This window comes from Meles meles, chromosome 11 (genome assembly GCF_922984935.1).
Source record: "Meles meles chromosome 11, mMelMel3.1 paternal haplotype, whole genome shotgun sequence".
Lineage (NCBI taxonomy): Eukaryota > Metazoa > Chordata > Mammalia > Carnivora > Mustelidae > Meles > Meles meles.
In genome coordinates, this window is record NC_060076.1 from 84,927,299 (window position 1) to 85,071,477 (window position 144,179).

Sequence of the window (144,179 nt, forward strand, 5' to 3'; positions counted from 1 at the left end):
GCATCTAAACGCTAACAGCGGTTTTTCTGGATGGTAGAATTATGGGATTTTGGGAGGTTTTTTCATTTTTATTCTATGCAAAATTTTTAAATTTGTTGTAATGAACATGTACCTCTATTATAAGTTTTTTTTTTTTAAAGATTTATTTATTTGAGAGAGAGCTTGTGTGCCAGTTGGGGAAGGGACAGGAGGAGAGGGAGAGAGAGAGGCCTCAAGCAGTGTCCCTGCTGAGCACAGATCAGACACGGGGCTGGATCCCAGGACCTTAAGATAATGACCTGAGGCAAAGTCAAGAGTCAGACACTGAACTGACTGAGCCACACAGGCACTCCTATTACGAGGTTTTAAATAACCACAAGGATTTATATGAAAACTTCTTGGTATGTATGAAAAAGCTGGTGTTATATAAAATCTAAGTTCTCAGAAGAGGTCAAGTATTTCTCGTATATATTTTTCTATTATTCATAGTTATTAACTCACCAAGATCCATCCTGGAAAAGGCAGCTGGACCATCCAAGGCCAAGTATCAAGGCAATCCATTACCAGACAACTCTGAGGAAAATAAATCTCATAAAGGGGCTTGAGAACTCCTGTCACCATCACATTTTGGTACTTTCTTCTCTCAGGAAGTAAAGACAAAAAGAGGCCATGAGTATAGGTCATTTAAAAAAAAAAATTCTTAAGTTCCAAGTTTCAATGTCTGTCTTCCAAAAAATCAAGTACATACCTACATTGAGAACTGAGCACTGCCAATCCCATTCTTAAGTCCTTGTTTTTGAAACCAGCTTACTTATTCTTGTGGGATATATTTTTCAACAAATTGCTTTTATCCTCATACACCAAACAAGGCGCAAAAAAAAAAAAAAAAGTTATAACTGGGTATATTTTTGACTTAAGTGAGGAAATAAAAGTCATCAGATTCCCATCTCACTGGTCCCCCACGCCCACCCCGCGACCCCACACCCCACCCCCCACCCCCCACCAAAGAACTTGGCGTTCCACTGCAGGCTAAACTTCTTTGTTTGCATTCAATTTACTAAGCATGTGATGCCGATACTGAAGCCCAGGGTTATTTGCCCTTCAAAAAATCCTAGCTTTGGAAGAAGTCTGGGAAAGGTGAGGATAACATCTGGATTTTGCTGGCATTGCACTCGATAGAGAATAAATAAATAGTAAAACTCTTTTCCAGTTTCTGACAATGTACTGTAATACCTGTGTCACGGTGAAGAAAGGGACAGTCTTGCCTGAAATGGAAAGCTAACACTGATTTTCCTCGATCTTAAAATGGCTTCGTAAGTTGTAGTATCATTCTAGAAGATTCTGGAAACCAAGAAGATCAATTTGTCAGGTAGTAGGAAACAGTGGGAGAAAGCAGAGCAGGTGATACTTGGGATACGTTATGTTTGACGAACATGTGACACAAAGTGTTTGATAAATGTTTATCAGATGGAGGAAGGTGTACTACCCAGGGTGGTTCCTGGTGATCTCGCACCCAGTGTGGTCCCAGCGTGCATTACAAGCCCATTTCCCTACAATCTACTCATATTCCCTGAGGAAAGAGCTGGTAAATCAAAGTGAAATATTGCAAGTTCCAGTAGCGTCACATAGGTTAAGGCAGGGCTCCAGCACTGAAGTGTAAGACAGGGAAATGGATCTCAAACCTCTTATTAATTCATCAACTGAAGAGTGACAATAGCAAAGGCTGACCCCCTGTGGCAACTAGGGGAACTACACCTCACCATAGGATGATATTTGGGTCACCAAAATATATTTTCAAACCTGGCCAGCATGGCTCTGGTACAGGTAGGGATCCATCAGGTAGGTAGGGAAAACACCGTTCAGGTCAAAGTATTGTTAATATGAACCCCTTGATATGGTTTAAACTGTGTGCTTCCTCTCAGAAGCCAAAGGAAATGATTCAAACCATGTGTCAAAATGCAGTTTTTCAGTTTTCAAATCGAAAAGCTCTTCAGAGAAGTAAATTTAGTTTCCACATATATTTGCCAGAATTTATTTTTTATTCCCCTCAGAAAAAAATGATAGGTGCAGTCTAGCTGGTTGGTTTGTTCATTTGCCTTCTAAAATTCTTCCTATGGCCCTGATCATTATATTTAGAAATAACGAAACAGAACTAGACCAGAGCAATCAGAACCTTCCCGGTACAAGGCTATTCTCAGACTAGTCCTCAGACAATGGTAGAAGTGGCCTTCACTCTTTCAGATGCTCGTTCAGGTGGTACTGGGGAAACATTTGGGGCAGCTCTCTGGAGACTAAAAGAGTTAAAGTTTCTAAAAATGCTTCACTTAAATCAGGTGGGTATTTAGGTGCCATAAAAATCCAACTTAATTTTCAGAAAGGCTGAAACTTAGACTATCATGCCTGAATTCTTATACCATGAGCATTTGTTCCAAAAGTACAATTGCTTTAAGAGGTATAAACTCAATGATAAAATAGCCATGGAGACGCAATGCACAGTACAGGGAGTGTAGTCAATACTATTGGTAATAACTGTGTATGGTGACAGATGGTAACGAGACTGAAAAAAAAAAAAAAAAAGGAAATTACCTTTAGGAGATGAAGGCCTTGGGGGACGGTTTGTCATCTCTCATCATCTTTGTTATGAAGTAGATCAAGAACAAGGGCACATCACCCACATTGCTCACTTGGCCACACATATAAACCAATTCTCTAATCTTATTACTATACAGTACAAAAACGATCCATGTATGAACAAGCATTTGCTTTATTTACTCATCTGCATTAGAATCAAATGAGATGATAAACCTGCAGGGCAACAGATAATTCCATTTCTGACATCAGAGTAACATTTTTCATGCAGGTAACAGAAGTTCTTGTTTCACAGTGCAGCTGCTGTAAGTTAAATTGATTCAATTTAATTAACAGGCATTTACTCGGTGCCTACCTGTGAATATAGCACTATACTTACTAGGCATACAAAGGAGTTAAAAGGCGTCCCTGCTCATAGGGAGCTTCCAATCTGGAGAGGAAAGATGATCCGTGCATTACTGGAAACAACAAGAACTGTTAAAAATCACTGGAAAGTCTGTATAAATCATAGACTCTGAATTAAAGACATGAGGGCCCAAGAAAACCTACTGAGGAGAGATACATTTGGGAATGGAGGCCAATCTCGATAACTGGACCAAAGGATGTATCTCTTGAATTTGTATGATGGCAAGTGAGGAGCACATGGATTGGCAGAGGAACAGGAGATCATTTCACAGCCAGATCAAGAGCAAAGGAGGAAAAACTCAAAAACATGGAAACAAAACCCAGCAAGTCAATTGCAGGAAATGGCAGGCAAATTGGCTTAGCTCTGGAAAAGGACACTGCCTAGATCTAACTGAAGTCACACAACAAGCCCAGCTGAGGGCATTGACTGTCGCTCTTCAAAGTCCATTCAAACTTTGAATAAATACTAACACTTAAGCACATCCATAAACTGAGGACCCCCCATAAAAGTGTACGTTTTCCCAACCTTAACAAAAAAGCAAAGACACATCGTGGAATATTAGAATCTAAACTCAGGCGATGTGATCATTGGAGGTCATGATCAGGCTGTCATGAAGTTGCGATCATGTACAACTGTCTTAAAAAAAAAAAACCAAAACTCACAAAGAGGTAGGTAGTCTAAGACCCATGTACTTCCTCAAGCTGAGAGAACTTCAACCCTGTGCTACTTAGACCTCTATTTCCCTTAAGGTTTTTCTTTTAAAAAGCCCATTCTTTTTCATACTGAACCCACTAGCAAATAGAGTCTTGAGTGTACAGTTGTGGGGGCCCCAGAGGGAGAGACAGGAAAAAAAAAAATGGAAAACAAGATGTTGGTTTTAAACTGTGAGTTAGTAAATAATTACAATGAATACTTTATAAAAATATTTCTGAACTCTGAAGGAAAAAAAAGGGTGAAATATCTCTGTTCCAAGACAAAGAATACTAAGGCAGAAGGAGTGTATAACACGCAAGTCCATATGGGCAAAATATTTTTAATTAATCCAAACGGTAAACCAGTAACCTGTTTTGCTGAATCACATTCACTCTTAAACTCAGTTTGTTGGAAGTGATGTCAGGGAAATCAGGGGAGAAAGTGGGGGTGCAGGAGCAATTCCCTTCATTTGGAACAAGATGGAGATTGTCCCTGCTGAACTAGGACTGACAAGGCCTTGACTGACCAGCATGACCTTGACAATCCATGAGTGTTAGAACAAGGGAGCAGCAACTTCACGATGCTTGTCATCTTGCCTTTGACGTGAGTCACTGGTTTTCAACAGCAAGGTGCGGAGTACTTCTGGGTCCCAGCGTGTCTATGAAAGTTACTGGCTACCAGCAGCCGCAGCTGTTCAAGAGAGGGAAAGAGAGAGAGAAAAGATGAAGAAGCAAGTGACAATTTAGCTTTCACTGTGCTTAGTGTTCTGAAAGAGGTGATCTGAAACCTGTATCTTCCAAATGTGCCCCACGTTGCCATAATATTTAGTATTTTTATATTCAAAATAGTTCTATATTTCTTATTTCTCAGGATAGTGAAAATGAGAGCTCTGCTCTTTTTATAAAATTTATTCAGTATTTATATAATTAATATAAAAATGTATCCTTTTAAAATTTTTCCAGTAAAAGAATTTCTCATCAGCCCGTAGGAATTCAGTGGGTATCTACCAAACGACGGTTATGTATAAAGTTCCATAGTAAGTTCTAAGAAAACAGCTATGAATAAGATAGTCTCTGCCTTTACAAAGGTTGTACACATTTTTAAGTACAAATTATGGGAAAATATCAAATAAATAGCATGCAATAGGATTATATCATTATTTAAAATGATAAAGGTAACAGTAAGCTTTAACTAGAATTCATATCTTAAAAGTCAGAACTTTTCCCTCATTACTCTAAACACTCATTTGCTCATGTTAAGTCATAGTCACAATCTAGAGCAAATACAAGAGCAGAGAGGACATGTGTGACATATTTGCTTCCAACTCTAAGATGCCCAAGGGGCTCACTTCGGCTTTAAGGACACACAGAAACCAAGAGTGAAGGGATGGAAAAAAATATCCCATGCAAATGGAAACCAGAAGCAGGTGTAGCTACATTTATCTCAGACAAAATACACTTTAAGCCAAAAATGGTAACATGAGACACAGACCATTATTATGTAATGATTACATTATTATGTAATAACATATTACATAATACATAATTACATAATAATTACATTATTATGTAATGATTAAAGAAGACACAAATAAATGGAGAGATCACTCATGTTAATGGATTAGAAGAACTAATACTGTGAAAATGCACATACCATCCAAAGCAATCTACAGATTCAATGCAATCCTTATCAAAATTCCAATGGCATTTTCAAAGAAATAGAAAAAACAATCCTTATATTTGATGGAACCGCAGAAATATCCCAAATAGCCAAAACAATCTTGAGAGGCAACAAAGCTGGAGACCTCACACTTCCTGATCTCAAACTATATTGCAAAGCTACAGTAATTAAATGGTATGGTGTTGGCATCCAAACAGACAGTAAGATCACTAAAACAGAATAGAGAAACGAGCAATAAACACACACATATACGGCCACTTGGTGTTTGGCAAGTACTAAGGATACGCAATGAAGAATGGATATTCTCTTCAATAAATAGTGCTGGGAAAACTGGATATCCACATACAAAATAATGAAACTGAACCCTTATAACATACACAAAAGTCAATACAAAATGTAAGACCTTTAACCATAAAACCCCTAGTAGAAAACCTAGGAGGAAAAAATTCCTTGCCCTTGGTCTTGCCAATGATCTTTGTATTTGACATGAAGAACAATAGCAGCAAAAATAAACATTAAACTACAAAGCTTCTGCACAGCAGAGGAAATCATCAATAAAATGAACAAGCAAGCTGTGGAATGGGGGAGAATACCTGCAATTTGATAAGGGGTTAATATCCAAAACAGACAAGGCAATGAAACAACTCAACAACATAAAAACCAAATAACCTAATTTAAAATGGGAAACGGAACTGAACAGGCATTAATTCAAAGAAGACATACACGTGGTTAATATTTGTACATGAAAAGGTGCTCGAGATCACTATCAGGAAAATGCAAACCAAACCACAATGAGATAGCACCTCACACCATCAGGATGTCTCTTATCAAAAAGGCAAGAGACAATGCTGGCAAGGACGTGGAGAAAAGGGAACCATCGTGCACTGCTGGTGGGAATGTAAAGTGATATAGCCAGTATGGAAAACAGTACAAAAGTTCCTCAAGAAATTAAAAATAGAACTATCCTATGAGCCAGCATCCTACTTCTGGGATATATATCCAGGGGAAATGAAATTTGTGTTCCCATGCTCACTGCAGCATGGGAGGATAAAAACAACATAAGATTCCATTCACGGAGAAATTGATAAAGAAAATGTGATATGTGTATAATATCATAATAATATATTAATATTCAGCCTTATAAAAAAAGAAATCCTGCCATTTACAATAATGTGGGAAGTAAAATAAGCTAGACAGAGGAAGACAAACACTGCATGGTATCACTTATGTGTGGAATCTGAAAAAAAAGGAAAAAAAGTCAAACTCATGAACACGGAGAGTAGCATGGTGGTAACCAGAAGCTTGGGGGTGGGGGGGGATAGGGAGAGACTGGTAGAAGGGTACAAATTTTCAGTCGTAGGATGAATAAGGTCTGAGACTATTATGTGTAACACAGTGAACTATAGTTGATGATACCATATTATATCATTGAAATTGGCTAAGAGAGTAGAACTTAAGTCTTTTCAGCAAAAAGAAAAAGGTAAATATGTGAGGTGAGGGATGTGTTAATGAACTCAGTGGTGGGAGTCCTTTCATAATGGATATGCATATCAAAATGCACGTCGTCTGCTTAAATATGTATTATAATTTAATTTGTCGAAGCTGGAAAAATTAAATGCAATTGAAGATACAAGTAACTTAGTAATAAAAAAAAATAAATCTAAGACAAGTGTAATACAAGGACATAGCACTGGAAATTGTTACATCTGCTCCTGTTGCCATAAAGGTCAGCCAATGTGGAAAGAGTAGCGTTGAAAGAACTACAGAGAAATGGGGCTCAGCTCTGCTCGCTTCTAAACTTGGAGTAAAATGTGGCCTGAAGCCATACATACCAACTCTCTTATTCATTTGTGTGGCTACTGAATTTACTTATTTTCTACTTAAATCCATTTGGGTTGGGTTCTGTTACTTACACAGGGGAAACCCCTAGTAATGGTAAAAGTTTTAAGGTTAAGAATGAGGGGAAAGTTTGAAAAAATTTTCCCTATACTTCTTAGACATCACTTTTCCATGAGGAATGCAGAGCGTATAGGGGATCTTGGCAAATAGGCATATACCTTATTGGAATGTTTTTAAATTAAGGAGGTTACCAAAAAAAGACATTAATGATTTAGAAAAGACTCCGGGAAATCAACAGTGGTGGGTTCAGAAGAGCCTAATGGTATCTTCCCTGTGTATCCATCTATGTTTAAAAATGGTCCCACTGAGCAGGAGAGACTCTGCATTTGTGACTAATTTTTTATAAATAAAAGATTTTATTTATTTATTTATTTTAAAGATTTTATTTATTTATTTTACAGACAGAGATCACAAGTAGGCAGAGAGGCAGGCAGAGAGAGAGGAGGAAGCAGACTCCCCAGCGAGCAGAGAGCCTGATGCGGGGCTCAATCCCAGGACCCTGGAATCATGACCTGAGCCGAAGGCAGAGGCTTTAACCCACTGAGCCACCCAGGCGCCCCAGATTTTATTTATTTATTTAAGAGAGAGAAAGCACGAGTTGGGTGGAGGGGAAGGGCAAAGGGAGATGCTGACTCCCTGCATAGCAGGGATCCCAACAGGGGCCTTGATCCCAAGACCCTGAGATTATGACCTAGGCAGAAGGCAGACACTTAGCTGACTGAGCCACCCAGGTGTCCCTTGTGTCTGCTATTTGCATATGACTATATGGATGTCATCTTCATCTTCTGTCAACTTGCAAAGTCACCTTTCCATTACTACTGCCAAGTTTGCATGTCTGAATTTTCCTTTCTCTTGTCTTTCCCCCACTGGAAAACAACTAAGCCTCCTGGATATGAGGGCTAAGAGGGTCTCAAAAGGTGAACAGTAAAAATTGTGGCATGACTCACTCACAGAAGTAACAGCACATGCATCAAATGCCCCATTTAGAGAGAGAGGGGGAAAAAAAAGGAAAAAGCATTCTTCTGTAGCGGGAAAATTGCAATCATCAACATTCCTCCAACCTGCTCGGGCCGCTGCCATTTTCTTGTTGCGCATTTTGTTCTCCAAAGCTTGCTATACAATACAAAAAGGAAAGAAGAACATGAGCTTTCCTGGTATTTCCTACCACTTGCCATTAATAAAGATAATATGTTAGTGAGATAAATTATATCCTACCTGTTTCATCTTCTTTTTTAGATCCAGATTTGCTGCCTTCTGGCCCTTTGCAGTAGCATTGAGGTAATAGATGGTCAAGCTACATTTTAAAAATAAGATTTATGGTTATTTTTTAGTTCAAGTCTTCTTAAATTTACAGTCACTAAATCATAGAACACTGGGGCACTGGAGTGGACTTTAAGATATTTTCTACTCTAATCTTTAATTGTACAGATGAAAGACTGAAGTACACAGAAGTAAAGAAGTACATTTGGGACATGATTACTAGGGGTGACCTGGGAAGATGGGACCCAAGGGGGTCCTCTTCCACAGCCCGGCATTCTGTCTACCATACCCCGCTGCCTAACTGTAGCTTCTTCTTGGAAATGTACTAATACCAGTTGAAATCATAATTGAAAGTAACACTTCAAGTTGACATTAATCTCCTAAAGCATAGGGAATGTGTAGAATAAAAAAACTGACTTTCTGCTTTAAATTTCCTCCTTTGGCTTTTATAGCAAAGAATATAATCCTCCTCATCATAGTTCACTAACATGGATTTTTTTTATTTCCACAGGATGTATTGTTTGCATTTCTCCCTTTTTCGAAAAGAAAATGTTTTATAAAGGAATATTCTTAACTTGTAGTTGACATTTACATTTCTAGAAAGAGCAAATTCCAGCCAAACATTTGTGTAAAAATAAATATGTTCATCTTCATTTAAAGCAAAACAAACAAACAAAATGCAGTTTAAAAAAAAAAAGGTAACTGGCATTGCTCTTTGTTGCAAATAACTAGATACTAAACACATTTCCTCTACTCCCCAACCATGCCAGATTATATCCTTTATGAGCCATCTGGTGCTAGCAACACAATTATTGATATGGTTTAGCTGGGTTTGTTTATCTCTTATATGAGTGATGGGAGTTTGAATGCAATTATGTACATGAAAGCATTTGGTATACTATTTGGCATGAAGTGCGTGCTCAATAAATGTGTGTGTGTGTATGTGTGTGTGTGTGTTATATGGATGTTCTTAGAAAAGTACCTGGATTGGAGGATAAACTCAAAGACCTCACAAGTCACTCATAGTTCTGGAATTCTCTAGTCTCCAAAGGAATGAATCCGGCTACAGAGAAGTAACCTGAAATCTACTCAGTTACCCAAAAACCATCCAAGCTGATGTAATATGATCCATTGGGGAAATTCAAAATGCTTATAACGTGTAACATTCTCTAATTAAAGGTAATAAAGAGCCAAGCCAATTGCATGAGCCCCATGAACTGGAAGATGAGATCTCAGGATTCGAAAAATCAAGTCAGCAATAAAGTGAAATTGGGTTTTAAATCAGAACCTCAGAACTATAATCAGCCTTGCAGGACATCGATTTGACCTCATATCCTGCCAGCTTTTCACTACACAATCTGTACCAAGGGTTGGCAAACTGTAGTCTCCAGGGCAGAAATGACTCCCAGCCTGTTCTGCCTGGCCTATGAACTAAGAATGGTTTTTACACTTTTACATGGTTATGTTAAGTACTTATATAATACACCCAATTTTGTCGTTTGACCCATCCAACCTAATATATCTAGGATTTGGCCCTTTAAGAAAAAAATGTGCCGACCATGGGTATAGACCATCCCTGCCACATGACTTCGAGATCTTCTGTACATTCTGTATTTTCCCATTCCTCCCAAACTCAGTGTTTGGTGCTTCAAAGACTTAGGGGGGATGACAGATGGGAAATAGGACATGGGTTTGAACTGACTTATTAGGCACTTGATTTGGGGGTAGATCTTCCTTGTAATATCGATAACGGATTGATGAGGCCAACCCTTTCAAGTTGTAGTGGAAATTCAATGATTAATGTACAGGTAGTGCCTGGAACACAGGCAACGTTAGTTCTTCTTCCACACTCTCAGCTTGTTAAATCTTCGATCGGTGGCATTAGAACAATGTTGCTCCTTTGCTTAAAAATAAATCTGTCTCTCAGTAAGTTAAGACGACAGTCATAAAATCTGACATTAAGTTTTGTTGGGTTTTATTTTTTTAATATAGGATCTCATTTATACCACTAAATGGCCTTGACTTTTAAAAACCAGGTTAATACTTCACGTGGTCCCAGAAGCCACTGTAACATGAAAACTTGGAAAAGAAAAATCACTTCAAGGGCCATCTGGTGAAACAGGCTGCATCCAGCAGGTCAATTTCTAACACGTATGCACCAGAGACTCACTACCAGATTCTGAAGGCCACCCCACGATCAAGGTTCTCTGAAAAATAAACGTAATCTGCTTTACTGTTGAATTATCCCCATGGGCTATTAGCTCACCCTCAGAGAAGGGGTCACACGTAAAGAGGTTGGATTTATTGTCAACCTACTATTACCATTTTGCTATACTATACTCTTTCTTATCTAGGGAAAATCACTTTAATGATGATACCCGTCGTCTCGGATGTGCCCCATTACCATGACCATGACTGACCATCACAAAGATGATGCTAACAACTTGGGCCAGAACCCAATTCATGTACTTCAAATCATTGTTTTCAGAAGATTTCCTAATTTTACCTTTTTAAAAAACAAATCCCACCCTTTGCATCAGCTTTGTTTTTAAAGTGTTTCTGAGGGTGGTTTCCTACTTGCCCCCCTTGACTGAGAGAGCGCAATGATGGTTTCAGACTTTCCATTTCAGAGGGCTTCAGGGTTGAAAGAGAGGTCTAGGGCATTATTATTTTTTTTATTTTTTTATTTTTTCGCTCTTTGACAGTAAGCATATATTTTACCTCAGAATGTAATTTTATCTCTGTGGTGGTCAAGAGAAGCCAATGAAAGTTACATGGAGACAAAAACCCCCTCCCAAGTTCCCCTTTGGATACCACCTCTGACTTTTGAAGGGATAGATTAAGTGACCTTTCCAAGACCCTTCTGATTCTCTGATTGTATTACTGTGGACACACACTTACTGATGGCCTTTCAGGAACAAGGACATGGTACTTTCTAGAACCCCTTAAACCCTTAGTCCTAAAATATAGCCAACAGGGTCCCCAGAGGGAATATTAACTCAGAGGCTCATCATTTCTATGTGTTCCCAGCCATCTGCTTTATGGAACAAAAGGTGGGGGCCAGGAGACGGGGGGGAAGCTCGGTGTGCTGATTAGATCTAGCATTTAGCATTTATGTTTCCCTTGCTTTAGCTGTTTACTGATAATTATTTTGGTTACTTGGGAACAAATCTTATAATCCTAGGCAGGCAAAGACAGATGCAGATGGCTATGAATTACATCCAATAGGATTAGAAAATGGCTCATGAATTTCAGACTCTCACCACCATGTAATCAGCCCTGAATTTGGGGAGGTTACAGCACAACCCTTAGAGAGCGTGGGAAAGCTTAAAAAAAAAAAAAAAAAAAAGCTGAAATTTACAAGGAGCCATTCTTCATTACAAAGACCCTGTCTATGAGTGGAGAAGCACATACACCATAACCAAAATGATAGCGATGACCAGTCCAGGATTAGAAAGCTGCCTCAAGATCTTCGCCATCCAGCTTGGGAAATCATGCTCCAGGGTTTCTCCAATGACTTCGAACATTCTATTTTTGCCACTGGGAAAAAAAAAAAAGAGGGGCGGGGAGAGAGGTTTATTCACAACCTAGGTAAAAACCACGATGACAGCAAGAAAACTAGAAATCTTTCTCGAACACCACCTCAAGGCTCTTTCAGGTTGGGAACCTAATGTTTAGCTCCAGCTCTGGGCACTTTGACCTCTTATTATCAACATCTGGGTGAGGGAGGAGACATGGTATCCCAACAGAAACACACAGTTGAGTGATTAGGAATTTAACCACAGCATTGGGAGAAGGTTTTTTAAAGCTGTATTTCTAAAATTTTGATTGAAATATATTTTATAAATAGCTCATAACTCTACCCCTCAGCCAGCTGTCCTTGTTGGGGAACACTCCCTTTGGGCTGAATAAATAGTGCACTCGATTGTTTAATTAGCCTTGGAAATGAACATAAAGAAGAGCTTAATGGGATAAAGTCCACAAATAATCCAATATCTCTCCCATGCAATAGCTGCTATCTCATTTCTCACAGACTGCTTTCGTGGGAGTTATTAATAGGTAGCCACACTGAATGATGAGCCCTTTCCTCTCTGCCATTTCTTGCGGACAGGCCCTAATGACTGCCGGCTCAGTCCCACTACAAGGGACAGAAAATGCGAAAAGAAGGAAAATAAGCCTGAAAAGCAGAAGTCCTTAATGGGTTTGTTTTCAGCCCATTAAGGTAAGAATCAGCTTTTGTAAGCTAGAAAAATGAAAGCAGGAAGTCTGTCTTATCTTCGTACATAATATTCAGAATTATAAAGTAATGCCCATCATGTCAAGCTATTTTTCCTGTATGTGCATATTGTGAAATATGTAATTCTCAGAAAAGAAGATTAGGTTATTTATCACCAAGTGGTATGTATCTTCAGAATAAAGGTTGGTATAACACTTAATATTCTGGTTTCACTGTTGTTTTTTGATCTTTATACATTCTCACCTACTAGATAAACATGAACCACAAGTTCCAGATTAGATTTTTTTTTTTTTTTGCTCATGGTCTAACTAATAATAGCTTTCAAAAGACTGAGAGAAACCCCAACTATCTAGTCAAAAGTTAGTTACTGGACTGCCGAGGTCTAAGTTTCGCTTCACAAACTACAAATCTGCACCTAGGAAGACCTGTCTGTATTAAGGAGGAGTGTAGCTTGCACACCATTCCAGATGATATCAGTTTATTCCGCTAAGATTTCTTTGTCCTCATCCATTCTAACTGATCATGTTTTTCTCCTAGACATGGGGAATACAGCTCGAGTGAGAGGATAGGCAAGGAGGAGAGAAGGTAACACCATCCACTCTCCTTTCTCCAACTTCTTGAGCTGAGGCTGATGACTGTGGTTAGAATGGGGGGACTGGAATTTTACAAAATGTTCTCTACCCACGAAGGTCTTCTCTGCATTCAGACTGTCCCAAATTTAAAGTCATTAGCACCTCTGGGGATTCTCCCCTTTTGAGGTCTGGCGTCTTAATGGGAGTCCAGATCTCTTACTTCTAAACAAACGAAAGAAGCAACTACTGATCCCTAAAGATCCTTTTTTTCTGACAGTTTAGCCAAAGTGTGCCACATCCCAATATCCTCAGAAGTCCTTTTCAGTCCGCTGTGACTCTATGGTCAGATGAAATGACACTGCACGTAAGGTCCTATGGGCAAGGCTCCATCTACCCTGAATTAGAATGTCTATGAGAAGACTGTCTTGCCAGTGGACTGAGAGCTTCCAGGACCAGAATCAGTGTCCAGTTTACTCCTACATTTCCTCTAATGCTTAATGCATAAGCAGTCATTATTCTTTCATTACTTCAAATTACCGGCCAATGCTCTACTGTGTTTAGACTCACAGAGTTGAAAATATTCTATCCCCAACCTCAAGAAGCCAGCAACACTATTAAACACACACACACACACACACACACACACACACACACAAAGTATAATAGCAAATAAATAATATAATAGCAGCACCACAATGCAAAACGAAGTAAATATAAATATAAAAGTGTCACGATACAATATAAATCTGCACTTACTGTACGATCTGTTATTTTTAAAAGCTGCATAAAATGAAAACCAGAACACAACATGCTGAAATGTTGAGAGTTGTTATTTCAGTTGGTAATCTTTGGGGTTATGAGCAGTGTTTATTTTCATGTAGAAATGTTTCTATAGTTTCTAGGTTTTCTAGGATAAACACACAATATCTTTGCAGTAAGATGAAAATACATACAAACCAAATTATGGTGATACTGACATGGAGAAAACTGAGAACCTAGAGAATTAGAAATTGTTCAGAATTATTAGCGAGGGGCTGGGGGGAGAAACATCACGTCAGCCAATATGGTTGAGCGATCAGAGAATTTTTTTCTTAATTGGGACACCAAATAAATAGTTTTTTACCTTGTTGAACTGTTTAAGGTAAATCTGTTTAACAGCCTATTGGAATAAATTTTTTGAGAAATTCACACTCCTTAGTCAGCTCTCAGGAAACCACAACAAGCTAGAATACCTCATCAAATTTCTTTACAGAATGGGTCTTCTTCCAGGGTCCGGAGCCACCTTACCTGAAGAAAATATACCTGTACCTGGGAGGGATTAGCCATCACTGTGTCCCTTGTGGGGCCCCCCATTAACCTACATCAAATGCATGTTTGCTGCCCACCCAGCTGCCACATAGGGTCAGACTAGACAGGCTGAGCAAACCACCCCAAACTCAGGATCCCTAGGATGGCCAAGCCGTGAGGCTCCTATTAATGCATGTTTTCTCACCTCATTCCTAGTTTCTGGGCAGAGCAAGCCTTTTAAACATTTATGTCCAAACAAAGAAACAAAGCATACATTTTTTTTTTTTTTGCTCCAAAATGAGGAAACTGACATGAGAAATAGACTATTTAAGTAAGATAGAAATAGCCCTTTCCTGATATGCTACTGAAAATACGTAAAATTTTCTTGATCTCAGAATCTCGATGTATATGCAGAAATTTTGCCTAAGTTTGCCAATTGGAAAACACTTGGTCAAAATCAGAGAGTACGCCTTAGATACAATCTCATCTTTTTTCCATTAAGTTCATAGTAACTGTGTGTGCTATAAAGAGAGGCAGAGGAGTTAGGCTCAAAAGGCTAAAATTGTGTGGTCATGGTACAGGTCTAGCTCAATGACATCTTTCACAGGAACGTACTTGTTCCATCCAGCTCCCATGTGGACCTCATGGGGTTTCCCTTCGTTTGATACATTTTTCTGAGAAAGATCGACTTGCAGCTAGAAAGTTAAAAGCACATCTAAAACTCAACCTGGATATTCACTTGCATGGGTAATTTGCAATTAACTGAAGTCTTTGAACGGCTTATCTGGTGAACTTTATACCCGGAGATTCATTAGACATTTATTAAGACCAAGCTCTTCTTCAAGACTGCAATTTCATATTTAGTCTCCAGATGTCACTGTCTGCATTATTTATTTCAGCCCAGGGTGGGGAGGGTTGGCGGGGAGGCGGAACTGATCAGGATTTGTCAACATCAGCTTCCGAAGTAAAACAGGACTCCAGTAGTTTCTGCCCTATCTGCTGGCTTAACATTTTTTTTTTTTCCTCAGTAAAGCAATAACTCCTCAAACTATTGTTAGAGTGAAAATGCCTCTTTTATACTTAAGTCTGTGAGCAATGAAACTTTTGACTTTAATAACTTGGCATCTGACAGCAAGATTGGCTCATGCTTGTCACCCACATGGCTTTTCATGTTCACGTTTCTTTCACTTGGGAAGGAGAAAGAACTCAAATGCATGCTGACCAGTGACTCAACAGACAGAGATTCTTTGGGGGGGACCTGTGATAGGTTCATTTCATTTCTTTTTTTTAAGAGAGAGGGCAGAGGAGAGGAGGGAGAGAAAGAATCTTAAGCAGGCTCCATGCTGTGCGTGGAGCCTGATGAGTGCAGAGCTCTATCTCATGACCCTGAGATCACCTGAGCCGAATTCAAGAGTCAGACGCTTAACCAACTGAGCCACCCGGGGTGGGGAGGGTCCATGGTAGATTCATTTCTTTCTTTCTTTCTTTCCTTTCTTTTCTTTTCTTTTTTTTTTTTTTTTTTTTTTTTTTTTGGTAGATTCATTTCTAAGGCCCTATTTAGGGAATGAAATCTCAGTTCCTCAGATCCCAGGGACTTTGTTTCCTTGCTAAGTGTCACAGACAGAACTTGGTCATAGAGAACTGGAGAAAAGGTCCATTTCAGCTTGGATCAGAGAGACTTACTGACTTTTTAATACTGATGTGAACGATTTATCCTTGTTATTTTGAGAGACTATACGTCCTACACATTATCCTCAATGTTTTACTGGCATGTAGCATTATGGATTATAAAATGTGTGACCCACTTTATATTCATAATTATATAATAATGATCCCATTTCTACATAGCTTGTGCAATAATCTACTTTTAATTTATTATATCCTATTGGGCATGACCTAGCGATAACTTCTGATTTTTGGACGTGGTGGCCAGCCATCGGGAAAATTTTCACATCCGCACCAGCATAATCATCAAACCTTGCTCTTTGCTACCATCTTATGGCTCTGATTTATTGTCCGTATTTTACCCAGGTAGAGCCTGGGTGCACACAGATCATCTTCCCTTTTATGATTCCCAAGTAAGAAATTGACGGACTTGCCTAAGAATCTCCATATTACCTCATGAGCCTGACTGCCCAAAGAACCACATTTCTACAGTCCAAAATGCCGCTGTTGGTGGGGCGGGGGATGGGGCAGGGAGAAACAAAATTCATAGGAGAGACTACTCCTATTTTCACGCCTGGAAGAAAACAGCATTTTCAAAGGCCCGAACCTGAAGGGGCCACAGTCAAAAGATGGCGGCAGCGACACGATCATGTACAGGACGGGCATGGTGGACAGGAAGAGGATGAGCAGTAGCATGCCCAGGTAGAAGTTATTCGATCTGGAAGCTTTGAAGACCCTGGCCTCAGGGACGTTGCAACACATCACGGCCCAGCACTGGAAGTACATGGATGTGTGGAGTCGAAGGATATTGATGCCTGGGAGGCTGGGGGCGAAGAAGGAGCCCATCCTGGAAAGAAAAACGCACCTCTGCTCAGTTCCAGTCTTCTCTTCGTAACAGAGTCACACAGCACCTGCTCACTTCACATCATGTTTAAATGTAGTGCAGCGTTCGATCCACAGACCCGTTTTTATAAATAAACTTGACTGGTCAATTTCCATCTTCTGTGCACATTTTACCATCCCCCCATCATCCAGGAATTGCCTACGGGATTCTCACATGGCAATCATGCTGTTCACTAACGATATCTGCTCTCATTAATAAACTTAAACTACACCAGAGAAAACAATGTATCACATGTATTTTTTTTAATTTTTATTTTTTTAAAATATTTTGTTTATTTGACAGAGATCACAAGTAGGCAGAGTCAGGCAGAGAGAGGGGGAAGTAGGCTCCCTGCTGTGCAGAGAGCCCGATGCGGGAGTCGATCCCAAGACCCTGGGATCATGACCTGAGCTGAAGGTGGAGGCTTAACCCACTGAGCCACGCGGCGCCCCTGTATCACATGTATTAAGTTCTCTCTTCTACTTTTCAGATTTCCCCTAATACTCAAATCATTGATTAATAAATTCAGAGATTTAACTTCTCTTTAATATAACTGCCCCTGAAAGCACTCATTCTATTCAAATAAACTGCACATCTAGATTAATTATTTTTCTCATGGCTAATTAATTTTTGCTTAATGGAAGAGAAAAAATTCAAATAAATTTATCTTTTTCTGATGCTATTCTCTATTAGCTATGTAACTATTATGGTGTTTTAGAGCTGATGTATTTATGCCCAATAATAGACAGTGTTTTCTTAATAGTCTATAGGAACCTTTATGCGTTTGAGATGAAAATTCAACACATTCATTTAATTTAATTTAATCTGTTTACTTTCTTACTTCAGAAAGAATTTTTGTCCTAGAAATTCACTGCTTTGTGCATCTGATTTTTAGAAACTATCTTTAAATGCCACTTTTAAAAAGGAAGCATTCAGGTGAGGTCACTTTTACTTGCTGGTTTAGTTGGTGATTTCAACAAAATAAATTTTCTCTTTGATGAGAGAATCTATTAGCATCATAAAACCATATTAATAGCGATGCACTGGTCCAAAACCAAAAAGAGGAAAGATGTGCACTTATTTTAGAAGAATAAGCAGAGTCCTGTCTTTCAAACTGTCCCAGCTGTAATAAAGCCCTAGGCACTTCTAGTTAGGCTCAGCATTTTATATTTCCTGGATATGTAGAGTAGCTGCTTTACCTAATCCATCACAGATTTGGTATAAATATGGGGGGGGATGGGTAGGGGACAAGGGGTGAGTTAGTTGAAGAAACTGTTTTCTGCTATTTCTGTAACTGAAATGATTCAAACTAGCATTAAACGATTTCATTGAAAATTGGAATCTTGCCGAAATTTAGATCGTCTTGTTGGTAGGATTTCATACAACAGATCAGAATGATAGTTTAACATACTGAATGGATGGGGCGCCTGGGTGGCTCAGTGGGTTAAGCCTCTGCCTTCAGCTCAGGTCATGATCTCAGGGTCCTGGGACGGAGCCCCGCATCGGGCTCTCTGCTCTGCGGGGAGCCTGCTTCCCCCCACCACCACCTGCCACTCTGCCTACTTGTGATCTGTCTGTCAAATAAATAAAATCTTTGAAAAACAAACAAACAAACAAAAACATACTGAATGGACCCGAGACTCTGAAGGAAGCTAAATGATTGTTTTCTTTTAATGGTACAAACTTCAGGTGCTGATCTAGCCATGCAGGTTCATCAGCTATAATACGTGTACCACTGTGATCTGGGAAGTCGACAGTAGGGGAGGCTGTGCATATCGGGGGATGGGGACGTAATGGAATACTCTGTACCCTCCACTCAGTCTGTCTGTGAACCCAACACTGCTCTAAAATAGAAAAATTATGAATTAAAAAAAAGGTAAGAAGATAGACTTTGGAATAGCACAGGGTATCTTTATTATAGGACAGCAAGAGGATCCTAGAGCCTCAAGAATGGGACCAGAATTACATAGTGCTCCACTGTATCCTCAAATGCCAGTATTAGTGATGTGAGATGCTTGCAAATCATTATACTTGCTCCTTTCTAAAAGGCAGGCTTGGACATGGGATTTGTTTTGGCCAATGAAATGGTAATTATAATGAGGTGTCTCACGACTAGAGACACTGAAAGCCCCGTGTGGATTCTGTTCTCATCTCTCTGCTCTGCTGACCAGTGATGTTCCAGATGGACCCGATTTCGCCAGTCCAGGAATCCACGGTGAAAGTAACTTGCAAGTGCAGACCCTCTACCAACCCACACTGGGCATGCAGAGAAAACAGGAAGTACACGCTTCCCTTTGGAAGCCACTGAGATTTGGGGTTCTGCTGAACTGCTGCACAAGCTAATTTATCCTCAGACACAATTCTGTACATCGTTTAAGATGCAGGCTTACCTCAAGCCGCATCTATTTCTACCTCTATGTGTACCTGCTTCCTTCGCCTGGATACATGCACACGCACACACCTGTATACGTGCATCTACAAATCAAGCTCGAATTTCAAAATAAATACTGAAGAAATGGCTCAAGAACCATAAACTAGAGAAACAGCACACTGATACCTGCACCCTCCTGCTCATCCTGTCTTTGACTCACTCATCAGTTCGGCTCACTAAGCCCCTTCCCCAGACTTGAGCCCATCATCTGTCAGTTAAAGATCATTGGAATACCTCAGCTTTATAAAATGCTTTTCTTCCAAGAAGATCAAAGCAAATGAAAGCTTCTTTTACTGAGCTCTCCTTATTAGTCCGGCGACCTGGTACACGTCAGGTAAATTATTCACATTTGATCAACCAAGAAAATGAGGTAGCAGACGCTGACAAGACTAGTGAAAGGGTACACAGAGAGACAGCGCTGGGGCAATGTCCAAACCCATCCTCCCTCTTCCCGTCTTCTCTGCTGCCTCTACACCCTGCTATGAGGGAGACAGGATACGTGCTCTTCATTTCAAAATAGGATTGCAAACACCTATGCTGTCCGTTTTTAGATTAAGTGTGTCATATGAAGGTTGACTGCTCATTTCAGCCCATTTGATGACAAAATGGATTTTACCTATAAAGTTTCACTTTGATAGCATGCGTGTAAATAACCTCCATTAATTAGAAACCCACAAAGCAACAACTGAATGTCTCCAGTCACAAACCAACACATACAGTGTCTCTGTATGGCTAAACTCAAGTATTGGTTCCTCATGCCTTGTAGAATAGTAGTAGCTTGCCAGGTGTGAGGCCCCTGGTACAGGGGACCCTATGGCACTTAGAATACACACTCTCCACACTTAGCCTCACACCACATCCCTCCGCATCCTTCACTAGCTTCCTGGGAGATGAGAAAAGACCCTCTGTACCAAGGGTGGACCCAAAGGTCCAAATAATAGTTCTTTTGCTTCTGAAACTGATAAGTGTATGATTATCTCTGTACACTCAAAAAAACACCATCACTTTCTAATGCCTTCTTCAGACTAACAAGAAGCAGGACTTGACCAATACCTAAAGGATGAATACATGGAAAGGGATAGTGAGTGACAGTGGAGAGATTTCGATAATGGGTCTGCCTGTGAGAAAATGGGGGAAGGTCCGTAGATATTTAAGAATCTCAACATGGGGGCGCCTGGGTGGCTCAGTGGGTTAAGCCGCTGCCTTCGGCTCGGGTCATGATCTCAGGGTCCTGGGATCGAGTCCCACGTCGGGCTCTCTGCTCAGCAGGGAGCCTGCTTCCCTCCCTCTCTCTCTGCCTGCCTCTCTGCCTACTTGTGATCTCTCTCTGTCAAATAAATAAATTAAAAAAAAAAAAAGAATCTCAACATGAACAATAGTGGACCACAGAGCTGCAAAATTGTAAGTGAAACTCATCCGGACAGCCATCACAACAGCTTTTCCAATCATGAAAATAAATTGCTAGGCCAATCTGTTGTCTTAGCGAGAGAAACAGACACACAGCAGATGTCTACACAAATGGCACCTGCTAGGCCTGAGGGATTTGTGGCACTCTGCAAAAGCCAGGGAGTTTTAAAACTGATACGAGGCAATGGTTTCTCATTGTTTCAGGTGTCATGTTAGCCATTTTTCTGCTGTAACTGCATAATCCCCTCCAGAAAAGGAAAGATCCAGAATTTACAGAAGCTGCTCCCTCTACTCTCTCTGCCAGTGGTCCTAGTTTGGGCCACCTTGACTTTCCTCCCTGCTTGGAGAATGGAAGATGCATTTCACTCTTTATCTCTGGACACATGAGCCATAACTGGCAAAATTTAGAAGGTGAGAGGACGGGAATTAAATTTTTAAACATACCTGATAGTGGAGAAGATCATCTTTTTATAGCCTTCCCTTCATATGTATTGACCTAGGGAGGCACAGGAACTTCCCATGGCAGGACGATGACGCCCTTGGCTAGTCTTACTATTATTGAAGCAAGATAATTTTAACATTTGCAGAGAGGTCCAGTCTTGCAATGGTTTAATGATTCAACCCAGCTATGATTGAAGGATTTCAGTAATATATGAAGCTTGTACAAAACTTGTAGACCTTGTACATGGGACAATGGTGTGGTCAGTGGCACACTGTGATATTAAACACGTATCAGTAGGATAAAGAGGCTCAAGTGTAACTGTTTGTGGGTTGAGTGTTCTTAGTTAAGAGTGACAGATTTCCAAGACCACATGGTCCCCAGATGAATCACATACTGTGATTCAATTTTTAAACTCCAAAACAATTCTGCTGTATCCGTTCATCTTAACCTGTCAAGGTTGACAGTGAGAATGCTTTCATTTCATAAAAGATATGACAGTCCTTTGTACATCAAAAGACATAATTCTGACGTGCAAATGGCCTGTGAAACAAGTTACAAAATAAAGATCGTATTTTTAGCTTGACCTTCCTAAAAGACGTGTTTCATCTCTACGAACTACTGGATTTGGTAAGATAGTATTTTTAAAAGTAGCAACGAGTTGTATTCTAAATATACTCAATAATGACAAAATCAGTTTCTCAGAAGAGCCTTCCATTAATTTATTTCATCCTTAACATGCAGTTATGGGATCATTAAAGTTTCACGGTTAGACCCTGGTGTCAGAGAATATAAAAGCAGAAAAAGCCTTCGAATAATCTACAAAGCAGAAACAGACTCTCAGTATTTGATAAAGGAATGCTCTGCAAAACAGGCAGATGCCTTTGAGGATCAAGAGTTAAAATATGAAAAAAAATATGTATTTTTTATTTTTCTATATACTATATTACATATAATATGTATAATATACTATATATTCTATATTTTCCAAGACATATCTACATATATATGCAACATATATACTATATATACTATATGCACCATGATATATATAATATAGCACATTATACACACACACACACACACACACACACATATATATATATGTATATATTAGCTTTTCCTAGCAATCCACTTTGCAAAGGCAGCTGTTGAGTTAGACCCAGACTGAAGACTTCTCTGACACCAGGCTACAGTGCCTTATACAATAATGATCTTTGAGGCTTTTCTACAAGTGCTAACACTGTCCAACAGCTGACCTACCAGATCATGCCTTGGTTGAAGATCAGAGCGAGGACATTGCCGCTGATGTCAAATTCAGTGTAGGAAGGCTACAGGAGACACAGATATTCACTGGATTAGCATATCAACTGGTGAAAATTCAAAGCCAAGTGTTTCATCTTCCTGCCTAGGTACACCTGGGCTCTCAACTGCTTCCATGCAGCAACAATAGCAAAGTAACTGATATAATAAATAATTAGCAATAAATAAACTAATAAAGCACACTATCTAACATAGCAAACCCCATTTTTTAAAGCAGTCATTCAATGTTGTGAAAGTGTGGACTAGCGGGCTCTCCTTACATGGCTGGGGAAAGTGAAAGACAGAGATCACAAGTAGGCAGAGAGTCAGGCAGGGCAGGTGGTGGGTGGAAGCAGGCTCCCCACTGAGCAGAGAGCCTGATGCTCTCCCAGGACCCTGAGATCAAGACTTGAGCTGAAGGCAGAGGCTTTAACCCACTGAGCCACCCAGGCACCCCTAAAAATCTCATTCTTTTTAACCCTGTAAGTCTACAGGGTTAGAATTTGTTTTAACAAACTGACCTTAAATGCTGACAAATTTTAGCAGAGATGAAACCACCTAAATGTCCACTATTGGTTAAGTAAATATAGTATATCTACATTGTCATCTATATTGCACCTAATTACAATCATTGTTTAAAGAATATTTACACACACACAGGGAACACTAGAACTTAATGTTAAACAACAAATACATAAAGTTAGACACTTCTTATTTTTATCAATGGAATATGAAATTACGCACAAGGAAAAGACTTGAAAATGACCAACAATTAATAGGTGTTATAGGTAGGTGATGGATGGTGACTTTTGTTTTCTTCCTTAAGTTTGCATATTTTAAAATATTTTTCCAAAAGATGTGAATTTCTTTTTTTTTTTAAGATTTTATTTATTTTTATTTATTTGACAGAGAGAGATCATAAGTAGGCAGAGAGGCAGAGAGAGGAAGGGAAGTAGGCTCCCTACCGAGCAGAGAGCCCGATGTGGGACTCGATCCCAGGACCCTGAGATCATGACTTGAGCCGAAGGCAGCGGCTTAAACCACTGAGCCACCCAGGCGCCCATGAATTTCTTTTACAATAAAAAAATATAGAGAAATACAGTACAAGTTTGAGAAGTTATTCAACTAGATAATACCCTCCCACTTAGGGCAGCAACATGAGCCTGTTTTTTTGGGCAGAGGGGCCCCCAGTAGGAACGGAGGTGGGCAGCTGTCCCAGGGCAGTCTGTCCAAAGGCTTCCTGGTGACACCTCAGGCTGCCGAGAAGGAAAGCTTCTATCAGTCGGAATAATGCTACGTAGCAACCAAATGGAATTGGCTCCTGTTTAAACTGAGAGAACAGTCCGTCAGGAAAACTGACTAACTGGTAGGTCACAAGAAAAAAGAAGAAACGTGAAAAATGTATACGGGGCACAGCAAGACCATGAAAAGAGGGGCAGGTGCCTAATCCCGTCCCAGATCCTAAAATCCGCAGGTGTGGCTTCAGACCATATGGATCCTCATAAACTCCCTCCCGACACACCTCCACACGCAGCATACGCGCACATGCTCACACCTAGACACACACAGTGAGATGACCGGAGTGCTGCTGTGCTCAAACCCAAGAAGTACCCCCCAAAAAATATGTGTAAGAAGATGGAACAGTTCTCTGGTTTGGAAACCCGACAAAACCTTCACAGCTTTTGGATTCTTTGCCTCAAGAGTTCTTGAAGTCTGCCCCAAAGTTCATCATTTTCCCAAAAGGCAGCGGTACTTGGGGGAAGGATATGGGTCATGTGCCTTGTAAAAGATTCAAGGCGTAAGCAGCAAGAATGGTTAAATAACAAGATAAATTGATGAGATGAGAGACTGCTTCTAATCTTCAGAAACGTTAATTTGGAGTCCCTCCCGCCACAAGAGGGCTTTGCTCTGGACCACATCTTCTCTTCCCCTGAAGCCTTGTGAGCTCAGAAAACACATATGACAAACGCTCGGTTGGGTGGCCTGTGCCATCTGTGGTCTTGGACTAGCTCTCCTCTGTGTCAGACCAAGCATCAACCCTTCATCTTTGGCCTTTTAGGAATGGTGCCATCATTTAACCCACCAGCCTATGTAAAATTTTAAAAAAATTCAACCTTTTAGAAGTATATTTTCTTTACTCTCATAAACATATAAGCTTCTTAAAGCCATTTGAGATATTTTTATAGCTAAGTGATGAAGAAAACACCAAAGACACACTAGAAACCCTTGTTCTCATACTGTGTTTGCAGCAGGGGCAGCTGAAGGAATATAATAAATGATTTATAAATAAATGAATAAATGAATAAAATTCATTTTCATGCATTATTCATAAAATAAATGAATTAAATAAATGATTTTATTTATTTATTTGTCAGAGAGGGCCTGCGTGTGAGCACAAGCAGGGGGAGTGGCAGGCACAGGGGGAAGCAGGCTCCCCACGGAGCAAAGAGCTGAATGCGGGACTTGATCCCAGGACCCAAGATCATGACCTGCGCTGAAGGCAGACCCTCAACTGACTGAGCCACCCAGGTGCCCCGGGAATATAATTTTTGATGCACAACTGGACCAGATGCAGAACATGGGTACAGGGCATCCCTGGTGTGCACATGGGTTTGTGGTCCAGACACACCTCTGGGATTCACACCTCAATATTAGACTTTGCTTTGCCATGTCCCGGTTGGGTGAGCTGGGCCAGTTGCTTATCTTGTCAGGCCTCAGTTTCCTCACAGATAAACTGAGGAAACGAACAAGCTCAATGGTTATCACATTATGGCCCATGAGACAAATCTGGACCACCAGCTGCTTTTGTAAATAAAGATTTATTAGAATACAGCTGCATTCATTTGTTTATGTATTCTCTGTGGCTGGCGCTAAAACGGGGAAGTTCAATGGTTGGCACAGAGACCACATGGCCTGCTGAATGCGAACTCCTTTTTCCCTACACTCTACCCACATACTTCTAACACAGACGTGTGGGGTTTACCCTCATTCCAAACAATGCCCCGGTTCTCTGTGGACCTAAGCCGGATGCCCTACCATTTCACTCAGTTCTGATCCTGACTGTCCAGGACTCAGCCCCACAAGACTGCCCAACTTCAGACACCAATCACAAGTTCGGCGTGTCACCTACGCTGAGTGACGGACTATACACCAGAGAATTCTCCTCCATCTACAAGTTTGATAATCTGCTAGAATGGCTCACAGAAATCCAGAAAACAGTTGATTTACTAGGCTATGTATGGGTTTATTTTTTTTCTTAATTGCAAGATAGGATTAGACAGATGGAAGAGATGCACAGGGCAAGGTATGAGGAAAAGGGTCCTTTTCCATGTCCTTTCTCAGCATACCACCCTCCCAGCTCCTCAACATGTTCAGGGACTTGGCAGCTCTCCAAACCCCGCAGGTCAAGGAGCATTATAGAGACTTCATCAGTAAGTATGACCAACTATTAACTCGGTCTCCGGCCCCTCTCCCCTCCCTGGAGGATGGGGAACGGGGCTGAAAGTTTCAAGCTTCTGATCACGGCGTGCCCTTTCTGGTGACCTTCCCCCCACCCTGAAGCTACCCGGGAGGGCACCTCATTAGAATTGCCTTATCAGAATAAGCAATGCCCCTATCACCCAGGAAAACCCAAGGAATGTAGGGACTCTGTATCAGGAACCAGGATCAAAGACCAAATATTAAAACGAAGGATGATCCTAGCACCTGTATTGCTTAGGGAGTTATAATAAGGTTTAGGAGCTCTGGCCGGGAGCTGGAAATGGAGACCAAAATATATTCCTTATTATATCATAACATCACACCTGCAGAAGTGAAACTGCTTACTATCCAGCCCTTTACAGAGAAAGTCTGCTGACTTCTGAACTAGATCATTTCTAATATCCTTTTCAAATCTAAAATCTTTAATTGACTGAAAAATTAGACCTAGTTATTAAAGAATTGCTTCTCTGTAAACATGTGAGAAATGCAACTGAATACTGTATGACTTAAACTCAGAAAATCTCCCTCTAAAAATAAAACAGAAGTAGGTAAACACACACACACACACAGACACACACTATAAAATTCAATGCTCAGGGGCGCCTGGGTGGCTCAGTTCATTAAGTGTCTGCCTTTGGCTCAGGTCATGATTCCAGGGACCTGGGATCAAGCTCCGCATCAGGCTCCCTGCTTAGCAGAGAGCCTGTTTCTCTCTCTCTCTCTCTCTGCCTGCCGCTCTGCTTATTTGTAACCTCTTTCTGTCAAATAAATAAATAAAATCTTTTAAAAAAAAGTTAAAAAAAATTCAATGCTCATTCTTTTAGAGATGGGTTTAGTAAAATCGTATGAGATTATATGGTATTTTTGTTTCAAAAGCAATGCTTTAATAATGTAAGTGTAAATCATTTTGCAATACGTTTGTTTAATTGCCTCTAAAACATAAAAAAGCTTAAAGGTAAATGAGACTTGGACAAAAACAGGTTTTCTTGAAAACTGAAAAATGCAATGATTCAAATGGGACGCATATAGCAAAGTTACTAAGGGGCAGTCATCCCTAATAAGCTTTTTTGGCACCAGCAAAAGGAGATCCCATTTGGATATAGGCTGAGATCTGTAACAACTTTATAATAGTCAAGGGATTGAAAATTATCTTGTTTTACTTCTGGACTTTGTTTGTAGTGGGTGAGAGTCCATCATCTACCCACAGGGAAGACAGAAAGTGGTTGATGGACTGAAGTGCCCAGGAAAACCCATCTGCTCTTGGCAAGTTCCGTTTTTTGGGAAAGATCATTAACCTATGGATATTGTGAGATTATCTGAGAGAGAATTCTGTCATTGCCACATCCTGTCTGATGTACAAATCTCGCCTCCCACACCTGAAATGACTCTGGGCCAATGGTTCTCAAGTGGTCCCCAGACCAGAAGGAGCAATATCACCAGAGAACGTGTTAGAAAAGTAAATTCCCCGGGAGCTGCCCCAGTTGCTACGGAATCAGAAACTCTGTTTTTACGCACCTTCAGGGGATTCTGGTATACCTTCTTAATTTGAGAACCACTGATGAGGTCAAATCCTAGCCTCATCCACAAGGATGACTCTGGGACCCCAGGCTGCCTGCGGACAGACTCTGACAAATATTCAAGTGAAACTCCAAATCCAGACCGTGCTGTCCCTTTCTCCAGGTTGTCAACCCTTCACGGGCTACTCAAGACTTCTTACTGACCCTTTAGCATGGCATCTTCCTGGAATGCTAAATAGTATCTCATTCCCAGCTGGCGAGCAACCATTTATTTCTAATGCTGTATCACAGCCCCTCCTGTAACGGCATTCTATTGCAAGTGACCTGTCTAATCTGGGGAGTGATTTGAGTTACAAATGCCACAGACTGGCTCATGAATTAGTCATGATTTGGTAGAATCCTTGAATTTCTAGGGTTAAGCATTACAGTGAAAATTCAACATGACGGAAATCTGGTTGATGGCTTTGAAGTCGCTTAGACATGAGTTTGAGTCTTAGCTCCATCACCTATATGTCTTTGAGCAAATTATTAAACATCCTCTAATCCTCAGTTTACTGTAACATAAGGAAAAAATAGGATCTACCTCATAGCATTGCTTCTATGAATATGTGACATATCATATGTAAAGTATTTTATAGTTCTGACATATAATAAATACTACATTAAAATATAATATAATATCTACTCTTGTGGTCTGTCAGTCATATGCCTCTTATTTATGGATAATTTTGAGCCCCTTCATTAGAACACAAGGAAATCTCTTATATTTTCCACATATATAAATTTCAAAAAGACCACCTTTAAAATGTAACTTTAAACAAGATGCTGACGTTTTGGGGCACCTGGGTGGCTCAGTGGGTTAAGCCTCTGCCTTTGGCTCAGGTCATGATCTCAGGGTCCTGGGATCAAGCATCGCATCGGGCTCTCTGCTCAGCAGGGAGCCTATTATCCTCTCTCTCTGCCTGCCTCTCTGCCTACTTGTGATCTCTGTCAAATAAGTAAATCGAATCTTTAAAAAAAAAAAAGATGCTGACATTTTACATTTTAATCTGGTTGAACATAGTCTAATCCCACGCTATGTATTCAATTCTATTTTTCTTCAATCTCTGTTACCTATTTTATTGGTAAATGGCAAAGATAGTGTCAACACAAATTAGGCTGTAAGTAAGGGCATTCTGTGTTGAGCTAATGCAGGAAACCCAGAGTTTATGAGAGACTTTAGGGCAGTTATGCTGCATCTGGGTGGTTAAATCCCTCCTGGAAGAAGCCATTCTACTCCCGATGAGTCAGTGAACACTTCAGAAACACTGAGATCTGGCTGCTATGCTTGGAGAAGCCTTAGGAAAAAATTAACTTACATTACTGGTCTAATACCTGCTCCTGGCCAGTAATTTCCCCACCTCAGTCCCCAACAAACAAATATGTTTGTTGTGATAATACCTTAGCCATAAATTTCTAGCTGGAAAATATCTACAGGGTCACTTCTAATGTAATGTACTCTGATACAACCAGTATATAATGCAGCATATTTAACGTAATGGCTATGTCCAGAAGGACACGTCATTGCTCTTGTTTATCCCCTGGTGACACAAACAGAGGCAACTCACTTCAGTTCATGAGCCCCCGATTTTTCAGATGTGAAATAAAGGGTGCCTGATTGATTATGTCAAAATTCCACTCAATGTTAATATTCCGTGGATCACTAAATCTGATGCTAGGGTCTGCAGAGTTTAGTTTTTATGGAAGTTGTTGTAAAAAAAAGTGAATGGATTTTTTAAAAAGGTATATTCTCTAGGAATGGGCAATTCAACTTAGAGAAATTTCTCATAAGGAAATAATCTGTGCACGCCACTATGGCTTATCTATGAAGATATTTAACTACATGGTTATAAATGAATGTAACCACAAAATTTACTATAATAATTAAAAATTAGATAAAGTTTTACTGACAGCCAATAAAAATTAATTATAATTTGTTCATTTATAGAATATCACAGTCATTTAAAACAGTCATAAAAGAACAGTTAATGGGGTGCCTGAGAGGCTCAGTTGGTTAAGGGTCTGCCTTTGGCTCAGGTCATGATCTCAGGGTCCTGGGATCCAGCCCCCTGGTCAGGCTCCCTGGTCGTCAGGCTCCCTGGTCGGTGGGAAGCCTGCTTCTCCCTCTCCCTTTGTCCCTTCCCCTGCTCTTGCTCTCTTTGTCAAATAAGTAAAATCTTAAAAAATTAAATTATTAAAAAAAAAGAGTAGTTAACCTAGGGCAATGGTCACGGGTTAAAAAAAAAAAGCAGGTAACCAGTGATTAAATATACACTTTTTAATAATTTTATAAAAATATGTATATTTATAAAAATCTATATTATATAAAAATCTATCATATTTATTTACATATAAACAGTAATACTATCCGATTCAAATAATCCAAATAAGTAATCCCATAAATGGTGGGATTACCTGTGATTTTTATTTTCATATTTAACTTACACTGGATTTTCTGGATTTTTTATGGTGAACTGGTACTATTTGGGGAACTCGGAAAAAAACTTTTTCATAGGGGAAATGGACACATTTTTCTTTTTGATTTCTGAAAGGCATCTCAAAAGTATCTTCTCTGCCCATCTCAGGTTCTCCTTTACTCCATGGTGAGTACTCTCTGGACTCATTTTTTCAATTAGGATGTCTCAGAGACTATGAGACACACACTCTCATCGGCCTCTTCTCCTCTCTAACAGCCCCTGCTGAGAGTTCTGCATCTCCGCCTGCCCATACTTTGCCCATATCTTACGTTGGTCCCGCCACTGAACCCTTGCCTCCACTGGGTCTTTGAAATTCTGATCCCTTCCCAAGACTGGCTCGAGTGCCTCTTGGCATTTCTGATCTCTTTCTCTGTCTTTCTCTCTCCCCGCCTCCCTCCTTCCCATCTCTCTTCCCTTTCTCCACCCCCAAAGTCATTTCACCATTGGTTTCTCCTAGAGCACTTACACTTTCTGCTCTGTATTGATAGGAGAGAGTGTGCAGGATTAAAGGTCAGGAAAGCATGTGAGAACTAGTGGATAGATATTCCAACTGTACCCGGCAAGGGTTTCTCACTCCAGCCCATTTCTCCCGAGTGGGAATGTGGATCGAATGTTGCCAGCCCTTCCAATATGTCAAGAAAAGCAAGAAATCCCTATCATTTTATATGTAAAACTTCTAATTTTAAAATATGAGCTCATTAAAACAAAACAAAACAAACAAAAACACTCTGCAAAGAAAGAAAAATCTATCAGCAAGCTGAATCTAGGCAGCAAGGCCAAGTTTGCAACCTCTCCTTAGGCTGACATCTTTTACATCTCTGCACCCCCTTATCACCTGGCCCAGAGCTATGCTCCTACTGATTCGCACTTAGTAGGGCACTCAGCTGTGTCCATTCTCTACCGGATGAATCAATGATGACAGGATCCGCATCCAAGGTCCCCCGTCCACCCTTTACTGTCTCCAAACTGTTTCGATGCTGGGCTGCTTTCTGCACAGCCTTCCAAAGGTAACATGGGAGAAAATTCTCTGTGACCTAAAACGGGAAGTTATCTTTTCTTTTTTTTTTCCCTGTACTTTGTGCTAAACCAAGAGCACCGTCAGCACTCAATAAATAATAAATGACAGTCACTTAATTACAGCTTTTATGCACCCAGGTCATGTTTTATTGACTTGGTATTTGAAGCAAAATTTTCTAGCACTTAGGAAGAGAGCAGTAAGGGATAAAAGGCAAGCATGAGCCAGGCAAGGGCCTCAGAAAGAAATGGCAATTTTTATGTCTGCCGCGGAAGAGCTGAATCAGACAAGGAAAATAGAAATGAAACCCGGCCAGCTGAATACCTCATAGCGGGGAAGGGGAAAGCAGAGCAAGAGCATTCTGGGTCCATAGCATTACCTCACTGGCACTCACCAAAGAGCGTTATCTAACCACTGTTGGCGCGTCCCACAGGCCCTTTCAGGGAGGATGTCAGAGATGACCTAATCAAAGGTAGGATCTCAAAGTCAGATGGCCAGGCCGAGGATCCAGCCTGGTACCTTGAAAACAGTCCTGAGCATGGGACTTGTCCGGAGACTAGAGGGCATGGGGCTGGGGCGAGGTTGGCACTAAAGGATAGCCCTTCCTTAGCGAGGAGAGAAACATCATTGGCTTGACATTACTAAACCAGGATGGACTCCACGGGCACATCCCTGGAAGCAGGCAGAATGCTGCCAGCAGATGGCGTTGCCTGAATGGCGCTAGAATGTAGAAGCTTACAGAAGCAGACAGTCAACATATCATGCCCACCGAGTGACAAGCACTGTTCTAGGCATAGAGGTCAAGGCTTCTGTCTTCATAGGGCTTTCATTCTAACAGAGGGAGACGGATGATAAGCAGGCTTTTAAAAGGAAATGTCAGAGTTACACGTCGTATGAAGAAAATCAAGCAGGACGTTGAAGTAGAGAGTCTAGTAAGCTACATTAGACGGGAAGGTTGGAGAAGAGCTCAAAGATGGTGACGTATTAGTGGAGACCTTAATGACAAGAAGGCACCAGCCAAGCCAAATTCTAGGAATCTGGGGAAACAGCTAGAGCCAATGCACGGGTCATCTTGTGTTTGAGCATTAAGAAAGAATTCCAACATTTAGGGACACCTGGGTGGCTCAGTTGGTTAAGCAGCTGCCTTCGGCTCGGGTCATGATCCCAGCATCCTGGGATCGAGTCCCACATGGGGCTCCTTGCTCGGCAGGGAGCCTGCTTCTCCTTCTGCCTCTGCCTGCCAGTGCTCACTCTCTCTCTCTCTCTCTCTGACAAATAAATAAAATCCTTAAAAAAAAAAAAAAAAAGAATTCCAACATTTAGGGACTTTACAAAACACGAACAACAGTAGTAGGAGAAGAGCTCAGACAAAGAGGAAACAAACAAACAGATCCTGTAAGACATCAAAGGCCTTAAAAAGAGATTTGGGACTCATTCTAAGTACTTATTAGCCACTGGAGGATTTTAAGCACATGATTACAGTCAACACTTCAGGTCATAGTTCCCAAGATGACTGTTAAGAGTTGCAAAAGAGGGACCATGGTCACCTGGCAATGTGGGCAACTACAGAGTGATGTGGGCTCTCTTGCCTCCCGAAATTTAGGGGGGTCGCGGGTGGGAAGGAGTGGGGACTGTGTGCCAAGAGTGAACTGGGAATGGAGTCGACATCAGTGGGATTCAGAGAAACCTGGGTTCTTGCTGTGGTGCTGGAAGGACGTCAACTTGCCAAAGTTCAGGTCCACCACTTGCCAGACACCTATAGCACCCTGGGACCACCTCGGAACCTGGACAGCTCCCTGCTTGTGTCTCTGCTGAGCTCCTATTGGACTGGGAGTTTTATGCAACAAGCACCATATTTACTGGATCCATTTATCACCCACGGCACTGCACAGTAACTGTCTAGGAGTCTGTTCAGTAGAATTCAAAGTTGATATGACCCATCTTGCCTGGCTTCTAGAAATGTCAGCAAGCTTCATGGGGAGGGGGCTGGCTATGGGTCCCAGACTGACTGAGTTCACCATATTCTTGGATAGGTTGAGGTTCACTGCTTTAGCCATCCTGTGCTCACTTTACTAGAATATCATAAACCATGATGCTCCCGTCTGACACCCTTCTGAATTCAAACTATACCCACGGGTCTTCACTTACTAACATCTAACACATGGTCCCATCTCCTAAATTCTTCCTCTGGCATAGCGTGTGCAAATGATAAACCACAAAGGAATAATCGGGCAAGGGAAAAATGAACATCATACTTACATATCCATATTCCAAATCCCAGCACCAGCAATAATTGCAAAACCTCACAAAACATGCCCGGAGAAAGTCCCCAATGAGGATCGTGACGTAAGTGGTCAGAACATCAGAAACGGTCAGCCGCACAAATTCCTGTGGAGATATTATCCAGATTAAAAAGGGGATCTCTCCCTTCAAACGGCCCTAGTGTCGGCCTCAAGTTCGTTATGTTTCTGCATAGTATTGGCTTAGAAACTGCCATTAGTAATGAAAAAACAGTGAGGCATAATAGCTAGCAAGTGACCAAAGTTTCAACCTTATTTTATTAGTCTAAAAGTAATTACCCCACTTCTGGGGCACCTGGGTGGCTCAGTGGGTTAAGCCTCTGCCTTCGGCTCAGGTCATGATCTCAGGGTCCTGGGATGGAGCCCCGCATTGGGCTTTCTGCTCAGCAGGGAGCCTGCTTCCCCCCCACCCCCGCCCCGCCTCTCTGCCTACTTGTGCTTTCTCTCTCTGTCAAATAAATAAAATTTAAAAAAATAATAATAATAAAAGTAATTACCCCACTTCCAAAACCACTGTATCAACAGTCTTCTTACTGAGAAACTTTTATAAGCATGGCACAAGAAACAAAATCAGGAATATACTGACCAAAACCACTGTATCAACAGTCTTCTTACTGAGAAACTTTTATAAGCATGGCACAAGAAACAAAATCAGGAATATACTGACCATATAAACTGAAGTTTATAACTTCAGTTTATAACTTGATCTGGCAAACAGCAATGTTTATGCAGTTAAAAGATGACCTTTGAAAAGTACTGGCAGCATCCGTGATACAGGATTAGTTTTTCTAACATGCTAAAAATGTTTATAAATCAGCATGACAATAGATGGGCAATGCAATAAGGAAAGAAACTGGCAAATGGCAAATAAGAAATTTACAGAAGGAAATATGCAGTCAATTAAATGTTGAAAAACACTGAAACCCCACACACAAAAGTGCAAATTAAAACAATGAGTTGTTGGCTCACAGAAGGATGAATCTCTAAAAATCCAGGCTTCTCCTTATTAGTGAGTATTGGTGAGTATGGTGAATGTTGACCCCCGACAACATTTGGGGGGAAATTTGTGGAAATCCATCACATTTTAAAGGAGGTAGAAGATGAAGGAAATCTACTCGTAGAAAGGTGTCCCATGGCAATATTCACACAAGTGCACAGATCTATACATGTGATTTTGAAAGCAGGGCTTTTTCCAGATAAAAATTGGGAACAATTCAAATATGCTTAGGAGATTTATGAAGTAGAAGGGCATGCCCACACAATGGACTGTTGTGAGATCTTGAAAGAAAAAGAATGTACTTGTGGTTAGAGATGCACAACTATGTGAACATACACTAGAAACCATTGAATTGTATAATTTTAAATGGGTGGAATGTGGAATGTGGAACATACACTAGAAACCACTGAATTGTATAATTTTAAATGGGTAGAATATGTGGTATATGAATACCTCAGTAAACTTTAAAAAGTTCTAGAATGCTATGTTCTGATAAGAAATGGATCTTTAAAAATTTACAAAATAGGGTATGTGGTATGAACTCATTTGTTAACAAAAATTCCTATGTATATATGCATGTATGTAAACATATAGGCATAGAAAGTTCTGGAAAATTAGAAACTGGTTACCCAGTGGTGTGGACTTAAATTTATGTGCAAAAGGGTGTGTACTGGGGTTAGAGGGAAAGTTCACTATTTCCTCATGGAACCCCTACAATAATCAGTGATAAACATAAGAATAGACACATAATTATAAATGTTGGTTATGATAGTTCTCCTCTGCTCTTCTTTTTCTTTTCCTTCTCAATAATTTATGTCCCAAGACTGAAGATACTGAACATCTAGTAATACATATTTTTGCCAGAAATACTAGTGTTCTTCTATAATTTCTAAAGTCTTTTGGTTTCTACTTCCAGCTACCTACATAATCTCCCCTTTAAAATAACTAGTGAGAAAGAATTTTCTCATGGGGCAAAGGGCCATTTGACTAGCTATCACTAGATTAGTTTCCAGCCTCATACTTCAGAGCAATGCTTCCTGAACGCCAGATCGTCTACCACTTCCATGATTCTTAATACGTCCAAGTACCATATGAAATGTAATGTATCTCAGATTGCTTTTAACTTTAACATACTTTATTCTTAAAAAATTGCTGCTATTATAAATATAACCTGTTATAAATAGCAGTTAACTGAAACATACATATAACCCAAACAAAAATTATTATAGTAAAACCTTAAAAATATAAATTTAAAAACTTAGCATTAGTTTTCACCAACCATAGTGCCTGTGGCAAGGGCTTGTAGGCTGGCAGTGTATTTTGGGAAGTGGTGTCAAAGAAGGGAAGTGAAGGCTGGGAAGAATGAAACAGAAGGAAGGAAAGCTTTTGCCTGAGAGCATGCTAAAAGCTGCCGCTACTGGGGCAAGTGAGTCTTATCCTTCTGGGGACCCACCTGGAAGACTAAAAGCTGTACAGAATAAGCCTCGGAACTGTCCGTGCCAGTGACAAAAGGAGGGCATACCGATCCACCAGCAACCACCCCCATTAGTCAAGGATGTCCCCATGTGGTATTAACAACCCACTTGACGACAGCAGAGGAACTCTGAAGGTAGAGTGAATAAGCACACAGCCGTTGAGATGCTGTCAGATTAACAGCTGTGTGCAGAACAGCTGGAGTAAAAGGTGGGCTAAGAGAGTGCGAGGTTTCTGCATAATTTGAATGTTTCTGTATAACTTGGCTCCTGTCTAGCTCCCCATATTCTTCTGGTATTGCTCATCCTTCTTCTTCGTTCCAGCTCCCTGGCTTTCATTCAGACCCTCAATCTCCATACTTCCTCAGGCCACAGGGCCTTTGCATGGGTCTTCATACCACTCAATCATTGTTACTTCACCTCGTGGCTGGGTTTATAACAAGGAACACACACCACTAAAGCATCACTGATTTAGGAAGATTTCACTCACCTCACTGACAAGGGCGAGTCTCCCTATAAAAAATACTCAGATTCCATGCATTTCATTCTTGTAGTGCTTGGTTAGCATTGTGAATTTGCAAATTAATGACTTAATTAATAACTTTGTTCACCCCCAAGAAATTGTAGTTTTCACAAGAGCAAGAAACTAGCCCACCTTGGGGCCCACTGGACCTCTAGCAGCCAACATGATACCTGCCACTCAGCTTACACTCAAAAAATATGGAATGAACGGTTGAATGATAGTCAATTCCTGCAGGTATTTCGGGCCATAACTTTTTTTCTTCCAGGTCTTATTCTCTTTTTCATTCCCAGGCAACTTGAGCTCAGATTCTAGTAACTAGTATCAATTAGAGGTAGGCAATGAGGGATATTTTTTGGCTTCCCTCACCTTGTCAGAAGGCCTTCCTCAGGTAAGAGAAAATTTCACAGTGGTTATAAAGTCGCCCACGTCTTCCTAAACATCCTCATCCCAATGTTTGAAATCCTATTTTTTCCCAAGCAGTGGTCTGTCATATAAAATACTGGAAGAGGATTGAAACATTATATGGAAACGTAAGATGTATTCACAGACCACAGGGACACCACAACGCTTCATAAGAAAGAGAATCCCCGAAACAGTGGCCCAGGCCACCTGAGGAGCACCAACCCCAGGTCGCAGCTTGCTAGTCAGGATGGGAGCACAATGTCCACAGGCCTCTGTTGAGCACCGCACCCTGCACCTCGCAGCTTTCCACTCACGACAGCTAGTTAAAATGCCTGCGCAGCTTTGCTCAGCAAACGTGTCGTTAGCAGGTAACAGGAAAGGGGCATCACCAAGGACCACAGATTCTAGACATCCCATGGCAGGAGTTTCGAGAGTATGTGTTGATGCTCATTATGTTTCTAGGGACAATTAGCACTGTAGACAAGGATGTAAACTCTCATCAGACCGTGTGGGTTAAATCTGGGCTCCTGTCATTCACTTCCTTTAAGAGCTTGAGCAAATTATTGTAGCTTTTTAGGTCATGGCCTCCTCATCTATAAGATAGAGATAGAAATATAACTTATCTCGAAGGGTAATTTAGAAATTCAAGGAAACAGCACTAGGCACATTATGGGCATTCAATAAATGTTAGCCACTGCTGTTCGTTCAGTTGTTGGCGGCTTTCTCCTTCCCCAAAATGCAGACCTCAGTATGTAGCTTTAAATAACAATCTCCCATGGGTGTTTGCTACCTACCTATCAAATGCCATTGGAGATGGACCTAAGTGGTTACATCTTGAGATTCCTTGGAGGGATAAAGGAGCCACCAAATTATCTTATATTCAGACTCAAAGAGAGGTTTGAGTCCTATATCATCCTTGAGGAAACAACGTAGAGGGCATCCGTGGAGGAGAAGAGGAAAATTCTGGAATGTTTTTATAGAACAATGAATGTTTGGGGTGTACCCTCAACCTGACATGCACAGCAGATGCCTTTACTGTTTCTTCTGGAGTCACCTTTTTAAAAAAGATTTTATTTATTTATTTTATTTGAGAGAGAGAGAGAGAGCGCGTGCGAGCGAGCACGGGCTCATGAGCTGGAGGAGGGACCAAGGAGGGAGTGGGGGAGAGGGAGAGAGAGAGAGAGAATCCCAATCAGGCAGACTCCATTGTGCGTGCAGAGCCTGACTCAAGCTTGACCTCACCACCCCGAGATCATGACCGGAGCTAAAATCAAGAGTCGGACCCTTAACCAACAGAGACACCCAGGCGCCCCTGGAGTCACTTTTCAACGGTGAGACAAAATGTTTCTAGTTGCGTGGATATAAATACTGACATTGATCTCTTAAAGACCAAACTCTCCAGCCCTCAGGGTTTTTTTGTCCCCTGGTTCTCTCATCCCCAGAGACTCTACCTCCCTCGTCAACATTCTGTTCAGAACCACAACCTCTGGCCCAGCTCCCACAGACTTTCCCACGAGCGCTGTATACCCCTTAGGGAAAGGAAGATGAAAGAGAAGGGGGCAGTAAGGTGAGATGATGAAGCAAGGAAAAGCACCAAAGACGGGATTTTTTTTTTTTTTTAAGGACAAGAGAAGCAGCAAAATCCCAAGAAGAATTAAGTAAGTGGCTTTTCCTTTAAGTCAGTATGTGTGGGGCCAACCCAGAAACTTCTGCATAATCGGAGGCATAAGTATCCTCCTCTGGCATTCCTATCTACTTGATCACTTTCTCTTCCCCAGAAAAGAACAGCCTCAATCTTCTCCTTGACAGTCCGTTCTAGTAAGACTGTTAAAGGGGAGCTTGCATGGCCCACCTGTCAGTATGCATTCTAGGACATGAAGAAGAGAACATCTCAAAGTTTTGAGTTTGTGAAAAAAGCTTTTTCCCCCTGATTTTTGATGTCTTTCCACCTTAGCTGAGGACTCACAGAGCAGCCTAGATGTGCTAAGACTTGTATGAAGCACCTTCAAGGAAGGACCCTTGAGGGGCCCTGGGTGGCTCAGTGGGTTAAAGCCTCTGCCTTCGGCTCAGGTCATGATCCCAGGGTCCTGGGATCAAGCCCCACATCAGGCTCTCTGCTCAGGGGGGAGCCTGCTTCCTCCTCTCTGCCTACTTGTGATCTCTGTCTGTCAAATCAATAAATAAAATCTTAAAAAAAAAAAAAAAGGAAGGACCCTTGAAATTCAGAAACTATATACTTCTGTGCCTTCCCTTCTTGTTGCTGCTGTCACAATCTACCACACGCTTTGGAGCTTAAGACAACACAAATTTATTCTCTTACAGTTCTGGTGGTCAGAAGTCGAAAATCAAGGTGTAGGCATCAGGGAGGAAGCTGGATCCCCACCTTAAGGTCCACCTTCTGGAGGCTGCCGGCACTCCTGGGCTCACAGCCCCTCTTTGTCCATCTACAAAGTGCATCTCTCCAGCCTGGTTCCACTGTCGTGTCTGGTTTTTCTGACTTTGACTCTTTTGTCCCTACTTGTGATTTCACTAGGTCCATCCACATAATCCAGGATAACTTTCCTTCACTTAGTCCCATCGGCAAAGCCCATGTTACCACGAAAGGTAACATCGTCAGACGGATTCCAGGGATTGGGACACGGACATCTTTGAAGGGCCATTACCCCACCTACGATACCTGTCTCCTAAGTAAAGGCAGCCTACATTTCATTTCATTTATAATTTCAGATATAATACATTTTATAAACATGTATGAATGTGCATGTCTGAAAACGGAGTATTTAATAATATGTAACTGGAAAAGGAAATATTTATCTGGCCCCTGAAAGCATAAAAATAAAGTAAAATAAAATCCTTAGTCATACCATACTGTTTGGACGTGTGTGTAGCATCACATACATTGTTCCCATTTTTTTCCCCACAATTAAAATCACAGTTGATTGGCTTAAGTCTGATGAGCATCTAGTAAGAACCTGAGGGCATCTAATGATATTCACATTTGTTTAAATTGCAGCCATTTTATAAGACTAACACTAACTTTCAATTTTTCCTTTTAGATTACAAAAAAGAAGTACACAGCAAAAAATTATTCAAATAATTCCACGAGACCACATTACTGCTGAGACTGGACTGTTGTCCCACAGGCAGGCAGACGCATGATGACATATTTAAAAGTATCTGGTCCCCCTTGAGGGTCCCAAGTCCAAAACCAGTTTACGAAATGCACAGTTGCAACACCAATTCTAATGAGATTGAATTAAAGACTTTTCAAAATAATAATTGGATCTGTATAGAAATAGTTTATTGTTGTTTTCTTAATTTGGTTTCCCTTATTGGACAGAAAGCCATCTGAAACATTCTCTCCTTTCTCTGGTCAAATACCAGCAGTCTTGGACTGGGGCCATTTACATAATCATCATGAAAACAACTCACCTAAAATAGTATTTCCTTTAACACTTAAGGGGCAATTATTTGACAAAAATGGACATTGCTGAAATTAGTATTCATGTGTGCTCCCCAAGGAACATTCTTTTAGTGGGAAACTGGAAATAATAGGTAGAGTTCCACTTAAATATTCACAGGAGCCTGCATCTAAATCTAGGTGCTTTCTTATAACACAAATAGAAGATGAACCTCTCCTCACACCATTTAAAAATATCCTTTCTTTAAGCACAGCTTTAAAAAAGGTGTAAAAGTAGTACTTCCCTCAATGGCTGGAGTACGGACTGCACGAGAGACTACACGTGAAATTCATAGCCAGCACCATAGTAAGCCTTCAATACATCTTTGGTTTTTTTTTTTTTTTTTTTTCATGAAGCAACAAAAAAAATAGGCCACCCTTAGGAAAGACATAATTGATTCTGCTCTTTCTTTCCATTTATTGTCATCCACGTCTGTTGGTGACATTACCTGCCCCACCATTGTTTCCCAGCAGGGTCCTCGAGGTACATCTGCGGGGTGCACAAAAAAAGGTGGCCCAGTGCTATTTCCGGTGAGGGAGGCATTGTAGGCCTTGATCATGTTGGCTTCCCAGAGGGTAATATTGGCCTTTACCAGCTTCTCCTCTTCAATCTAGGATGCAAAGGGATGGAGGCAATGATGGAGACAGCAGAGATTTCAAAGGCATTTCTAGCAATCTGGAGATGGGGAATGTAACAACACAGGGATGCCGAAAGCAATCCAGATATGAGACTCACCTTGTTGTTAATCTCATCCATCAAGGCCAGAATAAATACATACAAGTTGCCTAAAAGTAGAGCAAAAATGCGTCCCAGTAGCCATTTCAGAGCGATGAGGGGATGGTAGTCTTCCAATTCAGCAAATAAGTCAAACAGCGTTGGACAGAACATCCCCAGGAGGGACATGACCATGTTCATCTACAGGAAGACACAAGGAATTAACTAAGTTAATGGTATTTAAAAAAGAATTGCTTTCTTCCAGGATTTTGCAAGATTTCAGCTATATTTCCTCCATCTTTTACAAGACTAAATAAGATTATCTCATGCACTTTCAAAATTGATCTCAATAAAACAACAAAGAAAATATTCAAGTCCCATTCTCAAGGCATGCTTGTGTATGAGCCTGTATATGTGCCAGTAATAACAGTCTGTTTCCTAGTATAATGAGGGAAGTAATTTATATCACCCTATATCCAATGAGCACATATGATTCTATATGGGAACTGATTCTGATATGGTGATACACTTTTTTTCCTTTTTTAAAAAGATTTTTATTTATTTATTTGACAGACAGAGATCACAAGTAGGCAGAGAGGCAGGCAGAGAGAGAGGAGGAAGCAGGCTCCCCGCTGAGCAGAGAGCCTGATGCGGGGCTCCATCCCAGGACCCTGATGCCATGACCTGAACCAAAGGCAAAGGCTTAACCCACTGAGCACCCAGGCGTCCCATGGTGGTACACTTTGCAACAAGAGTTCCAATGGAAAGCTAAAATGATCTTCTTGGGGAATGAGGTCCGAACTGGAAATACTAATTTGACAATTATCAGCATATGGGCTAGTTCAATCAGTTGGAATAAATGAGCTCCCTGAAATGGGCTCAGGACTAAATACTGAATTCTGGGGAATACACCCTATTAGGGGCAAAAAAAAAAAAAAAAAGGAATGGGTTTATCAAAGAAAACAGGAAAACAGGACATTCAGAGAAACAAAAGGAGAACACAAATCATGACGTTATCAAAGCTGAGGAAGGAAATTTCCAGGAGTGAAGAACTGTTTTAGAATGGCAGTGTGGGGGAGGGGGAGAGAATATGAAAAGTAGTAAATGTGTGGTCCATATCTCCTGTCTGGCACCTTCATAATTAAAATATTAGACTATATCATATCAGGGAAAAGAATCCAGTGCATGTACTACTTTTGTGATGGGGAAAAAGTGTCCCTGAATGAAAAAAGACTTTGGGAAGCCCTGGCAGGGCCTTTCCTAAACACCTGGTTCAAACTGTCACCACTAAACATTTCCTATTGCCATTTCTTGATTCTGTGTTTTGAATGATTATAACTACCAGACTGTATTGAGAAAATACTGTCAATATGGATAAAATCAGCACGTATAATTTCAGCTTAAGGTTAAAAACTTGGCGGATCCTGCGCAATCTTTTATAAGGTTAATTTAAATTCTGCTCCATCAAATGTATAAAGTTATTCATGAATTCCCATTACTACCTTTGTTGGCCCTTAGGACTCAGGGTCCCCTTAAATAGGTGTTAAACAGACTCTTACGTAGAACGATCCTTCTACCTAATGAAAAGAAACTGTCTACCCTTTACTATGGTTCATTTATACAAAACTATGATCAATATGAACCATGGGCCAAAGTAATAGAAGTTATCGCAACTATAAGAAAACTTTGACAACAAACTTGATAAATGCTTTGAGGTTCTCCTCTGTTTTAAATAAATAAAATACCTTTACCTAATGACATTTTATAGGTTTCCATGAAATGTCTGTGCTGTCATAGCCCCGCATCTTCAGGATTATCATTTCTGAAATACATGGAATGTTTTCGTTTGGAGCCTTTTGTTGTAAACAGGCTACATTTTGTTCAAGATATTTCTAGAAAATTCTATGCTTATAAGGACTTTCTGAATTTTTGGTCTACAAGGCTCAGCAGAAGTTTCAGTGTGGGCACTCTACACTTCCCACAGCCTTCATCTATACATACTTTGAAAATGCTCAAGTGTAAAAAGATGCCACATTGTATGCCGGGACATTTTATGAAAGGCACCAGGCCTCAGCAACAAGACACAGCGATTTCCTTATTCTCTACATCTGCTCTCCTTCCTCTAACCTGCTCAATGGGCACATATCCTGAAGACACAGCACCATCAGACTTAATTCCAGGCAAAGAGCGGGCCTTCCTCATTTGACTGTCTCTTGGAGGGGGAGGAAATAAGGCAAAGGGAGGAGAAGGCGGAAAGTGTGCAGTGAGACTGCTCAGGAGAAACAAAGAATCCCAGACTTGCCAAAAGCGGAGGAGGTAATCTGAAGTTTCCAGTGAGATAAACATAGGAACCAAGGACTCTAACATTGCTGTTTCAAAGAATTAGGGCAACAATTGGATCTTTCAGTGACAGACGCAGAATTTACAGAGAAAGAAACATAGAGTCATGGAAGGAGTGTTGGCTTTGAAATCAAGATTCCTGGGTTTTAACTCACTCTTCCCCATGGTTCTGTGACCCGAACACACCACCCCTCCCTTCCTGACATTCATTAACCACATCTGTAAAATAAAGTGGTTGGAATATATGCGTTCTAGTATCTCTTTCAACTCTAGCTTTTCATAAAATCACAAAATGAGAAACAGACAGACAGTAGAAAGATCTGGAAATAAGGCTGGAATGGAGTGGAAAATATGTGACCGGATGGCGTTGGGGTAGACAGGTAAGGACGGCCTTATTGAACATTGCACCAGAGAAGCATAACCACACAATTTCAAATGTCAGGTTCTAAGCACATAGAAAGCATGCAGAGACGAACTTCATTCTTTTCCCACCACCCAAGGGTGTCAGGATCTTGCTGTGCAAATTCCTGGGATCGCTTCACAGCCCAAAAGATGAGGTATCCACTCCCGCCAAGTGTTAGAAACACGAAGAAGTTAGCGAGAAACCTCAGGAATCTGATCAAGTGGACGTTTTCTTCTACTTGGGCTGCTCTTTCCTCTATGATTGCTTCCTGTACTCAAGCAAAACAGAAAAAAAAATGTATCTGAGCTACAAAAACTAGCATACACTCAGAAGCTATTTTTGCAAACATCTAATGAGGAACGGAAATGTGCACTCTACCTGGGATTCCACAAACCAGGCGGGTATCAGCAGCAAGTAAGAATGAGTGAGAGAAAGAAGGGAGAATTCTTATAAACTCTGATCTCAGATGAGGACAAACTTCTTTCTAGATTCTCTTCTGGTAGTCTTTTTTTTTTTTTTTATCTGAAGCTCCAAAATAATACCTAAGGGTCATTTTAAATATTGAGCTAGCTTATTCCTGTAAATAATTAGTAAGCCTTGTTCTATTATTTAGACTATCTGATTTCTGATTATTAATGGCCTCTTGTTTCAAGCCAACAGCAGTATTTTTATTACCAAATTTAGAGAAGAAATCGTGCTGTCGTGTGTCATCAGAACCAATCACAATCAGAACCCTGCCTGGATCCTGGTCGACAGAAATGATGAGTTAATCTTTCTTTTAATTGTCAGGATACTTCGCTAGCTAAACCGTATGGAATGGCTCTGATTTTCATCTTGGAAATCCAAAGGCATGGGTCTTGAAGTTGATGTGTTTACCTTAAAGTTCATGGTGATAGAATTGAATTTGTTGTCTGCTGTTTCCGGATTGCCGATCAGGTAGTCCCAGCTCGTGAACACCTTCCAGCTGAAGTTGAATGTGTTGTCTTCACCACCCCCATCATCCCCGATATTTTTGGTCATCCTATAAAAACACAGGGTTTAATCCAGCCCCCTGGATACACAAAGAAAGGGAAAGGGTAGGGAGTAGCAAAATAGTACAATCATAGGTAGCCTGGAGAAGCAGTATCCTGAAAGCATGTGTTTTCAAACAAAATTTGTTCTTAGGACCAGAAAATAAAAGTTCATCTTCAAATTTTGGTTTTAATTCTTTAAACTGTTCATTTTCCAGGCCTTTCGAGATTAAAAGACTATGAAGCATTGATGATTTTAACAATTAAACAGGTCCTACAAAAATATGTATTTTTAATTTGTTTTCCTAAACTGTTTTCTTAGCATCCTACACTTGGTTCTTAACCTTTTCCGGGATAAGGCTCTCTTTAGAGATCTGATGAAAACCCATGGGTCCCTCCCCAGGAAAAAAAATATGTGTATACCCTTAAACTTCTAGGAAGCTTTAGCTTATTTCCAGAGCCCCCTGCAGCCAGGAATGAACTAACCCAGGGCCGGTCAGGAAACTCCTGCATAGATGCAACTCCCACCAAGTATCTCTCCCCGGAGAACAGACTGAATGCATCAAATTTCTCCACACTTTACAACTCTTGAACAAAAATCAAAATTTTTATATAATGTTCATGCCAACTGGTTACATATATCCTAATCTACATATTTTAATATATATAACTGATTAGAACATGTGTGTGTGTGTGTATATATACACACGTATTTTTTTTTTTTTTTTTTGCTTGGAGAGCTTAAAATGCATTTACTTACAGTTTATTTCAGTGGTGAAAGATCTATATTCCACTCACTCCACTTCCTTTCTTTTTCCCTTATCACTATAAATAGCAAAATTAAAATTTCATATGATACATATTATAAAATGATCCCATAAGGTTTTGGTTTTCTGAGTATTACAGTGCTATGGAACCAAAAAGGAAAGAAGCACCATGCCATAAAGCTGACATTATAGGTTGGCAGGCATCTCTGAGGTGGCCTACATCCCCTACTATTAGCTTCACTCCTTATAGAGGTTTATATATTTTAAACGGCTTAATGGGTTATGAAAAAAATCACCAAAAATAATTATCCCTTACATCAGTCTATCACTTTGCCCTTTGAAATGGTGTCTGCGTGTATCACCATGTTTTCCCATTCTCAACAGCTGAACAAAAAGTCAAGGGAGTTAATATTATTCTCTCTTTACAGATGGAGAAGCTAAGGGTTAGCATTATGAAGTGATTTGCTGGACACTTTCCAGGAGTTAACCACAGACGTAGGTCAAGGCTTGGGCTCTCTGACTTCATTCTGGTGCCCAAGCTAGGCCTGCATGAGATATGCTGAATCACATAAAATGCCTCTTTGTAGGTCAAAAGGGGTTGAAATCCAAGATTCCCACTGGTTTAATCGAGGGAGAAGATTACTTCGTTCATATGCCACCATCCATTTCCGCGTTCTCTGAGCAAAGGGCAAGATTTCAAATCAAAATGGATGCTTGACAGATTGAAGTTTGGAATGGAGCTTCCCTGGCAAAACTGTATGGCTGTAGACAGCCTCCCAGATAAGAGAGCATGAGATGGGTGAGTCCAGAGCACCCAGCATGCAGGAACTGACGAGAAAGAGGGGAATGCTCAAAGAAGGAAGGAAAGACAAAGTGCAGGACTATAGTACATTTCTGTTCAGAGGGAGCCCTGATGCCTATTAAGTGTTCCATGGACAGCTCTAGCCCTTGCCCACAGAGAGACAAAAATGCACATACCTATGAACATTCTTCTCTTTTCCAGGAGGCTATAGATTTGAACCACTGTGTCTATGAGACGCAACCTTCACGTATCTGTTGCTTTGCTGGGAGGTTGTAGAAAGCAATGGTTGCATTCATGCCTTTGCTTCAACTTCTTGCCTCGGACCCCAAGTTTACATCTCTGTTTACATGCTGGGGTTATTTGGTCATTTTACGGATGCATGTGAAAGTTTTAAATTGTTCAAATAAGTGACTCCATAAATCCTAAGCCAACAGGGTCACTATAGTGTAGCCTCTGCTCAAAAGAAAGTCAGGAAGAGGAAGGGGATTGAAAGGGAGGTAGGAAGCAACTCTCCAGAAGCTCACAGGATAAGACTGCTACACAACGGGGAAGAAATTATAGCAAGGGCTATGCTATACGAAACAGCACATATTACACTCTAGAGAAAGGAGAAACTGCAGCAAATATTTGGCTGCAAAGGCTAACACCGAATACATGGATAACATCTGCATAACATGAGGATGTAATATGTATATTATGTTCTGTATTGGCCACAACCAGTGTTTGCTCCTTAGTTTACAGGCTGTTTCTTCAACTGAGCATCCTGGGGGCAGGGATTTTATTTTGTTCACCATTAAATTCTCGGACACTAGATAGCCCTTCAGAATGCCCATAGTAATTGCCCATAATAATTGCTCAATAAAGTTATTAAATAAATGAGTAAATATAGGAATTCCGATTTTGGAAATCAAGTTAGCGCTTGACTGATGGACTGGCATCGAAACAATTCTCCCAAGACCTCTGTAACATAACCGGCCCCTCTCATTTTAGTTTTGGCAATCCGAATGGTTAAAAGAGGAGAAACAGCATAGACTGGGGAATATGGAAATACTTTACCAGGTAGACAGACAGATACCTTACATTTAGGATCCCGGATTACATTTGGACAGGTCGATGAATACTGTGGATGTGGGGTCTTGAAAACTAAATCTGTCAGTGTCTTCTGGTGGGACCAGTTTGGCAGAGACAAGGCATAAAGTGTGTCACAGACCATTCCAAAGAGCTCCTGCTTGGGGTGACCTGGACCCTCGGGCTGAGGTCCTTTCCTGAGATGAAGCAAAAGGCCAATTCACCTTGTTCACTGTCCAGTAGAAGGGTCAGGACACTGATCTCTCAAATCTCTGCAGACTTGCACGCTAGCTCAGAGAACTGGCTCACGGATTATGGAGATTACTCATAGCCCCAGATGCAGGTTTCTACTGTGTCTTTAAATGGGTTGTTACACATGCTTCGTCAGTTCTCTGATGAAATTCTTCTCCATGCTCTAATAAATGTTCTTCCAGACAGACCATGATTCTGCAGTTGATAGCCTTGTTGGGGGCCATTCGTTTTCTCTGTCGTACACAGTTGATTTTTTTTTTTTTTTTTTTTGGTTGAGTGACTACTTTGGTTCTGTTTTGTCTTTTTAATAAGCACAGAATAACAGATTCAGCCTACTGAACTGATTCTGCAACTTGCAAACCTCTCTGCACACAAAGAAAGGGGGGCCAGCAGCTGTTTCCCTGCCTTGTTTGCAACATGGAGTCACACCTTGAAGTTCAAAAAGGCGTGTCTTCAAAATCGGTTTAAACACAAGATAGGAGTACAACCCAGTGAGATGATCTAAAGGCCTGAGCTTGTGTTCAATGCTTTTGTTTGGGGAATGTCATGGTCTAACATTAGTGTTGGTATTAAAACCACATTTTATCTCTCACAGATTCAGTATCCTCTCGATATAAAATAGGATAACGATTATATCCCCTTCTTAAATTAATAATACTATTTGATTCCAGAAATCATGGCTCACTTCCCAAGAGGCCAGTAAAACTTACGCTTTAAGGACAACCAGAAAGCTGTAGCCAATGGACATGATCCCCACCAGAAAATAGGAGAGCGGCAGCCTGAAATTCATCCATCCAATTGTTCGTTTATTGTCATAATAGCCATAAAAGAGGATGGAGTATTGCGCCAAGCCCTAAAATCCAACAACAAAGCCACTTAGCAGATGTTATAAAGAGCAACTCAAAGGAAAAAAAGATTGACTTTTAAGAGAAACAACAAAGTGGCATTAATTTTCAAACTTGGGAGTTGAGTCCTATTGTTTTTGCTTCGTAGAGCAAATGTTTCAGCTGCCACATTGATTGGCAGCCCCTTGGTTTACTTGAAATTCAGGGACTTCAAAATAGGCCAAATTTTTAACCAAATATAGGCTTGCTCAGCTGTGGAGCCATTACCGTGAAATGCCCATTGATTGAAACATCAAAACATACTTCATGGTGTCATTAGATTTACAATTTTTTTTTTTAAAGATTTTATTTATTTGACAGAGAGAAATCACAAGAGAGGCAGGCAGAGAGAGAGGAAGGGAAGCAGGCTCTCCGCCGAGCAGAGAGCCCGATGCGGGACTCGATCCCAGGACCCTGCGATCATGACCTGAGCCGAAGGCAGCGGCTTAACCCACTGAGCCACCCAGGCGCCCCTAGATTTACAATTTTAAGAGCTTGCTTAACATTTGGGGAGGAGCGGAAACGTGTTTCCTCCAAGTGTCATGGCAAGTTTCCACTTCCAGTCACCTGAGCCACAGCTAGATTGCTTCTCCTGGAATCACTGAGGCTGTGTGTCAGCTCAGCTCACACTCAAAGGTGAAAAGCAGGTGAGAGGTCAAGGGAACAGATCTGCACAACCTTGTGCACATCAAGATTATTAGAGCATTGTCCCAGAGCAAGCGTGTTTATTCGTGCAATTATGTGCTCTTTCCTTAATATTATCTGCCAGATAATTAGAATTACCATCTCCCTAGTGACCTGAGTAACCCTCTTTACATGGGGAACATTGGCATATTCTGATGCTCTTTTCTCTGCCATGAAAGATGACTTTCTCTCCTCGAATTCACTGGTTTTCACTCTCAGCTTGGAAGCATGTTTCTGTGTTACTACATTTCCACTGCCGCAGCTTCCCTCTGACTTCATCTCTCTGGCGGTAACTTGAAATTACTGTGTTTTGTGAAGTGAGACAATAACAACTTGCCAATGCGAGGCTTCCTCTGGAGATCAAGTGAGTCACCCTTGAATCTTAGAAAGCCCAATTGGCTACCTTTAACATCATTTATGCACAGCCAGGGACTTCAAGGCCCACTTAACGTGGAGAGGCCGTGTGGAAGAGGAAGAGGAGAAATCACCCAGATGCTAATTCCCCAAAGGAAGACTTAAGAGAAGCAATTTAGAAAATTGCCTTAAATGGAGATCATGCCTAGCTCAAAACAGAGGTCAAAAAAGATCTGGAATAATTATTGCTTTTGAGATTTGCAGCACGTTCGTGTTTTCATACCGTGTTAAGAATTAGCAGGCAAAATCTAGGAAGAAAGGAAGCAAATCTCAGGAGAACTCTTGGGCTTTGAGTAGGGTCAGGATGGAATGAGTGGGATAGAGGTAAAAATGGAAGTGTTTCCCTGCACCACACCTGCCTTTGTCTGCATTTTTTTTTTTTCAGCTCAAGAAAAAAGAAATCCTGCCCAAAAGAAAAATCTGGGGCTAACGAACTAGCAGAAACCTCAGACTGGGGAAGCATATGGGCTAATCTCATGACCCAAAGAAGAAAACACACAGAGAGGGACTGATCAACTGCCCAAGACCCAGAAGACATCCCAGCAGAATAATCACTGGGAGGATCTGCCTCACCCAGTTCAATGACATCTTGTTTCACATCCATCTAGTTAAAAACTCTGCTTCCTCTCAGCTATTGTAAGTCCAGTCTCCTCCACCTATCCCGAACCTTCAGGCTGGCCTTCCTGTCCCAGAGCAACAATAAGAGAGCCTAGTTAGGACAGGCACTTGCCTCTTGTCTCTTTTAAATATTTCCTAAAATATTTATTTTTTGCCCATGAGGACAACACATATCATTTTCCAAACTCCTCTATTTTCCCCTGCAAATGACCCTCACTTCATTTCCTTGCCGTTATCGCCATGCTTGGTGACAATGCAATAACATCAATCAATACATTTCATTGAACGTTTAGCATTTGCCAGGCACGTTTCCTCATCTCACAGAATCCCTACCAGAACCCTCTGAGGTTGCTCCTGTTAGGGGCAATGAGTCTTCCTCCACTCTTGGGTGTTGCCTTCCATGAGGGCAAGACCCATAAATGTAACACTCGCAGTTTCTCCCCACTTTCTCATGCTGTCCCCTCACGCTAATCTGATAGCAGAGCATGGAGGAAGAAATGGGGATGACGCAGGCCACCTCTCTCCTCTATCCTGCGACAGCACACGCTACCTTACCCCTGGAGGGAGCATTCGGTCCTGGGCAGGGGTTGCTGTGTAGGAAGTTCTGGCTGTGAAGCTCACGTGCCCACAGAAAGATGCCACATTTTTGCATATCAACTTTAACAATAATACAGGCAACATGTCGACCTCCACCTGTCTAATGCTTTGTCTTATTTCTGATCAGCTCACAACCTGGTTAAACAAGGTAGTGGGTGTTATCTACCATGATTCCCCCACTCAGCAAAGACTCAACAGCCCTATTCCTACTTTGCAGATAAAGAAACTGATCTTTAGAGAGATTAAGTACATGATCACATAGCCAGCAAGTGACAATCTGAACCTGAACTGGGTCTGTCTGATTCAAATCCATGTTCTTTATAACTCTACAAGCTCTACTGCTTCTCCTACGCTTTGCTTTTCACCCCTTATATCATGCTAGCACCATTCCTTCCCAGTGAAACAAGACACAAGAGACCCTCCCAACCCACTAGGGTCTTTTGACCTATGCCGCTGGATTGATCCATGGTGGTACCAGGACCTCTTGAGAAGGACCTGAACACCTCTTCTGAAGATTCCAAAAGGCCTCAACTCCACGTACTTAAACATTACAACCTGATGTCACTTTCTAGCTTATAATGGCAGCACCGGGATTAAGAGACACCTCCAACACAACAGGAAAGGAGAAAGTAGATAGACAACGAGCATCTGGTGAACTTGTTAGGTTAGCACAATAGCTACTAGGCCAGATGGCTCATCTGGTGTGTGTACCTTTCAATGCTTGGCACTTCATAAATATTAGATGGCAACCCAAAGGGATAAGGTTCGTTTTGGGGGGAGAATCCTGATGATTTCATAAGGGTTTCTTCAGTTTGCCTACAACTCCGTGTGCCATCAAGCATGTAAATAAAAGAGGCACTACTGAGAACACAATTTTAAAAAAGCTTTATCCAATTCATCTTAGTAGCATACTGAAGGGTGACTTGACACAGCCCTCCCCTTCCACCCCGTGGGCCCCCCACACTCCACACATCTTTCCCTTTCCCTTAAAACTCCAATAGCAGACATCTGGAAGTGACTAAAATAGCAATGACTCCTAGCCTAGCCAAAGTTCTATTCAGTTTCCATGTCAGCACACACGGCTTTCCCTGTGGGAGCACTCTCCCCCCCTCAAAATCTGTGACAGAGAAGCCATAGTCAGAGCCAAGTTTCAAATGAGCACGAAACATTCCCATCCAACCCTGGGTTCCATGCTTGCACATTGTCTGTTAAGAGTCTCGTTTCTGTCTAAGTGCTGTAGCTGGTCTTCGTACACAGTCGCCGACACGTTTCCCCCGGAAAGAGAATGTTGTGATGACGTTGCTAGGAATCAACTCATGTATTTGTTTGGCTAACTAACTTTTTATTGAGAATTGACTACTTGCCAAACATGATGCGTAGAGGGAGTAAGATCCCGGATGACTGAGGCGCCTGCAAAAACGTCCTATTCGTGACTATCTGTCACCTGAAATTATATTAGAACTCCACCCCTTTGGCAATTCTCATGATGGCAAATAAGCCGTCACTGCGAAACACGACATTCCATCCCCAGGATAGTAAATGAGTTTCAGCACCCTTAGCAACTCTTTTCAGTTTGTAGTAACTGCCAGACCACGGTTTTAGGGGAAAAAAAAAATCCTGAAGTCAAAACCGTTGGGAGGAAAAGAAGGTGTAATTTCTGACCATGCCTGCTGAAGGCATATGAAGGGAGGGGGCACCACACCATGGCCTGCGTTCCGACGCTTCTCTGTACCATTACCAGTCATTTGTATCTTGGTGTTAAAGAAAGTTGCAAGTCTAGATGTAAGGTAGGACGTGACATCACTTAATATCTCATAAAGCAGACAGAAGCAAGGAGTGAGAAGGCTAAAAAAACCCCACCACAAACTAACTTCACGAGGACGGCAGCCAGCCCGGCACCTATGTGTACGCGATCCTGCTGGTGGCTGCCTTCCTTCCTTCCACCCAGACTCCCCAAGCTTCCACCTCAAGCTTTGCTCACCTCCCTTTGCCTTTCTTTTTTACTGCAACCCAGATCTGGGAGTGTGAAACTGACACTCTATGGCTCTTAGCTGCGGAGCATGTAGATTACAGCGAGGAAGCTAGGCTGTCTTTGCAGAACTTCTGGTTTTCAATACTTGGAATTAACTACCTGTCTACAGGACTGTAGTCCTGAACTCCCACCCTCAAAAAGCTGTGAAGTAGACAGTTGCTTCTAGTGCCCATGCTTAGATCAGCATCCTCGTCTCTTGGCCACCTTTCTGGAGAACTCACATTATTAGTGCCCTGTTCCCCTTTCTGGCTTGTGGATACCATGCCCTCTCTGCCAGGGCTCCCTCTTCTCTCTTGTCCCTCCAAGAAATGGACATTTTCATGATTTAAGTGCCCATGAATAGGCATTTAAGGAAAGAAATGCTCATTAAACATCTACCACATGCCAGGCATTGTGCAAGTGCTTTACACACACAATTTTATTTACTTTTTAATACCAACCAGCTAGTTAGGTGTTAATACTACTATTTTACACATCACAGTTAAGAAGATCAGAGTGGTTATCTTACTGCCTCACAGGTTAAGCAGCAGGATTCAGACTGAGGTCTATCTAAATCCCATGATGGAGTTCTTCTCATTATACGACACTGCATTTTAAACTGTGCAGGCTTCCATAAAGAGCATTTCCATTTGTCCCTTCTGTGCCATGGCCCACAACTGACACTAATGTTGGGAATTCTAGCTAATATGCCCAGGGCCCGATATATATCTTATTTCACTCGGCTATACCTCAGAAACTCTGAACTCAAGAAGGTCTCCCAAGCCTCCTTCTTCCTCCTCTCTCAGGGCATGACACCAAACCTATCTGTCATCTCAGTCAGTAACTTAGGTATTTCATTGTCTTCCCACTTTCACCTGTAAGTCACCCACAGTTACTAGTTGAATCCTGTAGTTTTTGTCTCACGATCTTATGTGACTCTGATCCCTTCTCTGTACACCACTGCCATTCACAGCCCTCTCGTCCTCCATCTTATACCAAATCCAACCAAGTCCATCTCATATTCACACAGAACCTTCTGAAGGGAAAATGGCCACATTTCCAGCCTACTTGACAACTTTCTGTGCTCTCCACTGTCTGTAGAATAAAAAAGTCTGACTCCCTCGCAAAATGAATGAAATTGTCCTCCTTGAGGACACCCACCTTTAATATGCCAAACCCCAGCTAAACACCAGCTCTGCTGAATTGCTCATGGGTATTGAGTGTATGACACCATTTCCTGCCTTCGTGCCTTGGTGCATGCAGGTTCCTCTGCTTGGAATGCTGTTCCCAGCGATCCTCCCCATTTCAGAATCTAGTTTATTCCTACTCTTCCTTTAAAACCAGTTCAAACTACCTCTGTAAATCCTTTACTGACCTCTAGACCAGAGCTCCTTGTTACTGGGAAATGGTTATTTCCTTCAGGTGCACAGAGCTCCACCTCATGAAATACTCCCCAGGCCCCCACTATCCCTCTACTCACACCCCCCCCCCCAGGAAAGGCAGAGTGACTTCTCAGATCCATACTTTTGGAATGAATTAGCTATAGTTGCCTAGCCCAAATATAACTTTCTTCCTGTAGGAAATAAGCTTTCCCAGGATAAGATGGACCAATTTGGAGTCCCAAAGTAGCAGGCCCATTTGGCTAAGACTCTCAGATTAGTTCTCCCATTTGGCCCCCACTAGTAATGAATGTGAAATTTTGGTGCCCATCTGCCTCCCCTTTCAAACAAATTATTCACAACTCAAATGGAAAACAGAGTTACTGCTTTACTGGGTCCTCTCAGGTCTCCAGTAAACTGAACTCCAGTAAAGTGCCACACAGAACCCTCCCTCCCTTATGCCTCCATGTGCCTAGGACACGTATCTGTTAGCTTGAGGTTTTCCCATCATACGGCAATTGTTTGTTTGCACATCCAATTAAACCAAAAGGTCCCTGTGGGCAGGGAAAAAAATATTAGTTATCTTTGCATTCCCAGCATCTCACACTCAATTTATGTTTGTGGAATGATTGAATGAACAGAAAAATTGCTTCTGGTGGTCATTAGCAATCCTCAGTGAGATTAAGCTCTTTCAAATTATCATCTAAACCACCTTTTTCTGTTTTTCTTCTCCCTGTTACTCATTTTCATAAAAGAAAGTAAATCATTCAAGACAGTAACATGATGATAACAATCTTATGTTGGGATTTAATGAATCAAAACACCAAGAAAGTGTCTGAGAAACACTAATGCTGCCAAAACTCCTTAATTTTTTTCTACTAATTGCCTAAAACTCTTAGAAAGTAAGAAATTCTCAGTACTATAAAATGAGCTTCTACATATAGGTTATTCCCAAATGGAAAAACAGTCTTTTGTTTCACAAGGTGAAGATTAAAAACATTGTATTATGGGGTTTTGTTGTTTAATTGACTACTGGTCTTCTCCATCTGTCTACTAGTTCTGTAAAGTAATGAAAAATGAAGCATCATAAATTCATATATGAGAATATATGAGGATATAGCCCGTACTGGGAATTACCTTACCTCATTTTATCTATTTTAAAAGGAGTTTTTGAACAAATGAAAATACAAAAAAGAGAAAAAAGTGGAGAAAATAAACTATTTGAAAAAAAAAACCGAATTCAGAAAATTTCAATCCTACATGAGCAGCATATATTTTATTTCAAACATTTAAGATCAATGAAAGTAATTAATTTCAAGTACAATGTATAAGCACTCTACTGGAGGTCCATGATGCTGGAACGTGGGACAGAGTTTTTACTGAATTGTTTTCAACTGTTTGCAACTTTAAATAATCTATTATCACAGCAGACATATCAGACTCAAAATCTGGTGCCATTTGTTTGTTGGGATAGGGGATAATTTAATAGACTGTGAAGTTCTAATCTGACTTGATGGCTCAGCCTTTAATCTATTAGGTTGGCAGCTAATATTTACATATCAGCAAATTCCTACCAGGCAAACTGAGCTCTTCAAAAAAGTCTTAGTCTCTCCGCTTTCTGATATTTATCGACATGTGATGCTCTCACATATTGATAGACTCTTCCTTGATGTCCTCACATCCAATTTCCTCCTCTGTTTCATTGACCTCTTTAAGTTCCAAGTTTGATAATGCCACTATTCACCCACCACTCACCTGAATTACTTTCACCTGCTCTGAGGAAAAAAGAGTCATGGCCCAGATTCCAGAGGGCCCCCTATGTCTTGATACCGCTGTAAGGCCATCCACCCCGATGCCCCTTCAATTAGTTTCACTAACCTCCAGTCCCGTGCCTCGAGTAGGTCAACCTTCTCCCATGGCGGGTCCTTTGACTCGCTAGTCGCTAGGCTCGTTTTCTAGAATGCCTCTCCCCTCTCTCAAATTGGGAGCTGAGACGGATTCCTCAGAGCTGAACTCAAATCTTACGTTCTCAGAAGAATTTCTGCTCTCCTCTACCTCCCTCTCTTAGGCTGCAAACCAGGTCAGGATCTCTCCGACACGTTCTCTTGATACTGTTTACCTTTCTTCTGTGGTACCTGGCACAGTCATAGTTACTTTATTTTTGTGATTACTTGATTACTCTGCTAGACTTTCGGTGTCAGAGGGCAGAGACCCTATTGGGTTTTGCTCACCTTTGCCTAGCGCCTGCCACACTGCCTGGCATCTGACAAATGCAGAGTAAGTGTTCACTAAATTAATAAACGGAAGACCTGGTTCTGTGATCACATCCAAAGAAGGGATGCTGTTTTTGTGTTGCAGGTGTGACATCAGGATCATAGGCATCCCAAAGCTTGACAAAAAGAAAAAGGCTGGATTTGGTTTGGCCAGGTGCAGCTTGAGGGAGATGGTGAAAACCGGAAGTGGTTGCTGAATTAAAGAAAGCATGGATAGACATGAAGACCCTAAGGGACCAGTGTCGCCAGTCTCCAGAATAAAAGGACACCAAGAAAGCTAAAAGCAGACCCAGGGATCTCTTCTGTCACAAGCTATCGACATGTAGGAGTAGCAGAGTAAGAGGCCTATGAGTGAGAGCAGAATTTGAGATGCCTCTTCTCTTAATCAGACCTGACAAGTCTATTAAACCAGAGAAACCTGCACCGGACATGGAGGAAGTAAAGCAAATATGGGAGCCAGGGATGAAGAGCCTTTGGATGCCACCAGTCCCAGCACCACATGCCTGAGCAGCACCCATCCTGTTCGGTGAAGTCTTCTAAGGAGTCTCACTACAGATACAGAGAAGATCCTTACCCCTTCCAATCACAGGATCTCTATTCCAGGTAAGAGCCATATGTCGGGGTAGGACTTGGTAATCTACAGGCTTAGCTTTGTCCCCAAGAGGCTTAGCAGTCTGGCTTGGGGTCATACTTTTGCTGTAACCCAAGATTGTTTATCATCTAGCATTCAGTTTCTGCCAAGCTGGCCCTAGGTGAGGCTGAGACAATGCCAGAAACAAAGAGGTCATGCTGGTTATTGGAAGCTTATTGAAACGAAGTCAGAGCAGCACAGCACATCAGTAACAGTTCTGATCTAAAGTAGAGAAACCAAGTCACATTTTCAGAGCCAACGGACCCCTATGGCAGCCACACAGGTATGCTGCTCAGAGAGCATTCAAGACATGGCCTCTAGATGCCACCACTTTGGATCAAGCAGCTTGGAACACAATGTGCTGGTTCTGAGACCACATCCTCCCAGGTGGCCCCTCATCCAGAATGATGAGAAATACTAGAGCCAGTGATATGGGATTTCTCCAATGGACATGCTTTGCTTGGAGATTCACCATTTGACTGGCCAAGACCTTTTCCAGAACTGTACTGCAGACTGAAATTCTCTCCCTTCACAGGAATGAGGCTAGCTTTGCGAACTGGAGACTCTTCCCACCTACTTGTGCTCCCTCTCCCCATTCTTGTTGGTAGATATTTTCCCCCCAAAAATATCCTGTATCTAATATTATCTTGATGTCCATTTCTTAGGAAACCCAAAATGAAGGGTATCTGCCCCTTCAAAGAAGTACTCTGTGCACTGAGGGTGGTAATATAAGTTGGTGTAGTCACTACAGAAAATGGTAGGGAGGTTCCTCAAATAATTAAAAATAAAAATACCATATGGTCCAGTAATTCCACAGATGGGTATTTTTCTGAAGAAAATGAAAAAGTAACTTGAAAATATATTTGTACCCCCATGTGATTGCAGCATTATTTACAATAGCCAAGATATGGAAGCAATGTGTCTGTCAATGAATGGATGGATTAAAAAAAAAAGTGGTGTGTGTGTGTGTGTTGTGTGTGTGTGTGTGTGTGTGTGTGTGTGTTTGTGTGGTGTATAATGCAATATTATTCAGTCATAAAAAGGAAGGAAGTCTGGTAGCAGTATGGATGGACCCTGGGCATTATGCTAAGTAAAATTAAGTCAGACAGAGAAAGACAAAGAATGTGTAATCTCACTTGTACGTAGAATCTTAAAGAAAAAGGAAAAGAAAAAGAAAAAAGAAAAGAACAAGCTCACAGATACAGAGAACAGACTAGTGGTTGCCAGAGGTAGAAGGTGGGGGATGGGCACAATGAGTGAAGGAAGTAATAAGGTACAGATTTCCAGCTATAAAATAAACAAGTCATGGGGATGCAATGTAGAACATGGAGACTACAGTTACTAATTCTGTATTGCATATTGAAAACTGCTAAGACAGTAAATCTTAAAAGTTCTCATCACAGAAGAATTCTGTAGCTGTGTATGTTGACAGATGTTAACCAGTCTTACCGTGGTGATCATTTCATGATATATACAAATATTGAATCATTATGCTGTACACCTGAAACTAATATAATGCTGTATGTCAATTACACCTCCGTAAAAAAGGGGGTACTCCCTGAAAATAAAGATGCATTTGAACTACTGAAATATCCCTTAAAAAAAGATGTTATTCCATATGTATATCACAAAAATATCTCCTCTAAATGTGGCCAGTACAATATGAGATGAAGGAACTTCAGAGAACTGACATATGTCTGCGAGGAGACACTGTCGCTCTGGAAGATTATTACTTAGAAGAACAGTTGCTGCCGACAAAATCAGGAAGGATGCTGCTGTTTGAAAACATTTGAATGTCTGCGACAGTTTCCCCTGAGGACAGACTTCAAGGACGATATATACGGCACAAGTGAGCAGGGGAGAAGGAATCAGCTTGGGGTGTGTTAGAAGTAAACCAACAACATGACATTAAAATCAGCCCCATTTTACCTTGAATTTCAGTACCTCCTTTAATTACCTGTGCTGTGTTTGGCAAACTGACCAACCTCTCTGAGTCCAAATTGCCTCAACTATAAAAAGATTACTGGGGCTCCTGGATGGCTCAATTGGTTAAGCCTCTGTCTTTGGCTCAGGTCATGATCCTGTGGTCCTGGGATGGAGCCCCACATTGGCCTTCCTGCTCAGTGGGGAGCCTGCTTCTCCCTCTCCCTTTGCCCCTCCCCCAGCTTGTGTGCACACTCTCCCTGTCAAATAAATAAAATCTTTAAAATAATTTTAAAAATAAAAAAGATTATTTTTTTAAAGATTTTATTTATTTATTTGAGAGAGAGAAAGAAGGTGGGGATGTACAGAAGGAGCACAGGGAGAGGGATAAGCAGACTCTGTGCTGAGGGTGGAGCCCAACGCAGGGCCCATTCTGGGACCCCAAGATCATGACTTCAGCAGAAATCAAGAGCCTGATGCACAACTAACTGAGCCACCCAGGCACCCCTATAAGATTATTGATCTTCATGGGGCACCTGGGTGGCTCAGTGGGTTAAAGCCTCTGTCTTCGGCTCAGGTCATGATCCCAGGGTCCTAGGATCAAGCCCTGCATTGGGCTCTCTGCTCGAAGTAGGGAGCCTGCTTCCCTTCCTCTCTCTCCACCTGTCTCCCTGCCCACTTGCTATCTCTGTCAAATAAATAAATAAAATCTTAAAAAAAAACAAAACTAAACAGCCTATAGGATGTTTAAAAAAAAAAAAAAAGATTATTGATCTTCATTCTGAAGGGTTGCTATGAAGATGAAATTTAATGTATGTGCCTACTTAACATGATAGGTGTTAACTCTCCTCTTCTGTCCCTTCTAGGGCTTCATCCCACCAACATCTATGCTGACTGACAGAAAAGGGGAGGCAAAGTTCACTCACCATTTATCCGCACGCAATATATAAGATGTTCACAAGCTGGAAAACTGAGTGCATTTCCCTTTATTCACAACTCAAATCTTTACTCAAATGATCTCACTGTCTGATATCAGCTCAAGCTGCTTCCAAATGCCACCTCAGCTCCTCCCTCTCGCTCACAAGAACATCTAAACCATAGATAGCCTTCTTCTCTTTATCATTCATACGTCATTTTTGTGTCTCCAAGTATTTGCCAACAAAGACATCCTCTTCTTATGACCTGAACTTGTTCTTTCAATTCTACTACTTCAAATAATACCATATCTGCCAATTCAATTCACAGCACACATATTAGACAATCTCCTTATTTACTATTTTAATGAAATATGGTTTCCTCCAGATTATTAAGACTCATCAGGAGGTACTCAAAAGCAGGATCAAAAATACGGTGCTTTGTAGACCGTGACTTTGAGCGGCCATAAGACTGGCTAACCTAGTCAATATCAAATGCCATTTGTCTACTATTAATAAAAGGGAATTTTGATGAGTTATGACATGTGGGCTTGTTTTTTTTTTTTTTAGGATTTTATTTATCCATTTGAGAGCGAGAACAAGAGCAAGCACAAGTTGGTGCACAGGGAGAAGCAGACTCCCCACTGAGCAGGGACGGGCGCTCCATCCCAGGACTCTGGGATCATGACCTGACCTGAAGGCAGATGCTTAACAGACTGAGCCGCCCAGGTGCCCAAAGTTGTGACATGTGCTTACAAATGACAGAGCACTGAGCTCCAGAGAGATACTTTGGGGGCTGTGGGGGCTGTCCAGAGGGAAGTCCTGAGTCTCCAAGAGGAGACTCCACCTCCCCGCCTCCACCTCAAAGGTTTTCGGACCCTTCACGGCATACAAGCTCCTCTGCCACAAGAGGTCATGCTTCCATCTCTTTCACAGTGTTCTATAACTCCTTTTCTGCTGCTCTTCACCTACATCTATACGGGAGTGCTTGGCCGGTATGTTAACCTTCTTGGATGCAACAAACCAACCCCTGGCTTAATTAGACTGTTCAGGCACTTGTTAGCTCTGCCCCAGGCCTGAAACATGTCTTTTCCTCCTGGCATCTCTGGCTCTTTGGAAGTGCAGAATTCTTGCAATTCACAGAATTGAGGGAGCTCAAGGATACCCAGTAAATGATTTCTTCCATGATGCCACAACAGAATTCTGTGCTGTCCGGTTAGATCATCTTACAACACAGGGTGGGCACCTCTATGAGGTCATTGTTCAGAGGATCAAGTAAAGACCTTGGGCAACAGTAAATATTGAACCTACCCATCATTCTACTTGAGAAGCTAATTTGCAAAATGTGTGTTTATTATGAAAGGTGAAGATTGGATCTGTTTCAACTCCTTCTCCCCACTGAGATAGCTATGGCACTGAAGGGAGTCGGTCTGTGTTCTGGAAACAGTGAGAATGCTGTTGGAAATCAATGCAACAAAATTATTGATAGAATACTGGGCATAGAAAGAATACTAGATTAGGAGCCACTCGATAGCTTTAAGACCCCGAACATGCTTCTGTGACTCAAAATTTCCCTCATTTTATAATGTGAAACATGGGACGGAAGAGCTCTAAAAGCAATCCTATCTCTAAAAATCTCTTATTTTATGACACATGCCAAATAATTGAGTGGTTACAGTATGCAGAAAAATTAAGAAAAGCTATAAATGAATAATATCACTTTAATGACTTTCTTATTTTTTTCTTGACCATTTATATTCTCTCACTGCTTTAGATTTGTTTTTAGGCAGGCCTGGAATTATGAAGGAAAATGAGTACCACAGACTACTCCAGTTCCGGCCTTCCTCTATCCACCTGCAAGTAGTAGTTCACCAAACTGAACATGAGCTATCAAGAGCAGTAATAAAATCCTGGTAAGCCCATTTATTGCCCAAACCCCCTCTCCTGGCTTCCTCCTGTATCCGCCTGTTAGAGCCTCTGGTTTGCCCCTAGAGCCACCTTCCTCTTTGTTTTCCTCAGCTGACTACTATCTCTCAAATCCCCAATGGACTTTGCCCCCCAACTTTTTTATTTCATTGAGTTGACAAATTTATAAGTGCTTAAACCTCATTAAATAAATACTTACAAATAAAAAAAAAAACACTTTTGTTCATTCTTTCAGTTCTTCTTTTCTCTAGTTTGACTCAAACATCAGAAAATGCCAATGATATTATTAGTTCTTGTTCTTATTAACCAGACTGGGAAGTTTATTACCTTGCTAAGAAGAAGAGAATGAGATGTAAAAGCAGTTTCAGGTGAGCGTTAGTAAAAAAATTATTTGAAATTTAGAGAGAGGGGAGGGAGGGAAAGAGAGAGATGTATGGGGTATAATAGAAAGGAGAAATAAAAGATAAGTAAAATCTAACTCAGAGGTCATATCCTTCACAGGCAAAATTAACCACCCCTAACTCAGAGCTCCCCTGTGTCTTTTCCTTTTCGTCTATTTTGCTAACGTACCATATAACATGTGGTTTCTAGTTGACTATCTTCTACCTTCGTGAGTGCCTTGAGGTCAAGAATCATATCACTTGTATCTCTGTAAAACCACTGCGCGTTTATAGTCAATAAACAAATGTTGAAATGAAAAGTGAACTAACAGGGATGAATGGAGATTCCAAATGCCACAAAAATCGGGGCTGACACCATGCCTTCTGCTCATTCTCTAGCTTGCCTGGCTTAGTCAGAGACCAGGAACCTTTCCTGAAGTTGACATTTTCTGGAATTGTTCACATAAATTAATTTCTATGGCTCTTATCTCAAGGATCTACAAATCCTCCCCTTACTCAGTATTGTCAGTCAATAAGAGTCATGGAGCCTCTGTTGGTTGAGTGTCATATAAGGGCTTCAAAGTAGATGTTACAGATATGATCCCCTCTTTAGGAAGCTCACAATTTAGGGGGCTTGAGGGTAGAATTCAAAACATCTGTGAAATAAACCTATCAATACTATGGCCATGAAGAGTTTATTAGTTTTTCTCTCCTTCTTTTATTCCCCAGGCTTCATAAAATCTTGTTCTCATTTGCTACTCTGCAAAAATTCCTTAAATTATCAATTCCCCAATTCCCACCTTGTTACTCTCTTATCCTCTACACTTTCAAACATCTCGGATCTGGTTGCTATTTTGAAAGAGAATGTGTGGAACTGAGGAGTTGCCACAGACTTGAATCAGACTCCGAAATAATTTTTCAATGGGCAAAAATGAGTCTCTGCCGTAACAATAATCCCCACCCAAGGCAGCTCAAAGAGTAATACTATCCTTGTACTACAATCAAGTAATGTTCATACGGGTACCACAAGCGAGTGTACTCAGTTTAGTATCATTTAGAAGTTAGAATCCAGTACTATTTAGTATTTAATATCTAGCTTTATTTATTGAATAATTACTGAAGAGTACTAACTATTCAGTAATACTAAATTGATTTGTTTAGGAAACAAAAAGGTTAATGCAAAATGTTAAAGCTCTAATTCCCGAAGAATCCTACAAGATTTTTCAAAAAGCACATTTGCAAACTCTCCCTTTGTTCTTTTTCCAAAGCCAGAGATAAAGGTGTTTGTTTCAAGACTCTGATCTCTGAGTTCACCTTCATTCAGTAGTCTCTATTCCCATTTAACCATGTTATCATATTCTTAAGCCAATCCCATCCCTCTTATCCCATCCCTCTCTTATCCCATCCCTCATTCCCTTTCTTCTTTCCTACCTCCCTGTCTTCCCCCCTACGTTCTTCCTTTCCTTCCATCCTTTCCTGTTTTGTTTTTTTGTTTTTGTTTTTTTTTTTTTTAGCAGGGACAGGGACATATCTCTTTAGACCTTCAACCAGGCCCAAAGAAGAGGCCACGGGGTTTCAGAGAGTAAGCAAAAATCCATCCTCCTACCACCAGAGCCGTGTGCAGACACTTACGTTGAAGTCGTACAACACACCAAAGTTAGCCGCAGATGCCTCTTCAGCTCTGGGAACTGTTTTCCTAGGTAAACTGCCATATGGCAAACCCCAGAGGTACTATACAGAGAAGCAAAGAAAGCAGTTAATAATTGGAAACAAAGTCTGAGCCACACATGTGATCACAAATGGTTTTATTTAAAAGCACTTCTTACACATTTTCATGGCAACTCTGTGGGTCTCCACGTGGGGTCCCATTTTCTGGGAATCGACTACTAACTCCAGAGTGAAGAACAAAGGCAGTGCTAAGAGCCCTGCATGCTGAGCTCAGAGGACCACCAGCATTTGGCCAACCACATTGCCCAGAGGCTTCCTGAGAAGCCGTACTACCCACCACCACCTCCAAACTGGTCTTTCTTAAGGGGAGGTCTGGAGAGGAGAACAGAGGCCCGGGGGAAACTAGTGTTCAAAAAAACACCACCACCACCACAACAAAACATGCTACCCACATCTTCCTATGGGGCTACCTCCTAGGGGTGGAGGTGGGGGGAGAGTCTGTCCTTCATGTTAAGGAAGAGAAGACTCAAGTGAATCGCTCACCAGTTTGAGGGTGTCGAACAGGAGGAAAGACTGCACCCTCATTATATTTGCTTTACCGCTAATTCAGGTTTACTGCCCTCGTCGGATGCTACCAGACTCACAGAGGAGTTATTAGAGGCAGAGCCAACAGGCGAGAGAGCAAGAACAGGGCTCCAGCAGGTGTCTGGGTGAGAACTGGAAAAAGCACCTCTAGCCCCAGGGCAGGCACATGGCTTGCCAAGCAGATGCTGCTGCTTGTGTAACATGAAAACTTTCCTTTCCCGGGGCTGGGGGTGGAGGATGAATGTGGCTGAAAGCCTGGGTGCCAAGCACGAATGGACAAGGGCTGGAAATCAACCCCTCCTTCTACCCTCTGTACAAGAGGCAAGGGCTTCATGGAAGCTTCTGGGCTTCCTAGGACTGAACAGAGCGGAAGGCAGGCCCTATCCATGCTGTCTCACCCCAAAGTGGGGGGCCACAAAGGACAAAGATTAAGGCTTGCCCAGGGACACAGGAACTTTGGGCAAAGGGGCATCAGCCTAGAAGGAATGCTGAATGAGGCTGGTGGGAGGAAGCAGAGGCAAAATGAGCTTTGAGCTGCCAGGAAGGGACCAGCCCTGGCCTCTGCTGTTGCTGCAAATCTAGCACATCCTCCTTTGTTCTTTTGCTGGACTTGGGAACCATTGCCTGGAAAACAGGATGCCTCTCAGCATCTTACACAAACCTGTAAGACAGCATCCAAAGACAATACACTTTTTCGTTCTAGGACTATATCCCTTCCGACACAGACTGGCTCCCTGCCCTCTCTCTCAGGCATTCTGTAATCTCCTAGAGGTGGAGCACACCAGCCACAACCTTCCATTTCCATGGCGGCTGTGTGGTGTGGGGGAATGAGCAAGTGCGGCTGAAAGAACTTCAGAGACCCTGAGTCTGACGCTACGGGACGTCGTGATAGCCGGTGAAGGAGTTTCAGGGGAGCAGAAAGGAAGCTGCAGTTAATTTGAAGGTGATGACATGCATTCTGCCTCACTGCCTGAAGTTTTCCCTTGAGAAATGAACCCTACAGGACTTCGGATCTGCGTCCATGGTCTCTTAGCCCTAGAACCGTCCGAAATACTTCAGGGATTCTAAAACTAATAGATTAGGTTGCAAAATCTTGGGACGAAGGGTGCAATCATGGTACTACACCCAGAACAGCATTAAAAAAACCTCACTCTGGGATACTAGTTAAGCCCAATAAGCAATGTGTGACTCTGTTTCCACAGTTGTAAATGGGGAAAGAAAACTCTCCTATAGTCTACATCGTGAATTTGTTGTGAGGCTCAGGAAACAAAAGAAGTGAAAGTGTTTTTGCACTATTAAAAGCTAAAACTTGTCATGAATGTAAGGAATTATACCCATGGGGAGGCTTGATACAGAAACTGGCCCTGATTCAAAACCCTGAGGATACCAAGTCCCTCAAAACACTTAGTTTTGGCTGTGGGCAATGCTGTTCTGAACAAATTGGCTTTGAAATAATGGTACCTGAATAGACCCTTTGTAACTTGAGTAAAGCCTAACCTTCCTTTTGTACAAGTAAGTATCCAGTGGTCAGTCCTTTAACTTCTTATGGATAAAGGCTCCAACCCCAGTCTTGCTTCTTGGCCTTAGTTGATGGGACTCTTCCCACCACCCCCTCATGCCCCATTTTAACTCAGGGCTTTGCCTTCTTGTTCAGTCTGGAAGCCCTATCTGTTTTCCTCTCCTCTCTGCCCTTGATCCTAAAAGACCCCTACCCCACTGGGTATGTGTACGTGTGTGTGGGTTGGGAGAGGGGAGGTCTGGTTAATCTCATTTTACATCTGGAAAAAATTGCTCACTTTGTGTTTCTTCAGATATAAAAGCTAGATGTCCTGAGTTGCACTAAGATGTTTTTCAAAGCAAACTTGGCAAAATAAATACAATTCACAAGGTGTGAAAGCCTTCCTTTTGAGCAATTAACATTTGAGCACAGGGACCACCTTGGGAATCTGATAGAAGCCATGAACCGTTCCACATAAAAATGTACATTTAAACATTCACACGGCATTTTACGTATGATTTCAGGAGGCTCATCTACGCTTTGGAGCAAGGATTAGGATCTTTGGCCCATGGGTACCGTTTTGAAGATGAACCTTGTTGCAAGCACTAGGACTCCAAGAGCAGGTATTGGCCAATTAATCGTGCTATTCTTCAAAAGAGAAAAGAAATTTTCTAGGACAGTGATCACATTTTAGCTTTTTTTTTGGTAAATGGAAAGTCCAATTCTTACCTCTGGCAACATGATGAGGCTGAACGTCAGGATGAAGAGAACCATGTTTACCCCATACATCCATCTCAAGAAGAGGAAGTATGAGGCCACAGAGGAGCCAAACTGACCTGTCAAAGGGAAAATGAAAAGGTTGGAAGGCAGGTCAGCACCAAACGAAACAAAAGCCGTTGTCTTGGTGCTTTCAAAAAATTAATCTGCTCATCACAACACACTGGTCCTTTCCACATCGATGTCTTCAGAATTCTGTTTCTATCCAGGAAGAGAAAATGTTAGTGGTAATGGAAGTGCTCCCTGCTAGGTAGATGCAGTTGCATAGAATGACTGTGACCTACACCTTCAGAGCCCACCCAGGGGAGAGCTGCGTGGGGCTTAGCAGCAAGGATTGCTAGTTGAAGAGCCCATTTTATTCCCGGAGGTAATAAGTGAATATCTTAAGTGAGTGAATACCTGTAAAGTGATTACCACGAGACCTGCCAGGAGTTAGCAAACATTATGGTTATAATCACTATACTTCTGCCTCCCTTCTCTCAGGCAACAATGCCCTTCTCCAAGGCCTTTCCCACATCCTTCAGGGACAGCTCGCCTGCAGACCCTCTAGTGCTATTTGTGTGCATCCCTGCCATGTTTTAGGGACCATGTAGGAGCTGAAGTTCATTTCCTCACTCTTCACATATTTAAAGTATCTTCTGTCAGGAATTATCTTAGATGCGAAACATGATGTCACAGACAGGGTTATCGCCCTAATGCAACTTACATTTGAGTGAGGTATGGAAACAACAGAGAAGCAGGAATTTTAAAAACAAATAAATAAATAAAATATATATCTATTTATCATATATATGCTACATTCTATTATAGATCATATTAAATGTTTGTACAGTATATGTCATATTATACACTGTATGTGCATATTCATATACATTGTGTAGTATCTGTATTTTGTAGGATATATCATATATGCATGTAGCATATACAGGATATATATGTATTATATATAAAATCACATACGATTGCATTATTGTAACAATTATAAATATATGTACTCATTATAACTAGATGGGTCCTAGAGAAAGGAAGTAAAATATTGAGAGCATTGCTTTCGATGAGCTCGCTGGGAAAGGTGTATTAGGGCAACATTTGAGCAGTTGTCCCAAGCTGGACAAAGAGGAAGCAAGGGCCAGGCTGGGGAAGAGCAGCTCAAGCGGAGGAAAGGGCGAGAACAAATATCTGGACACAGGCAAGCGCTCAGGACAGCTGAGGAACAAACCGAAGGGCTATGTGCTTGGAGCCAATAAACAAGGGAAAGGGTGACAGATGATGGTGAAGAGACAAGCCAAACCACACTGCATAGTCCTCCTAAGGACAGGTCAGAGAGACTTTTATTTTAATTTGTTGAGAAAGTCATCCAACAAGTGTTAAGCAGCAGGGCTGTGGGGGTGAGGTGGGTAGAATGGGACCTTTAAATTCTTTTCAGCTTTGGGAAATGAATTGGGAGGGGACAGGCAAGAATGTGCCATCAACCGCACATGCCCCAGGGGAAAGTGATCTGTCCAAATCGTATTTAGGGGAATTTTTTTTTTTTTTAAATGTGTCTTAAATCAGAGAATGGAAGAGGAAGAAAGAACAGGAATTTGGAGTCTCAGGTTGAGATTTCATCTGAAAACAAAAGCCACATTTTTTCTTTGATTATCACTTGAAGTTCAACATCAAGTAGCTAGTTTTCTTCCCAATTCCCAATGCCCCTATGCAGTTGCCCAAGAAGAAATGATGAACACCCACAGCCACCCACCCCATCAGGCCCTTTTTCCCAACTCATTCAGCAAAACATGCCCAGGGACCAATGGCTTTCTTGGCCCTCTGGCTTTGCAGCGTCACCAGTAGGAAAACATTATTGCAGAAAGAAGGAGGTTCCAGTGAAGCAAATTCCAGTCTCTGCTTAGTAGGATAAGGCTGAGCTCACACGAGAGTCATGCTTCCCTTTCTGAAACTCAGGTCTATTCTCTAGGACCCACCTCGCCTATTCCCAAAGCACAGTGACCATTTTTTATAGGAACTTAAAAAAAAAAAAGTCAGCATCTAAACGGACATTTTTTTAAAAATCAATTATTTTCAAGTCTGAATGTTCGGATCCATTTCCCTTTGTAGAGAGAGGCAGAGTTCCACTGGATTTCTAAAAGCGTGTGGTTTTGATAAACAAGCCCACAGGAGCTGTAACCAGATGCACAGGTCCCTCTGCAGAAAAGCTGTGCGGATCTGCCCTTCCCAGGACATCTGATCACCCACCTGGCTCCCACTGATTTCAGATTATCTCAGGGCTGTTACCTATGTTCTCTGGTAACAACTGCCCAAGCCCGGCCACAGCCAGGTTCCCGCCTCATGTTTTATTGAAGGCAGTAGACTTCCTGCTTGCTAGTCATTACAGTTACTCATTAACTGAAGGAGGAACTTGGCCTCTAGGTATCTGGAGCAAGTTTTTCCTGAAACACCCAGATCTTCTGGATTAGAGTCCCAAGCACAGGGTGCTGACTCATCCTCCCTCCCCACCCCCCATCCTGTCCCTCCATCTTTCCATCCCTCCTTCCTTTCCCTACCTTCCTTCTTAAACTTTTGCTCTTCTCATTAGCACCCACCACCAACCTTCTCTCAGCCTCCATGCACAACCCTAGCAAATGAATTTCTTAAATTGAATACAGAGTACAAATATACCTAAAGGAAAAAAAAAAAAAGCAAATTATGATGCTTCCGAAAGTATCCCCTCCCCCATATATAATCTATATTCATTAAAGATGAAATATACTTTAGACTCCAATGCTTTCAAGCTCCATTTTTTCACAACTATTTTATTGGAAGTAGAAAAGTAACCATTAAGCAGCCCCCCCTACCTTATTTATTTATTTTTTTACACAATCCTAAGTCTAAAGGAAATGAATTTCAGCAAAACAGATTTCATTAAAAGCAGTGATTGTACAAATGACCCAGACACAGGTCAAAGAGACCAAGAAATCCAGAAGATGTTCCTTCTACAGAACACCTATCAATGGCAGAGGGCAGACATCAGTAACAAAAGAAAGATTGTAAAGGAAAGAACACAAATCAACCCGTTGGCATCCAAGCTCCACAGGGCCTTTCCCTGTCTCAACACAAACATAAGAAAGGAGAAATCTTCCCTCTTCATACGCATTTATCCTAGTGGCTCTGTCTGGTCAGAGGTAGGTGGCTAAATCTGGCGTTGGCTGAAAAGAGAAACCTTCCTGATGTATAGCTAAGAAATCATAATTAAAAAGAACAGTCATTCCACGTGCTTTGTCTCCTAGGTTAAATTGTTTCAATCTTGTAAAGAACAGGAATGGGGGGGGGGGCGCCTGGGTGGCTCAGTGGGTTAAAGCCTCTGTCTTCGGCTCAGGTCATGATTCCAGGGTCCTGGGATGGAGCCCCACGTCGGGCTCTTTGCTTGGTGGGGAGACTGCTTCCTCCTTTCTCTCTGCCTGCCTCTCTGCCTACTTGTGATTTCTGTCTGCCAAATAAATAAATAAATAAATCTTTAAAAAAAAAAAAAAGAACAGGAATGGGTAGTAGTAGTAGTAATAGTAGTAGTAGTAACAGCTGACTTATGTTGCTGGTCAATTATGCATAAACTTCAATTACTGTAAACTTCGTCAGCTCATTTTATTCTTCTAGAACCCGATAAGGTTAAATGTTATTAGTCCCACTGTGTGGATGGGGAACCAAAAACCTAAACACAGAATCTGACTGAACCAAGACTTGATTAATGACAGCAATAGCTAACATTTAATGAATTTTGTTTCAGTACCTATTTTGATCTTGTGTATTAAGTCCTTTAGTCATCATGGAATCCCTGCAAGAAGAGAAGTCTTACACTCTCACTTTACAGAGACTTAGGCCCATGGGTTACATAGCTAGTAACTGATGGAACCAGGGTTACATAGGGAGTTACATAGTGATAGATAGTCAGTGATGGAGCCAGGGCCCTAAACTAGGCAGCCTTGATCTGTAGGTGTTCAACTCCAAATCCAGATCTCTCTTAACCACAGTGGTATACTGCTACTCAAGTAGAATCATAATAACACTATAAAAAACAAACAAACTAGAATATATGGAGTAAATAAGCCATGAATGTGTATGTCTGAAAAAACATAGGCAATTTCCACCAATCAGCTAAGGCCATTCACATTCATAAATTGGAACGGTGCCCAGAAATGACAAATTCTTTTTTTCTTTAATCTGACTAATAAATTCTGTTTCCATAATGAATTATTAATATGGTAAAACAGAGTCCTTGGTACATATTCGAGTGAGGCCTTTTAAGCTTATGCAGTACTCTTGTTGCTGAATTTCCTTGCATTTCTTTTAAACTAAGGTTAAAGTTTCACCTCTCCCTTTATTTATTATTAAGGCAAAGTAATTTATAGTCTGTCATCATGTATAATTTCCTTTTGAACAGATGGGTAATAAGACAGGCAGACAAATATGAGCATTTCTAAATGGGAAAAAAAAGACCAATTTAATCACCTGCTGTATGAACACAGTATAAATACCATCTCATTAGGCTAGGACATGAAGCATAGTTTCTTTCAAACTGGTCTAGGGGAATTAAATGTGGCAAATTTGATTTCCATTTTCTGCAGCTCTGAGGCCAGTAGGGAAACATGAAGACATGAAAGTTGAAGAAACAGAGTTTCTTAGGGTTTCTATCTACAGACCTTTCCAGTCTGAAAAAATAGGTCACTCACACCTTATTTTAATGCCATACTTTACTATTAGGAAGAAGTAGATTTCACTTCTGAGAAAGACTTGTAATCTCCAGATTGAAGGACAGTCCATGATTTAATCCATGGTTTTGATAATAATTCTGGAGTCACAATGGATATAGACTATATTTCCTGGGAGTACAAATACACAGCTTTTTCAGCAAAATACGTAATGTTAATATGGTGTATCCTCGTGGGTAATCCTGGGGTTCTTAGCATGGCCTCTTCACAAGGCTGACATAACAGTAAAATTCAACAGCAGCCCCACGTGATGTAGAATTTCACAGCATCTCTTTGTGGAAGGAATGATCAAATCTATTTTTGATGTGAAAACAAAAGCAAAAACAAAAACACCTGGGGTCCTTAAGTAACTATCCAGTCCACATTCGCAAAGGGATCCAGGCCTTACTGGAATCAAGATAGAAACAGCATTAGCTTTAGACGTAAGTTCCCCTCTCCATTCTGCCAATTATTAGAGTTTTATGAAAACTCAGAGAAGGCTGGCAATTTGGGACTCTGTTAAAACCACACTTATAAATACTTGTTCAGTATTATCTAGAGATTGAGCAGATAATGCTTAGAAAGACTTTGGAATGGAACTGAGCTGCTCCTGTTTTAAACATGCCTCTGACCACAATCTGAAATTTCTTCATGATTTAATTCCTTCTGCTTTATGAACTGTCTTCCCACCCACATGCATATTAACATAACTGGATGTAAGATGGAGCCTTGACTGTCCTTTCCAGCACTGCATGCCCAGTGCCTAGAAACAGGCCTAATAATGCCAGGTACTCCGTGAATATTTGCTCAATTAATCAGTCCAGCCAAGTTTATTTTGAAGATGAAATGAGGTATTACGTTAGATTATTCTGACTTTCAAAAGGAATACAATAATATTTCTGAAACTTCTGTAAGATTAAATGGTCATTTCTGTAAGAGAAAAGTATTGGTGTTATTTTACAATATGAAATATGTATTTTATAAATAGGGTACATATTTAATCTACTTTTTTCTAAGAAGAACTGGTAGAGAAGGTAAATTATGCAGGCCTCTGTCGCTGTAAGTCTCTTTTTCATTTAACCGTTTCAATTATTTATCACTCAAAAGTATAAAGAACTTCATCTGCTTACATATAAATCTCGAACTGACTGTAACTTATAAATCATAGAATGTTAGGTTGGAAATTGCCTTGCATAGCAACTAATTAAACCCCAAATTTGGGGGAAGCTGCAAATGTAGAAACAGAGGGCCCCAAATATAAAAGGATTATGCATATTATAGAGCCAGTCAGGGGCAAAAGGACCTCAATCTTTAGAAAACTGACGGCATGCCCCATTTCTTTCCCAATATCCATTTACTTAAGTTTCAAAGACCATCAAGATACCTGCCTCCCTGTCTTCCGTAGGGTACTTTCTGAAATGGCTGGTACAACCCAAACAACCCAAGGACTTTACTAATACACTCTTAGAGAGTCTTCCCACTTTTCAACTACTACAATAGCCCAAAAGCTTATGATGTACTGATGATTACCATTAAGATCATAATGCATTAAGCATCTTAGAGAAACTTAAATACATAATTAAACAAATAACTCATTCAAAATAAACACATGAGAAAATGGGACACAATTCCCCGAATAAGATAATGATCAAGAAAATCTCTAACTGCTCATCCTGAGGCAGAAGGAAAAGTTCATAAAATCTTCCTTCAAGTAACAAAGGAGTAAGCCCCATTGAGGAAAACCACAAGCTGTGGACTCAGAGAGACTTCCTGACTTCTCAGCTCCTCTGGTAACTAATTCTGGGACCTTGATTTACCTGCAACCTGAAAACAGGAAGGGTAATGGGCACACTGCAGGCATGTTCGAGACTAGATGAAGTGTTTTGTAGGGTATCTAGGTGACGCGTGAAGAGGGGTGGTTGTGGCTGTTGTTGGTGGAATAGAAAATAAGGATCAGTTCTTCACAGGGAAGCAAAGCACTTTCTCCACAAAGGTGGAGAAATCAGGACAACCTAATCAAACCCAAAATTGCATACGGAAGAGAAAATAATCCGCATCTGCTGGAGTTATCGAGCTGACTGTTCCAAATTTCCTGGAGGAAGAGGGGAGGAAGGAAGATAACGAAAAGTATGACTGGCTCTCGATCTGTCTTTCCCTCAGTAACACACATGCTGGATGGTGGTCGAACCGCCACTCATTCCTGCGTGAGCTTCCTGGCAAGAAAAGTAAGACCATTGGTTTCTATCCCACTCAAGATAAGCCACTGCAACACAGGTGGGCAGGACATTATTATTGAGACAAGCTAGACAGTGGACCTTCCAAATAAATGATATGCAAATGTACATATTTTAACTCTCATTATTACAAATTTCTTGGGCTACATCTCATGACTATCAAGATTCAATCCTATCATCTCATAGATGAATAGACCGAGGCCCAGAGGGATTAAATGACTGCCTCAGAGTTGAAGAGCAAAGCAAAGAACAAAATCCAGAGTTCTTCCCACACAAATTGTATCAAGACCTTAATGTTCCAAATGGCTTTCTGCTCCTCAATGCCTCTCAAGGTACCACATTTGAGCTGCACGCTTGAAACTTAAGGATTCCACAGTGTCTGTTCTTCCCTGGTGGGTCTAAATTCTTTTTTGCATTTCCTAGAATGGCAAACATTTGAAGGACATCTACTATTTAATTTTATTCAATGCATATTTATTAAAGTCAAGCAAATTTTAGGTCTGGTCATCCAGGAGTAGTAAACCAAACCAAATCTCTGCTTTTGTAGTCTACCAGAAGAAGTAAACATAAAATAAAATGAAATGAAATTACATTTAAAAACTAAATTACAGTATTTTAGATAGCAAGTGTTAAGGAGGAAAATAAAGCAATGATGGGGCCCAACAGTAATCTGTGGGAGGAAGTGCAATTAATTAGCTGATGTATTTTTAATTCATTGCCACCTGATAATGAGAGACAGAAGACTGAGGATAGGCACTCCTAAAACATGCCCAATCATGTCCGTGAAATATCCATCAACTGTGTTATCTCCCTATGGAGCCTCCATTTTAATTATGCAATGCCACATTTAACCAGCAGGAAAACCTGCCTCCTGATCTGAAAAGTCAGGGAGGAAAATCAGATCCTAGTCAAAACTCTTAGAAACCAAAATATGGCAAGATTATGCTCAGAATTGTTTGAAATATTATCCTTTTTTCTTTATATTCTTTACTCTTATTATATTCTTTTTATGTTTTATTTTTTTCTTTATAGGTTTAAAAAATTATTACATTTACAATATTTTAAAAATTTTACTTGCCTTATTCTAAGCCTAGAGTACTGTTCTAAATAGGCTTTTGATGGAATATATTCTGTACCCTAGAAATACTGTATCAAATGAAGGCACAATATGACATTCACATAGCAAGTTCCTGGATGATGATTACTTATTCTACTTCAGATTTGAAAATGAGGCTTTAAGATTTCTTCATTCTTTTTAGACATTGTTCATTTTGATTATTGTCTCTCACAAGAATATATATTTTCAATGTCATATTCATTGCCAATATAAAATCGCTGCCTTCCTGGTGATACCTGGTGATATATATGACTCAGTGTCATTGGACACAATACTGACTTCCCTGTACAAAAAAGGTCAGAATGAGAATATTTTGGTCTAACATAAAAAAGGAGAGCAGGGTCTCCAATGCTGTGACTGGTAAGTGCTTGCAAATTTTCACAGTAAACAAAGAAAATGTACAAAATGGTTATTTTTGTTTGTTTTGTTTTTAACCTTCCCAATAGTACAGAGACTGAGAAAGGCATCTGGTAAGTTTATGAAACAACCTTCCCATCTAATGAGATCTCAGGAGCACTTACTTTCAATCGCCTTGATTTTATTTTCCCAAGGGATGCAGGCAGCTTTGAAGTTCTCAAAATCACGAAGAAATTTTGCCCATTTCTGAAAAGAAAGCCAAATACAACAGTAAAACCCAGCCTCTTGCAAGTCGAGAACATTTCCATTGGTGGTGTGGTTGTCCCACTGGAGCTGAAGTCTAAAGAGCCTGATGGGGACAGAATTGTTTATACGGGCACATATGACACAGAAGGTGTGGCCCCAACCAAGAGTGGAGAACGACAACCCATCCAGATCACAATGCTGTTCACGGACATTGGGACCTTGGAGACGGTATGGCAAGTCAGGTTCTACAATTACCACAAGCTAGATCACTGCCAATGGGGAAACCCCTTCTCCGTCATTGAGTATGAATGCAAGCCCAATGAGACACGCAGCCTCATGTGGGTGAACAAAGAGTCCTTCCTCTGAAGATGGCTCTTTCTGATGTTGATGGACAATCTCTTCAACAATCTACTTTCAGATAACCCAGCACAAACCTTCGCCAAGGCACACAACACCATTGCTGTTTCCCATCAGGTGTTGATGACCTACTGGCCCCGATTACTTCAAAAGTGTAATTCCCTTCTGATGCCATGTCCCTGACATAAGAGATTGTGGCGTACCATCCCTGAGAAGATCCCTTGCTGTGTTCTGTGTTGGTGTTCCTGCATCCCGTCGTTCCTGATCATGCCGTCCACCACTTGAGAGGAGCTCAGTGGAACTGGCAGACAGAGCCCATTCCTCACAATTCCACTGAATGAGGTTTATCCTTCGCTCCCGACCCAAAATATCACAAGGCAATGAGCTTGGAAAGACTTCTCTGGTGCCACATAAGGCTTTTTGTACAAAGGGAAAACAGTAGGTTTTACTTGCCTCCCTGCTCCTCACCCACCCCCACACCAATTCAATTAAAACAACTTTGATGCATCCCCTGTTTTATAGCAAATAGGCTGAGACAGATCTGTGTATTCTGCTCAACAATAAGGGAGCAGGGACTGAGTTCGCACCTGGTATTAGGCGATCGGCAAATTGTATGTGTTTAATTAAATACTCATTCATTGCATGAAGAAATTGATGAAATATGAGTAAAACACAGCTCCTGCCTTGAAGGGCTGCTGGGTCTATTAGAGTAAGCTGAACAAAACAAGAGACTTCAACACAGGATGGTAAGTGTTACAACATAGGACAATTTTTATTCTGGTACAAGTAGAGCGGCTAATTAAATGGAAAGGCATGGTATCACAGAAAAGGGAGGAAGAAAAAGATTCACAGTTTTTATAAAGGAACTTCATTCCACTTTATTCCACAATGTTGGGTCATCCATGGTCAAGAGGACCACAAGGACCACATGGAAGAATGGGAATAGGGTGTATAACTTCACATAAATGTGCATTATCCTGAGATAACATGTGAGATGGACAGGCATGTTGGCCCCAAATAACAGTATGAGACAAGTCTGAAGTTCAAAAGATTTCCCCAACTAGAGACAACCCAAATGCCCATCTACAAGAGAATGGATGAACAAATTGTGGTGCCTTCATACAATGGAATACAACACACTGACAAAAATGAACTAGAGTGGCCACAACATGAACGTATCTTGTGAATATCATATTGCATCAAAGAAGGCAGAAACAAAAGTATAAATAGGATTCTATTCAATCAAATGATTCTATTCATTCAAATGATATGATTCTATTCATTCAAATATGATTCTATTCATTCAAATGATATGACATGTATCATAAATCTTTCTATCTCTATTTCCCATTTAAGATTTATGAATTTTATTCACAAAACCCCATCATATGGAAATGCATTTAGCTTACAAGTGGGGTAACAATTGTAAAGGGGGATAATAATGCCTGCATACCTACTTTGCTTTGAGAATTAAATATGATAACTTAATTGAAGGATTCAGTTCAGTGCTTTGCATATAGTGAATCCTAAATAAATGTTAGTTTCTTTTCTATCTTTTCCAAGAATCTGTTTATATTGGTATATCACTTACTTTTTTTTCTCATGTTCTATTCAATTTGTAGTTGATGTTCCTTATAGAAAAGAGCTATATGGCCTAAAACTTGTAGACATTTGAGAAAGAAACTTTAACCCAGAACCCCTTCACTACCAGGGAATAAAAATCAAAGGGGCACAGTCTTTGCCATCTAGGGGTGAGAAAAATCACACAAGTAAGTCTTCTACCATAAATCAATGTTTCTCAACTTATTTTTCATTTTAACTCCTTTAAGTAGTATTTTGGGGCTTTTTTATTTGTTTTCTGAATCACATCCTGCCCTAAATTTTATTACCATAGATATACTGTGTATTTACTTTATGTGTATACATGCTTCGTACATAGAAAATGTAACACATTTTTCCTCTCCCATAACAGAACCAATTTTCTCCCTCCTGGAATCAATATGGCTGCCATTGAGAATGCATGGCATCAACTAAACTGAGTTGTGAAAATGCTTACCTTGGCCATCATCATCTTAAATGCAAACCACCGCTTTCCTTTCCCTTTCCCAAGGGCTCCTTCATTTTCACTCACAAATTTTTTTGCTTCCCTGAGAAAATAAAGCAGAATAAGGGTAAAGGAGGGATAGTTGAGAATCACGGAAGAGAGGTAATGGACATTTCATTTTATTAGGTTTGCAGCCTTATTTCTTCTAAAACCTTAGCACATTAATTTAAGCTCTATTTCAAGCTCAGGGCTTGTAATAGATGTTTAAGCTTTTTAATTCTGGCCAGGAAGAATAAGATATTTTAGGCTCACTTATTATTATTAATCAGCTGGAGTCATGAAAAAGCAAGGAATTTATGCTAAGTGTCAAAATAGAGAATGCTAGTTCTTTTCATTTCTACCACATGTAAAATTGAATCCAAAGTTGACTTCAAATTCTGGCAATCAGAATGTTTATTTTAAAACTCTTAAAGAAAAAAAAAAAAAAACAAGTCAAAGAGTTGAGGACAAACTGACATGGAACACACTTTACAGACCTGGTGTTTAATCTCATAAAACCGGTTATGACTTGAAACAGAGCAATCAGCAAGTGGGGTTGAGGGAAGAAGGGAAAGGAAAGGAATAGTTCTAGCTTCACAATCCAGAAGAGCCTCAAATATAAACCTTAACATTATTCCCAAATAGTTACACATTTATAGAAGTCACATTAGTGTCTCTGAGTGTGTGTAGGAAACCAGGAACTCAGCAAAATGGTTAATGTTAAATGTACTGCAGTTTTGTAACTTTGGCCGATTTTGCTATTGTTGTGTGTTTGACATGAGAAAAGAATTTTATGAACAGAGGTGGCCCAGGATTGTCTTGACCTTTTAGGGGCTGTAGAGGGCATTGTCCAGAAGAACCCGAATCTGGACTGCCTTTCCACAGCTGCAGCATTGTCAGTTGAATGGTCCCTGGAATGTGTGATTTTACAGAGTAAGACCCTTCAACATAGGACTACAAATAAGCTTATTAACATACAAAGTAAATTTTGAAAAAATGAAGTCAGTGAAGGATTTTTTGGTAAGGTGTTCCTTAGTGACAGTGCTAAACTCGTGATTTTATAACGCCCAGTGATCAGAACCCAACACGCACCTGCTGACTTAGCCAGTAACTCCTCAGTGGGGCCTCCTTACCCACCTGCATCTCTGCACCCACCCATATTCTGCCATAAAAACACAAGGGCAATGGAGTAGATTCTCTTCAGTCATCAAGAACCCCCCAATGAGTTCCTTGATGGCAGGGACAGGATCTTGTCCTTCTGTATCCCTCACAGCACCGACCACTACTTTGAGCAGAGGAGGTGCTTAATAAACCTAAACCTTTTGGAAGTGGAGCTGAGAGGCATACTTGAGATACACGTAGAGAGGGGAGTATCCAGTAATTGTATTTTCCACATTAATTAATGCTCTGAAGCAAAGTCCCTCCTAAACTTTGGGGCTATACCCTTCTACATGAGTCTTCCCAGAAACTTAATAGGACAGGGGGCCCTTGGGTGGTCTCAGTTGGTTGTGTCTGCCTTTGACTCAGGTCATGATCCCAGAGTCCCAGGACAGAGCCCAGCGTCTAGCTCCTGGTTCGGAGGGGAGTCTGCTTCTCTCTCTGACCCTCCCCTCTTTCGTGTGCGCTCTCTCTCACTCTCTCCCTCAAAAAAATAAAATATTTTAAAAAAATGAAAAAATGGGGAAAAATAAGATAAAAGAAAAGAAAGAAAAATAAGAAAGAAGAAAAGGAAAGGAAAGGAAAGAAAAGAAAACTTACTAGAGCAGACCCCTGGAAATGGGAAGGGTTACTAGATTGGCCCTGACATTTGACATCATCTCTGAGCTATGAAGATTAATTTGAAAATGGTTTCTAAAACATTCTACACATTCTAAAATGTTTAATGAAGCCATATCAAAAAATACAAACTGAGTTCTCATGGCTGGGTTACCCCATCCATGCAATCAAGAAAACATATCCCATTTAAGCATTAACAATATTTTCTAGAAATGACATGGCAGGACTGAGCATGGCACCTATCTCACAGACATTTATACAATGTTGAACTAAACTAAACTTGACTCTAACTTGAATTCTGACCCATCTTCTGTGACTTGTCTCTGTGACCTTGCCTGTCTTTTGACCCCCTCTGTACACACATTCAGGAGGTTCCTGTTTCTCAGAAGAAACCATGCATGCCCAGGACTCACAGACACGAGCACGATCTGCACAGTTTCCCTCAGTTACTTCATAGCCTTTAGCAGGTCAGGACTCCTCAACACACAAACTAGAGGGTGAGCGACGACTTCCCTGCTCGCCCAGTGTTAAGAAGGGGAGACTGAAAGTGTGGAAGTGTTGAAGGGATTATTACACAGTGGATTTTCTTGTAACCGTTGGTTCAGAACTGAAAATCTGTTTTAACATGATTGATGCATTACAGAACAATTTAAGCATAATGTAAATTTTGTGTAAACTGTTGGCCGCCATTTTATATACATCTTTGTCAGTGTGTCATTGATGATATTTCTGAGTATTATTCCCCTGGCCCCAGTTTTCCTGTGAGCCCTGTGGGTTTTCATTGCCTTATTTTGCATAGTGTGGTGGGTTTTAAGAGCCCACAAACGGTGTTATAGTGGAACTGACTATAATTCAATTATTTCGCATCAAAAATGTTGAAATTCGTACAACCAAGTATACACGGGAATCATCACATCACTCCATTCTAATAAATACATGTAAATAGAGAATCAAACATTCTTCCTAGTAGTAAAATCAAAATTTGTTTTTCAAATGTAAAGTGCCTACTTTATGGGCATATCTGCTACTCTGGATACTTAGCAGATAATTTAAAAGATGCTCAGTTTGTTTTTTTAGAGTTACATCACTTTCTAGATGAGTGGCCAGTTAGAAAACATGACTGCTTTAAACAGCCATAAGTGTAAAGAAATAGCTATTCTACTTCATATTTCTGATAAGATTTTTAATTTTGTGAACTGATGATTATATTATAGGATCATTAAAATGGTGAGATTTAAGAGAGAGAGGCAAGTCAAGGTTATAACCAAATTACAATCACCACAAAATTAATCATAAATTCATCTAACAATATTGAAACCTATTTACACGGCATTCATAAGGTTTTTGTCAGTTATTATAAATATGGTTTTCCTTGGGAGAAATCTAAACAAGGTTTTATCATTTGTTTCTTCAACTGACAAGTTTTCCTGATGCAAGCATACTTTCCTATTTCTCTCCCAAGTACTAACCCACCCCACCCTCAACATACATATTCTGACATTGATTTTCAGATAAAAATTTGGACTTCGCTCAACTCCACGTAGTCTCAGCTAGAAATTTCTTCTCTGTCCTAATGCCTTACCCACCTCCTCAGTTCTCCACATAACCTTCCCCAAGTTTTATACCAGAAAGATCTCAGAAGAGTCATTCTAGCTCCTTCTGTTCCCCATTGCCCACTCTTGCCAAAGTAAGTACAGGACTCAACTCATCAGAAGTCTAGGGGGTGATGTTAAAACAAAGCCAGGGGTTACAGGGTGGGAAGAAAGTAATATTTTTTTTTTTTTTTTAGCAAGAACAGATTCTTAAACCTCCTTATAGGATGCTCTCGGGATATAAGGGATATATTTTGCAGCTTGTTGGCCTAGAAGGGACATTGCACAGGAAGAAACTGGTGACTCAGTGACAGAACATCTCTTAACACTATTTTCCAGGCTAACCTTGGCGGTGAGTTGCATGATTTCAGGAAACAAGAAAAACAACGACGACGACAACAAGAAAACCTAGTACCTCCTAATCCCATCCTCTCCAGTAACAGATTTCTTAACCAGAAGACAACATCTTTCACTGTGCTATTAGGAATAAGATAAAAAAAGAAACTATCCAATATGGAGATGAGCACTGACTGATATTTATCACACTAACATGTCCGTTACAGATATCAGAATCCAAGAAAATAAAAGAGCAGAACCTCTGAAAACTAAAAAGCAAGAAAATGTCTATGCTTTTCCTAAATGTAATTCATTTCCTACCCACTTATAGGTATCTGGATAATTTAAAGGGATTTTTTTTTTTTTTTTTTTGCACAGATAAAATGAATAAGATTTTGTGGATCAACTTTGAATATCCATTGACTTCAAACCATCCAAATGTCTCACTGAAAAATGTGCGTCACTCCCTTGAATTGCATTCAACAAAAGCTGCCTGCCAAGTCTGTAACCCAGTCTCCAGGTCTTGGAGCTCCAGCCAGCCCTGCTACAGTACGTACAGCTCCCTGCTCTGTAACCCCAGACCCAGGGATAAATAATTGAGTGAGATCTATTTAATGGCAATAATACCTGGCCTCATAATTCATTTATCAACCCCTTGTGTTGGTAATTAGAATAATAAGGTTTCATGGGCTTTCAAGAGTGCTTTCACAGTTAGCTCAAAGAGCACACTTTGGCCTAACTTACAAAATAGATAATTTACCCACAACACATGACACAGCCCTGATGACACAGGGGAGTCAGGACACACTATGCTGTCTTTGACACATTCTCATCCCAGGAAACATGTTCCTTCTTTGGGTTAGGTTAAACTGACTCTATTTTCCTCTTGCTTTCAGTTGGACAGTATGATTAGGCAACCAATGTATTGCTCAAGTACAGGAAAGACATTTCAAAACTGGTCTTTAAGGCAACTGTAATCAAGACTTGTACTCATGAGCCCTTCCCGATAAAAGGGATCAGAAGAGTGAGAAGTCTTTTCTTAGTAAACATGGTTGCTTAAAAAAAAAAAAAATTTTTTTTTTTTTTACTAATTTAAATGGACTCCAAGTCAGAACTCTTACTGTTCCTAAAATAGCACTGAGTAATTGAAAGGAAGTTGCAGAGGTTGGAAGCTACTTTCATGCACAGAGACTGGAAATAAGGACTATTGGAAATAGGCCTCTTAGATAATAGAACTCCATAATTAGACTGGTAGCATTATTTAAAATCATCCTAATACTGGAAGTGATAATTCAAAACACCTGTTTTGGTTTTTGTTTTTAAAGGAGAGGCTGGTGCCAGTGGTGGTCATGTGGGATGCTCAGTCGTGTCGTCTATGAAATGGAGATACTAATAGCTCTATCACGGGGCTGTCCTGTGTTTTACGGGAAACAATGCATGCAGTACTTTAGTCATAACACATGTAACGTATCCATGGCAAACAGTAAGAGCACTATAAATAGGAACTGTTATTAATAGCAATAGTACTAATAGTGCTGACTTCAATTTTTAAGCCTGAGTCTCCAAACTACAAAGTTGAGAAAAGACAAGGTATTTCCAGGCAAAAACCGCTCAGAAAGTCAGCCCATTGCCCATCTGATGATGAGCTGTGCAAAGAGTGGGAATTGTTCTTGCCACTAAACAAGTGGGAGAGGATTCAGACACACATTTGAGACCGACTGTGAGGACCCTGGTGCCCAGCTTCAGAAGACCAAGTTATGCCTCAGCCTGAGAGGATGCAGGGGTGAATTCTCACCTGAGACCTGCTCCAGCAGCGCTGTGCTGCTCCAGAGCGCCCAGGTCAGCTGGGGGTCTCTGTTGTAAGAGGCAAAAAGGGATCTCTCTCCCCTGAATGCGACTACATTCTATTCAATTCTATGATCTGTGTCTTGTCAATGAGACATGGGTTTGAATCTTGGCTCTGTCACACACTCGCTGTGTGCTCTTAGGAGAGTTAAGGGACGTATGGATCCCAACTAAGCGTTCTCACCTGTAAAATGTGACGGGCAGCGAACATATACTCAATGCTTGCCACCTACCGGGCACTACAGATGCCCCGATCCCATGGAATCACCACAAAACCCAGCAAGGTGGCAACTATGGTTATCCCCATCTCAGAGACGAGAAACAGGATTAATGAAATCGGGGTCCAGCTTTCCCCAAGAGTAAGTGTCCCAGCTTGGCTGGGAGTCTAGCTCAGGGCTCCCAGTTTCCCCAGAATAACATCATTATCTATCTCCTGCGATTGGCACAAGGACACATAAAAGTAGGGAGGACTTGGTACACTTAGGAGTGTGTTTATTCTTAGCAATGTGTTAAGTGCTTTGAAAGAAATTAAAGAAACATGGATTCCTTTCTGAAGTTGAAACTCCATTAAGCAAAATGAGATATAGGCCCATAAAACTGTTAAAACCGTTTCGACAGCTTTAAAGTGGAAAGGGTGAGGACGCTGGAGGCCTGAGAGCTTGCTGAAGATGTAGATCAGAGAAGAATTGAACGGGGCACTGAAGAGCCGACAGAATTCAAGTGGGCAGAGAAAGGCATTCTAGGCATCAGTTAGTAGGAATTTTTCTCACAAAGGAGATACTTCCACCATGCAGCACATGTACAAGCTCATATTCTTAGAAAGACTCACATTCAGCTCTTCACCAGGCCACTGACAGGGCTTGGCAGACAGACCGTGCTGATTTTGCTTGGTTCACGTTCCTTTGAATCAAACACATGCAATAAATTCTGAATACTGTAAACAGATGGATTTACAAGTCATTGCCTCAGAGTGAGAGAGGCCATTCTGCTTTGGAAGACTGGGTAAAAAGATTGTGCACAATACCCTGTGTTCATGTTTCTACCCTATGCTAAACATTTCTCAGTACTATGGAATATGTTTTCAAAATGCTGTGTTGTGATATTTCGGAGTGCTAAAAAAGAGCCTTAGTTTTCTGTTGGAACAGGGTGTTCTGCCTTTTGATCCATGTGTGGGCAAGACATTTCAAATGATGGCAGTTCAGCGAGTTCTGCAAATAATCAAGACTACCTAGTGAACTTGACTACTTGCCACAGGGCAAACTTGGATCTGGAGGTCTGTCCTGAGCACTGGCAATAGAACTTAGGTGAGGTCACCAAGAGAGACTTCTATGCTTGTAAGTGAACTAGGCTTTCTACTCAGTTGACTTGAAGTCATACTATTTCACTGTTTTCTTGCATAGCATCCCTTCTAAGCTTTCCTAATGCTTGTGACCAAGCATTGGTCAAGAAACAGTGTAACAGTATATGCATAAAATGAAACATTAATTCATCCAGAGAGTCATGTCTTTGTGTAGATATCCTAGTATGTATGGGTATATGTATATGAAATAACATAGACCTATATATATACATATACATATATATGTAAATTCATGCATTTATACTGTTAATGCATAATTAACAGTTATTTGAAAGACGTGCACTTAAAATTTCTAACTTTCAAGACTGTACAAAGAAATTTTAGACACATTATATTGAATATATAAAACTATTCCCCTTTCTTCCTCCCATTTTTCATGATATCCTAATATGATGTTCTCCAAACATTTCCTATAGTATATGCATTTTTTTTTATTTTTATTTTTTTAAAGATTTTATTTATTTGACAGATAGAGATCACAAGTAGGGAGAGAGGCAGGCAGAGAGAGAGAGAGGAGGAAGCAGGCTCCCTGCCAAGCAGAGAGCCCGATGCGGGGCTCGATCCCAGGACCCTGGGATCATGACCTGAGCAAAAGGCAGAGGCTTTAACGCACTGAGCCACCCAGGCGCCCCACCTATAGTATATGCATTTTACTAAGGCTTAACCACTTTTATTCTATAGCAACAAGCTTATTTAAATCTCCTGAAGTAATACAAAACTTGCCATTCCTTGGTCATATACATAAAAACATCCTCAAAAATGCCTTCATGGGGCTCCTGGGTGGCTCAGTTGGTTAAGCATCTACCTTCAGCTCAGGTCATGATCTTGGGGCCCTGGAATCAAGCCCCATGTGGTTGGGCTCCCCATTCAGCAGGGAGCTTGCTTTTCCCTTTCCCTCTGCCCCTCCCCCACCATGTTTTCTCTCTCTAATAAATAAATAAAAATCTTTTTTATAAATGCCTTCATTATTCTCTTATTATAAATCTGATAAGGTAAAGGGTTACTTTCGGATTTCATACCTTACTCAAGATCTGGACGACAATTCCCCTAAACAAAAAAGACACATTTCTCAAATTAATTGTATTCTGTGCTTATCATGTACACATTTGCTTTCCTTTCACTGTTAATGTATTATGTCAAACATATTTAAAAGAATTTTCTAGATAATTGTAAGTGGTAATTAGTGAATTTCTCTTCTTAATCACCTTTCAAAGATAACACATCTATGGATAGTCTAATAACAAGTTGTGAAAATTAGCTGTCACCAGCAGCTGACATTCTAAAGAATGCAAGTTAGGTAAATTGCTATTTATCAAAAATGGTTGGAGGGTAGGATATTCTGGTAATGTGGGAAAACTGATTCAGTGTATCTGAAGTTAAAAAAATGAGGGTAACCACATTTTATCTATCAACAAGAAAACTTTAGAATTTTCTTTTGTCTCATTACTTTTTATTATTATTATCTTATGGTATACCACAAAAAAAAAAAATCCCTGTTTAGGGGTGCCTGCGTGGCTCAGTGGGTTAAAGCCTCTGTTTTCAGCTCAGGTCATGATCCCAGGGTCCTGGGATGAAGCCCTGCGTCCGGCTCTCTGCTCAGCAGGGAGCCTGCTTCCTCCTCTCTCTGCCTGACTCTCTGCCTACTTGTCATCTCTGTCTGTCTAATAAATAAAATCTTTTTAAAAAAAATCCCTGTTTGGGGCGCCTAAGTGGCTCAGTGGGTTAAAGCCTCTGCCTTTGGCTCAGGTCATGATCCCAGCGTCCTGGGATCAAGCCCCACATCGGGCTCTCTCCTTGGCGGGGAGCCTACTTCCCTTCCTCTTTCTGCCTGCCTCTCTGCCTACTTGTGATCTCTGTCTGTTAAATGAATAAATAAAATATTTTTTTTAAAATCCCTGTTTATTTCAAGTTTGAGATTATCTGAATTCTGGATAAGCAGATATTTGTGAAAGGTGGTAAGACTGATTGCCAAGAGTCTTGTGAGCAACCTTGAATATTAGCAGATTTTAGACCCATTTTCTAATGACCACTAATTACTCTTCCATCAAGCATCTGGGCAGAACCTCAGGCTGATTTAATGAGGGGATGCTTGGGATTTTGAGGATGGTATGAGAGGCATAAATCCTTCACAACCTCTAGAAGAGAGAGGAGCTAGAGCCCAATGGACCACCTGAAAAGCTCACAAAACCAAGGTGAAGAACATCTCCAGGTAACTGGTAAAACAGTACAGTGCAGATAGGAAAGATTCAACAAATCATGAAAGAGATAAAGAACTTTTGGTAACCAAAAGTATATGTAACCCTAACGTTTCAGAGCTGACTTCCTTAGCAACGAAAAAGTTTCAAATCTAAAAAAAAAAAAAAAAAAAAAAAAAAAAAAATACAAAACACAATTTTCTCAAGTGGTTCCTATTGGCACCCTTTAAGGGAGAATTTCATAATGTTATTCGAAAAACATTATTAAAATTACCCGTGGTGATTTTTCTAACCACTCACAATAGCACAGCAAACATTAATAGGCTAACTCCAAAAAGAAAGAACTGTCAGGAACATTGTTCTTGTTTAATAGAAAAGACTTTTTTCTTATGAAATGAAAATGATAAGAGAAGCAATTGGTACAGGTGAACTCAAATGTGCGTGGTAAAATCAGAAGAGATTTCAGATCCCAATCAAGGCTCGATTATTCTTTAATAAAAAAAAATTTACTCTTTAAGACGAATTTTTAAAGGAAAAAAAAAGAAAAAAGAGGTAAACAAAGTCAGACTTTTTAAAAAACCAGACTCTTAAATATAGAGAACAAACTGGTGGTTGCCAGAGGGTCAGGGGATGGGGGATGGGCGAAATAGATAAAGGTGGTTAATTGAAGATGGCAACGTCCATTTCATACCTCATGGTCATCATCATCATCCATAATTCATGATTTGGAAAAGAAGCTGGACTTCACAGTGTGAATCCAGATTGTATAGCTGATTTGTTAAGCAGAAGCTTATAAAATTTGTTAATTACTAGGGAAATATTGAAGGCCTTGAACATAGGGATGACATGTTCAACGTGGTATTTAAAAAGAACACCCTGGTTATATGGCATGAACACTGTCTTTGGAGTAATATGGACTTGAGTTCTGCTCTGTGAGTTTGCTGAATTATTTGAGACCGTTTCATTATGCTATGGTAATGGAGGAACTCACCAGAATTATTAAGCATAAACATTAAGAGAGCTTTTGGCTCAGATTATGCAGGTGAAACTCACAGGCAGGGTAAATTTGGTGTGTCTGTGACGAGGCAGGCACACAGAACCCTATACTCAGGTGGGCCCAGTGCCTACTTCAATGCTCTGTCATTGGTGTCTTGAAATTCTTAATAATTGAAATTCTGAACTATTTTTTAACAAAGGGGCTTACATTTTCATTTTGCTGCAGATCCTGCAAATTATGTAGCTGGTTTGGCACACGGGATGTGTTAAGTATAGCCAATAAATAAACCTGTGGCATGTGACACATAGGCATAATTAATAAGATGTGTTCCAATACAGATAGTCAGTTAGTAACCTGTAACACATGCCAAAGAAAGACAGAAAAAGATGGAAAATATGATGAACAAATAAGAATATTGCAGTTAGAAGTAGATGGAAAGACCAATTTATGATCCTGTCACTTTAGGACTGATTTTCTGTCACCATTAAACTGACCACCCATCGGTGTCATCGAGTGTTTCTGTTCTCCTCACGTGTGTTCCGCTCAAGAAAAGCAGCTACAGGGGTGCCTGGGTGGCTCAGTGGGTTAAGCCGCTGCCTTCGGCTCAGGTCATGATCTCGGGGTCCTGGGATCGAGTCCCGCATCAGGCTCTCTGCTCAGCAGGGAGCCTGCTTCCCTCTCTCTCTCTCTCTGCCTGCCTCTCTACTTGTGATCTTTCTCTGTCAAATAAATTAAAAAAAAAAAAAAAGAAAGAAAAGCAGCTACAACTTGCAGCATTTCAACAGGCTAACTGACAAGGTACTACTCTAGTCCAGCGTACTTGCTCTGTGTCATTCTGATAGAGCAAATGCCCATCACTGGTCTGTCATCTTCATTCTAGGGGACCCTTTGGGATATCTGTCCTCTTGTTTTGTTTTTAAGAGGAAAGAGTGCACCTGCACCCTCAGGGGGTGCAGTGGGCAGAGAGATAGGGAGAGAGAGAGAGACAGGGAAAGAGATTAAGCAGATTCCACTCAGCACAGAGTCTGATGTGGGGCTTGATCTCACAACCGTGAAATCATGACCTGAGCCAAGATCCGGAGTCAGACACTTAACCCACTGAGCCACCCAGGCGCCCCAGGACCTCAGTCCTCTTAACCACGCCATCAGTAGAACGAGACTAAGATTCTCTCTCTCCCTCTCCTCTGTCCCTCCCCACTCCCACTCACACACACGCTCTCTCAAATAAATAAATAAATAATAAGTTAAATTAAATTTAAATAAAAGAGAAAAATTGGATATCAATGTTACATTTTGATCAACAAAATTCAGATATACTGATTTCCAATAGTCTCCATTCTTTGGATGAGAAAATCAGTATATGTAAGGTACCTATAAAGTGTAGGAACTGAAAGCCACTGCTTTGGTTGAGTTATTGGTTCAAAAGAATCCCAAATACCTGAAGGGTGTGTTAGTAGGTGTGTACACATGATTAAAGGTCTCCTTGTGTGGAAGTTCTCATTCCTCATAACAACAGATGAAGGAAAGGCCTTTGTGAAACAGAGGAGAAATCATGATTCTTACCTATAAAAATCTCAAGCTCCAAGGAAACTTGAGAGGAATGGATGGGAGCCAGGGGGCTAGTTTTCCCAGATGGCTCTGGCAAAGGAAATCAACTCCAGTCTATTCTTACTGTCCTAGAAATATATTCGTTCCCCCAACCAAAAAAAATACAATAAAATATAAAACAAAACAAACAAAAAGAATGCTGGAGGGCGAAGGAAGATTGAGTAAGGAAGAATATTGCCTTAATGACTAGCTGACCATTAAAAGCACATGTTTAAATGTAAGTGAAATCCTAAGAATTACTTTCTTGGCTTTACTGAATGTTCCATTAATAAATCACCAGGCCAAGACAGCCAATGGACAACTCCCAGAAACATTGGGTCAGGGTGCCACAAAGATAAGAAATTAAAGCAGTCAGTATAATAGCTAAGTAATATGGTTGTTATCAAAATATTAAATTTAAGATGGCTCCTACCCAGGAGCCATCTCCATGCGAAAGTAGACTGGAGTATTCCCAGTCCCTGCTTTGCAGACTCATGAAATGTGAGAACTGCTCCCTCCCCAAAATGCTCTAGTTATTTTATTTATATATTTCTTTAAATATCCAGGTAAGTGAGGGTTTTTAATTATTTCTTATATAATGGGCACAGAAGCATTTTTTTTTCTTCAGTCAGATGCTTTATACACAAGTACATTGTGTAGAAGAAGGAAACTGTGACATCTCTGCTCAAAGCTCGTGGTGTGGCAAGCACCACTCTTAAAACTCTGCCTCCCTTTCCCTGAAGGGAATTCACCGAACCACTGGAACTCTGAGGAAAGCAGTTTGAAAACTACCGGCCACAATTCAATCCCTTCATTGTATAAATAAATACATGACGCTCAGAGAGGTGAGGCTCGAGGTAGAGCTTAGTGTGGAGTCCATGTCTCTTCATTTTCAATCCCTCACCCACCCCACTGGAACAAAATAAAATGGCTGCTTGTTCAGGCTTACTCAGGGAGGTTTTAAATCTACCACGTAGAATGTTCTGCTATAGTTAGGTTTGAGTTTCAGGAGGAGTAATAAGCAGACCTGCTATTTTCCATCCAGGTGTTTTCTACCACCTGTGGTGGTTGCTACCAGGTTACCTGAGCGACAGACTATAGGGAGGAAAGATCTAGTCAACCAACTTCTGAGTAAAACGCATCAACAGCTTAAAAACGGATTATGCCTAAAAATCCTCGCTGTTGGATATTTTTGTGGTTATTCCTAATAAACAAGAGAAACTGACTTTCAAATAGTTGGAAAATAGACCACTATTTCCCTTCCCCTGTCCCATCCCCTCAACATATTGTCACCCATTTGATAAACAGTTTATGGAGCAGGACATTCTGTTTAATGAGGTTTTCTGTTTCTCAGAATCAAAAGATGGTGGCCCTCAATCCTGACTGTCTATCAGGGACTTTTTTTTCAAGATTTTATTTATTTGAGAGACAGTGAAAGAGAGCATGAGACGGGAGAAGGTCAGAGGAAGAAGCAGACTCCGCATGAAGCTGGGAACCTGATGCGGGGACTCAATCCCAGGACCCTGGGATCATGATCCAAGCTGAAGGCAGTTGCTTAACCAACTGAGCCACCCAAGTGCCCTATCAAGGACTTTTAAATGGGCACCTGGGTGGCTCAGTGGGTTAAGCCTCTGCCTTCAGCTCAGGTCATGATTCCAGGGTCCTGGGATCGAGCCCCACATCAGGCTCTCTGCTCAGCAGGGAGCCTGCTTCCCCCTCTCACTCTGCCTGCCTCTCTGCCTACTTGTGATCTCCATCTGTCAAATAAATAAATAAAATCTTTATTAAAAAAAAAAAAAGGACTTTTAAAGCAGAAAACAAAAGTATGCATATTGTAGTCCAGGCCAGACACACGTGCCCCCAGCCCCCGCCCAGAGATTATCACTCAACAGGTTTAAGCCACATAAATGTACAAAACTGTGCTAATACACAGGAAAGCACACTAAAAAACATAGTTCCACAGCGACAGTGAAAAAGATGTGGCTTCTCTTTAGGCCAAAAAGCAAATGCCGCTGCCCTGAAAATGCTGAGCTCGACTTCCTGAGCCATGTTGGAGAGCTCTTCGGGATTAACAATCCATTTTTAGGGCTTCTTGCCTATGGACTAACTGCTTATTTTAACTGTCGTTTGGCCTCAGCTCTGAAGATGCTCACGTTGCTAGGGGTGGACACTCTTTCAGAATGTGGGAACTACCCCCGAGCTCCGCACTGCCCCACCCCGCCCCATCCCACAGCATCCTCTGCTACTGTGCCTGATGCTTTCCTCTAATAGACATCTTGAAAGCCTGACCCTCTGTTAAATCTGTGTTAGAAGTTTCACCAGTTTTTCAGAGTCCAGAGCCAGATGGAAAGCCTTGGAACCTCGACACAGATCCAAGCCTGTGATCAAAGTATCTGCTCTAGTTATACTGAGCCCCTCGTCTTGCATTCCATTTACTTAGCGAGGATTGATGACTGGAGGTAAATTCTAGAATTAACATTACCCTCAGAAACATTCTCTAGGAGTTAGATGTCCCCAAAAGAGATAAAGGGTAGGCAAGAAAAACTACCTGACCTCCATGCTGGGGTGGAGAAACCTTTACATTTACATACTGTAAAGCATCGATCGCTTGCTCTAATCACAAGATTGAAATCCATAAGGGAGCAGCTCAATACAACATTCAGAAACCCACAGAGGGAGGCAGCCGGGCCCTATAGTGCCAACAGTTTTCATCCCAGAGGCTGAAATCAAGGGAGTCAGGCCGACCGTGACCACCAGCTGCGCAGAGAACTGCAAAGCCACAAAGCAGGACCCACTTCTGGCCATGGAGAATCGTTCCAAGACAGTGAGCGTGACTGACAGGTGAGCAGGCATAGCAGAGTCTTCTCTGGGCCTGCATCTGTGCTTCTATTCTGCAAGCTGGCTTTGAATTTGATGTTCGGAATCGCTGTCTTGGTAACGTGCCTAACTTACTCCCTAGCTGCACGGGTAGGAGGCAGCAGACTGGAAAGCACACAAGGTTTAACCAAGTAGCATGAGCAGGTGACATGAATTGTTTGAGAACTGTGCACACTGCAAAGTGAGTGCCCTTTTTGTAGGGGCAACAATTGCCAAGTCCCAGACACTACTACTCTGTAAAAATTCCCCAAGTGTCCAGCAGAAGCTGGACGTCTGGACTTTTTTTGTTGTTGTTTTTAATATAGGCTCCACACCTAGCATGGAGCCCAATGTGGGGCTTGAACTCATGACCCCGAGATCAAGACCTGAGCTGAGATCAAGAGTCAGATGCTAAACCAACTGAACCACCCAAGCACTGCTGGATTTTTTAAATATGAAATCTCCTACTTTCCAATGTTTGACAAGAAAGAAAAGATGTTATAAAATATATATATATATATATAGCTCCAAATGGTTAAAATGGTAAATTCTGTATTATATATATGAATGAAAAGTGAAAAAATTATAAAATAAAAAGAAACAAAAAGCATGTGGTCTGAATAAAAACCCCACATTCAGACCTAAGACCTGGACTGAGCTACAGACTCCCCATTTTCAGTCTCTGCCCTAACAACGGGGCCTGGTATTCCCTCGCTGCCTTCCCAATCCCTGTCTCCCCTCTTCCAAAGATGGGTTCATTTCTGGAACTCAGCTCAAGGCCCCAGGTCCTGGAATCTGCCACAGGATTACCCTGGGTACATTTGGAAGACGTGAAAGTAGTTTGGCCCCAGATTCTGCCAAATTGTCAAGATGCTCTGTTCTTTGTTGGCAAGTCAAAATTGGTTACCCATCTAGACTGCTACCAATGTGTCACCATCCCCCAGGGTTCCCGAGGTTGTCCCTGGCCTGGTCTGCTTCCACCCAGCCCAGCCTGTCTCGCACTCGATGGAGAGAGTGTGACACTGGTCACACTGCAGGGGACCAGGCATCACTGACTCGGTCCTGAGAGGAAATAATAATTACAGCTTGTGCTTCCCGGCAATGTGCTACGCTCCGGCGCCGTGCTAAGTGTTTTATGTAAATTATCTCACTTTATGATGCCAATAACCCTGTAAATTAGCATAATTTCATAAGGAACCTGAATGGCAGAGAGCGACACAACTCATTCAAATTTGCACAGCTATTAAGTGGGAGGTCTGAGATTCAAACGGAACTCAGAAGCCCCTTCCTGCTCCACAGTCCTATATGGGAAAAGAGAGAGAAGGGAGAGTGGGGGGTACTTCTGTGCCTTCTGCAGGTGGAAAGGGAAGATCCACTCTTTGGCATTCTTACTCAATTTCACACCACGCTGAAAGTTCACAGTATCGCCGCTTTCCAATTTGACAGCGTTCCACATACGGTTACCTGTGGTTTCCAGTTCGGGGGGATTTATGGCCAGTAATATTTCAAAATATATTTCAGAAGCAACATAACGTGGTTGTCAAACTTGTATTTTGCCAAGAAAGGGCACTTTTAACCCTAGCATTTAGCATCACTACCACTTCATTGAATGAAAACTATTTTAACAGACACACACACATACCCACACACACGCATATGCACACACCATGCACACATGTGACTAGCTCCACGGAACCAGGCACCCTGCTTGGCTTTGCCTTCATTCATGGCTGTGTGTCCAATGCACATGGGAGTTCCCAGCCTACAACCATGGTGTTCTAGAAGTTTGCTGGGAATACCATTGTTTGGAACTTGGAAAACCGCACTCCACAAAACAAAACGATGCCATTAAAAATGATGGCTAGGTTCCCATTTCACAGGATAGATCTAGAATATCTTGTTTTATTTTAGATATGAGGTAACTGAGGCCCAGAAGCTTAACAACGTCCTTAAATAACATATACTCTTTTGCAAAGCTAAGATTAGAAGTGAATTACCCTCATAGCTCCTTCAGTTCTTTTTTCATGACCAAAGACAATACTACTATACTACGATATTTAAAATTATTAGTTCAGTAGGCTGATGGAGAGACAGCTTTGGAAATTTATCACCATTTACAAAAACGGTTCTATGGAAAAACGCCATCGGTAGCACAATGGAAAGATATAAACATGCTTGTTATCACAGACGCATTCCCTCGTAGTCATGCCTCACCTCCCCAGCAGCCTTGGCAAGGAAATAAGAGTGTGATCCTCAGAAGTGATCAGAAGTGATTCTGCTCCCATCCCTCAGAAAGAGAGAATCATTTGTCTTCTCATACAGGAAGTTGGCAAATCCATGTGCCTCTGGGTGTGTCTGTACTCTCATCAACACCCAACGGAAGACTGAAACTGGGTCACTGACATGTCACCATGGAATAGCTATTAGCATAATCCGTAATTGGAATCCTGTGTACCGTTCTGTTGGCTCAATATCCTCCCTGTGATTTAAGGAGAGCCGTCACCTGATTATATCATTTGAGGCTGGGACCCTGCAGAGAAACATGGATGTGCACGCCACACAAACATGTAAAAGTCAAATATATGATCTCTTCCAGAGAGATAGGAATGAATATATGAAACTGAAGAAAGTCTCAGTTCAAGGAACAAAAGACTAAGAGGGACCAGAGGTTATAAGAATCTATACAATGGATTTGTTCATTTTTTAAAAAATACAATCATTAGCTCAGCCTCTCTAATGATGTTACATATATATACATGTATGTACATATATATGACATGTTCACACACGACATGTAGCAGATATAATATGCCGTATATGTGTCTAAGACCATGAACATTATATATAATAATGAGTATTCTATATATATGCTATATTGTATAAAGTACGGGGTATAAAATATAGGTAATACTCAAGAGGATTTAGGAGATCAGCAAACAGGGAAAGTGTGTCTAATTATGAAAAGTGGCATCATACTTGAGAACTTCAATTTTCTTCTCCATTTTCCAAGGCTTGCATTTGACAGTAGCAATCATTTGTCTCTTCTCATCTAACTCTGCTTTCAATCTTTCCAATTCCTTTTCATCAATTTCTTCTTCTTCTTCCCTTTAAAAGGGGAAAAAAAATTAAGTTTTGCTTGATTTCCAAACTTAAAGAAGACTGCTATCAGATACTCAGTCAACGGGAATCAGCTCGGCTGTACATAGAGGGCACTAAGATTTGGAAGTGTTAGAGCTTGTATCTGTGTGAATGCTGATATAGAATTTCCAGAATTACTATAGCTTAAACCATAGTGTTCACATTCTGAAGTCCTGAAACTATTTCACGTCCACAGCCTCAAAGTCTCAGGACTAAAAAAAAAAAATCTGTGAAAGATTAGTTACAGATCTATCAACACATTTTCCTCTCTTCTTTGTTCCCTCGTACATTTTCCCCAACTGAGTCTACATTTCATTGAAAAACGTTCCTTTTCGATAAGGATAGTACATTAGAGGTGAAGATGTCTTTGAAGTGCCCTTACAAATTTGTTAGCCATGTCTCAAGAGAAGGAGAAAAATTGAACGAGGGGAAAATAAAAAATCTATTTCTCAAAGGTAATTTAATCTGGTAATTAAATTCAAAACTTCAGTTGATAAAATTCAGCTTGAAGTATATTTGGTGGAAGCAAATCCTTTGAAGAGACCTTCAAAGGAATTTAGTTTCTCACCGAGCAAATGAGATGTATCTTTTCTCTTCTATATTCTTGGGATGGCAAAAATACTACGTGGTTGATAATTAACAAAACAAAACAATCTAAACATGATTTTAAATTGAGGAATGCAATGCCTGATTGTCATGATCAATTGTTTTAGTGATAGATTGGTTTATTTATTAAGTTACTGTCTCTCAACTTCAAACTCTCCCTTCTGTAGTTAATATTGTGATACTGGGGCTGGGACTCTGCGGGGGACCCTTCTGTTTGTGGCTGGCTCAATGGTAGGCCACCAAAAGAAGATACGAAGAAGGGACTTAGGCTGAACCTAGGCTTTCCTTTGGCTTCTCGGGGTGGCAGATCCTCCTTACTAATGCCTCTTCACCCCCACAAACTGAGGGGCCTTCCCACAGCTGCAGTAGAATGTGGTTTGCCAACTTTTCCAACACTCTCACAGAACCAGCTTCACCACCAGCCCCACAGAGATGATGCCCCTTCAGCATCAGCCCCTCCTCAAGGCTTCCAGCCCCTGGCATCCGTCTTCTATGCTTCTAAGTTTAAATTTCAACCCCTTTCCACCATTCCGCCAGCCTCTGGAGTGCAGCTGATTCCCACACTTGCTGTCACCATGATACATAAGTGCTCTCTTGTCACCTTTCCAGTAACCTAGTTAACAATTATTTATACCAACTCAACAGTTCTCAAAGTAAATATTTTCTGTTCAATTAACTGCTGAAGTTTCTTTCTCCAAACTAAACCTGGACTGACAAAGAAATTGTAATCTGACTCAGCATTAGTCAGAAACATACTTTGCTATTCACTCTACTTCTCCTGACTCCACACAGTAGGACTATGGCAGAGTTGCCTTTGGAAAGTTCCAGCTGAGGCACAGGAAGACAGAGCCATAATCTTATGCCCACTGTAAAAAATGACTTTGACTCTTCCTTTCTTTCCCACCAACCCAGCTTTTAATCATGTCATGAAATAAAAACTCATCTTAATTTTCTCAAGTAACACTTCCTGTTGACAGTTTGTGTTTTTGACCAATTCAGATACTTGGTTTAGAACAGTTAATTCATGGTAAGGGAACTATGAAGAACACTCTAAAATACAACTCTGATTGCTATTAGGTTGTTTCCCTTTTAATTATTTTATGTTTAGTATATAAAATCTTATGGTGCTATACAACTATGCCATAAAATACCTCAGGACATTTTTGCAACATCTATATTTATTTTTGCAACATCTATATATGTATATATAAGCAAACAGTTGTTTGCTTAATTTGCCCATCAGAATAATAATGTGTGTGCTGGTTGATCATAAGAGGAAGACATACACTTCAGTAAAAATGATTGTTGTCAAATCACTATGTTGTACACTTGAAATTAATGTAACATTGTCTGTCAATTACACTTCAGTTGAAAGAAAAGATTGTTTTATTAAGATGACTCAAATAATTTTCCTATGTAGACATAGACTAAACCTAGATTACACAGATCACTGTTTCACTGAAACCTGTATGGAAACCTGTATGGAAACCATCAAAAGGAAAAGAAAATATGTCAAGAAACTATTACGAATGGATTCAGTTAGAAAAAGAAAAAAAAAACAGAAAAATTTAAGATTGCTTGATATTTTAAGCAGTTGCTTGATATTTTAAGTCTTTAATTTACCCATCCTTCCAAAAAAACTCACAATACTGTTGACGCTAGAAAAACAAGGAGGCTGGGTACACTGACCACTTTGTAGTTGAAAATTCATATATAACTTTAGACTCTCCCAGAACTTAACTATTAATAGCCTACTATTGACCTAAAGTCTTACTGATGACACAGTCAATTAATACATATTTTGTAGGTTTCATGTATTACATATTATATTTTTACAATACAGTAAGCTAAAGAAAATGATAGAAAATCATAAGGAAGAGAAAATACATTTACAATACTATACTGTATTTATTAAAAATATTCCATGTTAGGCGAGAATCTGCAATGGGAAAACAAATAATGTTGGGGAAACTGGACAGCTTCATGAAAAAGAATGAAACCAGATGACTTTCTTATACAATACATAAAAATAAGCTCAAAATGGATTAAGGACCTAGATGTGAGGCTTGAAACCATAAAAATCCTAAAAGAGAGCACAGGCAGTAATTTCCCTGACATCAGCTGTAGCACATTTTCTAGCTATATCTCCTGAGGCAAGGGAAACAAAAAGCAAAAATAAACTATTGAGACTACATCAAAAGAAAAACCTTCTGCACAGCAAAGGAAACAATCAACAAAACTAAAAGACAACCTATGGAATGGGAGAAGATATTTTCAAATGACATAATTTCATAAAGGCTTAGCATCCGAAATATATAAAGAACTTACATAACTCAACACCAAAAAAAAAAAAATCCAATTTTTAAAAAGTGGGCAGAAGACATGAAAAGACATTTCTCCAAAGACATACACACACATGAAAAGATGTTCAACATCACCAGTCATCAGGGAAATGTAAATCAAAACCACAGTGAGATATCACCTCACACCTGTCAGAATGGCTAAAATCAACAACACAAGAAACAAGTGTTGGTGAGGATATGGAGAGAAATGAACTCTTGTGCACCACTAGTGGGAATGCAAACTGGTGCAGCCACTGTGGAAAACAGTATGGAGGTTCCTCAAAAAATTAAAAACAGAACTACCATACGATCCAGTAACTCACCCCTGGGTATTTACTCAAAAAATATAAAAACACTAATTTGAAAAGATATAGCACCCCAATGTTTATTGCAGCATCATTTACAATGGCCAAATTATGAAAGCAGCCCAAGTATCCATAGATAGATGAATGGATAAAGAAGATGTAGTACACTGGAATGTTACTGAACAATATGGAAAAAAAAAATGAAATCTTGCCATTTGCAGCAACATGGATGGATCTAGAGTGTAATGCTAAGTAAAATAAGTCAGAGAAAGAAAACACCATATGACTTCATTCCTATGTGGATTTAAGAACCATAACGAATGAAGCCATAAAGAAAAAAAGAGACCAAAAACAGATCCTTAACTCGAGAGAACAAAGTGGCGGTCACCAGAGGGCGGGTGAGTAGGGAGATGGGGGAAATAGGGAATGGGGGTTAAAGACCACACTCATCATGATGAGCACTGAGTCATGCACAGAGGTGGCCAATCGCTACAGTGTACACCTGAAACTAATATAACACTGTATATTAACGATAGTGCAATTAGAATTTTTTTTTAAAAAGGAGAAAACAATCCATGTGTATGTGGACCCATGCAGTTCAAAAGCATGTTAAGGGTCAACTGTATCTACATGTAAGTATCTTAAAGCTTTATATTCATGAATTCCCATTAAGAATCACATCTAAAACAGTATCTCATTTAATCCAGAGTCATCAAAAGACTTTTTTTTAAAGAATCTATTAGGTATGTGTGTTTACCATATAATTATTTCTTTTCTTTTTTTTTTTTTATTTGACAGACAGAGATCACAAGTAGGCAGAGAGGCAGGCAGAGAGAGAGGAGGGAGCAGGCTCCCTGCCGAGCAGAGAGCCCGATGTGGGGCTCTATCCCCGGACCCTGGGATCATGACCTGAGCCGAAGGCAGAGGCTTTAACCCACTGAGCCACCCAGGTGCCCCACAGCTTATTTCTTTACATGCCAATTTCCAGAAGCCATCTAATGGAAATCTTCCTAACACTAATTATATGCTTTCCTGCTATCTCAAATCCAGTACTTTATGTGTTTAACCCCTTCTATGGTTCCTTAAAACATGCGAAATCTCTTCGATAACCCCCTTTTCTGATTATCCACATATATATAACTCCATACAACAAAGAGTTTTGTCTCCTCTAAGACTCCGAACAACTTCGTCCCTCTTCTCTGGCACATTTATACTGTCTTACTTCACAATAATTGTGTCTAAGTGGCCCCCTCTCTTGCTCTATTATGAACTCCTAGAGTATATAGTCAATTGCATATTCATACCCATGTCTTCCAAAGAAATTAGCTTCCACAGCAGTGGAGCTGGGTAAATACTAATTACATAAATGTTTATATACAGAGTCTTTCTGGATGACAGGGTTATCATCATAAATCCAGGGCTCAAAGTCCACTGAAATAGAATACTGTCCTCCAAGATTAGTATGGTATGGAAAGATAAGAATAAATCCTTACACTAAATAACCCCAGATGGGTATATTTTTAAAGTCTTTGTTGTTAATTGCTCCAGACAGATAATGTTGTGCTGTCAGGAATAGTTGTTTCCTGAGTTATCTTCAGATAGGCAGGTAATTAAAATATTATTTTCACCAGTATATAAGGGAACTGCTTTTCCAGGAATCACTCAAAGAAAAAGTGCTAATCATGTTAAAAGAATATCATATAGATATGCTTCACTTCAAAAAATGTAGGGCTAATCTGTGCAAGAATGGCTTTCTATGTTAAGTTTGATTTATTTAAACAACAGTTGTTAGGAGGGAAAAAAGGCATAATGTGTTGAATTGCTCACTGCTATGAGCATATTTCTTATTCACTTAAAACTGGGTCAGGAAAAGCCTGTCATATTATTAGAACTCCTCCAAAATGTATAACGAGGCAGAGCTTTTTAACTGTCTCCAAAGATAGTTAGCATTACAACCTTGGTTTTAGTTGGCTTCAAATGTTTTGCCAGTACGGGGGAAATTCCCTGAGGTGTTTCACTTGAACATTTAAGTTAAAAAAAAAACATAAATCTATTAATCTAAATAAATGTGCCCTGATTTGCCTACAAATCTTTTTTCAAAATATATTTGCTGATACGTTTTCTTAAAAAAACAAAAAAACTTATTTTCAAAATGAACAGCAGAAAATGAGTTATCAGTCATCACAAATAATTTATGATACTATTTAGACTAGTTGCCCAAATTATAACACTATTTATATGATCTGAAAAACCTTTGGAGACAAAGTTCACTTTAGACAAATTAGGCTGGGTGGAGAAGTGAAGAGGACGGGTGACAGGGTGCTTGTGGGATTCTCAGAAAGAGGATGAGAGTGGTACCTGCTAAGGGCAGACACTGTCACTGAGAATATGTTCCCTCAGGCACTAGGGGAGACTCAGGTGATTCTATGATCCTATTTCTAGAGGGAGGTTGAGCAGTTCTCATGAGATCCTTAAGCACACCAAGAGAGCACAGAAATTTTCACCCAACTCACCTTTTTAAAAGGACAGAAGTGTCCTCTCTGAGGACAGAAGTGGAGAATAAAAGCAAATTCTGGAACACACCATGCACACCTCTATTGAGGAAACAGCACTGTCGGTGAGCACAGGCTTTGCTAGTAGGAAACATTACATCGTAATAATGACATCAATGAGACTTAAAAGTCTGAGATGATTTTTTTGCTTTTTTTTTTTTTAAGATTTTATTTATTTGACAGAGAGAGATCACAAGTAGACAGAGAGGCAGGCAGAGGGAGAGAGAGGGAAGCAGGCTCCCTGCTGAGCAGAGAGCCCGACACGGAACTCGATCCCAGGACCCTGAGATCATGACCCGAGCCGAAGGCAGCGGCTCAACCCACTGAGCTACCCAGGTGCCCTTTTTTGCTTTTTTTTTTTTTAAAGAAAACAGCATAAGAAGACTTAAAAAGAACATAGAAAAAAGAATACCAGAGTCAAAATTTAAAGAAGGTGCTGCCTTGGTATTCAAAGATGGAAGAAGAGAGCTTGGGAGGAGGAGAGAAAGGAAGAGGTGGAGGGAGATTTAAAAATCGCAATCAACAAAAATATGATGAAGAAGTAGGCGGGGTTATTCCTATACTTTAAAAGGAACCATCATCTATCAATGCTATGCTTCTCTACCTGCCAAAATTGTCATACAATTGTAGTTAATTACAATGATTTCTGTAAAGGAAAAGCTCGTTGTTAGACACTCATGTGTCACTTGGGGAGGGCAACTTAGAAAGTTCCTCTGCATCCAAAGTCCTCGCTCGCAGTGGTTTGGAGGCGATCCCCTCACCCCGTGCTGGCTCCCATGGCCCTACAACCCGGGGAATGACAGAGTAGCTGTTCTCATAAAGCCTTTCCCAGGGGTCTAGGTTTTCTATTATTCGATGTGGGTCACATGCACTTTTCTTACTGACCTGCCATCTGCAAATTTCCAGAAAGCCAAGACTCAAAAATTATTTAATATATTATTTTATACAAAGTCAACACTCAGTGAAGTGTTTTCCTGGTGGAGATGATGTATGTACGGTTGTGACAAAAAGGAAAGCACAGGGCGCCTGGGTGGCTCAGTGGGTTAAGCCTCTACCTTCAGCTCAGGTCATGATCTCAGGGTCCTGGGGTCGAGCCCCACATCCAGCTCTCTGCTCAGCGGGGGAGCCTGCTTCCCCCTCTCACTCTGCCTGCTGCTCTGCCTACTTGCGATCTCTCTCTCTCTGTCAAATGAATAAATAAAAATATAAAAAAAAAGGAAAGGACAACATCAATACTCCGTTAACTTGGGCCAGCACACTTTTTCTTTCCTATAAAAGGACAGATAATTAATTAATATTATTAGGCTTTGAGAGCCACATGTGGCTCTATCCCTTATTTGTCGTTGGTTTTTGTTTTTATTTTTTATCTTTTTTAAATCAACAACACTTTAAAAATGTAAGAACCCATTCTTTGTTGTTGGGCTGGAATTAGCCATATTTTGCCAAACATTGCTCTATAAGGTAAAGTGATTTGGGCTCATTTTTTAGGAATTTTCCACTCATCTTTGATTAACAATGCATATCATTAATGGAATAAACTTCAAAATATTTCAATGAACTTATATATTAATAACCTATGACAGTTTTGATCTCTCATAAGGAAATGTTTTAGCCCTATCCTTAATACATGTATTCATTTTTTAATTCTACTTAAATTTTAAAATACATTTAACTAAGTGGAGTAAAATGGCAGCATTAGATTTAATGTGTCGTCTTCTTAAAAGTTGTTTTTAATTACCAGTTTGAAGACCGCGGAGTACCTAAAGGGAGTGGTCTTCTTTCAGAGTTAGGCATTTTTGAATGAGTCACAGTTTCAGTTACAGATCAGAGCTCACTTACGCTCCTCTCTTCAGCCTCCTCCTCCTCTCCTTCTCTCTGGCCTTCCTTGTTTCTTCATCCTCTGGTTCAGGTTCTGGGTCATCCTCATTGATAACATCTCTGGTCCGTTTCCTCTTTGGTCTCAAGCTCTCCCTTCGAGGTAGTTTATCTTCCTCCTCCTCTTCCCCCTCACCTAAACACAGCAGTGAGTGCTTAGATGAGTGATACCACAAAGTTCTCTCTCCCGCTGCCAAATGTACGCTTAGTGTCTTAAGGACCACTGTCACACGAGATCACAATCCAGCAAGTCTCCACATCATGAGAAGATACACAAGACCATATGCATATTTCATAGCCTGCCACTTAAATACTCTTATCTAGAATCTCATTTCTTTTGTGGTTCATCTACTCAAATATGTGAATGTGAATCCCCAAATTTTAATAATCCTTAGAAATCCAGTCTTCATTTATATGAGTTGCTAGATGACATACAGTTTAATATCATACATGACGTCGAAGACCAGGTTTAGAGTTCACTGATCTAATACATAAGGATTAAGTGATTAGCTACTATATGTTTACTACTACTTCTATGGTAGAACAAAGGACAGGAAAGACAAGAAGATGCAACTAACTAGAATAATTTTGAAGAAACTCACTCAGCCTTTAAGATTTCTCCTAATTCAAATTATGTTTATTCTTGACTCCAAGATTGTTCTTCTTTTTCCTAAATATTTTTCCCTTTCTCAAATGAAATTGATACTAAATATATTTACGTAAGTACTTGCTTGAGCATAGTATCTTTATGACTAGAAATAGATAACATATAAATTTAATGTAAAACTAAGAGAAATGGCATTTTATTTTATTCCTCAACTCACAATGCCTTATCTGTCTGTAACTTCACTGGACTCTTTCAGATAGAACACAGAAAGAATCTATTCCTTCACAGTTTATAACATACAATCTTACTTCACTTTCATTTTTGTGCATCTTCTGGTATTTAGAATAACCTATTATTAAAAATCAACTCATAGTTATTACTATCCTTCTAAACAGAAGCTATTAAAGGGAAAAACTATATTTTAGTGGAAAACTATGAATTGTCCACTTTTGTACTATCTGATTCTGATTCCATGGGAGCTAGTTCCTAATTTTGAAAGTTACAGATTGCTAAATAGCAATGCAAAATAATTCTTGTCTGTAGACATGTACATGAACTCAGTGCAGTACAGAGACAATCTTTCCTCACCAGAAAAAAAAATCCCAGGGGTGCCTGAGTGGCTCAGTGGGTTAAAGCCTCTGCCTTCAACTCAGGTCATGATCCCAGGGTCCTGGGATTGAGCCCCACATCAGGATCTCCGCTCAGCAGGGGGCTTGATTCCTCCTCTCTCTCTGCCTGCCTCTCTGCCTACTTGTGATCTCTGTCAAATAAATAAAATCTTAAAAAAAAAAAAAAAAGAAAAGAAAAAAAAAATCCCAGAGAACAGAAATACTTCCATCTGCACAACCATTTCAATATCCCTGATCTATAAATAGCTGTTTCTTTGGATTTTCCTTTGAACTGATTAGAATACCTCACTAGAGTCCTTGTTTGTTCATTAAATATGTTCATTCTTACGTGTGTGTGTGTGTCCTGATTTTATTTATTTTTGAATCTTTTTAAATTTTTTGTTTTTCACTTTTATCTGTGGGAGGGCCTGAGCAGAGGGAGAGAGAGAATCTTAAGCAGGCTCCACACCCAGCACAGACCCCACCTGGGCTCCGTCTCATGACCTTGAGTTCATGACCTGAGCCAAAAATCAGAGTCAGATGCTTACCTGACTGAGCCATCCAGGCACCCCTAATTATATCTTAACATTACTTACTGAAATATTTTTATTGCTATTTCAAATCTGAGATCCAAATATTATCTGTAGTACTAAAGTTTGGCTAGCAGAGAAAAGCAGAAGGATAACTTTAAAACTAGGCTTTGAGAACTATACCCTGTCATCAAAACCAAGAACGATGTTCCATTTGTTAAATATGCGGCATCGTTGCATGTTATGTGAACCCTGTCTGACATTCTGAAAATCTGCCCAGTCTTTATTAGTCACAAGCGTCACCATTTATAGAAAGGACAAGCCCTTGATAAAGACTGAGAACAATTCTCCCACAAATAATGTCAGCACTCAAGCAGCCACTTAGTACTCTATATTTTAGGATATTTTATATTAAGACTAAACTATTAAACTTGTAGTTTTGCCATGGATGAGAATTGTTGTCTCAGATTTCTCTTCTACCACTTGGCAACAAAAAGGCTGTTCTCAGTGCCTTCACTAGTTTCCAAATATCTAAATTCTAAAACAAATAATATTTTACAGTTGCTGACTAAATGTAGATTTGCATGCAAGTTTACCCTCTGGAATGGTCTCCGTTCAGTATGGAAGAGTAGCAAAATATGCCACCTCAAAATATGACGGCACGAGCTCAGGACATACCACCCCAAATCGTGCTACTTTGGTATGCTGATTATATCCCACAGTAGGCACTTGATAAACAGCAAATGACTTGAGAGGTTTTTCCTGAACTCCCTTCCTCCACCCCAAACACAGATCCTCTGAGAGGAACTGAACTGTCACAAACTCCCTCCCCAAGAATTTCACCCTTAGGGAACACTGACTCATCACAAGGGAAGACACTAGAAGGCAATACCACACCCAGACAAACTTTGTCACAATTGTGTCTCCCGTGTAGTCTCTGAAGGGCCCACTCACCATTCCTAAAAATTATTTATTCTCTCCTAAAAAGGCCTACACACCCCCTTCTTTGTTCCTTGTTAAGATGGCATTTAAGACTAAATTCTAAGCCACCTAAGAGAGTTAACTTATTTTTCCTGTGTATCTCTCACACATACCTGAGGTATACATATTAATAAACTTCCATTTGTTTTGTCTCTTGTTAAACTATCTTATATTAGAGTGGTCTCAGCTAACAACTCAGAAGGACTAGAGGAAAATTATTTTCCTCCCCTCCAGTACTCAAGCCATGACAAGCAGAGTCTGTGTGACTCTGAGCTCTTTGTATGCAAAATGTCCTGAATGACTGCAAACACCTGACATCATGAACATTCCCGGCTGCCATATTGGGCCCAGGGTATTACATTGGATGGTGTTGATGTATCCTCTAATGGATACTGCTCTTCCTTTCAGTTCTAGTTAATTCAGAACTTTTGCTCATATAATGATCTTTCCCATGAGTGGTCTGCATGTGAGGGATCATATTTCAAACTCCTGAGCTAAACCTACACAAAGTAAAGACAACAGAGCAATTCCAACAAAATACCCATGAAGTCAGCACAAAAGAATGTGCTTTTGCATTTTAACTGAACCACCTGATCAATTCAGTCAAAATGGCCAATCTGTTCTATTACAATAGATTGAGCCCTAGAGAAGAGCTTTTAGGACAAAGACCCTAACAGGGAAACTATTAGAGAAATAATAAAAAGCCAGTTTTTGTGGACTACCATCCACCTGATCATGAGTCACTTAGACATTGGGTAGAATGTGTGTGTGCCTACTGAATGGAATCTAGAATGGAGAGATTCCATTTGCTGGACTTGACCTCTTTTCTGAGAACATCAAAAGTTTCCCACACACGTGGTAGTGTGGGCTTACATGCGGCAGCATAATCCCACAAGATCAGAGTCCCCCGAATTCACTGCAATTCCACAGGAAACACATTCCACGTGGGTCCTGCCCCACTTACTTGAACTTTCGTCTGTGTCATCTTCTTTTTCCTCCACTTGAATTTGCACTGTTGAAGAAAGGAAAAATATGGCAATTCTTTAAATGACAGTACAATGATCAGTAATGGGTTTTTACTGTTATTATTTTCATCATAAAGTTTTCTGTGCTGTTAATGCAAACATTTTTCAACAAGCTTGTCAAAAACAGCATTGTTTATTAAAGATATATGGCCACAGCATCCTAGACACTGTTGTGCAAAGACGTCTCTGCTCCACTGCCTTCAAAGACTTGGAAAACATATCAATTATGAGCCTGTCAGCTCCATTGAATATAACTGCTACCAAAATAAATTCCGTGTTGCAGTGAGTAGACTTGGGGTTTGCTGGGTCATTGCATTCCATGATAAACTGCATTGTTAGTAAAGCTATATCCACATGCACAATGTTGTTATTAGAACCAAATTAATTTATTAAAATAGAGAACATTTCATTCTAACCAGTTACCAGTGTCAAAGAGCCTTTCAGAAAATGTTGCAAGGCTGGTATTTCCTAATGATTTCTGTAGATTGCATATGGAGACAGCCTAAATTTCCCAATATATGATTTACCTTGATGATGTGGAAAGAGGGGTATTTTGCAGTTTTTCCCAATACAAAGAACATTCTGCATATTCCTCATTCCATATTCAAGATAGTGTCTTCTTTTTAGTTTTCCTCTATTTTTGCAAAGGCATCAAAGGGTTTTAAAAAAAATTGTAATTGTCCAATAATATGTGGAAATGTATTAACTGGCAGATTTTTCCACTTGTCATCTACTGTCTGTTCATCATAGGTCTCAGCCAGAGACAAAGCTCTGCAACTTGCCCAGGTAAAAGTGAGAGTCGCCTATTTCTTTAAAACCATAGTCTCGGGGCACCAGGGTGGTTCAGTGGGTTAAAGCTTCTGCCTTCAGCTCAGATCATGATCCCAGGGTCCTGATTCCAGGGTCCTGGGATTGAGCCCCGCATCCAGGTCTCTGCTGAGCAGAGAGCCTGCTTCCCTTCCTCTCTCTCTCTCTGCCTGCCTCTCTGCTTACCTGTGATCTCTGTCAAATAAATAAATAAAATCTTTGAAAAATTAAAAAATAAAAAATAAATAAAACCATAGGCTCGTCACTTGTTTATGAAATAGTATCATATTTTTTATTTAAGCCAGATGAAGCCTGAGTCTGAGAAAGTAAAGATGACAACACAACGTCACTGCGAACAGAGGCAACAACCTCCGTTTTGTTTCTGCTCCCGGACCGTCAAAGGTTATTTTTCAGAACTTGACAGGCACATTGAAAATGGAACGCATGCCAGGAGTTTAAATTCTTTTCACAAAGAAGATTATTGTAAAAGCACATTTTGCTTTTAAACAGCATCTGCATAAAAATTTTTAGGATATGCAAAAATGTTATCACTCAATGTCAAGCCACGCAATGTGAAAATAAGTGTTCTTTTGTTCCAAGTGGGACATGTGCTTCTGTTTCTGGCTACAACTGGATCTGCACAGGACAAAGATCTTTAGGACACTACTGAGAGTCTGCAAGAGTAAAGGCAGACACGTCTAAGAAGATGTTTTGCATTTAACAATCGGTCTTGGTCTTTTATTTGTAATTAATGTCACCACCAAGCTTCTTCAGTCCAGGAAGCTGTTTCTCCCTAGGAAGGCATTTGAATCACAGAAGATTCGCCCTGGAACAGAGTCCGACCTGTGTGTATAATGTAAGAACAGCTAAGGACAAACAGCAAGGACTGACCCACAGACTCCTCTGTAACACCAGAGCCAAAGTGAAATCCACACAAAGTATTACATCCATTTACAATAATCAAAAAAACTCACTAGGTATGACAAAATGAAACAGAAAAATATTAAAGGAACAAAATACAAGCAAATCTTTAGGAACGATCATCTGTTAAATAAGAACAGCAGAATGAAATGTTCCAAGCCAAGAAGATGAGCAACAAATCCATTTCTTCTGATAGCCAGGGGAGGAGGAAGGCAAGGCAAGGCTGGATCGTCTTCTCAAGTAAAGGAAGGACAGTAATAACGGGCTATTAAATAAAACCTAAAAATCCATGAAAGGAGACATCCTTGTGGTTGCACGTAAAGAACTAAAAAAGAGCTATGGTTTCTAAGTGATGTAATGGAGAGTGTGGCAGAAATAGCCCCCTTCCCTCCTCTTGAGGTGACCCTCTGACCGTGAATTCATCTGGGCGTGATCACCCGCACATTCTCACTCGTGTTTTCTCTACTCAACGGCAGCCCCTTGGCAGGTGAGTCAGGGGCGATGAAACAGTTGTCTTCATAGTTATTGTGATAAGTGCATTATTCTTGACTCAACCCTCAGCAAAGCCATCATCAGCATCAAGAACTAAACAACAGCACTGTGGCCAAATTTAAGACTCCTTCAAGTGCCTCAGACCAACCTTGATTTTAAAGGAACGTCATTTGACCTGAAAAGCAACTGTTCTTGGGGGTCCATATTCCCTGCAACTCAAAGCAAGGCTAAGGAATGGAGCTAAGAAACCCCTCCAAGACAAAACCCCATGCAAAAGAATACCTCAGAATATTTAAATGGGAGTTACAGACAGTCTTTCCCTCCTCTGATGATTTTTGGCATGGCCTGCTGCCATCCCTTCTCTCAGCAATCCCTAGTAGTTTATTCTCGATCATATGACCCCCTCATGCTTCGGCTGCTTCCCAAAGTCTATTGATTATGTCCTTTAAAAATAACCTCTCTCCTGGGGAGCAATGGGAGGATGGTGAAAGGAGAGGAGGGGGAGGTCCTGTCAAAATGTTGGAGGCAGCGAGCAAAGCTGCACTGAAGAATGCTATTTAAGAGAGGAATATGCAGTCAGAGCAGATGAATGCCTAGGCAACCCAGATCCTCGTTTCATGCAAATAGACACAGTAATTAAAAACAGTAAAAGGAAACAACAGCAAAATGTCACAATTTAGAGGCATCAGAATCATTTGAAGAAGTGGATGTTGTTGTTCTAGGCTTTCTTTTTGAATCCATTGCACTAAAAGTAGCTTATGGTTCTTCAGGTTCAAGGTAGCCAAGTGGCCAGAAAAGTTAGGTGGTGTTGTCCGTTCCTCTAACCCATGCTGAGCTCTTGAAGAGATGTTTGGAGCATTAGGTGATCACTCTGGAAACAGAGCCTGTTTATCCAATTGGCATATATTGTACACTCGCAAGGGAGTACAGAGCAAAATGCTCTGGGGAGGGAGTTTGTAGATTATAAAAGAAAACACAAGGAGTCTTTAAGGAATCTTGCTACTTTATGCCAAACAATGACTTTATAAATGAGATCCAAGATTCGTATGAGTATCTTACCTAGCTTCACTGGGTTAGATAGCAGCAATGTATTAGCTATATTTATTGGGCATTTTTTCTGTGTTTCTTTTCAGGGTTCTTTTTTTTTTTTTAATGTGTGAGGAAATGTCAACATTGGTCCTTCCCTTATAAATGCGATGCATGCCACCTCAGACCAAACTGTGTTGGAAGGGATATGCTTCTATGCTGTAACAAGAACATTTCTGAATCTTAGCGGAAGAACCCATGCCATCAGCATGGGGTGTGATGTGGAATGTGACAGGAAGAGAAGAACCAATGACAAGCAGAAGGTTTTCATCCTTGGCACCTGGAAAGATAGAGTCAGAAGAAAAAAAAAAAAATGAAAAGACTATAGGAAAAATAGTTTTGGTGGGAGGAGTTAAGATCAGGAGTTTCATATGACATGTTGGGGTTGGGTTGCCTATTAGACATTCATGCTTGAGTTGAGTAGGCAATTGGGTATATGAGTGTGGAGTTCAGAAGTGAAGTCTGGCCTGGAAATACACATTTGGGAATTATGAGCACATTGATGTTAGTTAAAGCTATAGGACCAAGTGAGATCACCACGTAAATGAATAATAAATCAAACAGAAAAAGGAGACTCCAAAATTGAGAGGATAGGGAGAAGAAAACCAACCAAAGACACTGAAAATGAACCATCAGTGGAGCAGGAGCAAAGTAAGAAATGTGTCGTAGGCTTAGAACTCAAGTATAATGAGGACTAAAAATTGACCACTGGGTTTTGCAGTGTGGAGGTCAATGTCGATTCTGGCAAGCAGAGATTTAGTGAAGTGGTGTAAGGAAAAGCGTGAATTTCAATGGCTTTACAAGAGAATGGGCAGTGAGGAATAGAGCCAGCTAGTTATGCTAGCCAGAATGTACTTACATGCTTATGGCAGAGATTCAGTAAGAATGAGAAATTGATATAGGTTATGAAAAGACAATATACTCTACTCATATTAGATTCTGAATTCTTTTATTTCACTGGTGAAGCATTTGGTTTTGTTACTGGGCTGTGCGTCTCTGACCGAGACTTTTTTAAGAGAAGGGACAACTTACTACTATACCCCTTGCTTACATATAGTGTAAACTGTATAGCAGTTCAAAAGTGTGGGACTAAAGGACGGTAAAGGGAGAGAAAAAGAAAAATGGGGAAGAGTTAGGAGAAGAAGGGAGGAATATAGCAAATAAAGGGAGGTAAAAGGGCAAAAATGAGGTGAGATCACAGTAAATAAGAGGGGGAAAAGTACAAATATAAAGCAAAACACTACACTTTGTCTTTGCTCTAGGCTATAAACATATGTGCATTCTTATACTTAATGTGAATAATTATAAATATAAAATGTTATAAATTCTAAATTCATGTACTCAGTATTTCATATTTTTTTAAAGATTTTATTTATTATTTATTTGACAGAGATCACAAGTAGGCAGAGAGGCAGGCAGACAGAGAGGAAGGGAAGCAGGCTCCCTGCTGAGCAGAGAACCCTATGTGGGGCTCAATTCCAGGACCCTGGGATCATGACCTGAGCCAAAGGCAGAGACTTTAACCCACTGAGCCACCTAGGTGACCCAATATTTCATATTTTAGAGACACTTCAAGTTAACAAAATCTAGACTGTCCTCAACTATTTCTTCCATCAATACTTTTTAAAATAAGAATGTGAAGGTCAAAGAACTAGAAAATGTGAACAACATAAAAGTACGTTTTTTCTTAAGAGTATATTCCAAAGTAAAGTTTGCCTTGTTCTGTAAGGAAGAAGACTTATGATCCCCTTACCAAAAGCAGGAAATCTCTTTTTTCAAGGGGAAAAAAAAGAGAGAAAACTGACCAGTGAGACTATGAACAGTGAACTGTGATTTATAGAAATCTCTTTTAAATGCAGATTCCTTAGGAATAGACTCTGTAAATTTTATGCTCTAAAATTTCTAGGTCTGATGCCATCCAGTAGCTGCCCAAGTTGATTATAGTAAGGACAATGATAATGGTGATGCAATTATGATACAAAGAAAATTATACGTATCTATGTAGGTATGTATTTATAAGTTGTGTTTAAGTTTTAGCCAAGAACAACATTTAGATATTTTGCTTTTCTAAAAACCAAACAGAAGGTAAAGCAACCCAAATTTCAGAAGGTAATGAGTGAAGTTAGCCATAAAGAACTTCCCACCAGTGAGTCACTTCAATGCTAGATCAAGTCACCAAACCACACTGAGGTACCCTTCCCCCTGCAGAGAATATGCCCCAACATCCTGCTTCCATTCAGTTACTGATGGGTGCAAAATAGGGCAGAAGGCACTGCCTGCAAAACTGAATAAAAATGATGGGATGGGGGCGCCTGGGTGGCTCAGTGGGTTAAAGCCTCTGACTTTGGCTCCAGTCATGATTCCAGGGTCTTGGGATGGAGTTCCATATCAGGCTCTATGCTCAGCGGGGAACCTGCTTGCTCCTCTCTCTCTTCCTCTCTGTCTGCCTCTCTGCCTACTTGTGATCTCTGCCAAATAAATAAATAAAATCTTAAAAAAAAAAATGATGGGATGAGATCCTTCTTCCTCAAGAATAGGACCTACTCAAGACCTGAAATCTGTTCATTTTAAATCAGTAGCTCCCTTTATTTTTATTACTTTTAGGGAAGGACAAGAAGATGCTTGTAACATTTGTATATAACAATCCTAACTCCTTCAAATGATGGAATTAAGCATAATGATTGGAAGCCATTGAGTAGAGAAGACTTATTTAATTCCTATATCATTCAAATACCATAAAAACCTATAAACTCTAAGACATTTACAAAATCCTTGGAATAGGGGGGAAAAAACCAAAATGAGATCATTACATTTGAATATCATCAAGGATTCTGGGGGAAAGGTTTAACTTGACAGGTTGGGGCGGATATTTTTTCTGCAGGTGTCAGCATCTTTCTTATCTTAAGACCATTGAGAAAATGGACCACTGAACACACATATCCAAAACCACGCTAATGAAAACTTCTAAACTAAGTGCCAAAAGGCTGGTCATACTTTCAATCATTGTAGTCTCTTGGAGACACAAAATAGTTCTTTAAAATTGCAGTGGATATAAAATTACAAAAATAATAATAATTTTGACCTTTGGTGAGACTCAGCCACACAAAGAAAGGAGTGGGCCAGATATTCAACTGCTACAGTAGCTGTTGTTCTCCAATATTTTTCCTTCTAGATTATATTTATTTTCTGAGGCTGCGAAGCCCTTAAGAAGTAGAGAATAAATAGCTGCTGATGTCTGCTTTATTAAAAAACGCAATATAAAATATTGTAGTTGCCAAACAGAACAGGATGAATTCTGTGAAGAAACACATTTTACTATGAGGTCCTGGAGAGAGAATGGCCAACCCTGAGAACAGAGAGAGGAAAAAAAAAGGAGATTCACTCAAAATAAAAATCCCCCTCCTATCCATTTACAGTGATAATAATCTTTTTATATACACAAGAAGAAGGGGGGAAGGGGACGCACACCGAATTTTTTTTTGCACTTTTTTCCTTCTGTTTTTATTGTACATGAAATTAAAATTAAATACAGGCTGAGTGGGTAGCTGGTAGGTTTCCAAATTCTACCATCCTTGAGCTGGAAAAGGAAATATGAAATGCCAAAGCATAGTTCTTCAAATAGTGAATTATATACTGGAGTATTTGTGAGAAACTGTAATTAGATATTTTATTATATCACTGGTCTACAGAAAAACAAAAACAGCTCTTATTCTATCTGGTTTAGGGGGCTGGTTTATTTTTTTTAACTATTCATATTCAATAAATAGCTGTTTACAAATGCCTTTAGAGCTCTCTGTGGTTGCAGAAAAATTAAATGGTGAGTCTTGCCTTTTCTTTGTATTTAGTATATTCTGGGGGAGGGGACATTTCTTATTTAACCATGCTGTCATAACATATACATTCAGAGTGGGTGTTCTGACATTTCGATTACCACCATAAAGAGCAACCACTGTAAATAAGTGTGCTAAAATGAAAATACGTTCTCTTGTGTGAGTTTTTGTGGCTAAAATCTTTTATAGTAATAGGATACCAAAATAACAACCAGATGAAAATAATGTGTTGTAAGCCCTTGGCAGCTACGCTTATATCCACGGATTGCTTAGAACAGAAAGGAATCTTATCCCTCCCCTCCAAGCATTTCTGCAATATTCCAAGTCAGGAAGAAGAATGCTTGTCAAGATTCATGGATAAACAAACAACATCAAATAAACAAAAAGGCACTAAAGAAATGTGCAACAACTGAAAGAAGAGGATCGTTCCGGAGTATAAAGCAGGAAGCGAAGCAAGGCTCGCTGAACTCAGTGCGGTCTGCATCCTTCCTTCCCAGCACCGCAGAGAAGATGCTAATTACTTCTCATTAGCATACATTAGCAAATGTTAATGAGTGTCTCCTAAAGAACAAAGGCAGTGTGGGGCAGCATAGAGGCAGGATGATGGCTGAGTTGTAAGTCAAGGACTTCAAGGGAAGGCAGAGGCAGAGAAAAAGAAAATGAGACTGGCTTAGGAAGGCACTGGTGGTTTCCTAAAATTTGGAAGTACTGTCTTCCTGACAAAATCGTAAAAATGCCAAGGATGAAATGATTTCGTTTATTCTTGTTTCTAAGGAAAATTAAGAAAGAAATAAAACAGAAAGCAAGTCATTAACTAGAATGAATCGTTCTTTTTTCCTGCTCTTCAGCCGTTCTGGAAAAATCGTATTTTATAGGATTTGCTATGCAACGAGGGATATTAATTAACATCATCATCAGTTAAGGAATTCTGAATTCTAGGTGCAGGTGTTCTCATGAGTTTGTGAGAATTGTGACCACCCATCTACCCACTGTGATCTTTTCCCCTACAGACTCAATTTATGATACTCAATAAGACTCAACCTGTAAGTAATCTGTATGTGCCTTTTAATGTTATCAAAACAGTTCACAAAGAATGTGAAATATGTGTTAATTTATAACCTAAATGCAGCTTAATCATTATAATATATATTATATGGATATGTTATGATAAGTTCTCATAATAAATCAGAAAACACTTCTTAAAATAATAGGAAACTATGTAAAATAAAATATTAAATTAATTAAATTCCTTTTAGTAAATCTCTCGAAAGATGCCAAATGATAATGAGAGAGAGAACCTACTGGTCTGTTTCTCTGGAGAACCCTAATCCAGACAGTCTATCTATTCAAGAATACCAGGACAGAATCAGACAAATACTAGAAACAGTAACACAAGATACAACTTGACAAGCTCTACCAGAGAAATACAAGCAGAAGATCTAGTAACACTCATACGACAGAGGGGGCAATCATGTTCACTAGGGAATTTCCGGAATTTGTTAGAGTTCTTCAAGTACTTCTGGAAACAGGCAGAAGACTAATCAGGACAAATAAATGTTTCACTATCTGATTTCCTTTGGATTAATCCCAATTGCTCCAAGACCATGGCCGTGAAGAAGAAAGTTTGTTTGCATGAGCGTATGAAGGACTATTGTTCATCTGGGTCCCTAAAACTAGTGCATTCCTACCACAGAACTACAAAAGACAACTTGGACTTTACAAGTAAAGCAACTGGCTTAGTGGAAAGATCCTGAGTTTTTGAGTTAGAAATGTAAGGGCCTATTTAGCCAGAGCAATTCCACCTCAGTTAAACAGTGATTTTGTTGTTTATGTAGTAAAATTTAAACTGACCCTGCCCGCCTACCCCCCACCCCCCCACAAACTTACTTAGAAGCAAGTCCAGGAAACCAGTAAAATATGGTCGACCAGTCCCTGATAACAGAGCCCGAATGCAAGGGTGGGTCAGGTCAGGTGGAGATAACAGCCCCAGTGGAAGGATGAGTCAGGCCAGGTGGAGACATTCAATTACTATCTCCCTAAAGAACATGGGCCCACCTTTTGGGCGCCAATTCTGACCAAGGTGATAGGCTAGTTCAAATAGCTACTATAGGGTGAATTGTAACTCAATTGGCCACCCATGTGTGACCTAGCATGACTGTGCAGTTTTCTCTGTGTGTTACAATCTCATTGGCCACCTGTGTGTGGCCAGGCTCAACCACATGGCCTTTGCTCTACAAAAGTTAGTCTGTGAGTCTGGTAGTGATTGCTCTCTCTGTAAGAGGCGGCCCTGACCGGTCAGTTTGATTCTCCATGCCTGGCGCGAAATAAAGCTTTGCTTGACCTTTGCTTTGTATCAGTCTCGCTCCTCTGATCATGGACCCTAACAGAACATTTGTATTTTGGCTCAGCTACAATTTTATGCCATCTCATAACTTTGGATAATTTATTTAAATTCTCTATGCCTTGGGGAAAGGAAGGAGCAATTACCACTATACAGAGTTGCTGTGAAAACTCAATGTAATAATAAATGCACTCAATGTGGGGACACCATTGTGGCTCAGTCAATTAAATATCCGGACCCCTGATTTTGGCTCAGGTCATGATCTCAGGGTTGTAGGATCAAAGCCCCTAGGGGCTCCGCACTTAGTGAGGAGTCTGTTTGGCACTCTCTCCCTCTGCCCATTCCCACCCTCTGTACCTGGAATATAGCAAAGGTTAAAATAATCTACAAGGGCTGTTCAAATGCTTTACATATATCTACACACAAAATTTTACAGTTTTTACCTAAAATCCTAGAAAAATAAGGAAGACACATCTATTCTGACCTTTACCTTCACATCTTAGTCTCAGCAAGTAGGAAAATCGCCATAATATTCAGTCTTGGATTGTATTAAAGGCCATTTAACCAAAAGATAAAGACAAGGAATAAAATATTACCCTAAACTCTGTCTCTTGGTATGCTTAGCTCCTCGCTACCCTGCCTGTTGATGATGTCAACCAACGTGGAAAGTCATGCTGCTTGAGCCAACGGTCAGCTTAAGCATCCAATTCTTGCATGTTAGCAACTCGAGGAGCAATTATCAAAGGTTGAGGTTGACTCAAAAAAGGGGGATTAGCAGTCATTGTGAATAATGGTTTTTTAGTGACACAAAAAGTGTAAGATTAGTTCCGTACAGAGGCAAAAGTCAATAGACTCTGGAATTAGAGATTTGCATATTCTCTCACCTCGCTTCCAAATTCCAGAAATGGCAGTGCCCTGGCATTCGGAGGACAAATTATTATACCTGTGTGGCAACAGAAAAAAAAGGTGTAGGGTGAAGAGCATTTCACAAGAACCTGACAATCTGCCAAGTCCACTGAAAGTTTCCACCTTGCCCTTACTTATATGTGGGATCCTGATTTTAAGTGATTTTGTTGTTGTTGTTGTTTTCAGTTAAAGGCTATCAGTTTTATCTTGTTAAACACCAAGTTTGGGACTGTACTTGTAACTCTTATATCCCACAGGGAAAGACAATGATCAAAAACTAAGTTCTAGACCAGGTCTATGATAGCCAGGTAGAAGGTAGGAAAGAAAACTGATATTGATAAAGACAGACCCCTTTAAAGAAGCAACAAGTAAGTCCGGGTGCTCTTACATTTCCAATTCCACGTCATCCCTTCCTTTCCGTAAGATGGAATTAGTTTGGTTACTGGGACGAGCTACATTCTAATTTCAGAGAGTAGAATCAGACTACTTCAGGATAAGTTTCCTAATTCAATACACTATATTTTTTCAGATGATTGAAAGTAGAACTCCAATTGTGATGATAGCTCCCAAAGCTACTCAGCCTCCCTAAATATAATCAAATATTTCCCAAGAAACTAGTTCCTAGGTCATACCTAACTAGAACTGGCATTGAAACTCTGGCTCTTCAGACATTCATCAAGATTGTTCAGTTCCGGGGCACCTGGGTGGCCCAATGGGTTAAAGCCTCTGCCTTCAACTCAGGTCATTATCCCAGGGTCCTGGGATTGAGCCCCACATTGGGCTCTCTGCTCAGCGGGGAGCCTGCTTCCTCCTCTCTCTGCCTGCCTCTCTGCCTACTTGTGATCTCTATCTGTCAAATAAATAAATAAAATCTTTAAAAAAAAAAAAAACTGTTCAGTTCTGCTTCCTGTCTCCTGTGTCATGAGATCTCACTGTGAATCCATGTGCGCATATGCGTGTATTGGTGTATGTATGTGCATGTGGGTGGGTGTGTAAAAGAGACAAAGAGAGAGAAAAGAGAAAAAGAATTTTAAGAGACTTAAGGAAATACTCCAGTATCCTGGATTTCTCCTCATAGCCTCTACATTCTTCTCAATCATCTACTTGGTTCCAGACAACAAATTGTGTCAACTGCTTATGCTGGGTAACTGAAAACTTCCATTTCTGATTGTTTTTATACATTGGTCTGTAGTTTTGTTTTCTTGGAATGTCTTCCTTTGATTTTGTTATCAAAGTAATCCTAGTGTCAGAGAAAGCTGGAAAATATTCTTTTTCATTCTTCCACAAAAATTTGTGCAGAGTCAGAATTACTTCTTCCTTGAAATATTTGGTAGAATTATCAATGGAAGTAATCAAAGTTAGATAAATTCTTTGTAAGACAATTTTTTAAAAAACATTTATTTGAGAGAAATAAAGAGAGTGAGGTGGGGGGAGAGGGGGCAGAGGGAGGGGGAGAGTCCTAAGCAGACTCTGCACAGAGAAAGGAGCCTGACATGGGACTTGATCTCATGATTCTGAGATCACAACCTGAACTGAAACCAAGAGTACAATGCTTAATCGACTATGCCATCAGGTTCCCCTCTTAAGATAATTTTTAACTATAATTTCAATTTCCTTAACACATGTAAGGCTATTAAGTTCATTTGTTTCTTCTTGAGTGAGTTGTAGTAGGTTTTCATACAAGTAATCTGAACAATGTATTTAGGTATCAAATTTCTTGCCCTGAGTTGTCCATAATTTTGTCTTATTCTTTCAGTATCTGTAGAATTTGTAGTGATGTCACATCTCTCATTTCTGTCTTAAAACTGTTACTTCTTGATAAATTTTTGATGATTCTGGTCATTGGTTTATTAATTTTATTGATCTCACAGAATGTATTTTGTTGTAATTTTCTCTTTATTTTTCTGTTTTCATTTCAGTTCTGGTCTTCATGACCTACTTTCTTCTGATTTTGGATTTTATTTACTCTTCTTTGGTTTCTTAAGGGTAGAAACTGAGATCCTTTTTTCTAATATAGGCATATACTATTAATTTTACTGAAAATACTGCTTTAGCTGCAACTCAAAATTTTGAAGCTATGTGTGTATTTAAATTCAGTTCAAATCACTTGCTAATTTCTCTTGATTTTTTATTTCGCCCATGGTTCATTTACAAGTGTTATATTTAGTTTTCAAATGTTTTGGGATTTTTCAAATATCTTTTGCTTTAGATTTCTAATTTAATTCCATTGTAGTTAGAGAATATACGTCATAATTTGAGTCCTTTTAAATGTGTTGAGACTTATGTCTTAGAACATGATTTATTTTGCTAAAGTTCTATATACATGTGAAGAGCTTGTATTCTGCTGCTCTTAGGTGGAGTTATATAAATGTCAATTAGTTGAAGATGGTGGATAGTATTATGGAGGTCTTTTTTTGTATGCTTATTGATTTTCTTTTGCTTTTTCTATCAATTATTTGTAAAAAAGTGCTGACTATAATGATTTATTTTTTCCTTGCAGCTCTATTAGTATTTGCTTTATGTACTTTTAAGTTCTGCTAGTAGATATAGAATGTTTAGTTGTTATTTCCTACTGATAAATTTACCTCTGTCATTATGAAATAACATCGTTTACTCCTGATAATATTCTTTGTTCTAAAATAAAACCTATCCAATATTAATATGACTTCAGCTTTCTTACTAGTTTAATATAGTATGTCTTTTTCTATCCTTTTATCTTTAACTTATTTATACCTTTATACTGAAAGTAGATATGTTTTAGGCAACATATAGTTGGATACTGAAATTTTTATCTAATCTGACAATTTCTAACTTTTAATTTGGGTATTTAGACCATTGATATTTAATGCACATACCTACAAGGTTGTTTTGAAAGCTGTCCTCATGCTATTTAATTTTTATTTGTCTTACCTCTCGTTTCTGCTTTCTTCTAGTTTCTGCTTTCCTTTTTATTCAGTCTTTTTTGTGGATGAATTGACTTTTCTAGTGATTTTATTTTATTGACTTTTATGGCCTGTTATCTGTAACTAGTTAAATACCACTTTAAACTAACTACTTAATATAGTGCCACAGAAAGTTATATAAATAGAAAATTATATAAATGCCATTTAATTTATAGTGTAAAATCCTATACCAGAATGTTTTCATTTCTTCTTGTCCAGAATTTATGCTGTTGTCATACGTGTTTTCAAGTACAATAATCTTTTCTTCTGCAATGTTAAATCTTATATTAATCCCATAAAGCATATCCTTCATTTCCCACATAACATTTTTCCTCTGTGGAAGGTGAGTTTTGTCTTTTTAATTTCATCTATGTCTCTACTCAATTTTTCCATTAGCCTCTTATTTATCTACAATGCAGTTTCATAACTGTTCCTGTACCAATCATATCAACAGTGTCAATTATAAGATGATAATATTTAATTGATTTTTCTCTTAATTATGGGTATTTTCATGCTTCTTTGCATTAACAGTAATATTTGATTGCATAGTAAACATTATGAATTTTTCCTTATTGGGTGCTAGATATTTTTATGTTCCCATAAATATTCTTTATCTTTGTTCTGCTATACATTTAAGTTACTTGGAATCAGTTTTATCCTTTAGAGTCTCACTTTTAAGTTGCTAGTAAGACCAGAGCAATGTAGGGGCGCCTGAGTGGTGCAGTGGATTAAGCCTCTGCCTTCAGTTCAGGTCATGATCTCAGGGTCCTGGGATCAAGGCCCACATAGGGCTCTCTGCTCAGCAGGGAGCCTGCTTTCTCCTCTCTCTCTGCCTGCCTTTTTGCCTACTTGTGATCTCTGTCTGTCAAATAAATAAATAAATCTTAAAAAAAAAAAAATACCAGAGCAATATTTATCCTAGACTAATAGTTTCCTATTGTTGAAGCAAACACCTGAGTATTCTACATGCCATTCCATGATTATAAGGTTTTATACTCTTGCTGGTGGGAGGAGGAACCTCCCAGACCTGTATGAGCTCTAGGGATTGTTCCCTCCAATCCTATCGGTTGCTTTTTTCCCAGCCACATGCATACACTGATCCTTAGTCAGTTGAAGACTCAGTAAGAATGCTCCATAGATCTTCAAAACGCTCTGTTCAGCTTTCTCTTCTCTGGGACACTTCCTTGAGCACGTTAGCTGACTTAATCTCCCCAAACTCTCAGCTCCACCTCCTCAACTCTGACAGCTCACTAGTCTCCACTTACATCCCTGTTCCCTGAACTGTTGTCCAGAAACTCTCTAGACAGTCAGCTGCGGCAAGTGGGGAGTTCACCTCATTTTTTTCTATTCTCAGAGGTCACTGTCTTTTGTTTCTGAGGTATAATGTCTTAAAGTTTGTTATTTCATATACTATGTCCATTTTTCGTTTCAGATAAAGAGGAAATTCAGTATCTATACTCCATCCTTACCATGAGGAATCCATTCATTCTAAATGTTTTAGAAGGGTCTGAGTTCTTTTTTCTTTTTTCAGTCCATGAGAAAAAATATGAATCAAGAACTCTGGCTGCCTTCTATTCCTTTCTTTTGGTTTCACACCCAATTATCTCCAGGTAATTCCACAGGGAATTACCAGTTTTGAGGGAACAGTTACATCAATTAATAATGCAGCCACTAAGTAAAAATAACATTTATAAATATTTTAATGAAAGGCAGAAATGTTTATAATGTATATTGTACAAAAAGATTATTAAAATTCTATACATCTGACATAAATGCCGTATGCAGAAAAAAGTGGGAAGAAGGGCAGTGAGTGATATGAAGTATGACAAAATGTTAGCAGCCATATCTGGATGGGGAAACTGTGAGATTTTCTTCCTCTTTGGATTTTTTTCTGTCTTTTCCAAATTATTATAATAGATGTGTGTTATGTTTAAAAAGACTAACTTTTGTTTTTATTTTTAAGAATGAAATTTAGGGAGACAAAAAAATGAGAGACAATTTTGATGGAAAGCTACAGAAAGTCAAAGATTAGTGCTTAGCTATGTCTCCTAGGATCTCAGGCACTCTTTTTTGCTTGGTCTTGCGGTAATAAACAGACCCCTATGTTTCTATAATGAAGGCCTGGATTATAAAACATTATGAAAAAATAGGAATTGAGTAGCCAGAATTTAGCAAACAATGTTTTATTCTCACAGTGTTAGGAAGAAAGGAGCCAACTCATAAAATGTTAATAGTGCTTTCTTCGGTAATGGCTAAAATGTTCCACCTTGTAACGGAACTCAGGAAAATGCTTCTGAAACATTCTGGAAGTTTAAAGAAAACTGATGGGAGAGAGCTTTAGTTAATGAACTCTACTTTCTCTTGGTTGCCAAATTAAGAGACCTCAGTGGACTATTTGATTCTTAGGTCAGGTTCCTTCTACGATCAATTTACAAAGAAGAGAACAGTAAGTAGAAAGGAGGTCCAGAGAATCCATCCACTAAGTCAATCAACAAGAATACACTTGTGTCTGTGGAGACAAAGCACCAAGTAGGGCTGTATGGCTCTTTTATAGTTGAAGGAGCACTGCCTTGTTCTTAGACTCAAACACACCTGAATTCAAAACCTAGCTCTGCCGCTTCAAAAAGAGTAACTACAGGCAAATTTGCGACCCTCCTGAGCATCAGATTTCATTTCAACAAATCATGAAAACAAATTATCTCATAGAAGTAATGTGATCATGAAGAAAAATACATGTAACAGTACCTAGCATATGGAAGGCACTCAAGTCTATGTTCATCCAATAAAATCTGGGCGGCCATAAGTGACTAAGACATTCTATTCTCTTTTCATTCCAAGAGGTCTCCACCTAGCTAGCAGACAAGATATTCGCAAACAAGAGAGCTGCCAGAGGCAAAATATAATTGAGCATCCTAATATTTACTATCAAGCATAGAAGCCAAGAAAGGGAAGACATCCCAAGAAGCTGAAATGGTTAGAGCATGTAGACTTAAATTAAGTCTCTAGATGTGTGAATATTTAAAAAAAAAAATGTATGTACACAGTTTTATATATAATACAGCATCATGTCATATAGGACATGTACTCTCATATATTCAGATACATTCAAAATAGTTCTTAAGGTTACAAAACAGAACATAGAAACATAAACAGGAATATAGTCAATGCTTATAAAAAGTGATACGATAAGGTATATAAAGTACTAGTTTCCTTTCAACATTTCAAAAGATATGTATACTTTTTTTATAAGTAACATCACAATCCTATCTTCACATGCTTTTAAGTATTATTTGTTCTCAGTGTAAGGCTATTGTCATTTTCATACATAAAAATTTTTTCAACACTGCAACAATGGTAATTTTTAATCCATTCAACTCATCATTCCCCTAAGAGAAAAGCTAAATGAACTGAAAATGAACTCTTCTTAGATCTGTCAGAGAACTGAGCTTCACTGGGAAAACCACTGCTCCCCAAATTGGAGAGACAAACAGGCAGAAACAAAGACAACTAACCAGGGCAGAAATGCACAAACAGAAACCACTGTGGGAACTGTTACCAGGTAGGAAAACCAAAACTGTAATTGACAAATTACTGGAGGCTCCATGTGGACAACTCTGAGAATTAAAATGAGTCTCTAAAAAAGTAGAATCGGCAAAGAGGAAGGACAGCCAACTCAGTGATGGCTCTGTTGTTGTTTAAAATTTAAACATATTAAGTGGGTGAATCCATTTAGATGTGGTGGATTGTATAGATGGGCCTGTCTTTATGACTTCCCAAGATTTGACGACACATGGTAGTAAGGGGATCTTAGGACATACAGATGCAAAAGAGGAAAGGAGGAAGATCAACAGATTGGAAATTTCCACAACACTGTGTGAGAAAAAGGGAAGAAGTTTCTAGTCATCCGGGCCAAACAATGCAGTGAGGTGTCAATGAAGAGAGGGGCAGCTGCCTTACACTGCAGATCTTAGACACTGGAGGGAGAGGGTAGGAATGAGGTGTGAAGTGGAAAACCGCCCTAACATCAAAGTCAACACCACAAGTTTCCCTTGCCAGTCCCTCCCACTAAGGGGCCAAGGGCAGCCAGTGAGATGGAGAATCCAAAACTACGTCATCACTAGTTTTCCCACCCTTCTTTGATTTTCTTCCTAACACTGTCACCACCTGGCATTCTGTTATTTAGTTAATTGTTCATTGATCTACTATTCCCCCTATAAGCAAGTAAACTCCAGGAAGACAGGACCTTGGTTGATCTTCAACTCTTCTTCCTTAGTGCCTGGTAAAGAGTAAGCACTCAGCTGGTATTTGTGACAGGAATGAGTAAATGAATGAATGAATGAGTGGATGGATGGATGGATGGATGGATAGATGGATGAACCAAGCCATCAATGAATGAAACAGATATTTCACAGACTTAGCACATTTCCCCCTGTGTCTTGGGGCCTTCGGATTAGTACAGGAAAATTTTCCAAGAGAAAGGAAGATCATAAGCATATCACATGGAAGGAAGAGGCACAGGCCACAGAGGGAGTCAAGATTTGGCACACCAGGTTAAGATTGCTTCTGCCGGGCTCTTTCATCATTTTCTCAGAAAAGATCCTCTATTTTCCTTTACTGGGCTTCTCAGAGCTCTCAATATCAACATACTTTTCCATCAGCCATTAGAAATCTTTCCCCTTGAAATTTCCAATTTGCCATCTTTGCGCTCTAGCACCCATGCCAGCTGGCAGCTCTGTCCCTCATACAGCCCATCCGTCCACGCAGAGGAGATGCAACTGCAGGGGATCGAGTCCCAGGAGGAAACTGCAGGTTCTGTTCCCAACTTCTGTACAGCATTATGCAGATAATGTTTCTTCACAGAGAAAGCAAATTTCACTCACTCACAAGTGGGGTAATTTTCCCTCCTAGCAATCGGTGCCGCTCACTCACGAGGCTCTAGTGCCCTCATCGACATTTAGACCAAGAGAAATTTACAGGGAAACAGAAAACTAGACAGATCTTTTTTTAATGGAGAAAACTACTGAAGGTTCATGAGATTCATCTCCAAGTCTGTAAACTAAAGTGGCACCATAGTGCTAGACATAACACCCAGGTCTCCTGACCCCACAGCCTGAGTCACCCGTTGCCAGAGCTGTGGGTTCCAAAGAGGAGCTCGCAGTGACTTATTTCAGGTTACAGATGCTTCTACCCATCCCCTCACAGGTCACTTGAATGCAGTGTTAAAGCACCCTGGATGTGATATTCTACCTGTGAAATATCTTTGCACCACTTTCTATCGCAATCTATTTAAATATGTCACTGAGTCTAAAAATAGACCTAGTTGCTTAAGTCCTGCCTTTGCTTCCATATAACCTACAGAGGAAAATAGTACCAGAGGCCAACGTCCTTTTCTAACACCTCCTGCAAGCACGAGCTAAGAACAGGGAGCAAGGCCCCAGACTACAATTACCTCCTCTTAGGCCCACCTGAGAGCAAGGCTCAGAAGGTGTCTTCAAAAACCTAGTTTCCCTCCCTCATTATGCCTGTACCCATGTCTTATGGTTAGCCATTCACTCAATGAATATTTACTTATGTCTTCACTATTCTTGTTGCAGTAGGGGATATGTGGTATTAAAAGTTGGCCATGTCCCCGCTTTCCCTGAGCTTCCAGGGCAGTTAGGGACAAAATGATACATTCTGAGTTTCTGGAAGGGTCCTGGTTACAGACGTTCTGCAAACTATAATATACTGCCACAGAATTGTCTATTGATCTTTTTTAAAAAGGCAAGAGAGGGAGGTGGCAAGACGGCAGAAGATCAGGAGACTGAGATGACAACAGCTCCAAGGACTTCAGCTACAAAGTTATCAAATCATTCCGAACACCTACAAACTCAACAGGAGATAGAAGAGAAGAGCAGCAATTCCAGGAACAGAAAATCGACCACTTTCTGGAAGGTAGGATGTTCGGAGAAGTGAATCCAAAGTGACAGGAAGACAGATCGTGGGGGGCGGAGGGCCGGCTCCCAGCAAGTGGTGGACCAGCGGAGCACAAAAATCAGAACTTTCAGAAGTCTGCTCCACTGAGGGACGTCGCTCCAGAGGAGAAGCAGGGTGGGGAGCCCTTGCGGGGACACTGTAGGCTCAGGACCCGCAGGGTATCTGACCAGGGGTATCTGAGTGTGGCAGAGCTGCCACGTAGCCGAACTGGGAAGCCGGCTACAGAGATGGAGCTGAGGAGTGCGCTCTCAGCTCGGGGTAACCTTAAACCATGATCCGAGGCACAGCTGGGCCACTGCTCTTTGAGCAGGGACCCCCACAAGTGACAGATTGTAGGAGACTCCCTTCCTCCTCAGAGAGGAGCAGCGCGGGAGCACATGGCAAGACTCTTCTGGGATTGGAGACTCCAAATGGGTCCATGCACCAGAGACAGAAATGCTCGGTCACAGGCCAGGTGAGTACGGAGTGAAGCCATAGACCAGGGAGACAGGAGGGATTGACTGCTTTTCTCTGAGGGCACACTGAGGAGGGCAGTCCCGAGCTCTCGGCTCCTCTGGGCCGGAGATTGAGAGGCTGCCATTTTCATTTTCCTCCTCCAAAGCTCTACCTAAAGCGTTCAGGAAACAAAAGCTCCTGAAAGCAAACCTGAGCAGATTACTGAGCCTGGCCTCTGGCAAGCGCAGTGCAATTCTGCCTCGAGCAAAGACATTCGAGAATCACTGCAACAGGCCCCTACCCCAGAAGATCAACAAGAACATCCAGCCAAGATCAAGTTCACCAATCAACGAGAACCATGGAACTCCAGAGCTAGGGGAAACCAACATACAGAATTCAGGGCTTTTCCCCATGATCCTTTAGTCTAGCAAAGTTAAATTTTTTAAAGTTTTAATTTTTTCTTATTCTATTTTTTTAAAACTTTTCCTCTTTCCTCTATTAATCTTTTTTAACTGTTTTATCTTATCAATAGCATTAAAAAAATCTTTTTAAATTTTCATTGTTATATTTTATCCCTTCATTGTATTTAACCTTATTTTTTGTATACATATAGGGTTTTTTTCCTTTAAATTTTGGGATACAGTTTCTTCTAACAGATCAAAATATACCCTAAATCTAGCACATGACTTTTGTTCTAGCCTCTAGCCTGATCACATTCTTTCCTCTTTTTTTCCCTCTTTTTCCAACCAACTTATCTTATCAATTCCTTTTTTAGAATCTCTTTGAATTTTCATCTTTACAGTCATATTCCATCCCTTCGTGTTTACCCTTATTTTTATATATATATATATATATATATATATATATATATATATATATATAATTTTTTCTTTCTTTAAAATTTTGGGAGATAATTTCTTCTAAGAGACCAGAATACACCCAACATCAAATAGGTGGCTCTGTTCTATTCACCAGCCATATATATATATATATATATATATATATATATATATATATATATATATCCCTCTTCTTCTCTCCCCAGTTTCAGGTCTCTTCTGATTTGCTTAGCATATATTTTCCTGGGGTCTTTGCCACCATTTTAGTATTTTGTTCTCACATTCATCTATTCTTACCTGGATAAAATGACAAGGAAGAAAAACTCACCACAGAAAAAAAGACCAAGAGGCAGTACCAAAGGCTAGGGACCTAATCAATACGGACATTGGTAATATGTCAGAACTAGAGTTCAGAATGATGATTATCAAGGTGCTAGCTGGGCTCGAAAAAGTCATGGAAGATATAAGAGAATGCTTTCTGGAGAAATAAAATCCCTTTCTGTAGAAATAAAAGAACTAAAATCTAACCAACTTGAAATTTAAAAAGCCATTAATGAGGTGCAATAAAAAATGGAGGTTCTTACTGCTAGGATAAATGAGGCAGAAGAGAGAACTGGTGATATAGAAGACCAAATGACAGAGGATAAAGAAGCTGAGTGAAAGAGAAAAGAGAGACAACTACTGGACCACAAGGGGAGAATTCAAGAGGAAAGTGATACCATAAGATGAAACAATATTAGAATAATTGGGATCTGAGAAGAAGAAGAAAGAGAGAGAGGGGCAGAAGGTATATTGGAGCAAATTATCATAGGGAATTTCCCTAATATGGCAAAGGGAACAAGCATCACAATCCAGGAGGCACAGAGAACCCCCCTCAAAAATCAATAAATATAGGTCCACACCCCATCATCTAATGGGAAAACTTACAAGTCTCAGTGACAAAGAGAAAATCCTGAAAGCAGCTCGGGACAAGAGGTCTGTAACATACAACAGGAGGCTGCTTGGCAGCAGCCTTATCCACAAAGACCTGGCAGGTCAGAAAAGACTGGCATGATATATTCAGAGCACTAAATGAGAAAAATAAGCAGCCAAGAATACTATATCCAGCTAAGCGGTCACTGAAAATAGGAGAGATAAAAAGCTTCCAGGACAAACAAAAATTAAAAGAATTTGCAAAGACCAAACCAGCCCTACAGGAAATATCAAAAGGGGTCCTCTAAAAAAAATAATAATAATAAAAATTAAAAATTAAAAATTAAAAAAAAAGGGGTCCTCTAAGCAAAGAGAGAGCCTAAAAGTAATAGACCAGAAAGGAACAGAGACAATATACAATAACAGTGACCTTACAAGTAATACAACAGCACTAAATTCATATCTTTCAGTTATTACCCTGAATGTAAATGGCATAAATGCCCCAATCAAAAGACACATGGTATCAGAATATATTAAAAAAAAAAAATAAACAAAAAACAAGACCCACTGATATGCTGTCTGCAAGAAACTCATTTTAGACCCAAAGACAGCTCCAGATTTAAAGTGAGGGTGTGCAAAACAATTCACCAAGCTAATGGACATCAAAAGAAAGCTGGGGTGGTAATTCTTATATCAGATAAATTAGATTTTATGCCAAAGACTCTAATAAGAGATGAGGAAAGACACTATATCATACTCAAGGGGTCTGTCCAACAAGAAGATCTAACAATTTTAAATATCTATGCCCCTAACATCGAAGCAGCCAATTATATAAACCAATTAATAACAAAATTTAAAAAACCACATAAACAATAATACAATAATAGTAGGGGACTTTAACATCCCCCTCACTAAAATGGACAGATCATCTAAGCAAAAGATCAACAAGGAAATAAAGACTTTATTTATTTTTTTTTCAAAGATTTTATTTTTATTTATTTGACAGACAGAGATCACAAGTAGGCAGAGAGACAGGCAGAGAAAGAGAGGGGAAAACAGGCTCCCTGCTGAGCAGAGAGCCCGATATGGGGCTCGATCCCAGGACCCTAGGATCATGACCTGAGCAGAAGGCAGAGGCTTTAAACCACTGAGCCACCCAGGTGCCCCGAAATAAAGACTTTAAATGACACACTGGACTGGGGAGACATCACAGATATATTTGAACATTCCAACCAAAAGCAACAGAATACACATTCTTCTCTAGTGTACATAGAACATTCTCAGAATAGATCACATCCTGGGTTACAAATCAGGTCTCAACCGGTACCAAAAGATTGGGATCATTCCTTGCATATTTTCAGACCACAGTGCTCTGAAGCTAGAACTCAATCACAGGAGGAAAGCTGGAAAGAACACAAATACATGCAGGCTAAAGAGCATCCTACTAAAGAATGAATGGGTCAACCAGGAAATTAAAGAAGAACTGAAAAAATTCATGGAAACAAATGAAAATGAAAACACAACTGTTCAAAATCTTTGGGACACAGTCAAGGTGGTCCTGAGAGGAAAGTATATAGCGATACAAGCCTTTCTCAAGAAACAAGAAAGGTCTCAAGTACACAACCTAACCCTACACCTAAAGGAGCTGGAGAAAGAATAGCAAAGAAAGCTTAAACCCAGCAGGAGAAGAGAAATATAAAGATCAGAGCAGAAATCAATGAAATAGAAACCAAAAAAACAAACAAACAAAAAAAACCCAAAAACCAAAACAAAACAAAAAAAAAAACAGTAGAAAAAAATCAACAAAACTAGGAGCTGGTTCTTTGAAAGAATTAGTAAGACTGTCCAGACTTATCAAAAAGAAAAGAGAAAAGACCCAAATGAAATTATGAATGACAGAGGAGAGATCACAACCAACACCAAAGAAATGTAAACAATTGTAAGACATATTATGAGCAACTATACGCCAGCAAATTTGACAATCTGGAAGAAATGGATGCATTCCTAGAGACATAAAACCTACCAAAACTGGACCAGAAAGAAACAGAAAACCTGAACAGACCTAAACCAGTAAGGAGATTGAAGCAGTCATCAAAAATCTCCCAACAAACAAGAGCCCAGGGCCAGACAGCTTCCCAGGGGAATTCTACCAAACTTTTAAAGAACAACTAATACCTATTCTCCTGAAACTGTTCCAAAAACAGAAATGGAAGGAAAACTTCCAAACTCATTTTAGGAGGCCAGCGTCCCCTTGATCCAAAAACCAAACAAAGACCTCATCAAAAAGGAGAATTACAGGGGCGCCTGGGTGGCTCAGTGGGTTAAGGCCTCTGCCTTTGGCTCAGGTCATGGTCCCAGGGTCCTGGGATCGAGCCCTGCATCGGGCTCTCTGCTCGGCGGGGAGCCTGCTTCCCTTCCTCTCTCTCTGGCTGCCTCTCTTCCTGCCTGTGATCTCTGTCTGTCAAATAAATAAATAGAATCTTAAAAAAAAAAAAAAAAAGGAGAATTACAAACGAACATCCTTGATGAACACAGATGCAAAAATTCTCACGAAAATACTAGCCAATAGGATCCAACAGTATATTAAAAGGATTATTCACCACAACCAAGTGGGATTTATTCCTGGCCTGCAAGTTTGGTTCAACATCTGCAAATCAATCAATGTGATACAATACATTAATAAAAGAAAGAACAAGAACCACATGATACTCTCAATAGATGCTGAAAAAGCATTTGACAAAGTATAGCATCCTTTCTTGATCTAAACTCTTCAGAGTATAAGGATGGAGAGCAAATACCTCAATATCATCAAAGCCACCTATGAAAAACCCACAGCGAATATCATTCTCAATGGGGAAAATACGGAGAGCTTTTCCCCTAAGGTCAGGAACAGGGCAGGGATGTACTATCACTGCTGCTATTCAAGAGAGCACTAGAAGTCCTAGCCTCAGCAATCACACAATAAAAAGAAATAAAAGGCATCCGAATCAGCAAAGAAGAAGTCAAACTCTCAATCTTTGCAGATGATATGATACTTTATGTGGTAAACTCAAAAGACTCCACTCCAAAATTGCTAGAGCTCATACAGGAATTCAGTAAAGTGTCAGGATATGAAATCAAGGCACATAAATCAGTTGCATTTCCATATACCAACAGAAAGACAGAAGAAAGAGAAATTAAGGAGTCAATCCCATTTGCAATTGCACCCAAAACCATAAGATACCTAGGAATAAACCTAACCAAAGAGACAAAGAACCTGTACTCAGAAAACTCTAAAGTAAGTAAAACTAAAGTAAAACTTTCTAAAGAAAGAAATTGAGAAGACACAAAGAAATGGAAAAACCTATGCTCATGGACTGGAAGAACAAATATTGTGAAAATGTGTATGCTACCTAAAGCAATCTACACATTTTATGCAATCACTATCAAAATAACATCAATTTTTTTCAAAGAAATGGGACAAATAATCCTGAAACTTATATGGAACCAGAAAAGACCCCGAATAGCCGGAGGAATGTTGAAAAAGAAAGCAAAAGTTGGTGGCATCACAATTCCAGACTTCAAGCTCTTATTACAAAGCTATAATCATCAAGACAATATGGTACTGGCACAAAGACACAGATCAATGGAATAGAACAGAGATCCCAGAAATGGACCCTCAACTCTATGGTCAACTAATCTTCAATAAAGAAGGAAAGAGGGCGCCTGGGTGGCTCAGTGGGTTAAGCCACTGCCTTCGGCTCAGGTCATGATCCCAGGGTCCTGGGATCGAGTCCCGCATCGGGCTCTCTGCTCGGCAGGGAGCCTGCTTCCCTCTCACTCTCTCTGCCTGCCTCTCTGCCTACTTGTGATCTCTGTCTTTCAAATAAATAAATAAAATCTTTAAAAAAAAAAAAAATAAAGAAGGAAAGAATGTCCAATGGAAAAAGACAGTCTCTTCAACAAATAGTGTTGGGAAAATTGGACAGCCACATGCAGAAGAATGAAATTGGACCATTTCCTTTCCCCACACACAAAAATAGACTCAAAATGGATGAAAAACCTCAATGTGAGACAGGAATCCATCAAAAGCCTTAAGGAGAACACAAGCATCAACCTCTTCCTCCTCAGCCACAGCAACTTCTTCTTAGAAACTTTGCCACAGGCAAGGGAAACAAGGGCAAAAATAAACTATTGGGACTTCATCAAGATCAAAAGCTTTTGCACAGTGAAGGAAACAGTAAAACCAAAGGACAACTGAAAGAATGGGAGAATATATTCACAAATGACATATCAGATAAAGGGCTAGTATCCAAAATCTACAAAGAACTTCCCGAACTCAATACCCAAAGAACAAATGATGCAATCAAGAAATGGGCAGAAGACATGAACAGACATTTCTGTAAAGAAGACATCCAGATGGCCAACAGACACATGAAAAAGTGTTCCACATCACTCGGCCTCAGAGAAATAGAAATCAAAACCACAATGAGATACCACCTCACCCCAGTCAGAATGGCTAAAATTAACAAGTCCAGAAACGACAGATGTTGGCAAAGATCCGGAGAAAGGGGAACCCTCTTACACTGTTGGTGGGAATGCAAGCTGGTGCAGCCACTCTGGAAAACAGCATGGAGGTTCCTCAAAAAGTTGAAAATAGAGCTACCCTACGACCCAGCAATTGCACTATTGGGTATTTACCCTCAGGATACTAATGTAGTGATCCAAAGGGGCACATGCACCCAAATGTTCATAGCAACAATGTCCACAATAGCCAAACTATGGAAAGAACCTAGATGTCCATCAACAGATGAATGGATAAAGAAGATGTGATGTGTATATATACAATGGAATACTATGCAGCCATCAAAAGAAATGAAATCTTGCCATTTGCAGTGACATGGATGGAACTAGAGGGTATCATGCTGAGCAAAATAAGTCAATCAGAGAAAGACAATTATCATATGATCTCTCTGATATGAGGTATTTGAGAGGCAGGGTAGGGGTTGTGGAGAGTAGGGAAGGAAAAAATGAAACAAGATGGGATCAGGAGGGAGACAAACTTTAAGAGACTCTTAATCTCACAAAACTAAGGGTTGCTGGAGGGTGGGGGTTAGGGATAGGGTGGCTGGGTTATAGACATTGGGGAGGGTTTGTGCTATGGTGAGTGCTGTGAAATGTGTGAGCCTGATAATTCACAGACCTGTACCCCTAGGGCAAATAATACATTACATGCTAATAAAAATAATTTCTTTAAAAAGCATTTTAAAAAAGGCAAGAAAGTGTTGATTATTAAGTGAGCACACTCTTTAAAAAAAAAAAAAAACCAGAAAAAAATCAAAAACTTCTGAGGACTATTAAACACCAAAACATGAAAGATGAGATCTGTCACATGCAAAACCTTCCTAAGTAGAGAGAATGATTCCTAAAGCAGAATAAAGAACCAAAATGGTAGTATCAATACACACAAAAAAACGATGGGGTCAAAAGAGAGAAAGTGATCAGAAAATGGGAAGTCAAGGTAGATATAATGTTAGTGCTTATTAAACAGGAGCCAGTTAAAGAGATCCAAATCCTGGCAAAGACAAACCATTCGTGTGTGTGTGTGTGTGTGTGTGTGTGTGTGTGTGTGTGTGTATGTTTCTCCTGCTGAGACTGGAATGTTCCATCAGACCTGGCTGAAATATCCCTCAACTCTTTTCATGGGCTCTCCAAGCAACATGTCCACTGCAATCTGCTTCCCCATCAATTTTCTCTAAGGCAATCATGTGTTGGCCGGCAAACACAAACCATCAGTTTAGCAACTAGCCAACTGGCCACAACAAGCTCGCTTCAATCTTGAAATTTTTCAAGCTCACAACCTAAGAGAATAGAATTTTATAAGTGTATTTTTTAAAATTATATAAAGAAAATCACAAATTGAAAAAAAAAGAAAGACCTGGTCAAGTATGTCAATATTTGGTTTGGAAAAAGTGGTCACCAGCCATATAAAGGACATAAATGACGTCCACTTCAAAGCACTCGGAGAAGAATATATGAGATGAATACATAATGCCACAGGAAATATGAAGAGAAAGAAATTGTACTTTACTGAGGAAATCCAGAAAAGCATCACGGAGGAGGTGGTCATCAACTGACCCTTGAAGGATGGATAGGATAATGATGAGCAAAAATTGAGAGAGGCCAAGGTGATTAGTCAAAAAATAAAAAATAAAAAAATGAACAAAAAAATAGAGTTGGAAAAATGTGTTCAGTATATAGGAAATGAAGAGTAGAACAAACGGGTTTGATATGAACTTAAAATAAGAGTAAGTTCAAAGGGCAAAAGACCACAACATATCAGACTGGGAATTTTAAACATTATATGAGAACAATATAAAACCAACTAAGCTTTCCGATGAAGGAAGGGACATAATGGAAAGATGCTGTAGGAATTAGGCAAGGCCAAAAAATGAGCCAGAGCTGAAAACTGAAAAGAACTCTTCAGCTACCAATAATTTACACCGTCGTGTGAAAATACTGTATTGATTTTTCTCTAAGAAACTCAGATACCTCCAAGAAAGCAAGCATAACATGAAAAGTGGAAGTCAGAGAGTTTTGGAGGCCTGGATTCTAAAACACAATGGTATTATTGTGATATGGGGAAGGACATGAATCCTGGGCTGTTTCACAATTTTAACTGAAACTTGGAAGTCCTAACCTGCAGGGTCCTAGAGATGGTCCTGCAAGAAGATCCTTGCCCTGAAGATACTGAAGACTAGAATACATTTATTTCAGAAGTGTTCTGCAAGTAAGTATTACCAAACTGTATCTATATGCAAAATCTTTTCTGTGGAGTCATAGAAACTCTGGAGCTCTGAAAAACTGTGTATTTGGCGAGAGGGCAGAAAGGCAAGAAACTTTCCTTCTCTGAGTCAAAAAAAATTTTTTTTAAGGCAGATAGACCTGGGGAAAGAGAGTTTATTGTATTGGTCACTGCTTCTCAAAAACCAGATGTTTAAGAACTGGAGAACTGGGGGTGCCTGGGTGGCTCAGTGGGTTAAAGCCTCTGCCTTTGGCTCAGGTCATGATTCCGGCATCCTGGGATCAAGCCCCGCATTGGACTCCCTGCTCAGCAGGGAGCCTGTTTCTCCCTCTCTTTCTGCCTGCCTCTCTGCCTACTTGTGATCTCTGTCTGTCAAATAAATAAATAAAATCTTTAAAAAAAAAAAAAAAAGAACTGGAGAACTGACCTGAATGCAGTTCAGTAGGCTCAGCGAAAAGGAAATATATTTGAAGTCCAGAATTCCATTTCACAAAATCACCATATGTGAAGTCTTGGGCTTTGTAATGTTAACTTGCACACAATATGTGAAAAGAAAAAAAAAAAAAGACTGTTGCTGGGAAGGCTGTTTAATTCTTTATTAATTGGAAGTGTCATGGTGTGGCATAAACGATGGACCCATTACCAGTTTAGACTTTAAGCTGAAAATAGCATTAACATCAAAGGGAGAGAAAGGCCTCTTCAATCTACATAGTGTGTAGACAACCTGCCCTTCAAGGAGAAAGGGTAGACATGAGGTAGAACACAGAACATTAGTCCTCAAGAGTAGAAAAAGACTTGTGGCATCATGAAGTCATTCTCATAGTTAGAAAGCAAAGATTGTGAAGTTTTGGTCATAGGTTAAAAATAACCAGGAATCACAACTAGAGATCTCAGCTAAGATCAGGCCAGGAACAGAACAGAGCACAGAGAATGGAACATGAGCTACACCACTCCCTAAGCAATTCCTTGGCTGTCTTGCTTAAAGGTTTAACTAGTTCCTGTAAGACAAAGAACTGAGTATTTCTATCAAAATCTACAATATGCTCTACTAACTATAACTATATTCAATAAGTGTAAATCATTTAATTAAAGGGTAAATATATACCACCTTAAATCAAGCTCCATTGGATTTCATTTTCCCAGCCCTGGATAATATTTTAGACAGATTCTATAGGTTTTATAGTTATAAGAACCACCTCACTTCCATTTTCTGGTAGTAAGGTATTAAAAAATCAGTCTAGCTGAAGTTAAAACTGCAATCTCACAGCCTATTCAAGGCTTCTCCCTCTCCTTACTCATGCCAGCAACTGAGGCCTGGAGACCTAAATGGGGAAGGAAATGGAAGCGTAACTTTGACCATTTCTCCTGACCTATACCACCTTTTCTACTCACTTTGTAGCTTCCGGCTCTGGCCTGAATACTAGAATGAGTATTAGAAGGGCAAAAGGTTAAGTATCTTTACATCACTGGGTGGCCACCACGTCTTGTTGTGGCCATGCATGGCCACTGCATGGGAAAGTTTGTGAGCTCTTCAAAAACCATCCCTTTTACCCTGAGGGAACCATCACACTGTGTTTTCTTGACTTGGTTAACGTATTTTCCTGAGGGCCTCCTGCAATACCCAAAGGACACCCCAGGAGGTCACCCCACAAGTAGTCCCTGTATCTATACAACCCTCACCCCAGGTAGCAACCTTCGTGGGTGAAATATCTTCAAAACTAGTCTGTTACTTTCCACAGCACGAATTTGGCCCAGGAGGAACATATGAATAATTGCCTTGATAAATTATGGAAATGTAACTTGTTTTATCAAGACATATTCCTATTTGTGGGCAGTACATCTTGTATACTCTTCGCAGAAAATTGTCTAGGACAGAGAATGAAAACTAACTGGAAAGGAATTCAGGGAGAATTGAGTTAATATTTATGGAGGACCTCCTATATATAATTAAGTTGAACTAAAAGAGGTGAAATGATTCATTATGGAAAGTAACCATTATTTTATCATCCCAATTACTCTGCTTTTATGGGAACTTCTTTACCACCTCCCTAACATTTTCCAAGAACTGCACCCTGACATAAATAACAACCAGCATGGCTGAGAAAATGAAGGCTTTGGTCACTCTCAGCCTGAGCCTTACCTGTCATGTCTACTGCAGGAAGAAGACCATATGCAGCCAGAAAGAAGAATGAAGCATATTTCCTGGACTGTCACAGTCTTGGGTTCTATCTGAGCTTGTGAAGTAACTTCATTCTTGCCTTTGGGTTCCGTAAGTCACCCCCGGCTCTCTTGTAGCTTGAGCTAACTAAGCTGGAATACGTTGTCTTCAACCAAGTCATCGCCCTTAACCAATACACCCTCCCAAGATCTAAATGTTGCAAAGGTAGCAAAGCTCCAAACCCAGGCCTGCATGATTCCAACATTTGTTCCATGACCCACATTGCCAAGAGTCAGTACTATGATGGTATGATAAGAACAAGTGCAGGTCTGGGGTGCACAGACAGACCGTTAGCAATCAGAACATTGAAGTAATCATCCAAACATACTCAGAACTCATAAAATCCATATCTTCTGAATGTTTCAGCTCTGCAGCTAAGGAATGGTTGGAATATATTGAAGAATGTTCACTAGAGAGCCATAAAAGAAGATGAAAGCCTTTGAAGGAGAAAAAGCACACAATATGTATTGCCTCCACAATTCAATTGGCACTTCCTATCCTGTACCCAAACATCTTTCTCATTATGGTCTTATACTGTTTTTTAACATTTTCTGTGTTTGTCTCATCTCCCCCAAAATGCTTCTGAGCTTCTTGACGTCATGTTTTTTGTTGTATTCAATAAACAATAAATATTGTGTTAAATGAGCTAAAATTGAAGGCACATAGCTTGTTCATACACAGGGGATGAAGAAAACAATGTACTAATTTGTTATGAATGTCTACATTGATGGGAACTGACTTCTGTCCATACCACAACCAAGAAGAATTCTCACATACTAACATGAGATATTTAGTTAGTATTAGGGATAAACTGCTCCAAATCAGAGCAATCATTGTGGAATATGTCACAGGAGGAAAAGCCTTAGAGATTCAGCTTCTCCATAGGGGTATGTGTCATTGTCTAGGGCCATTTTGGTTTGGGGCTTTTTAACTTCTCACTTAATAAAGAGTTATGGACTACGTGATTCTTGCTTTAAGTCTCTCTAAGACCTACTAAGACATCAGACAAGAGTGGAATTTCATCTTTTTTCCCTCATTAGAATATGCCATATGGATAAACCTCATATTTATGAATCCTGGCATATGGAACTCAGATACTAGAAGTTTATATCTTTAGTAAAGACCAGGCCTGTGAGAATGCTCCAAAGGAGAAAGATGTTTTGAAGATGTTCTCAATTATCTGCTTAGATCATCTAAAAGTTTTGATAACTAGAAGGAATCCTCAAACACTTAAGTCAAAGCATACTATAAACATAGCACTGAGGTTTTGCTTCTAGCCACTATGAAATAAATAGGAATGAATCAACCCTCTTACCTTAAGCAACTAGAAAGCCAAACTAAATATATGAAACATCTTTTTTCAAACATTGCTGAAGAGACAGCCCAAGGCAGGGACCCTGGAAAGAAGGGGAACAAATGAGATGTTCCCTGAGATTGCCTGATCACTTTGCCTAAGGAGTTTCTAGGCTGCAACACAGAGAGGGGAGGACCCAAACAGAGGCTTGTGGTCCCACTGAGGTGAGGGGACACAGTTCAGTTTTCAGGGAGCCCAAAGCAGCTAGAATGTGTGAGGTGAAATACCAGGAAGAAAAGAGAAGGCAGAATAATTTCTGGAGCTCACAAGAGACGGAACAGTTTAGGTTTTCCAATAGTCAGGGTAGAGAAACCTCCTAGTTCATAGAGCCCTTAGAAAGTCATTGCCTAGACCACATTAAATCTACTAACTCTACTCTGAGCTCACCCTAACAGCGCTTAAGATCAGGTTTCAAAAGTATCTATAATTCGAAGTAACTTAACTGCATCCCAGAATCCAACAATATTTAAAGGAATACCAAAAAAAATCTAGGACCCAGAAATGCAGAATTCAATACCTCCAACAGCAAATAAAATAACTACCAGGCAGACAAAGAAGTTGTGAAATTAATACCTCCCAACCAGGAGAGCAACCAAAGAATCAATAGACACCAGAAATGCCAGAAATGCCGTAGATAGAATTAACAGACATAACAGTAAACTAACTATTATAAATATACTCCATGTGCTTAAAAACATGGTGTGAAACATAAAAAATATTGTAAAAATACAACTCAAACTCTAGAGATGAAAAAGAGATATCTGAAATGACAAATACATTGGATGCAATAAACAGTGCATTTGACAGTGATGAAGACAACAGCGTCATATTTGAAGATAGAGATTTTACCCAAAATGAAAGAAGTAAAATAGAAGATTTAAAAAATAAATAAAATGGAGGAACATCTCTGACCTGTGGGATGAAATTAAATTATCTAAAATATATGTAATTGAAATTCCAGAAGTGGGAGTCAGAAAAAAGTGAGGAAATAATGGCCAAAAATGGTTTAAAAATTTGCTAGTAACTGGGGGACTTGGGTGGCTCAATCAGTTGGGTGTCTGACTCTTGATTTCAGCTTGAGTTGTGATCTCAGGGCCATGGGATTGAGCCCGTGTCGCACTCTGCCCTAGGCACAGAGCCTGTTTTGGGATTCTCTCCCTCCCTCTCCGCTCTTCCCCCAACTCACATGCCCACTATATCTCTTCAAAAAAATTTTTTTTTTCTTGCAACTACACACCAAAGGTCCAAAAATCTCAGTGAACTCCAAACAGTAAAGGGGTGAATAAAATTGGGGCGCCTGGGTGGCTCAGTGAGTTAAGCCTCTGCCTTTGGCTCAGGTCACGATCTTGAGGTCCTGGATTGAGCGCTACATCGGGCTCTCTGCTCAGCAGGGAACCTGCTTCTCCCTCTTTCTCTCCCTGTCTCTCTGCCTACCTTGTGATCTCTCTCTCTGTCAAATAAACAAATAAAACCTTAAAAAAAGAGAGAGAGAGAGAGGAATAAAATTATACCAAGGCACATAATAAACAAATTGCCAGAACCAACAGTAATAATGAGAATACAATAAAAGCAGCCAGACAAAAGTGACACAATGGACATTGGGGAGGGTATGTGCTATGGTGAGTGCTGTGAAATGTGTAAGTCTGATGATTCACAGACCTGAACCCCTGGGGCAATAATACATTATATGTTAATAAAAATAATTTTTTAGGGGCGCGGGGTGGCTCAGTGGGTTAAAGCCTCCGCCTTCGGCTCGGGTCATGATCCCAGGGTCCTGGGATCGAGCCCCACATCGGGCTCTCTGCTTGGCAGGGAGCCTGCTTCCTCCTCTCTCTGCCTGCCTCTCTGCCTACTTGTGATCTCTGTCTGTCAAATAAAGAAATAAAATCTTTAAAACAAATAATTTTTTAAAAAGTGACAGAAGATAATGATCATGGACGTCTCATCGGAAACTATGAAAGAGAAAAATTTTTAAAGCACTGAAAAGGAAAACAAACCAAAGAAAAAGGAAAAAAATTTATCAACCTAGAATTCCCATTCCCACCAAAAAATATCTTTCAAAAATTAAGGTAAATACTCTTTCAGACATACATATCACGAGAGAAGTCATTGCCCAGAGACCTGACCTACAAGACATACTAAAGAAGTTCTTCAGGCAGAAGAAGAATGATGCCAGAAGAAAAAAAAAATTGTATCTGAAATACGGAAGAAAAAAAAATCTGAAATAGTAAATATATGGGTAAATACAAAAGACTTTCTTATTTTTCCAAATTTCTTTATAAAGATAACTGGTAATTGAATGTTTAAAGCAAAAATAAGAATGATAAGATTGTGGAGTTTATAGTATATATGGAACAAAACATACAAAAAAATAACAAGATACAGAAGAGGAAAATGAAATTATACTACAGTTAAGTTTCTTAAAATATCTGTAAATTGATATACCATTATTTGAAGGCACAATGTGATAAGCTAAAGATGCATATTGTAAACCTAATAAAATAGAGAAACAAAAATGGATACAACTAATATACCAACAGTGAAGACAGAATGATTTAAATATATATTTAATCCAGGAAAGGTAAGAAAAGAGAGTACAGAACAACGAGGAGATGGGACAAAAGAAACAAATAGCATAAAACATGCTGAACATCATTAGTCATTAGGGAAATGCACATGAAAGTCATAAGAATGTACTACACACTTGCTCAAAAGGCTAAAATTAAGATTTACTTGCAACATCAACTTTTTGTGAGGAAGTGGATTGCTAGAACTCTCAAACATCACTGGTGAAAATACAAAATTCTATAGCCACTTTGGAAAATAATTTAGCAGTTTCTTTTTAATATTATTATTATTATTTGAGAGAGTGCATGTGCGTGCATGCGTGCACACATGAGTGGGGGGAGGGGTGGAGGGAGAAGCAGACTCCCTATTGAGCAAGGAGCCTGAAGGGGCTCCATAGGGGACTCAGTCCCAGGACCCCGAGATAATGACCTGAGCTGAAGGCAGAGGCTTAACCAACTGAGCCACCCAAGAGCCCCAAGAATTGGGCAGATTCTTATGAAGTTAACCAATCACTTGCCATATAACCCGGCAATTTCAATCCATATATTCACATTAAGACTTCTATTAAAATGTTCACCCAGCTTTATTCATAATGACCCCAAATTGGAAACAATTAGAATGTTCAACAGGTGAATGGATAAACATTAACTGTGGTACCCCCATACAACGGAAAGCTACTCAACAATAAAAAGAAATAAACTATTGGGATATCTAATAATGTGGGTGAATGTCAAAAGCATGATATTAAATGGAAGAAGCCAGGCACACAAGAGTACCTACTGCCTGTTTCCATTTACATGGAATTCTAGAAAATGCATAGTAATCCATGACAGAAAAGCAGCATAGCAATCACTTGGTTCCGGTGGTGGAGTGTATGGGGAGTGCGGAGGGGGAGTGTATGGATTTATGCCAAAGAGAACTAAGGAACATTTGGGAGGAGCGGAAGTCTTGATTGTGTTGGTCATTATAGTACTATGTACATATTTGTCAAATCTTGTTAAATTGTACTTTTTTAATGTGTATAGTTTATCGTGCATACACAGTATCTAAACAAGGCTGGTTTTTCAAATGGAATTAAAGAAGTGGAAATAATAATTTATCATTCAGATCATCCCTTGGTCATCACAGATGGGCATTTCAAACCCAAGAAATGCTGCCCACTGCAGAGAAATCCCGAAATCACAGGCCCAGTGAGAAACAAATGCATCAGTGTTCCTAATTTTTAAAGGCCCTGTGTACCTCATAAAGCAATGCTTTGGTTCCGGTTTTATTCCAGTAACCGTTCAGTACTGCCCGAATACATTAATCTATAAACTCTTTGACAAGGAGGACTCTGTTGAATCACATTCTTCTCAGAGCATGTGAAAAGACTCAAATGCATTGTTTGTTGAAGGGACCAAATAAATAAATGAATGAATAGAAGGAATTTCTATAATAACTTATAATTCCAACACTTCTATGTATATTATTTCTCTCTTTAGGAAATGATATCTATTCATCTTTAAATACAGTAAGACACCATCCATATGAGCATCACAAATTTAGAAGCTTGAAAAATTTAAACAAGCAGAGCTGGGGTTTATCTTTGCATTGTTGCGGGGGCGGGGGGGGAGGGGAAGCATATGCTCAAACAATAGTATAGCAACATGACAATGGTCACTACTTTTATCTTGCATGTCATTTCAGGGTTTACAAGTGGCCTTCATAACCATTAATCCATTTAAGCCATTTAGGAGCACTATTTTAGCAATAGGCAGCTTCTATCTATAAATAACACAATCTATTCATGCACTGAGGAAAAATTTCTAAGGGATTTTCTAGTTAACACTTTGTTAATCTGTTCTAAACAAAGAGAGATCAACATGATTACATTTTAACTTACAACCCAAAATAATTTTTTTTTTAAACAAACGGTTAGTCTGTATATTGCAAGGTATTTCTTTGCAATGTACTTATGTTCTTTTTTTTTTTTTTAAGATTTTGTTCATTTATCTGACAGAGAGAGATCACAAGTAGGCAGAGAGGCAGGCAGAGAAAGAGGAAGGGAAGCAGGCTCCCCGCTGAGAAGAGAGCCTGATGCGGGGCTCGATCCCAGGACCCTGAGATCATGACCTGAGCTGGAGGCAGAGGCTTTAACCCGCTGAGCCACCCAGGCACCCCACAATGTACTTATGTTCTTAATTGACCTTCAGCCCTCCCCCTGGAAACTCTCCACTCCCTTAGCTTCTGCAATTCTCTTCTCTGTAGGATCTCTTCTTAACCCTCTGACCCATCTTTTCTGTTTCTTCCTTGGGTTTATCCTCCTCCATCTGCCACTAAATGGAGAAGTTGACCCCCTGGGGCTCCACTGTTGTCCATCTTTCCTTGCTATGCTATATACTCTTCCTGGGAAGTCATGTGATTCTAGGAACTTCAACTCTCAGATGTTGCCAAAATCTCTATAACCACAAAATACTTGCAGATAATCAAGCCATACCCCCAACCAAACCCTCCCCCCATAGTCTTTTACTTATTGGAATTTCCTTCTACTCCATTGCCAAACCCAGAATCATGAGAGCGATTTTTGACAGTTCCCCTCTCCCTCATCTTCCCACATTCACTCTCACCAAG

At 40.1% G+C, this 144,179-nt stretch overlaps 1 protein-coding gene across 1 annotated transcript; it reads right to left on the bottom strand.

Annotated features, from left to right (window-relative positions):
• Positions 1–2,748: 2,748 nt before the first annotated feature.
• TMC1 (transmembrane channel like 1) lies at positions 2,749–118,485 on the bottom strand. The gene is made up of 21 exons (XM_046021865.1): positions 118,475–118,485; positions 117,520–117,578; positions 107,098–107,145; positions 103,372–103,543; positions 95,566–95,694; positions 78,019–78,109; positions 75,524–75,605; positions 66,883–66,989; positions 64,035–64,133; positions 48,479–48,621; positions 44,746–44,890; positions 43,943–44,137; positions 41,148–41,327; positions 40,861–41,022; positions 33,517–33,645; positions 22,691–22,758; positions 16,875–17,114; positions 11,921–12,046; positions 8,462–8,540; positions 8,308–8,359; positions 2,749–4,357 (listed from the first exon to the last, which is right to left on the bottom strand). The coding sequence occupies exons 1-21, from the start codon at positions 118,483–118,485 to the stop codon at positions 4,335–4,337; spliced, it is 2,340 nt and encodes a 779-aa protein (XP_045877821.1). The 3' UTR covers positions 2,749–4,334.
• Between the last annotated feature and the right edge of the window lie 25,694 nt (positions 118,486–144,179).

Coding starts and splice junctions, on each gene's coding strand:
- TMC1 (XM_046021865.1), bottom strand. Junction 22,759..33,516: donor GGGATTTGGAATATGGATAT/GTAAGTATGATG, acceptor TGTCTCCTGTAG/CCTTCCTACACTGAATTTGA. Junction 8,541..11,920: donor GCTATCATTTTGGTTATGGT/GTATGTGCTTCT, acceptor TTTAAAATGTAG/CTTGACCATCTATTACCTCA.